General features: G+C 41.6%; 1 protein-coding gene, 2 long non-coding RNA genes and 1 other non-coding gene across 7 annotated transcripts; 3 read left to right on the top strand and 1 right to left on the bottom strand.

Annotated features, from left to right (window-relative positions):
• Nucleotides 1–2075: 2075 nt before the first annotated feature.
• On the top strand, nt 2076–85358 carry LOC120100000 (uncharacterized). 2 transcript variants are annotated; one of them, XR_015653069.1, is made up of 3 exons: nt 2076–2274; nt 57591–60024; nt 83389–85358. It is a non-coding gene; the product is annotated as an uncharacterized LOC120100000 (long non-coding RNA). The 2 variants fall into 2 exon arrangements; XR_015653071.1 differs by lacking the exon at nt 83389–85358 and adding an exon at nt 71324–71887.
• Nucleotides 10363–21321, top strand: LOC147997072 (uncharacterized). Of its 2 annotated transcripts, none has more exons than XR_015653068.1 (2): nt 10363–10747; nt 20862–21321. It is a non-coding gene; the product is annotated as an uncharacterized LOC147997072 (long non-coding RNA). The 2 variants fall into 2 exon arrangements; XR_015653067.1 differs by lacking the exon at nt 10363–10747 and adding an exon at nt 18763–19293.
• Nucleotides 13720–93087, bottom strand: Gda (guanine deaminase). Of its 2 annotated transcripts, none has more exons than XM_087594299.1 (14): nt 92863–93087; nt 55303–55387; nt 49531–49702; nt 46479–46566; nt 43942–44047; nt 39122–39149; nt 36747–36854; nt 34368–34475; nt 30735–30832; nt 29592–29659; nt 23426–23572; nt 19843–19973; nt 18395–18422; nt 13720–17656 (listed from the first exon to the last, which is right to left on the bottom strand). In XM_087594299.1, coding segments are annotated over exons 1-14 (1239 nt in total). In that variant the 5' UTR covers nt 92864–93087; the 3' UTR covers nt 13720–17585.
• On the top strand, nt 21010–21138 carry Snora44 (small nucleolar RNA, H/ACA box 44). The gene has a single exon (XR_015655791.1). It is a non-coding gene; the product is annotated as a small nucleolar RNA SNORA44 (small nucleolar RNA).
• Nucleotides 93088–144179: the final 51092 nt, after the last annotated feature.

Here is a 144179-nt window from a genome sequence, read left to right on the forward strand (position 1 = left end):
CCACATTCTTCACCAAAATACCACAAAACAGACTCTATGCCACACACTGAAATTCTCTTCTGAAACCTCTTGGGCCGGGTCTGCACAATTCAAACTACTCACAGCAACAAAGTCTTCCATATTCCTACTATTGTAGCTCATTAAGCCCATTACAGCATTCCACTGCTTTCCAAATCCAAAGTCCCCAAATCCACATTCTTCCCAGCAAAAGCATGGTCAGGTCTATCACAGCAATACCCCAGTCCTTGGTACCAACTTCTGTCTCAGGGTTTTACTGCTGTGAAGAGACACCATGACCAAGGCAACTCTTATAAAGGACAACATTTAATTGGGGCTGGCTTACAGGTTCACAGGTTCAGTCCATCATCATCAAGATGGGAGCATGGCAGCATCCAGGCAGGCCTGGTGCAGGAGGAGCTGAGAGTTCTACATCTTCATCTGAAGGCTGCTGGTGGAGGACTCACTTCCAGGCAACTAGGGTGAGGGTCTCAAGCCCACACCCACAGTGACACGCCTACTCCAACAGGGCCACACTTCCTAATAGTGCCACTCTCTGGGCCAAGCATGTACAAACCGTCACATTCATTGTGTGGTTTCTATTCATTTATTTGAAAAAGAAATGGTCCTTCAAAAGACAATGTGTGCCCTCTAAAGTATTCAGACATAGTAGGGGGAGCTCGAGGAAATTGAGGTGTTTAGTCTTGGCTCTTGAGTTTGTGATTGTCAGAAACATTACAAAACTAGCTCATGCTAATGTCAGATATCGAAGTAGCTCAGAACATGTTGAAGCAATGAGAGTCTTTGTGGCCCAGCAAGTATGATGAGAATTAACAGTCATCACCCCTGGATTCTGAAATCTCAGCTCCCAGGGGAAGGAGGGAGCCCTGTTTATAGATAGGGGCTTTCTCCTTTATGACCAGGGTATTCTTGTCATCTGCTGATGGGAATGTCTGCAAAGTTTGCTAATAAGCTTTCTGTCTAGTGACAAGCAGAATGATCTTTTCTGCATGCAAAACATGCCATTTGGGGCTGGGGATTTAGCTCAGTGGTAGAGCGCTTACCTAGGAAGCGCAAGGCCCTGGGTTCGGTCCCCAGCTCCGAAAAAAAGAACCAAAAAAAAAAAAAAAACCATGCCATTTCTGGACTCAGAGCGCCCTGTACTCTTCATGAGTAAGTCACATGTGATTCTTTCCACTTTCAAAATGTCTGTTCCCACCACACCTATTCTGTGACTTGACTGAGCTATTTTTTTTTGATAATACTTTTGTCCCTGTCCAGACCTATAGTATCAAATTCTTTCATGACAAGGGCCTGGGACTCTTCATCTTGGAATGAATGTATCTGTTGTCTCTTAGGAGGACTGACATTTATCCCATCCTAAGGCTACTTCCCTCACAGGTCAGGTTTAAAATGACTGGCCAGGGCTCAGGCTGAACACTCTGTTTGGATTTATGCCTCTGAGAGTCCTCACATAAAATAAATAAATTCCAGGGTGGGGATGTGGCTTAGTCAGCAGAGTGTTGCCCCGGCAAACCAAAAGACTGGATGCCAAAACCCAGAGCCTACTTAGAGAAGCCAGTTGCAGTGGCGCATGCCTTTAACCCCAGTAGTGTGTGCCTATAACCCCAGTGGTGATGCCAGTAACCCCAACGGTACATGCCTGTAATCCCAGTGGTGCTTGCCTGTTACCCCAGTGGTGCTTGCCTATAACCATAGGCTGCAGAGGCTGCAATGGGGCGCGCTTATAAACCAGTTGTGCATACTTATAACCCAGTAATGCATGCTTGCCAGTAGTCCCAGGGGCTGCAGTGGTGTATGGCTGTAACCCCGGTGGTGCATGCCTGTAATCCCAGGGCCAGAGGAGCAGAGGCAGGTTTATCCTTAGGGCTCGCTGGAAAGGCAGCCTCATCTCACGGCGAACTCCAGGTCAGTGAGAAGGTCTGTGTGGAAAACTGATGAGCAGCATTAGAGAGTGTCCTCTGGCCTCCACATGTATACACACGTATGTGGGCCCACACAAACATGCACCCACACATTTGAAAACGTGTGAATAAAACACTTTTTACTCTTTTATCAGTTTCAGAGCACACTTCCTCCGTGAAACATTTACCATCATCCTTTGCTCTCTGCAATCCCTCCAACTACGCACTCAGCCACACACTCCTTCTCCCTTTCAACATCTTGAGCTGCCTCTCTGCCAGGAACTTCACTTCATGGACTTTCCCACACTTGCCCCTTTGTCCTGCCACTCCAATATGTGGGCTCCTCTAAAAGGTAAGTGTCCTTTTAGGCTTTAGGCTAACCTGCCCCTGGTACCTAAAGGATACTTGATGGGGTGGTTCCTAGGTAAATATTGTTTAAAATCCACCAGCCTTATGATTAGTAAACTCGATATGACTTGAATACAACATAATTTGGTATTCTTTGCACATATAAATTGGTACATTGAAGTTTTTCATGTTGATATGTGTAGTGGTATTTGGTCTGCATGCTTATGTGTGCATCACCTGGGTTCCTGGAACTTACAGAGGCCAGAAGAGAGTGTTGGATCCCCTAAAACTGGAGTTACAGATGGTTGTGAGCTGGGAATCGAACCTTTTCCCCTCTGGAAAAGCAGCCCATTCTCTTAACTACTGAGTCATCTCTCCAGCCCCATAAATTTGTATCTTAAAAATATTTTTAAGTATGACATCCCTCAAGACATGAGAAGCAGAAGAGTTCATATATGCTTCAGGGTAAGCAATAGTTTCTTTTGAATTCAATCATGTCACATGACATGGCCTGTAGTTTCATGAATGACATTAATGAAAAACCTATGGGTGTTTATACTTTTTACTTAATGAGAACAGGATAGGGAACATGGATACTTACATGCCTTTCTATGGATTATTTTTACCATGTAAGCCAGTGGTTCTCAACCTTCCTGATGCTGTAACTCTAATACAATTCCTCGTGCTATGGTGACATCCCCCACCATAAAATTATCCCATTGCTACTCCGAGACTGTAACTTTGCTACTGTTATGAGTCATAATATAATATAATAATATTTGTGTGTTCCAATCGTCTTAGGTGTCCTCTGTGAAAGGGTTATTCTACCCTCTCTCCAAGGGGTCAAGACTTACAGGTTGAGAACCACTGCTATAGGAAAAAAAAATCATCTACAAGTGATTGGTGTATTTGTCTTGGAGGAGGACATAAGATGTCTGTCACTGTAAAGCATCCAGCCAAGCCCAGAGGTTATTTTATTTAGCGCTCTGACTCAGTGCCATGGGATTTTACTGGGTGCCTAACCTGACACTTCATTCTGCTCATGAAGCTGCTGGTGGGGTCGTGGTTATACAAATCAGTGCAAAACACTCAAGTTGCCAGGTGCAATTCACCGCACAGTGCTTGAGTTGGGATAAGTACTTGCCCTCATTTTCCCGAACCCCGTACTCTAGAACAGCAAACCCCTTCCCCCCGTCCCTCTAAACAGACTATGTACTTCCATAAAGGTTTTCAGAGCTTCCCATGAACAAGTTCCTCCCTAGCTCAAGTGTGGCTAGAAACAGCTCCTGCCGGATGTCCCAAACCAAACAAAAGAGCGACAGCAACAAAGACAAAAGCAAAAACAGCAAACACCTTATTTCAAAACTGAAATAAGGAATAAAACTTTTCCTTCGGTTGGTCATGAAAGGCTATGACTTAATTTGACAGAGGTCAATTTGGAGTCTGTTCAAGACTTTCGGGAAAGGGCTCTTTTTTGCAGAGAGCAGCAAGTGCTTGTGGCCATGAAGGTGTACAGAGCCTCTTCAGCTGTGAACAGCAGTCATCCCAGGACCCGGCTTTCTCCTGTGTCTGGTTTCAGACCCCACCACTTTGTTTCTCTTCCTATCCACAAGCCATGCTGTCTTTGTCTCAGGACAGCCTGACAGAATCTAGGCCAAAGGAGCTGTCCTGTGTATTCTGCCCAGTTCCATCTTTTGAAAACCCATTTTTTGCTCTGAGGGTAAAGCATTTCTTTTCTGAGTGACAATGGATGTATTTTCCCAGCAAAGCTGTCATCATAAAGAATGCTTTGAACTGCCTGTCCTTAGTCCCATTCTAACCAGACTCAGCTATTACAGAAGCACAAAACTATCAAAAGATGTACTAAATTAATATATGTTTACAACGACAGTGCATCCTAGGGATGTGGCTGGACAAAGAAGTGATGCCTGACCAAGGGAATGCATGACCAAGGAAATGTCTCTTTATTAATGCGAAAACAGAGAATGTTTCCCCTTTAGCCATTTTTCATGAAAAATTTTATACAATAGACTTTGATCATATCATTCCCCTCTCCCAATGTCCCTGATCCTCCCCACCTCCATTCCCCCTGACTTCTTGCTCTTTCTCTCAAAAGGAAAAAAAATGATTAAAAAAATGCCAAACCAAAACAAAAAGACAACAACAACCAAGTAGAGTTCATTCGTTGTCAGCCAACTTCTGCTGGCCTTGGGCCTGCCCTGGAGTATGTTTGACATAACTGACAGGACAAAGGATGACCTAAACCCCATTTGTCTCCATTTGAGGACCAGGCCTGATACAGAAAAGAGGGTCATAAGTACCAAATCCAGGAGCAGACCATAAAATCCAGGAAAAAGGTTTTAAAATCCCCTCCCGAAGAACAGCCTGGGAATAACCACCAAAATGGGGAAATGTCTTCTCTCAGGAAGGGCCATCTGCACCGGGCAGTTCTATCCCATCCTATGAGTAAACATCATTGGCGTAGGAACGCAGACCACTGACCGCTGTGACTCCCTAGCACCCATCAGTGAGGTTTTAGATTACCCAATCCTTCTAGAGAGTTCCCCAGCTCCCTCTATGGTCTGTGCGCCTTTGTCTGGGGTCCCCATTTCAAAAACTGGTTGAACCCCCCACATGCTGGTTGTTCTGCAAAACACTCTTTGCTTTGCATACTATCTGAGTCTTCTGTCAGTGGTTTTCAGACCTTTACAGTAACCAGTGACGAAGAAAACTGATTTTCCCTTTGCCAGAAAGTATCAATTACAAATAGCTTCTTGACCAGGTGGGACCTCCTGTCTGCTTCCCCTTCTCTGTGCTAAGATTTTTTTTTTCTAGTTTAAGCATGTGCAGGTCTTGTGCAAGCTGTCAACATCTCTATGAGTTCATGTGTGTCAGTCCCATTATGTCTGATAGACACTATTTCCCTGGCATCATCCACTACCACAGGCTTTTATTGTCTTTCTAATTCCTCTGTGGGGTGACCCACAAATATTGTATTTTCTGGCTGTGAAAAAGTGTGTCCTTGTGTTTTCGGTTGTTTTTTGGGAGTGGCCTTTTGGGATTTGTAAAGTCACCCCCTCACTGGCCTTTAAAAGAAAGGCAAGCTGTTCCGGGAAAGTAACCTTCCCAGCCAACTGGTTGAGTAATAATGTAGTTTTTTTTTTCCGTATAAAGAGCTAGCAGCTGGGGTTGGACAGGAAGTTTCAGCATAAAGTCCAGGCAGGCAGAGAGATGGAGAGAGACACAAGCAGATGGTGAGAGAGGCAGAAGCGAAACAAGAAGCTAGGAAACAGGCAGTGAGAACCACGCTGAGAGACGGAATGGCGAGGAAGTCTGGTTAGGTTAGACACCAGCTGAGAAACTGCCCAAGCAAAACCAACAGCTTTAAGCTATGTAGATTCCTCTGTGTCTTAATTAAACCTCAAGAGGTAACCCAAAAGTCTGGCATAGATCCCTGAGCATTGAGAGGAGGGAGAGGTTTCACTATGGCATCCCATTTAGGATTGAGCAATCCAAAGGTTTCCTTTTTTTGTACATTGTGTATTTGTGGGTTTCTGTTTTAATTATCATCTACCATGAAGAAGCTTCTCTGAAGAGGGTTGAGAAATACTCCGGTCTATGACTATTGCCATAGATCACTAGAACATGATTAGAATATTATTATGTTCCTGTCCCTGAATAGTGGTGGTGAGATTTCCTATCTAATCTCAGGTTCTTTGACACTTTCATAGTGTCTGGTATGGATCGCGTATCCTGGAGTGGACCTGAAATCCAATCAAAAAGTGGTTGGTTGTTCCCATTCTGTGTGCCACAATTACATCACTATATCTTGCAGGCAAGTTTCTGTTGTAGGCCCAGAGTTTGTAGCCCCTTGAAGAATAAACTGATAACTATCTTCCTCCTCCAGTAGCATGCAGAGTACTTTCTGGCATCGTGCATGCTAGTCAATAGGTGTGCAGCTTTTAGCTGGGAACCATCTTGATTTCTCCATGTTTCATGGCATATGCAAATGGTCCTTCAGTAATAGGACCGTCAGGGTATAGAGAGTAGCCAGTAGCTTTGGCAACAGCCTGTGATGTTTGAGTGGGGAGTGTCTATGGGGGCACTTTGGCCAAGGATTTAACAAGATGGAACCCATTCCTGGTACCGAGTGTTTTATTTTATGGTATAACGTGTCCAATTGTACAGTTGGAACATTCCCTTTCTCCCATCATATGGTGAATCCTATGCATGTATGTATATATGTATGTATGTATTTATGTATGCACATATGGTAACATACCTATAAAGAGAATTTGAATATATATACACTTTATGTAAATATATATACTTTAGTAAGTATATATGTATGTGTTTTAGGATTAAATTTATATTTTTAGAATTTATATATAATATATGTATGTATACGTAGCTAATATGCATGTGTATGAAAACATTTATGGAAGTAAGTTGTCAAAAGGTCTTTGGTGTTAGTTGTCCACATATTTCCTCCTTTACCCTCCCACCCCCCTCTATTTACCACTTCCATTCTTTGAAAGATTTAAACAAAAACCTCCTTTTGTTGGTAATGAAAATTTACTGCTCTGTTCCACTGAGTAATGACTTCATGGATCCCTGAAGTGCCTGTCACTCTCCTGGATTTCATGTCTAAATCTCACTTTATTGAATCATTAATTCAGCGCTGTAAAAAACTGTATCTGTTAATTGCCATAACAGAACGCAGTGCCCTCAAATTGGACATTATTATTATTGCTTATTATATTATTATCGATGATTCACATTCATGGAGTTTCTCTTCTGGATATGTTTACCTCAAGTACTCTGTAAAAGGAAAAAGTCAGCGTTGGGTGTGGTTGTTTATAGTGTAATCTCAGTATCTGGTATCGGTAAGAGGATCAGGTCCTTCTCACGTACCCAGTGAGGTTAAGGTCAGCCGAGGCCACGTGAAACAGTTTCAACCCTCCACACCCCTCCCAGAAGAAGAACAAAGTGTGTAAGGCCTCCCTCCATGCCGGGTAGGGTCTCTACCACTGTGATGAAACACCATGACAAAGCAGTCTGGAGAGCAAAGGTTTCTTTCACCTCACAGCTTGAAGAGCATCCCGGGGGAAGTCAGAGCAGGGACTTACCTACCTGCAGGAACTGAAGCAGGGGGCATGAGGAATGCGGCTTACTGACTTTGTTCCTCCTGGCTTGCTCAACCTGCTTTCTTATGTAACTCATAATCACATGCCCATGGGTGGCACCACCCATAGGAAGCTGGATCCTCCCATATTCATTGTCAATTAAAAAAAAAAAAACCTGAATGAACAAATGCCAGCACAGCTTGCCCACAAGCCAGGCTGGTAGGGGCACTTTCTTTCCATTGAGCTTCCCTCTTTCCAAACGACTCTACGTTGTGTCAAGCTGACATAAAACTAGCCAGCCCCAAAACCCAGTTCAGTGTGCATGAGACAGGCAAGACAAAACAGACAGCCGTACAATAAGTCAAATAAAGGAACTTTATTATGGTGGGCACTAGGAGACAATATGACCAGAGGTTTTGCAGAAATAGGGGTCCCCCAAAGTTCAAGAGAGCTGCCTAGGTAGGGTAGGCAAGAGTCTTACAGCATTTGACATGTGCTTCAGCTGAAGGTCCTGGGGCTTTCTACCCAAGGGATGGGATCCTTGGGCCACCTGCATCTCAGAAACCCAGACAGTTCCTCAGTTCTCAGATATGGCCCTCCCAACACAAACCCACATCTGTTCTGAGATATGGACTTGTTCTGAGAGCTGCTCAGGCACTGGGGATAGGGGTAAATTTATAGACCAAATCTACAACTGGCTTTAGGCTTCATGTTGTAAGTTAGAAACATGAACAGATAATACTATTAAGAAATCACATGTGGGATGTTTTATATCTAAAAGACCCTTAATATCTTGATGAATTTTGAGTGGTTAATTTGGATTAATATTTAAAAATAAACTGATACATATTTAAGTGGTCTAATTAATCTCCAGTGTGCATTCCATTTTTCCGGTCCTATCTCCTGAATTATGAGCCCCCAGGTGACTGGATGCTGTCTTACGGCTGCCTATGCAGCACATCACTTAATCCTCACGACCTGAGGATGGACACTGTTATCCCTAAACATAACAGGGACTTTTTCTTAAAACAAAAGCAAAAGACCAAACGCTGGGGACATGGAGACTGAGGACACTTCGCCTACCTCTGCCCCCTCCCCTGCTGTGGGAGGCCAAGCTAAGACTCAGACCCTAGCACAGTGCTGATGGTGACACAAGGGCCTTGGATCTGACACCTCATACAGGTACCCTAGAAACTACCAAGTTTCTAGAAACCACTTAGTAAAGCACAAATATAGAGTAAAATTTAAAGAACAAAATGGAATCTAATAGTAGTAAAAATAGACCAGGGCATCACAGATAAAGTGCTATTTTATAAAATTGGGCTTTAAGTTTTCGTGCCCATTTACAGTATGAACTTCTTCTTATCTTGTATAAGTAATAGTTTTATCTGACATTTCTTACATGCAGACAGTGTACTTTGGCCATCCTCACTTCTTCAAATTGCCCTGCCTTCCTTTCTCTCCCCTTGTCTATCCCTCCTTTACTCCAGAAGTCTCCCTTCTTCCTCCGTGCCATTTTGTCTTTTGTCTTAATTCCACAGATGAGGCATGGAACTGCTGTCTCTCTGAGTCTAGTTTTCCTTGCCATGATGATCTCAGGTTCTATTCATGCTCCCTTCAAGCCACACGGTTCTCATCTCTTCTGTCTTTCTTTAGTTTCTCCTGGTGTTTTAAGACAGGATCTCACTGTATGTCCCTGGCTGATCTAGAACTTGCTATGATCCACCTCCCTCTGCCTCCCAAGTGCTAGGATTAAAGGGACACACAGCCACGCTAGCATGACTTTCTTCTTGTGACTAAATTATACATATACACACAGGCGCTACATATTTTTACCTTGGCTATTGTAAATAGTGCTATAGTAAATCGGGTATGTGGGCGACTCTTTTATATGCTGACATGGAGCGCTTTGAGTACGCATCCTGGAGTGGAATGGCTGGACCACAGGGTAGTTACATTTTTAGTTTTTTAAATACCTCCACACTGGTTCCCATAAGTGGCTGTATTAGTTTAACATCAATCCAACCACCTATTACTGTACCTTTCCTTCTCTAGCATTGTTCTGGTTTTCCTGAGGACAGCATTCTGACCAGGGAGACAGGTGCCATCGATGCAATTTCGATTTGCATCTCCCCAGTGGCTGAAGAAGCTGCAAACTGTGAATCTTGTATGTACTGACAGTTTGTATTTCTTCCTTTGAAAAAGTGTGCACTCAGTTTGTTTGCCCACTTCTTGCTTGGATTACTTCTTTCTTCTGTCATTCATTTCTCTGGGCATCTGTATATCTTGATCACTACCCCTCTATCACAGGAATACTGGGTAAGACATTCTCCTATCTGCAGGCTGTTGCTTCCCTTGATGTGCATACGACGTGAAATTCTGTAAATCCCATTTGACAGTCCTTACTACTGTTTCCTGAGCTACAAAAGTCCTCCTCAGAAAGCCTATGCCTCTGTATTGACAGATTTGCCTTACTTTTTTCTCTAGTGGTCTCAGGCTTTGGGTTCTTAAAGTCTTTGAGCCACCGGATTGATTTTCATGGAGGGTAACCTGTAGGGATCTAGTTTTGTTCTTTCGGATACGAGTGTCCAGTTTTCTTGGCATTACCTCTTAGAGAGTCTGCATTCTTACTTCATTTTGAAGATTTATTTATTGTGTGTGTGAGTACACATATTAGGTAGACGTCTTCAGGAGCCAAAAGACTGTCAGATCCCCTGGAGGATGTGGTTACAGGGCTGAGAACTGAGTTTCAGTCCTGTTAGCAAAAGCAGGAAGCGCTCTTAACCACTGAGCCATGTATCCAGCCCAGTGACTATTTTGTTTCTAATGATATTTTTGCCACCTGTCAAAATTTACATAGATGAGTATAGCTGCATGGGTTTATTTCTGAGCCTTCTCTTCTATCTCATTGGTCTACATATCTGTGGTGATTTGGTTAAGAGTGGCCTCTCCAAGCTTATATACTTGGATGCTTGGTTATCAGGGACTTGCACTATTGGAGAAGGATTAGATGCGTGACCTTGTTGGAGGAAGTGTGTCACTGGGGGCAGGTTCTGAGGTCACAAAAGCTCAAGCCAGGCCCAGTGGCTCACTCTACTGACTGCAGATTTTGATGTAGAACTCTCAGCTACTTCTTCAGCACTGTGTGTCTGCCTGCGTGCCACCATGCTACCTGCCATGGCGATAATGAACCAAACTCCTGAAACTGGAAGCCAGTCCCAATTAAATGTTTTCATAAGGGTTGCCATGCTCACAGTATCTCGTCACAGAAATAGAACGCCGACTAAGACTGTTTGTACCAATACCTTGCTGTTCCTCTAAGTGTGATTCTGCAGCACAGTTTTAAAGCAGGTATTGTGACATCTGTCATGTTGCTTTCTTTCCTCAAAAGTGGGGTATTTTATGTTCTGTATGAATTTAAGTTCAGGAAAGCGTGTTATTGAAATTTTGATGGGACGTGTATTGAATCTGTGGGCGTATTTTGGTGATGTAGTCATTTTTAGAATCTTTAAATTAGGGGTTGGGGATTTGGCTCAGTGGTAGAGCGCTTGCCTAGCATGCGCAAGGCCCTGGGTTCGGTCCCCAGCTCTGGAAAAAAAAAAGAATCTTTAAATTAAAGATTTATTTTTACTTATGTGCATGACTATTTTGGCCACGTGTGTGGATGTACAGTGTGCATGTGTCTGGGCTGCGGAGGCCAAGAAGACACTAGGGTCCCTGGAGCTGGAGTTCTGGATGGCTGTAAGCCACTGTGTGGTAAACGCAAGTGCTTCCATCCCTCCAGCCCCTCAGCTTTAGAATTTTAAGAATGTTGGTGATGCGTGAACATAGGAAGTAAGTCTTTGCGTCTTTAAGGTCTTATTTACTTTCTTTGTGCATTCAAGTTCTCATCATAAAGGTTTCTTAATCTCCTTGATTAGGTTAGGTTTATTGCTAGTGGGATTTATTTTGTTTGGTGTGGGTATGTATGTGTACTCCTGATTTTTTTTAATTAATGAGTTGGTATATTAATTTTGTATCCTGCTACTTTTCTGGAAGCATTGATCAGATCTAAGAGTCTTCTGGTAGAGTCTTCAAGGTATTTTAAGTATAAGGGCATAACAGTTACAAACGGGAAAATTGATTGATTTCCCTTTTTCCCTTTTGTATCTCTTATTTCTCTTGCCTTATTACTCTGGCTAAGACATCCAGTTATATATTTAATAAGAGGGGTAAAATTAGATATCCTAACCTGTTCCTGATCTTAGAGGCAGTGCATTCCAGTCTCCCCCTCAGTAAAGTATTGGTTACAGACTTAATAGCGGTGGTCTTTATTGTGTTGGTGTGTGATGTTTTCTATTCCTAAGTTCTTCAGAGTTACTAACATGAAGCAGTATTGAAACTCATCTAAGGCTTTTCTGTATCTATTGTGATGATCTCATGACTTTTGTTCTTGATTATATCTCTGCGCTCTAACATGGTTATTAATTAGTGGCTGCTAAACCATTCTAGCTTCCCTGGAATGAGACCAACTTAGTCGTGATCTTAATGTGTTGAACTCAATTCGCAGTACTTTATTATAATTTTTGTATCTTTGTACATCAAATAAATTGATATTTCCTTTTCTGTTGTTATCTGGCCTTTGAATCAGTGTGTCTTCCTTCATAAAATGAAGAGTTTTGATTCTTTCATTCCTATTTTATAAAATAGCATGAAGTGCACTATTGATAGATCTTTCTGTGTCTGATAAAATTCATCTGTGAATGTGTCTGCTCCTGGGCTTTCCTCTGAGGAGAGACTTCTTGTTCAATCTCTTTTCACCAACTGTTTGTTTAGATTGAGTATATATTCTTTATTCAAGGAGTAAACATATGTGTTTAGAAATTTCCCTATTCTTTCCAGTTTGTGAGAATGTAAGTTTTCAAGATAATCTCTAATGATTCTCTTGTTTTCAATGGTGTCTGCTGTAATATCTCAATTTCAACTCTAATTTTATTAATTTAGGTCTTTTTCCTTTAGTTGACTTAGCTAAGGGTTTCTTTCTTTTCTTTCATCATTTAAAAAAATCAACTCTTTAATTGTTCCTCTTTGTTGATTTTTTGGGGGTACTAACTCATTAACTTCAACTCTAAGTTTTATTTTCTTTCTATGGTTTTTAGATGTCTTTTATTTTTGATTTTCTAAGGCTTTGAGCTATATCATTAGGTTATTTGAGAGCTTTCTGGTTTTTAAAATGCAGGTTCTTGTAGTTATCAACTTCTCCTTAGATCTGCCTTTCCTACATCCCAATGAACTTATTTTTGGTATGACCTATATTTCGTATTCTGGCTTATAGCATTTAAAACATGAAAAGTGGCCTGGAGATAGGGCTCAGGAGCTAAGAACACTTGCTGCTCTTGCAGATGACCTGCGTTCAGTTCCTAACACACACATCAGGAAGCTCACAACCGCCTAAATCTCTGGTTCCAGAAGATACGACATTTCCTCTTGCCTTCACAGGCACATGCACATATATGATGCACATAGTAGGCACTTGCATACATACATAAATTAAATACAAATATGCTTTAAATAAAAAAAAGTCAGCGATGCCAAAACCAAAAGCATAGTGATCTGACTCCACAGGGATGAGAATGGTAGCTACGTTAGCAGATATAAACAGTTTAATAGGTCGGGGATTTAGCTCAGTGGTAGAGTGTTTGCCTAGCAAGCGCAAGGCCCTGGGTTCAGTCCTTAGCTCTGGAAAAAAAAACCAAAAACAAACAAAAAAACATACATAAACAGTTTTTAGAGGAATGGCGTACTTTGCTCACAATACCAGAGGTATCAGTCCATCATAGCAAGGAGGGCATGATAGAAAGATTTGTTTCATGGCAGACAGGAAGCTGAATGGAAAAGTAACAGAAAGAGGCCAAGGCAAGAAATGACCCCTAGTAACATGTTTCTAGTAAGCTACATTCTCCCAAGAGGCCTTTCCTGCTCTTGTTCTACCGCCTCCAAATACCATAATCTAAGTTTGAATTCATTAGTGGATTAAATTGTCACGCCTTGATGATCTAATGATATAGACATTATTTGCACTTCATGGACACAACGAGAACCTGTTTTTACTAATCCCCTGATCAACCCAAACAAGCTGACAGTCTAGAAGAGCTGTTGCAGTGGTTTCGTTTAAGAATCCATGTGTAGTAAGTATCCTAGGACAGAAGATGTCAGTCGGCCCACAGCCAAATATCATAGTCAGTTTTCAGTCCATTACATAAAAAAGAAAAATGATTCATCCTTCATCCATTAAACTGATCTGACTTTCAACCAAAGCAAAGAACAAATACAACATACACCGATGGAAACACAAAGTCTCATTTATTGTTTTTTTCTGATGCACAAAGGAGTTCACTCAATACATTAACAATAAGCAAATCATACAGATACTGAGGGGAAGGATGTCCCCTTGACTACATACACATATATGTATCTATTCTTAAGAACAGCAATCAAGAGGTTAACAATAATGGAAGGAAGAAGTAGACAGGTAAGTCACTGCCAAATAACACAAGTTCATAATGATCGGTTACTCAAGTAACCTGGCAAATGCCTGCTCAGAATTTACATTTACTTTCCTCATTGACTTTCTTGCCTTTGTGTTTCAGTGAATTTGGACTAGGTCCAAAAACTAACCCTTCAAAACTCCATCTCTCACATTCAGTGCTGAAGATGGGCAGGAAGGTGGAGTAGACTTGAGAACATGCATGGTAACGAATGTCAAAGAGTTTTCTCTCAGTGACCTTTCCCCTGTCTGCTTCTTCCCACACCTTTAGAAATATTTTCATGCTTCCTCTGGAGACATTATAAAATGTATTGTGCGAAGTCATATCTGCAGCAGCTAGTAGATTAGAAATTGCAAACATCTTTTTCGGTCTTTAAAAAAAATTTTTTTAAATCATAGAGACCCTGTAATTTAAGATTTATTTCAAATCATTGCTCATGATACATGTCTCATTCTACCTGCTAAGATAACTCTTTTCAGATATTTGAATAGTGCAGCAACAGCAACATTAAAGATGTCCACCAGGCTGTGGAAGCATCCGGTTCTGGGTGTCTTCCACATATATGAACTGATGGAACTGATACAATGTGCTTTCCAGGGTGCCTTGAAGGCTTTCCATATGTCTGCTTCCAAAGTGAAACAGCTTAAAAATAGAAATAATCTGGTAGAGAGTGAAGATTTAGAACACATTGCCAGATCTGGGAGTCATGTTGCCTCTGTGTGATTTCAGGGAAATTCGAGGGAACACCTCAAATTCAGCTAAGCAACAAAGAGGGGGGTTTTCTATCATTTCCTTTCCTTTATCTTGAAATGTTTTCACTAAAGAAGAAAAGAGACTCAGTGTTCACAGAACTTAGAAAGGCCCTCTCCTGGCATACCCTCTAGGATTCTGAAGTCTTTGACAGTGCAAGTAAAGAACCAGTTAAGATAATATAAGATAGGAATGCAACCTCTTTGGCCCTGTAGATTAGGATGACCTCTTGGGACCTCTTATTTTTAATGCCCCTAACCACCCCATTTTGAAAATCAAATTCAACTTGAATAGTCTACTTTTATGTTTTGGCGATAAGAATATTTTATAAATAAAACACACAAGATAACTTTTAATGCCTTCTAATCTTTTTACAATGAAGTCCATCAAAAACTCTACAGGAATTATTCAAATGGTGGTATGGAGTAGGCAGGATAATGTTTTAATCTTCCTGCCTCTCTCTCTTTCTTTTCTTCCTTCCCTCCCTCCCTTCCTGCCTTCTCTGTTTCTCTTTTCCTTTCATCTAAAGAGAGCAATCCACTTAAATATAAAGTGACAATAGTGCCTACCCATCATCAGGGAAGTCAACCTACAGTAGGTGAACACAGCATTTCAAAGTGCAGGACATCTGGTCCCATGTGCAGTACACGCCAACAAGCATCAGCAACACTCATGAACACTTACATCACTTGGGGAACTAAAACACACATGTTATGAGTGATGCAGGGAGATCAAAGTACTCAAAGTACATGTAAACACTTCAACACCTTATTCTTATTGGAAGTTATCCATCTGGCAACACGTTATCAGGATGAATTGAATGCTTGACAGGATGGTGCTATATGACCCCTGTTTTTCCTGCGTCCATGATTATACTTACTTACATTACTGTGTATGAGTCTTAAGTTTAAAAAGAAGCTGATGCTCAACATCACAATGCACACCCTTAAGGAGGACGAGTGTGGGATCTACAAGGACTGGAAGCAACTGGTGGCCAGCAGACCCAACACACACAACCACCTAAGCTCCTCAGCTGCCTCACTCTGGTTAGATACCCTGCAACTCAGTCCCTTTGGCAAGAATCAAAAGACACAGCCAAAAGCACTTGCCAGCCTCAGAGAGAAATGGGGAAGGAGGCTTGGCAGATCATTTTGGTGTTTCTGACCTGCTAGAAACACTGGACATCCAGACTGAAACCAGAAGTTGGATGTACTCACTTATATCCCACACAACAAATTCTTTTAAAAAAAAATAGAATGAAGTAAGGCCTAAGATGTGTACCATCTTGAGATGTAATGTATATATAACCAAATCTAAACGTGCTTCTACCAGGAAAATAGATCTGGACAAGTTACTGCTGAGTTAGCACAGACAGTAGAGGAACTGTGTGTTCTTAGCCATGGAAACTAACTATTGACTGACATTTTTTCTGTTAGAAGATAAAATGAAAATTTACCTAAACCCTAGGAACGAAATGATATGTTAATAAAACCTGTTCCTGGTCCTGCTTACTTATAGGAGGTGGGATAAATTAAGTAAATAAAAATGTAGTATTTAAGTAGAATTCACATCACTACTTCCTAAGGCTCTGCCACATGGTTTTGACCTGTTCTTAATTCTGCTATGAGAAGGGACATTATATTAGTTAGAAATACGAAAAGGCCCTTTTTTGTTTAATATTCCATGATTGTCTACTACAGGTAAGTCCTAGAAACATAGACATTAAGTGGGATTATTTTTTATATCCTTTTCACTATTCTAAAATTTTAATGTGAGAAAAATCTTAAAGAATTACAGTGACAATTTGATAAATGAGAAAAACATAGTGCTTTTCATATCCAGGCCTTACAGAGCCTTATCCATAATTCTTCAAGGGACTTGCACTTGGCTTTTAAGTTCTAGCATATTGACAGGAGAGTGAACTTTACAGCAAGGATGACACACTGTGTTGTAGGTTTAGCATTGCAAAGAACCCTGTCCTGTCAGTGTTAACAGCTCCGGGGAATACAGTTCTTCCCCGATTATGAAGACTCCAGTCTGCAGAGCGGCAATGCACACAGGGCTTGTTTCTCATCCAATAAGACAGAAGCAGCCACAACACCTCACAGCCAGGAGTCAAGGTGACTTTGAAAGACACAAAAACACAACTATTTATGCCACGCGGCTATGTGAATATTATCCCTAAGAGACTTTAAATCTTTAATACTCAACTTCTGTCAAACACTTTGAAGCATACAACAATATATGAAAAGCGGGCGGCATTCAGCCTCTGACATTCATCCCAAGAAGGGAAAGCATTAACAATCACACACCCCGAAAGGCAAACTTTACAAAGTGCAAATTTCCATAGACAAGGTCATTCTAGAAGCATGTTTTAAATCCAGGAAGTTCTCTTTTTACAAGAGTGTTCTCAATATCTAATTTCCAAGCGCAACCAATGATTTTCAATGATGTCTTTTCAATGTCTAGCTTGTGCCCTCTCATTAAAATCGGCTCATTGGTCCATACTGGGGCTTCCTAATTTTCCCAGTTATTAGCACAGAGTGTCTAACCACATAAGGAGATCTCCTCGCCTTGTATATCCCTATATGGAAAGGTTTTACTTCACTATTAGAAGCACATTGCCAGCTGTTAACACTGCCTTTTATGTGAGCTTAACGCAAATCTAAACAGCCCAACGGGAGGCACTGTCATGAAATTACAAATGCTCCTAGACCAGCGTGGAGAAGCAGCACACTCCCTTCAAACAATTTACCAAGCGAGCACTGGAAGTAGACACAGGAACAGAAGTCATCCAAAGAACACACTACTTTTTTTTTTTTTTTTGAATATACTTTCTGATCGGTCCCTGGGTACAAGGAAGATAGCAGACTCATGTCCTCCCAGGAGAGCGTCATGGATGTCCAAGGGCCTTACACGGAGCTGGAGAATGGAACAACCTGCTTTCCACCCACATAAACCTCCTCAATGTTTCGGTCATCTCCTGAGATTCAAACGGAAGAATCATTCGTACTGTACTTTGAGATTTCAAGTAAAACACTTTTAGAAAAAGAAACACAACCCCCCCCCCAAAGTAGAAACTTTATTTCTCCCAGATAATATATAGTCTCCTTGAGATGACTTGATCAAGACAAGACATTCTAGCCTGTTGAGAATTGGTGCCTCCATTCTGTATCTAAGGTTAAAATCATAGGAAGCTTAATAATCTCCCACCTCTGCCATTCTGCTGGAGGGGCTGGCTGGTGTTTCCAGTCCCAGGTGAAAGGACTGTTATAGACTCTCTTTACCTCTAGAACCATGCTCACACATTGAGAGAAGCAGTCTGCAGATGTGCCCTCGCAACGATGCCCATTGGCAGCACTGAGCTCATTCTATAGGAAGAGGGGCAGAGTAGACTCTCTTGATCCAATTATGTCTCAGGGAATGAAACTCTGACTGGGACTTCAGTTGTGTACCAGGATAAGGAGGTTGTGGGGCACAAGAGGTCTTGACACCAAGCTCTCTTTCCCTCTCCATCCCAGCTCAAGACTTAAATGTTCTTGGAATTGTTAGGCATTGAATACCATAGCATGCAAGCCCAGTGCTGAGAACTGTTTGTTTGTTTGTTTGTTTGTTTTTTAAAAAACGAGTTAACACAAATCAACATTCATAGAGTTTAATGTGCACCACAGTCTCGAACAAGATAAGATTGTATTTAGCCCAGAAACATAAATCTACCTACCTAGATAGAGGAACTTCTGGATAACAGCCTAAAAATAAAAAATAAAGGTGGTAAGGAATAGTACATTGTACCTTTAGAAATGAAATTTATGGGTCAATGCCATTGGCAAAGTCCAGAAATTGAAATTTATTGCTCAATGACAAAATTTACATTTTAATAAATAGTCTTATCAAAACCAAATGAACAAATGATAACCTAAGTCCAGAGCAGGCAAACACAAACCACATTATTAGCTATTAAGAAGTACTTACCTCACTTGGAGTTTGTCTATTGATTTTTGAAAACAGGGGCTTTCTACGTAATGCTGAAACTTGCTAAGTAGACCAGGCTGGCCTCCAACTTAGACCTGCCTGTCTTTGCCTCCTTAGTGTTGGGATTGAAGGAGTGGGCTACCATACTCTGCTTATTCCTGGAATATTCTTGACAGAAAACCGTAAATTGTCAGAGGCAAAGTACTACACAAATCAAAGAAATCATTACGAAAAAAAAAAGATGTGAATGTGTCAAAAGGGTATTACAGAAGAAAAGTAATGAACTTAAGGAAACAAGCCGTATTTCTCAGAAGTTTTCTCTAATAATAAGAATGAAAGCCAGTTTACAAGGATGCTTGAGTACACTCTCCTCCAATCAAAAGCAGGAAGGACACTTGGCGTTTTCCTTCTCTCCTGAAGCAGGTCCTAACACCTCGAGGAAATTTCTGGACTTTTCCTGAATCAAAGCCTATGGTGCTCCTGTGGACTTGTGAGAGCGGGCAGACGAAATGTGCTATCCCTACCCCAGGCCATCCTTGTCTTTGCCTTACAACTTGAGCAAACAGGTCTAAGGCTCCCAACTTAAAATCCTTACACCAGATCCATTTCTCCTCAATTCTCCATCACACTCGGCAGAGGAACACTCAGGTTAGTTGGGATCTCACTTCTTTTATGATTTCTTGTATTATAGAGAACATGTAGCTGTGTGCTTTGCTCTGGTTAATAGGGATTACTAGTTTGAACCTGAGCCGACAGAGGGACAGACAGTTTGTTTCCCCTGAAACAATAAATGGAACTAACTTCAAATAATCTGGTCACATAGTCAGACCTTGTCGAAAAACAAAAACAATCCCAAAATCCTAAACCATAAAAATTTAAAAACAGGGCTGGTAGGATGGCTCAGTGGTTAAGAGCACTGGCTGCTCTTCCAGAGGACCTGGGTTCAATTCCCAGCAACCACAAGGTGGCTCACAACCAGGATCTGATGCCCTCCTTAGTGTGTCTGAAGGGAGTGACAGTGTAATCACATAAAATAAATTTTTAAATAAAGATTTAAAAATAACAAAACAAACAACAACAAAATCCAAGGATTAATTTCTCACGAAAATTAATGAATACATCTTACTAAAGATGGTTAGTTCAAAAATAACCCCCCTCAACCCCTAAATGCATTTTGTTTAACTTTCTTTTACTTACCTCAGAAATATCACCAACGAAATCCCCACAAAACAGATCAATGGGAGAGTCCGATGCTCTGGGGTTGATCAAGAGGGCATCAAAATCCTTGCCGACCTCAAAGTTTCCAATTTCACGATCAAGCCCCAGGGCTACAAAGGGACACAAGTGACCAACAGTCAGAATTACCACAGAGTTATTCCCATGTCCTTGTTTACATGAACGGACTCTGCCAACATATAATTAGACCCTCCAAAATCAGCACCTTATTCGTGAAGCAGAAAAGTACTCCTGTACCAACAGGTCACAAGCCTATGCATAGACAATGGGGAACAGAATAGCTCTGTTCATTGCCCTGTCATAGTCCTGATGAGGTCTCCACTTCAGCCCTGTCAGTGCGCTCCACTGAGCCTTCAAAGCAGCAAGCCTGACACAAAACCTACCTACGCCATCCCTCCCCCTTCTCTCCAACACTTCTTAGCTTTACCTTTCGCTCCATAAGATACTTGGTTATGTGTATTTTCACTGTAGTAAATTAAACCTCCTATTAAAAAAAATAACTGCAAAATTTTCAATACAAGTATACCCATCAGGAATCCTTTAATATAAATATTTTGAACAGGAAAAAAAATCCATCTCAAGTTTAGAGACTCTAACTCAAGAGTCCCAGGGTCTTTGTAACTTCCAAGGTATTCTGGTTGCACAAGAAGAGTGGTTTCCTAAAATAGGGTACACGCCAATAAAGTCTACTGGCTTCCCCCAGCTTACAGCTGTACAATTCATGTCCATGGTTTCTGGAGGCCAAGAAAGAACATGTGTCATTTTTATAATTTATTAAAGAACTGCAGGTGCCCAGTCCTGCTGGCCATGGTGCTGTTTGATTAGCAGCTGCTTAAAGGCTGCATTCTGAGCAAGAAGTGCACTGAGATCACAGTCACGTGTGCTATTGTCTATTCCAAGATTTATGTCTGTTGCATCCTGTCACTTCCAGTGTATTTTATGATAGGGAAGCATTGGCTAGATTTTTCTTTTCTTTCCAGGTATGACACAGAGTCTGACATGGAATATTTCTGTGCACAGGCATCCCAAGAACATGACAACTTCCAGAACAGCAAATTAGAAATCATACTTGTTCTTCAGACATTACCTAGAGATTCTTTTTCACTGTCTGTTAAGAAAGGACTTTTTAAGCATGTTTCCAAGGGCTGTGGCTGCTCATAGCCATGGGATCTCCAACTGCATGCCAGAGTAACGGAGAGACTTTGACAGCCCAGGTTATCACAGTGCCTGCTGTTGCCACTCAGCTCTCCTATATGTTTTTCCACTGGAGTTATGAGCTGCCTGTCCTTCTGTCCTGTGGTATTCAAAACAAACTTTCCTTCTGCAGTGTGCACTTGGGCGGTTCTTGGAAGAGTGAGGAGACAGCCTGTCAGCCTCTGCTCATTAACCTAAGGACCATGTGACCAGTGAGGTGGCCATCTTGTGATTTGGTCTGCATTATTTGTTGGAAAAATGCCACAAGAAGATCACACTGGGATTTAGAAGTTTCTGGCTAATACTTAGCCAGGTAGCCTTTTGTGGCCAGATTGGTCTACAAAGAGAAACAGCATTTTGGAAAAGTGAAATACCTTTGTAACCTAACATGCAATTGGTTCAATAAAGACTTCAAATTTCAAAAAAAAAAAAGAATAATAACTGTTAAAAGCATCAAGATGACTTCTGGAAGAGCCTGGTGTGAACCAAAACACGGACCCTTTACATTTATTGGTTGCACGCTTTATGCCCTTGACAAAGGAGCAGCACCCCACTTTGAGGGGTTTTATTTATTCGCTTGTTTGGTTGTTTGTTTGTTTGTTGAGACAGGATTTCTCTGTGTAATCCTTGCTGTCCTAGAACTCTATCTGTAGGCCAAGTTGGCCTTGAACTCAGAGATCTGCCTGCCTCTGCCTCCCAGAGTGCTGGAATTAAAGGTGTGAGCCACCCCCATCTGGCTTACACTATGAGTTTTCAGTGACTGCATTCAACCTGAAATTGCATGTACTTAGTAGGTCACAGGAGCTGACAGAGTTGTGAGGTCCGAGGGTCTGGGGATATCTAAACTAAATGGGCTTATTCCTAAGAAAACAGCGAGTTCAACGATGAGCTATGTGAGAAACAAATGGCAGCTTTTAGTGAACTTGCAAATGGATGTAAATCTAGATCTTTCCATAGACCCAGCCAGGCTGGTCAGAAACTCAGTTGGCTTCAGGAAATGCCGTCAAGTAGCCCCTGCTTCTTAAAGAATGTTGGCTGTGTGGAGGTGGCTAACAGAAAATGTGTGTAAACCTTGTGGCAGAGCTGGGAAATGTCACACTTTAAACAGGAATGACTTTCTCCACTTCACTCAGGTTATACTCTATAGACAAAACCAAGAAAAGTCCCGAAAAGTAACCAGCCATTGCCAAACAGCAGTGATTTAAAAGTTACACTCCCGGGGGAACGATTTGGCAACTTCTCACAGCTGCTTGATCAGAAACAGCCACCTAGCAGAGCGGAACACAGAGCCTATGGTGGGAAACACCACTTCAGTTCAGCTCAACCTCTTTTCATCAGTGGGTGGGTAGCAGACCACTGAGCTAAAGTATATAGCATATATTATGGTGCTGTGGGAGCAGGGCCACACTTAAGAATTTCAGAATTAAATAGATGGCCAAGGAAAATACACAGGATGTAACTATGATTTCTCTCCCTTGAAATGCTCTTTTGGTGTTCATGATATTCTAGAACATGCAAAGATGATATTCCTGGCCTTCCACTTTTGATTTAGGGTATGTCTCATAAATGTACATAGATCTGTATATGCATATTTAATTGCTCTAGAGCGCCAGTGGTTCAAAGTTACTTTCACTATATCATATTTCTAGAACAAATCAAAGCGATTATTTCAACTATAGTCACATATGAGAACTAAGGAAAGATGATGAACGATAACTGTCCATCAACTACACTGTTATTCTTTCTTCATTTAAAGGCTTTGAGTAATCAGTGCATGGATTAGGTAGGAATTTACATGGGGAAGACAGCATAACGAGGTCCAATTCTACACTCCGGGTCAGTGCTTTCTGAGTGCAAAACATGGCACACTACACCTTGGCAGCTGTGTGTTACTCGGGTTCCTATTCTGTAAATGAAATTAATGACAGTGGCTGTGAGGAATGAATTGCCGCACACGTCCAGGGCATTCACCATTCTGGCCCATGGAAAGAATACAATTATCTTGTCAATCACTTTTATTGATAGCACTATTATTCAAGAAAAGATAGTACTTGACTCAATGGAAGAATAGATTATCTTAACTCATATGCTTATGGCTAATGTCAGTATTCACTAAAAGAATCAACATGGCAACAGTGCATTAAACCCTTAAACAGTTATCCATCAAAGACTGAATTCACTGAAAGAATGGTTGCTCAACCACATGACTATGATTTGGGTACGTTACATGACATACATCAGTAGTGAATATAGGATTTGTCATATTTCACCATGGGTACCTTCACACTATAGCCAAAGACAGATGTACACAGCTGTATGTGGTGTGCGAGAGGATGAAATTAGTCGTTACCTTGGCTTCCTCCAAGAGTGGCTAGTCTGAAGACTTCTTTGAGGGTGAGGCTTTTCTCATTCACCTTATTAATTAAGAGGACGTTGGAAACCATCACTGCTCTTCGGATGGCGTCAAGCATGGAATAGGAGTAACCACCAGCCACATCTGTGGTAGGAAAGACAGAATGGTGACTTTATTAAGGTGGGTGAGATAACAGGTATACATGTCCCCCCACCACGCTGGTTTTAATGGCAAACATTTTATCTTTCCATTTTGAAAAAGTTCCCACCTGTAAACATATTAACTGTAAACCAACATTTAAATGAATTCAAAATTTGTCATTTGCATAAAAGCAGAAAGGGGCGCCATTTACGAGACGGAAAGGGATAAACAAGAAGGGGGCATGAGACAGGGGGACAAAAGAGAACAAAGTAATGGCCGTACACATCTCAAAATGACACACATCTCAAAATGGTACACACATCAATATGCTTATTGCTTTGCATGATGCTTAAAACAAAACACCTGACATTAAAATCAAATGTATTCCAAAATTAGCCTCCAGGACCGCTCAAACCATCGCAAGCCTGTGGCTTAACACAACAGAAATCCATTCTCTCCCAGTCACTTTTGGGGGACAGAAGTCTAAAATCCAAGTATTGGTGGGGATGGCCGGGGAGTTGTTTGCTGTGTGCTAAGAGTGTGCTGAGACTGCCAAGGGCAGGCTTTTAGACCCCAGCACCACCACAAGTGTCAGCAAGGACCTCAGCCTTCCGAAGGTCCGGGAAGTATCCTGCTTTGTTCCTTCCATCTTCTCAGGACTCATGGAAATCTAGTCTCCGTCCACATTCACACAACCTTCTTCCCTCGGGTCTCTGTGACTTTCATTTTTTGTCCCTTCTCAGCATTAATCATTGTGGTTAGGAGCTCCCCAGTTCAGAATAAGTTCATCTTGCCAGCTTTTCCTCAATTCTACCTACAAAAACCCTTAGACCTAATATTGTCATAGTTATAGGTTTAGTAGACATCTTTTTTTAAATGTGTAGACCAAGTTAGTCTCAAACTCAGATCCACCTGCCTCTGCCTCTTCAGCATATCCTACCGGCCTGCACCACCAGAACTGGCAAGTAGACATCTTATGAAGGCTATAACTCAACCCACTACAGTAGCCTCATGGTTAGTAAAGGGAAATGTATCTATTTCCTGAACACTCACAGAGATTGTTCAAATAAGGGGGAATGTGAAACATTTACAATGTGATTTAACATAAACTTACAGTTGGACACATTAAGAAAACATCTTAGTTTTAATTCTAATCCAGATGAAAACTTTAGAAAATTAAAATGCCATTTTTTTAAACAATAATTCTCCAGGAAGCTTTAAAAACGGACACATGGTTTGGAGACTTAGTATGATCAGTAATCAAAGCTGATGCAGAATGCTTTCCATGCTGGTTGGCTTCACGGAATGAGAAATGAGAGTTTGGGTGACTTTGATTAAGTCCCTAAGGATAATTAATTGAAACATTGCCTTTGGCAGGAACAAATGCATGTCATCAAATAAGTTGTTATGATCTCAAGTAAAATAGTATGTTCTATTAGAGAATAAATTTTATAGCTAATCAAATAACCATTGGAGTTTAAGTGTTCCTGTCATTTCTGGTAGATGTACAGATCATTAGTGCCTATAAATATTACAAAGATCAAACAGAATTGGCTATTTAGTACCAATTCTGGATTATAGCTCAACTTTATGTTCAACTGTCTTGTGTGTCTTAAGTAAACTTATATGAACACTTTTTTTGGCTTGGTTTTGATTTGTTTTTTTGTTTGTTTGTTTGGTTTTTTTTTGTAAATACTTTTCTTTATCCAGATCAGTCTTGTGAGGGGATCATCTGATACCCAGAAAAGTTTTATTATAGCTACTTAACTTATTAGTGTCTAGTAATATGAAATACCCAAGCCATTAAAGTACTTGCCAATGCAAGCATGAGAGCCTGAATTTGATCCCCCAGTCCTATGTAAAAGGCTAGGTGTGTTGGCACACTGGGAAGGGACACACAGATACCCAGGGCTTTCTAGACACTCATGTAGTTTAATTGGTAAGCACCAGGTCCCATTCAAATATCCTGTAACAGCACCTAAGGAATGATGCCTGAAGTTAACCTCTGGTCTATACAGACATGTGAACACATGCATGTACACTAACTCACATGCATCCACACGCACATGCACATACACACACACACACACACACAACATAAGTACAAACACTTGGACACACATAAATAAATAACAAGAACCCAGTAGGTCTTTTTGTGTGTTAATTATTTCATATTACTTAAAAAGAAGTGAATTAATTATAAAATAAAAAGGTAACTCAATATCCCCTGTCACAAGCCAGTGTTGTATCACACCAAAAATCACTGCAATAACAACATTGACTTAAACAATCCTCCACACAAACACGTAAGGTTTCTGCTATTAACTCCGTTTTAGAGTAAAAAATATCAAGGTCCAAGGACAAGGTAACATGCTATTCAACTACGGTATCATGACGCACCAGCTAGTGGTAATGTGGCAATTCACATAACCTCTAACAACGAAGGCTCTCAAACACAAGCTTTTGGTCAAGTTTATCTTGGAGATGTTTTGTTAGACAAATGTTCCAGGTTCCCTTTGTAAAGCTGCTGTGTTAGAATCAGTGAGGAGTAAGTACCAGCATCTGTCTTTTAGGGTTATTTTTCAAGTTGATGGCTAAAAATCGTACACATGGGGCTAGAGAGATAACTCAGTGGTTGATAGCACTGGCTGCAATTCCAGAGGACCTGGGTTCAAATCCCAGCACCCACAGGATGGCTCGCATCTGTAATTCCAAATCCAGGAGATCCAATACCATCTTCTAGCCTACACGGACACCAGGCCCACACATGATGTACAGACTTATGTGCAGATAAAATACCCACACACATTTTTTAAAGTATGCATTTATGGTATACAACACATTGAATTTTTGTTTTGTTTTTCGGTGATATGGTTGGACTTCGGGGCCTCGGGTGTTCTAGGCCAATGTTCTGTCATCTTGGCCTTCCTACACCATTCTGATGTCTGGATGCATCATGGCGTGGCTCACTCAGGCTATTTAACTTAACTTCCCAGCAATGAGACCACTGGAAATGTCCTCTTAGCATGTTCTGAATACCTTGCATATTTTAGTTATAGTTTCCACAATATACAAAAGAACTCTCAGACTTTCTTCTGTTGTCTAACTGAAAGTTTGCAGTCTTTAACCAATCGATCACACTGTATTAAAAGAGCACAAAATAATTCTAACATGATCTGCTCTGTAAAGCACGCTCTGTAAAGGCTACTTGTAAAGCTGAAAGCTCCATTTAGTCAAATAGTTCCTCTTAAAGGTGGTTGAGCTGCCTACCCATAATAGACATTAGATTGTTTGAGATGCTGATTATCTATCTATCTATCTATCTATCTATCTATCTATCTATCTATCTATCTATCTATCTATCTATCTACTCATTTAGTTTTAATTCTTCCTATTCCTGCATGCAAGTCTACTTTACATGGCATGATCAGTGCCCCAGATAACACAGACTAGACTTTGAACACATTAAGTGTTCCACTATTTTGTCTCCTACTTCCTTTATTTTGGCATTACTAGACCGAAATCCTCAAGAAGACCAAAGGTTGTTGCTAGGGAGAATGTTTTAGTTAGGTTTCTATTTACTGTGATAAAGAGCATGACCAATGCACTTTGGCGAGGAGAGATTATTTGCCTCATAGGTCACAGTCAAGGGAAGCCAAAGAGGGATCTCAGGGCAGGGACTAACAGGAACTAACAGAATCATGGTAGAATGTTGCTTACTGGCTTGCTTCCCCATGGCTTGTTCAGTTTTCTTTCTTATACAACCTTGGACCAGCTACCATGGTGATCTGGGCCCTCCTACGTCAATCATTAATCCAGAAAATGCCCCACTGACTTCTCTGCAGGCCAATCTCATGGATGTGGTTTCTCAGTTAAGTTCCCTTGTCCCAGGCTACTCTAACTTGTGCCAATTTGAGAAAATCTAAACACCACAGAGGGTGGTGGAAAGGTCAGCTCAGGGTGGGGACAGCCCTGGGAAGTGGAACAGTAGCTGCAGGTGCATTCTTTGTTTTGATGAGTTTGTACATCATGCTACATGTATTTGTTCTACACACTTAAACCTTCCCTTCAGGTTACGGCTTGGTGGATATTTACTGTTTATTTTGCCCTTTTCTTCATATTTTAGAGGGGAGGAATACTATTTTCAGAATTCTCCAAGTAGTTTTCTTTATACAGGGTAAGCGTTTGAGATCCAAAATTCTGAAATCTTAAATGTAGGTTATAGCACACTAGAAAATTCTGCATCTGATATCATGTGACATAGGTGTGCTAAAAGACATAATAAAATTCCCCCAGTCTATGTATATGAGCTATCTATGAAACATAAATGAATTTCAAATGAAGCCCTGTGTCCATTCCTCCAAATGTTTCTTCCTTACCCAGCATATATCACTTAATTCTTTTATGATAACATGTTAAAGACACACAAAGAAGTAAGGCATAGAAAACCAAAACTCGAGCATCTGATGCTCAGTTTCAAAACTAATGATCATGTGTTTCCACCAAAGGAAACTCTTCTTGACTTTATCATCACTGGCTTTTTAGAAATAGATATGCATTTAATACTGTCAACATATTCTCTTTACAATTTCGAAAATAATGTATGGTTTCTATAAGTGCTCTTAAACAAATCCGCTTCTCTGGATTCTGCAATTCCACTGTTCTTAGTCTGAACCTCAGCAGAGGAGTCACCAGCTCTGGTCACCCTCCTTCTGTTATTATTATTAACACGTATTAAGTGTCCAAATGAGAAGGTTTTGGCATAGCAATTCCATAAATGCACATATCTTGTCAATCTTTGATCATGTCTACTCTCCCTTCTTCTACCATCATCCCACCCTCCCCCTCTCAGACTCACACAGTCCATTTTCTGCTCAGGCCATCTGCTTCGTTTTTTGTTAGTGCTTTGTTGGTTTCCAAATGTGGGGAGCATGTGAACACGCCTTCCTATAACTTGTCGCTTGGCTGGTGACAGCTCCCCAAGACTTCCTCCTAGCATCCCTAAGAAATGACCCTTCATTTTGACTCACCCCTAATGATAGAGGCCTTCGAGTCATTATTTTCAAAGGGGTCATAAGGAGAATATTTTCCAAGCCTTTATATAGCTGAGGAGTTTGTTGCTTTTATACATGAAAGAGAGATGTCCACATATAGAAATATTATTTTTGATTAATACATCTTTTGCTTTCAAACTCTTTCTTGTCTTCAGTATCTTTTGTCCCACCAACAAAAAACAATCAACTGCAAGAAAAGTGGCTTATTGCTGGTGGTGGTGGTGCTGGTAACTTTTTACTTCTCTGGCTCAACACTGTGGGAGCATTTTTGTTTTTCTAGAAAGCTAAATATTTTTTTTCTTTTTTTTATTAACTTGAGTATTTCTTATATACATTTCGAGTGTTATTCCCTTTCCCGGAAAGCTAAATATTTTGACACATGTTCAGTTACAGTTTAACACCCAGGAGGGTAAGTTCTCTCAACATTTTTATTTTTCAAGCTCTGATTATGACCTCCGCTTCTATCCCAGTTCCTTATCAGTCAGGAACACCTGCCTCTGTACCAAACCTCCAGCCCCACACCCATGCTTGGCTTCTACCCATCACATTACCCTGTAATGCTCATGTGCTCTTACTCTGTTCTATTCTCCATACACTGACTACATTTTCAGTAAGGTAACTTAATTCCTTTTTTAAAGAGCTTATTTTACTTTTCAAATTATGTGCCTGTGTGTGAGTTTATGAATGTGAGTGCCAGTGCTTGTGTTGACCAGAAGAAGGTGTTACATCCCCTGCAGCTGGGACAGTTGTGAACTGTCAGACACGGGTGCCCAGTTTCTAAACAATGAACAGGGACAACAGCTTTTGTGGGAGTTGGGGGTAACAACTTCAAAACTTCTCCGTATTTGGTTGATGTTTATTAAGACACTGATCCCTAATAAAGCTAATAACGCTCATAGCCTAATACCTGCAAGTCAGTTATATTAGCATGGTATTCATCAATCCAGCTCCAGATGGAGGCTGCTTACCTGTCCCAAGCCCTATCTTCACTTTATGCTTCAGGACATCGAGCACGTTCAGTAAGCCACTGCTCAGCCTGGAAAGAAAGAGGATGTGAGAACAAGCAGATCTCGGTGAGCTGACGGCAGAGGGACCCTGTCAATAAAGATGATGATGTCCTTAAAAACTGATTCTCATCCTTATTATTCCAAAGGTCAACAGTCGGTCAGACCAGGGTAGGAAAACAGTTAAGTAGAAAGGACGACAAAAAAATGCTTTCTGGCCCAGGTCACTCCAGGGAGTGTTGAGTTCCCTAGAAGAATTGGACTCAGGATCCCACAGAGGTTACTGGTTGACACTCTTGACTTCTTCCCTGTGTGTCAAACTCCCCAGTAGTCCTCTTCAAGATCAATACACCCCCCAATACACTATCTGTACAACTATAAGTTTCTAACCGAGCACCAATGGCTAGAATCATGTTGTCCACAAGTCCCCTAAACATAGACACAATATTTCTATGTCTATAGGCTGTTTGTTCGTTTCTTTTGCTGGAGAAACAAGCCACAACTTTCAGCTGACTCATGAATTTATGACCTTTAAGAAGGTTAAGAACATATTACAAATGAAACTTTCATATCCTGAGGAACGAAATAAGGTGAAGTCCTTCCTGGGCTCTCCTATATGAGTTTCATCTCACCACGTTCAGTAGCATAACAAAGCTATAAGTCCTTTCTAAACTCTGGAGTAGACCATTTCCTGGGGACATGCATCCTTTCATTGTGCTGTAAAACCTGAATGCAATTTGTTTTAAACTCTGTAGATTCTACTCCCTATAGCTGCACAAATGTACGTGTGTGTGTGTGTGTGTGTGTGTGTGTGTGTGTGTGTGTGTGTGTGTGTGTGTGTGGGTGTGTGTGTGTGTGTGCGCGCGCATATACATGTAGAGATTTCCAGAGGTGTGGCACTCTTTAAATGTATACTCTGCAACAATGCCCTCTTCCACATACCTTCTTTCTTCACCTTAGAACAGGTGAACACCCATCTGCTTGGTTCCTTCCTCACTCACACCAAGAATAGAAACAGATCCAAAGAAAGAATAACTAAGAAAAACAAAAGAAATGCCAACCTACGCTGCCCACTAATAATCTACCAAGCAATTGTTGTCTACTTACGACAGATTAGAGTTGGGACAATGTGCAATGGATGCTCCTCGTTCACTGAAGACGTTCAGCTCTTCTTCAGAAAGGTAGCAGCCATGAGCCATCACTGTCTAGAGAGAAGAATATGCAGCATGGAGTTTACTGCCAGAAACGCTTGCACTAATACTCAGGACTAGACACTGCAAGAAGACACAGAAGCAGTCGCCTTCACAAGGACAGGTGCTATTATTTGAAAGGACAAATTCTCTGCATCCAAAGATTCATTACAAAGGCCTCAACAAATTTGTATGTTTTAACTATTGATCAATCAATGGATTGATTGATTGATTGGTTGGTTGGTTGTAGTGCTGGTGGTGATCAAACCCCAGAACTCTATCATTGAGCTCCATCTGAGCCCTATCTCTTGCTTTTGATTCTTTTTGCTCATTTACAACACAGGAAAGGGTCAGTCAGCTCATTCATGGCCTAGAAAATTCTGCCAGGTTGAACACATTATGATTTTTTTCATCTGTACTGTAGAAAAATTTCTGGCTGCTTTTCCTTTCTAAATCAATATGATGTGCTTCCAGTAGGCTGATGCTTGCTTATATTTATCAGAATTTTCTAAAAGTACATGGAATCTGTACATATGATTTTGTAAAGAACTGTGGGTTAACTATTGTAGATCGTTTGTTTTGGAGACAGGGTCTCGATAGAGCCCAAGCTAGCCTCATACTCATAATCTTCCTGCCTCAGCCTCTGGGTTGCTGGCATTTTTGGCACGAGTCACCAAATCTGAGAGAATTGTTCTTTATTTCTCTTACTAGTTTCAATATATATCAATGATTCTTAACCTAGACCATTAGTACATATATTTTTTTTTTTGTTTGTTTGTTTTTTGGCTATGTCATATCATAACAGATTTTAGTTAAGGAGGTAAAACTTTTTTTTTAGGTTGACCTTTTTTTTTAATTTATTTAATACTTAATAATAATTCTTTGGTTTCCGGGCAAACATCCCCCTCCCCCCTCCCCTTCCTTATGGGTGTTCCCCTCCCAATCCTCCCCCCATTGCCGCCCTACCCCCAACAGTCTAGTTCACTGGGGGTTCAGTCTTAGCAGGACCCAGGGCTTCCCCTTCCACTGGTGCTCTTACTAGAATATTCATTGCTACCTATGAGGTCAGAGTCCAGGGTCAATCCATGTATAGTCTTTAGGTAGTGGCTTAGTCCCTGGAAGCTCTGGTTGCTTGGCATTGTTGTACCTATGGGGTCTCGAGCCCCTTCAAGCTCTTCCAGTTCTTTCTCTGATTCCTTCAACGGCGGTCCTATTCTCAGTTCAGTGGTTTGCTGCTGGCACTCGCCTATGTATTTGCTGTATTCTGGCTGTGTCTCTCAGGAGCAATCTACATCCGGCTCCTGTCGGTCTGCACTTCTTTGCTTCATCCATCTTGTCTAATTGGGTGGCTGTATATGTATGGGCCACATGTGGGGCAGGCTCTGAATGGGTGTTCCTTCAGTCTCTGTTTTAATCTTTGCCTCTCTATTCCCTGCCAAGGGTATTCTTGTTCCCCTTTTAGAGAAGGAGTGAAGCATTCACATTTTGATTATCCGTCTTGAGTTTCATTTGTTCTAGGCATCTAGGGTAATTCAAGCATTTGGGCTAATAGCCACTTATCAGTGAGTGCATACCATGTATGTCTTTCTGTGATTGGGTTAGCTCACTCAGGATGATATTTTCCAGTTCCAACCATTTGCCTACGAATTTCATAAAGCCGTTGTTTTTGATAGCTAGTAATATTCCATTGTGTAGATGTACCACATTTTCTGTATCCATTCCTCTGTTGAAGGGCATCTGGGTTCTTTCCAGCTTCTGGCTATTATAAATAAGGCTGCAATGAACATAGTGGAGCACGTGTCTTTTTTATATGTTGGGGCATCTTTTGGGTATATGCCCAAGAGAGGTATAGCTGGATCCTCAGGCAGTTCAATGTCCAATTTTCTGAGGAACCTCCAGACTGATTTCCAGAATGGTTGTACCAGTCTGCAATCCCACCAACAATGGAGGAGTGTTCCTCTTTCTCTGCATCCTCGCCAGCATCTGCTGTCACCTGAGTTTTTGATCTTAGCCATTCTCACTGGTGTGAGGTGAAATCTCAGGGTTGTTTTGATTTGCATTTCCCTTATGACTAAAGATGTTGAACATTTCTTTAGGTGTTTCTCAGCCATTCGGCATTCCTCAGCTGTGAATTCTTTGTTTAGCTCTGAACCCCATTTTTTAATAGGGTTATTTGTCTCCCTTCGGTCTAACTTCTTGAGTTCTTTGTATATTTTGGATATAAGGCCTCTATCTGTTGTAGGATTAGTAAAGATCTTTTCCCAATCTGTTGGTTGCCGATTTGTCCTAACCACAGTGAAGGAGGTAAAACTTAAGAAAGCAGGTGCCACACATTTGAGACCTCCCTAAACTTTCATCTTGCTAAGATTTATGGGTTTCAAGTATCAGTTAATTCTCTAAAAGTTCTTGTTTTACATGAATATAAAACTTATACCCAATTGTTTTCTCCTTTAGGAGGCATAGTTCTATGTGCAAAATTATTAATATAAACTTTCTCAACCTCTGTGCAAATAAAATTAACATGAAGATATAAGGTTAATTTATTAATCATATGGTAATATATGTAAAGAAGGATGAAACTTTCCATGTAAAATTTACATTATTTATGCAAATTGTTAACCTTTCAAATCACTTACACTCATATCTCTTTTTGTGTAGTTACTAAGAAATTACTTGCTGCAATAAACTCTCTAAGCAGTGTGTTCATGGAAGAGCAGGGCCAAAGGGTATATTGCTCTAATGAGGCCTCTTGCTACTCATACTGATTTTAATTAATTATAGAAGTAATACATTCTCCTTTTTCTAAACCTCAGAGTTTAAAGAATTAGTTCTGACATTCACTATGTATCGCTGGACAGTTGTCACCTGTGACAACATGCCAACACATATGCACATGTGCTTCCGACCAGATTGAGCCTTCTTCTGCAGAAGCATGCAAGCTTTGCTTTTTGTGAATGCTGGATGGAATTCTAATCATGTACATTTTATGATTGAGCCAATTTCTTCAGATTATTCATTTTCAAACTTCCCTGCATTATCAACATGCCTATTTCTTTTATACTCTTTGAAGAATTAACCCTTAAAATGGATATTCTGACTTGAAGGAGAGCACACTGATGCACCGATGAGCTAACTGTGAAAGCATCATTGGGGCAAAAGGTCATTCTTATCATCCCATGAAAAGCTTAGATTTAATGGTAGGGCTGAAACTTCAGACCCAGATTAACTGCATACACACACGTGCATAGAAAGACCAACACATACCATGCACACACATATATAGATAAGCATATGCATACATATAGGTTGGCAGGTAGGTATATAGAGAACTATGGATAGGGAAAGGGAAAGGGGTAGGGAGAAGATCGATGGTACACACCATGTACATATATCTATAGATGTACACATACAGAGAGATACACACACACTGGATTTACTCTAGTTCAGAAAATGCAGAACGCAGGCTGCAGAACAGTGGTCACTCCTGAGAGTTTAAAACTTAAAGGGCACAGCCTACTTTCCACAGATTATATCACAGTCCTGAACTTACTTTGTTTGTCAGAAGATTGTTTTTATCATAGACATCTGTGTAGTTTTTGTAGCCAGGGTATAAGCTTTTCACAGCTTCAATTTCTTCACGATTTTCACTTATATGGCTCTGCAAACAAAGAAATAATGTTTCCATTTCTTTCTGCAAAATAATTAATGCTGTAGCTCCCATCTCAACATGCTGTTGGTGGCTTCTGCTTGCTGCTTTTGTTGATGTGAGGGATAATGGATGAGAACATTAAAGTCTGTAGGTGGATTTTATTTTAAATGATTATATGCATTTTCTATGACAATTTATATGACAAAGGAACTGAATGTCCTGAACATGGCTCAGTTTGTGTGTGTGTGTGTGTGTGTGTGATATCTCTCAAGACAAATAGTTTTATTCAAGTCTTGAAACAAGTCTATAGCAAGAGCAAATATAGGTTCTAGTTCTCTTTAAGGGTATCCAGTGCCTTACCTGTAGCAGAATAGTTCAGTGACTATCAGAGGACAAATCTATAGTTTGTTCAAAAGAAGAATAAAATTGGAACAAAGAGCTGAATTCTGAGCCTAGTTATATGTCTTTGGGCAAGTCAATTCTTCTCTTAAGCTTCCACTTTTCACCACTCAATAAAAGTGTTGGGCCAGTTAAGTGATTTCCCATCTCTTAGCTGAAGATGTGAAATCATATTTCATGTGTGAAATTTTACAGAACCCAGTGCATTGGAGGCAGAAGGCAGACTTGGCTCGGGGCCTGTCCTCAGTCTGCCTCTTTTCTTCACCTTCTGAATGATGCTCTTATAGGAAACAAAAAGTTAAAATGGCAGATCTGGATAATCCTGCCTTCATCAGGAAGGAGCTCATGGGAATTCACACACAAACCAAGTGAGTCTGAGGAAACCACACCAAACTTTCATGAGGGCACCTGGAATCTGAGGGGACACAAAGTGTCTTCCACTGGAGCAGCTACCCAGTCTCTACAAAGAGCATTTCAGACTAATGGGTAGTGACAGTATGTCGATAAAACAATTCATGAGCCAATGATCATTTCCAAGACAACTTTACCATGCCTCTTTTTCTGTACCAAGAGGAGACATAGCAAGATTAGTAAGAGAAAAGATGAGCAAGGTTCTAACAGGTGATTTACATACATCGAACTCTATCTACAGTCAAAAGTAAATCCCAGTCTATCAGTGAAATGCATGGACCTAGCATGAGAGGAAGAACAACCAGGTGACGTGATTGAATAATACAAGTAAACGCACATCATCCTTTCCTCTAATTTGTAGCCAAAGATAATCTTGCATTTCTTTTCCTCCGTCTTCTGTGTGCTGTGCCATCATGCCCAGTTTATGCAATGGTAGGGCTCAACCTCAGGGTTTTGTGCATGCTAGGTGAGCGCTCTATTAACTGCACTACTTCTCCAGCCTAAAAATAGACATTTTTACATGTTCTTTTCATTTCCTTTTCCTGTAGCTTTAAGTATTGTTTGCACACACCCCCTAGCAAAAGAAAAAAAGAAAAGAAAGAAAAACATTCGGTTTCCAATGTGGAAATACTATCCAAATCCAGAACTTTATCACCAGAGAATAATTGTTGGAGACCGAATCCAAAATTCAAATACCACAAACAAGAAACAATAATCATGGGGAAGACACACTAATGGATCCTATGAATGTACAGTTTAAAAATAAGAAAATAAAAGGTAAGAAATCAATATGTTGCCTTCACCCCAACTTTGCCTTCCTTCCCTCTAATCCTGTCAGCTCAGAAAGAGGGGAGATTTTACTGCAGTGTGTAATTAAGTTTGAGTGGGGGAAGGGAACTCCTAATTTTAACCCAGCTGTGAGATTTTTAAAAAGCATTTTATTGCTAAATTGTAACAACTTAATGATAAAGGAAGATATACTTTTTGTTCCTGGTTTTAAATTAAGAAACTCAGAACAAAGGGATTTTAACTCACTTCTGTAAGGTAGAAATTAAGTTCTTTTTACTTTTCAAATAATAATTGGTTCTGCCACACATGAAGGTTCTAGAACATCAGGAGAGCATCAAATACAAGCAGGAAGGAAATGTATTAAATGCATTTTACCAAGAATGGGTAGTCTGATTGATCTTGCTATTCTTTATAAAGCTGTCTTGGCCTGACTAAGACTGATCAGCGAATATTGAGGATGAAAACAACTTTAGGCTTCTGACCTACAAAACTGACCAAATGTGTCAGTTGACATTAGTAAAGGTACCTCCTGGTGACATCAGTCAGTCAGGTCACCTCCTGCCCTGAAGTTCTTTGACTCTAGGAGATCTCAGTAGAACTACAGGTTACTAGAGATGACCTGAGGGTACCAAGGGATCTCGCAGGTATAGCCCGAGGCATAAACCAAAGACAAATGCCTACCTGGATGTACAGATCATGAGTCTTGGCGATGTTGCCAAGTTCACTCATCAGAGTCTCCGTGCAAGAAAGAGAAAATCGCGGGGTCACTATGGGTTTCACCCTTGAATACTGGAAATAGTAAAAAAGATAGGGGTGAGAAAAATGTGAAGATTATTGAACACAGCACCTTCCACAAACAATGTGATTTTATAAGTTTTGTATGAGTGAAAATCCCCAATTTCTAGTTCACAGAGGTTCTGGGTTCCAAAAACGGCTCGTCACTGAAAAGAGAGGTCTTCAGCATCAAGTTTGCAGAAGAAAGTTCTATGTCTAATTACAGGCAATTCCCTCACCATTACCTCAAATGATATAACTTGTAGAAGGTGGTAGCTCATTTCCTTGCTTATACCTTGAGGAGATGTGCTGGCTGCCTCCTCAGAACTCCTTGGTAATACCTCAGTGTATGGCTGAGGATACTACTAGAAGGGTAGTAACAGATAGGGTCTACAAGCATCACCCTAACTCTCCCAGGATTAAACTGGAAGAAATTCTGAACACTTCTATGGTTTCCAATGTGACAGTGGAGAGGCATAAATAAGGGAAAGAAGGGCTAGGTTTAGTAACCTATGAATCTATTTGCTGAGCCATAAACCAGTTTCCACACTAGGCTTGGAAGCAAGAAATAGCACTGTCTTCCCAGGCCCTAGAATGCCAGGGCAAAGCAGATGCCTGGCTGACTATGCATGGACTATGATGTACCACAGGACCATGTCTGAACATAGCCTGTTTTTCTATCCACACTGGAGACTAGCAGCAGACAGAACCAATGGAGAGGGGGCTATCAAACAGGTCCTCAGTGCCCACATGCCACCTATCTTCATGGATCAGGCAGTCCTCCCTCCTCAGAGACCAATGTTACAAAATTAGACCAGGAAGGAGAAACGCAGTGGAGATGGGAGGGCTGAGTTGAGAAGGTGACTCTTGAGGACACTGACTGGACCACCATACCTTAAATGATGGTTTGTATCTTAAATGTCTCACAAACTCATGTTGGGGGAAGGATCTTGGCTGAGAGTGCTATTGGGAGATGACAAAACCTTTGTGACATAGAGCCATTGAGGAGAGAATAAGCTGTGACCTCTGGGAAGCCATGAAGTGAGCAGCTTCCTTCTGCCTACCTCCTCTCCCATCATGCTCTGCCTCACCATAGGCCTACAAGCCACCAGACCAAGTGATCATAGACTAGAGCTGTCTGAAACCAGGAGTCAAAACAAACCTTCCTTTCTTATAACTTGCTTACCTCAGGTATTCTGTCACTGTGACAGACAGTTGACCAATGCACTTAGGCTAAGAGCTTCGTGAACTTGGGATGGAGCTCATATATCTGACTAAACTTGGGTTCTCTGCCACAAATAGACAAAGGGCATGGGAACCAAAAGTAGGTGCACGCAATATCCCTGAAGCTGTAAACAAGTGCGGCAAACATAAAGTTTGTAGCACATTTTAATACTGAATAACCAAGTCCACTAAAATCAGGTAATTATTCCTGACTACAAAACTGTACTTCAAAAAAAAAAACTCTAAATATAGTATCATATGAGTCTTCACCAGAAAGCAAAAACCAGAAGCGTCTATGAATTTGACAGTTCAAATTTGTATGTGTAAATGAGACCATGCAGTATTTCTCTTCTGAATTGGGTGTATTTCATTTAAATAATACAGTCCAGATTCATCAATGCTATCTCAAATAACAATATCATTTTTACAAATGAATAATATCCCATTATTGTGCACATATGTGTATAATATATATGAAACATTTAAATTGTATACTATCCCACATATATATAGATGTTTGTGTAAACATATATGTATATAAAATTAGTTTTTTTTATCTATCCATCCATAGGCTTCTAGATTGCTTCCATATTTGGGTTATGGCAAAGAAAAATGCAGTAAACATAAGTGCACATATCTCTCCAAGATCCTGATTTTGTTTTCTTTATAGACACCCAAGAATGGGGTTTCTGGATCATATGAGATGTTGACCAAAGGGCATGAGTTCTCATTCATAAAACGAACACATTCGCCAGACTTTTGAGCAGTCCTGTCCTTACACGTGTAACTAGATCTCGCTGTGACCACCTTCCAACACTGCATGTATGTGATAGGCCATCACCCTGTACATCCCAAAACTCATGGTCTTTGCCAAATATTTTCACTGGTAAAAATCTGACCTGTCTGAGATGAGCCACCAGGTATGCTGTGTTACCAATCAATGGTTCTAGGAAAACACCTCTTATGAAGAGGCAAAGCCATAGGCACACAGATTAACTTAACAAATCCTACAGTTAACAGAGCTGCATGCCAGATGAAAATGGAACAAATTCACTTACATTCTTTTGAAGCATTTCTGACACAAATCTGAAATGAAGCAACAAATGCAAAGTTAGAAAAGTTAATTATTTGCAAATAAATGTTTCTAACAGCGTGGGGGCTCACCACCACTACCTAAAGGTTAACAAGGAATAATTATTCAGCTTTTTCTTTGATAGCAAAAGAGGGAGAGGAAAGTCACAGTGAATATTGTCCCGTGACATCTTGTGGGTCATTCTGAACATCCACGCAGGTCCCAGGCTGTGCTATTGACCTCAATTCTGTGTGATACAGTTGCAGCAAGTCATGATCCATGATAGGCACAGACTCTTAGGCACACCCAGGTACTTGGAAGCCTTGGACTCTGTACTTCTAATCCCCTCTTATGTGGAAGTTACTTATGCACACAGTATCACTATCAGTCTCCAAGGCCAGCGTCTGACAAGGGGTAGATATTAGAGGAAGGCGAAGGACTATGACAGAGGTATTTATCTGCAAAGTGTATGGAGAAAGGGACAAGTGGTGAATCTGAGGACTTCTGCCTGCTCGAACAGTAACAATTTTCCTACAAAATAGTTAATTCTGTCCTGGCCAGAAAAGATTGTCATTAGTTGCTTCCTTCTGGGATGCTTTCGGACTAAAATGTGAATTGAGAGCCTGGGGATGTAGCTTTGGGATAGACACTTCCCAGGTGAGAACAGAGCCCTTGGCTCCATGTTTACTCTCAGGGAAGACAAATTATGGGTTAAGGTACAGTGACCACGGCAGGGGACTGTGCAGAAGCCGAGCATAAGGCCAGTGTTGACAACAGAGAGGCTGCCATCTTCCAGGGATTATATTCGTCTCTCAACCTAACACTCCAGAGGAAACATGCTCAAAGTGAGAGAAGCCCATACAATAGAAGCAAGACGGGGATTTAAACTTAGGCCTGGAAAGTGTGAACCTAAAGAAATTGCTCCTGTGTATCTCCTGATTATCACAATGCAATACAGTGGCATTCCTGTTTCAAGATGACGTGAAAAAGCTCTCAAAGATCACGTGAGAAAAGGCAATAACGTCCCCAGTGTTATATGAAACTGAACATAATGGAAACTCAGGAACTAACATAACCCACCACCAAAAGTCATTTAGGAGGCTGTGGATATGATCCAAGTAGTTCATATACGCCTATAGAAATGTCACAGCATGGGACATTTGCAAGTATTATTGAACATAATTTAATGAGCAGGGCACCATACTTAACAAATCTGGTCTTCTGGAAGAACCCTGGCCTAATACGGGATACTTTTTATTTTTTTTAAAAAAAAGCATAATTTTTTAAAAGAAAGAATTCTTCATTTATGGAGCTGAAGAGATGGTGTAGTACGTAGGAGCACTTGCAATGCCAAGCATGATGACCTGATTTTTGAACCCCCAGCACCAATGTAAAAAAAAAAAAAAAAAGATCCGGGCAAGCCTCCAATGCCAGTGCTGGGGCTCAGAGATCAGTGCATGCTCAGGACTAAAAACATGCAGTTCCGTGAGACCCTGTCTCAAGGGAGTAAGACAGAGTGGCAGGGCAGGACACCCAGCATCCTCCTCTGACCTCCACGGATGCATATACTAGCACACACAATTTCACACAACACGTGCACAAATATAAACAAATGTACACTTTTCAAAAGAAGCTCCAATTTTATAAAATGGTCTAAATCTGCTTAGTGATCTTGGCATACTAGAAGGGGGACATAATTTGTTTTTCAACTTTAACGCTACATCTGAAGAAGACTCTAGAATATCCCGCTACATCTCTTGGACTTTAAAAGAAATTGCTTCTTCACATGATCCTCTCCCTCTTTCTTGAAACTTCTGTTGTGGGGGTGGGAGTGGGGGGCAAAAGCAGGAGGTTGGGTATGACAGGAGATGAGAGAAACACTGTAGTAATGAGAGGGTCACAGTGTGGGAATCTGGGAAATGCTCCACTCTGTTCTTACAATGTCCTTATCAAGAACCACTTTCTTATGATTTCAAAAGCAACCCTTCCAAACTATGCACTCAAAACTCTAACCTTTCCCACTTGACTCTTAAAGAGATTGTGCACTGGAACATATTTCTATTTTTTAAAATCATTTTTAGTGAAGTATAATTTACATATTATAAAGTTCATCCATTTTGATGTGTTCTATTCAATAATTTTAGCAAATTTACTGGGTTGTAGAGTTATCATAATAATATAGTCTTTGAATTCGTCTCCAGAGAGATATCCCCTGGGTATGTAGGCAGGCTATAGACAGCTGTTTCCTGGCAACAGCAAACCTCTCCCACTTTATGTCTCATGCATGGACCTGCATTTTCTCTAAACTCAATATACACGAACGTTTATAAAGTGTGCCCTTTTATGTTACCCTTTTCTTAGAATAATAATTTTAAAGTTCATCATGTTGTAACCACTTTTCTTTTCTCATAGCTGATCAATTTTATTGTACATCATATTCCCTGCATCTACACACCATATGTGTAGACATGTCAGATGTGTGTCTGATAGCCTTGGTCACATGATCCTCTCCCTCTTTCTTGCAACTCCCAGGATTAACTGAAGAATGGCTGCAAATCTGACATCTGGAAATTGGAGGAACCAGACCCTTCAGCCTAGGTTCCTCTGAGAACAGGATACCTTGTGTTTTTTCCTTTTGTTTTGTTAATATTATTTCATATGTGCATTTGTCTGCATATGTGAGTATACATCTGCATGTAGTGCCTTTGGAGAGCAGAGGAGCATATCAGATACCCTAGAACTGGAATTACAGATGTGTATATAACCATGCGTGCTGGGAACCAAGGCCAAGTTAGGTACTGCTGAGCCCTCTCTCTAGCCCCATCCTGCAGTTTTTTAAACTCAGTGAGCCAAGTGTCCACCTGGACTAAAACCCCAGCTAGAGTGTGTTTGAGGGTTCCCCACTTTAGTGCAATTCTGGCTATATATAGATGAGTCTCCATTCATCCTCGGCAGCTCTGCTGAGCATTTTGAACTAGCCTGCTTGGGGTCCTAGGCTTCTACTCTCCCCTGTTGTCTATCTGTGACAGAGAGCCATGTCATGCTGAACTTGTAATATAGCATGGATTATCTCTACCCTCTTGCAACACATTGCTTAGATTCCTGTCCTGGAACTGACACTGGTAAATCTGGGGCACCTCCTTGAATGTTGCATCTATGAGAGGTGACTTGACAACCAGCCACATTAGTCTCTTCATGTGCACCTGCTATGTTGTCTCTGTCCACACCATGGGTTGACATTTCTATCTGCATATGGTGCTCTATCCTCTATCCTTTGAGATACCCCAAACAAGCTATTCACATCCTCTGATGAACTCACTCTATGCCCAGAAGCCCTAGAACAGGCACTTTGGTCTCTACCACTCAGTGTCTCTTGTGACTGTATGTCATAGTTGAATGTGTCTAGATCTTTTACTATGTGTCCACAGGTATGGGGTAAGGGTACATCAGGAATACAGCTGTGTCTGTTCTATCTCCTCATGTAACAGTTGTGAAGAGGAGAGATTCTAGTTCAGTACTTGTATATGCTGTGGTCATTCCAGGATTCATACAGATATTTTTCTTTCTAGGACAGGATATAATGATGGTGGTGCTAGGTGGTTATAACACATGGACAACCCACGGAAAGGACACAGGGTAAAATCTCACACTGGTGTTTTTGGGTGACTTAACTAGAGAAAATGTCTCTGCTTTGTACCTCTTCCTGATTCTTTGTGCCAGAGAAGCACATCTTCTTTGGTTGTTTAAAACAATACCTTTGCTTTGGTTTTGATAAAGGGTCTCACTGCATGGCTAAGGCTGCCTTACAACTCATGATCCTCCCCTCTCAGTGTCTCACATACTTGGATTGTAGGCATGTACCATTGTGCCTAAGACATTTTTACGGAAATGTCTGTCACTTATTTACCAATGTAACATTTTCCATAACCTCCCATGTTTTCTGTAAGTGATCCCTCACACCATTGTTCTTGAGCATGGGTGTGCATAGAAAATGCTTTTATGTATGCCTCTGACTCTTCTTTCTACATTAAATATGACATGAGACCCATGTCATCCTAAAAGGAACTCTACATTTAAAGTCATAGAGATTCATTGTACTAAATTCTAGCTCTGCACTTTAATCTACACTATGAACGTGGTTTGGATGAGTGTCCAACAAAGGTTCATGTGCCAAAGGTTGGACTCCAGGTTGGTGCTATTAGGAAATAGGGTATCTTAGAAATTGGGGCCTGTTGGGACATCTATAGGTCATTGGGAATGTATCCCTAGGAGGCTACATTTTAGGGTTCTGGTCCATACTCTCTGTACGGCTGTCTTTTCTCACTCGTGAGATAAGCAGTATATCTTTCCATTGACTCCTATCTCATCAAAAGCATGTAAGCACTAAACCATACACTGAAACCTCTAGAACAATAACCTCGAAGAAATGTTTTCTCTTTATAAAACAATTATCTCAGACATTACATCGGACTAATATAAATAGACTACACAAAGGATACGGACAAGTTACCCAGGCTATGTCGGATCCATTTTCTTGTCATTAAAATAAAACAAAAACCAGACACTTCATGGGGCTTTCTATGAGGGTCAAGAATGGTATGTGAGTGACCCACTGAACAATATCACGTGTTTGAGCATTGTGGATTAACGAGATACTGCAACAATCTGAAAATTGTCACTGTGCTCAGATCTCAAGTGGGTCATAATGGTATCTACTTTCCTATCTCCATTTCACACTCCATCAGAATAGCAGATAAATCATCCAAAATATAGATCAACTCCACCCCACCCCCCAAAGCATACTACCTCTCTGTCTCCTTGACTGACTCCTCGGTGGTCTCCTTGTATTCTGGAACAGTGTTATTTAAATCCATGCATACTTTGCCCACAAATGCTCGCTGCCCAAATTTATCTGTGAAGCAAACAGAGAAAGAATCTAAAAATGTGCTTCTTTTTTTTTTAAAAAAAAAGAAAAACCACTTAAAAAAAAAGAAAAACCACTTAAATTAAAAGTCACTCTAAAAAGTAAGAGTGTTAAGAATTGTCTATCTCCACACTGTGACAATAAGAAAGCCACTAAATTCAACAAATAATAACTAGTCTTCCATCCAGCCCCCATCCCATTCCCAGCCTGTCAGGAAATAACCAGGTATTTTACACTTCTTATTTGCCGTTTCCTTTTGGTTAAACAGTTTGTCCATGTTTCTAACAATATTATAACTATCGTGACACTCATCTTCCCTTATGGTACCAAAGAGGATAAGATTTTCAGATCCTAGAAAATGCATTAATATTCCTCATCATAGCAAGTTTTCTCCTTTCCCCCATTTGGTTGTCTACCTGCTACCCTCCTGCCATCACTAGATGCATCCAGTGCCCCTATCCTAGTTAAACACAGCATATGAAATGTTAGGAACACTGATCCTGAGTAACTGACTTGGATTTGACTCCTTGCCCCTGTGATTACTCCAAGATGGTAGCGACACTTGTGATTCTGTTATAGGTACCAGACATTGTACAAAATACTCAGCCCTAAAGGGCCGTCTGTTGTCTACTGATGACCTCATAGCACAGACAGCTTAACTAAGGCACAAAGATGTTCGCATGTTCACATAGCTGGGAAGCAGAACTGAGCCTAGATTTCCACATATATCCAAGTCCTGCTTGTCTGAGTTCTAGACTCCAGTGTCCCAGAGTCCACTGCGCTGTGCAGGATGGTAAGAAATACAGAAGGAAAGAACCATGAGGCGCATGGTTCTTAGATGCTCCGGCCTAGCTTCCCCTAACCACAGCAGCGCAGATACTGTTATCATTGACTGAATGCCTAACGGTGCTGGCAGTGAAGGACCTTCGTCAGATGTCCTGGGGGAACTTGTATTTCAGTTGAACTACATAGGTGGCCTTGTTTTACAACGTTCCTTTGTTAGCATTTTGTCTAAGCCAGGTAAGCCTGACTCACTATAAAAGGAGCTGCTAGTCCCACCCCTCTTGCTCTTGTCTTCCTGCCCCCACCCTTTCCCCACCCTGCATTCCCTCCCCCCCTCCACATACTCATGATGGGCCTCTCTTCCTTTCTCTGCTTCTATTACCCTCTCAACTCCCCTCCCCATGCCCTGAATAAACTCTATTCTATAACTTACTATCATGTGGCTGGTTTCTCAGGGAAAAGAATGCCTCAGCATGGGAGGTACCCTCTTCCCCTATACCTCACCACACATTCATAAAACATATCCCCTCTCTTTTTATCTTTTTATAAACACATCATCCTTGCTGTCACGAGCCTTTGAAAAGGCTTTCTGCCACTCTCTCCCTGGGGGGTTATTTTAATATTAGTCATCATCAGATTAATCCCTTAACATCTTTCTTATTATATCACTCCTTTTGAGTCTCTGGTGTATATTCAAGGCCCTCTGTGGTCTGAACATCCTCACCCTCCTCATTATGCAATGAATTTCCCCCTTCCATTGAACCATCCTATTTGCTGTCTCCATTATCAATATCCCTGCCCCAGCTCTTCTGTCCACCTCATTTCCTCCTTTCAGTCTCTCCTGGTTTTGTCTTCCATGGAGAAGACACATATGGGGCCTGCCTTTGCCTCTTCTGAGAACTTTCATGATCATTTTTAGTGTCAACAACCAGCCATTGGTATCAACTATGTTGGATCCCAACAGCATGGCAAATACAAAATCAGCCAACAGTGCTTGCCAAGTACTTGCTATATGTCAGACACTGCCTTGGGTACGTGTGGAATCATCAACCTAAATCTAGGCTCAGTTCTGCTTCCCAACTATGTGGACATATAAATATCTGGCTTTAATCTGTCTGTGCTAAGAGGGTATCAGTAGATGTCAGACGGCCGTTTAGGGCTGAGTATTTTGTACAATGTCTGATACCTATAACAGGTGTTACTAAAATTATTAATTAATATGTTTAGGTATCCTTTCTGATTCTTTTAGGACAATGATTATCTTCTATATCACTGTACTCTAGCATCGAGCACCAAGGCCCTGAATCTAGCTAACTGCTAAGACCTATCCATGGATTGCAACGTAACAAACTGTTGTCACAGCTCCACTGATAACGGTGCTCTAAAGAGTCTCGAATCAAAACGCAAAATTCCCATCTATAAATATTATCTTGGAATCAGAACCCATATAGAAACAATTAAATCATTTAAACAGTAAAAATCCATTTAAGACTCTGGGATATTCATTGTCACTTACAAAGTAAAAATGCTCAAATTCTAGATCCAAAGGCACAGTTTCCCACCATATAAGCTATTGCTAGGCACGCTCTGGTTGTCTTTGCTTGATAAGCCCCTAAATCTTGTTTTAGCTGCTCACCTGTAATTTCCGCAAGGATCAGGGATGAGTCAGTGTGAATTGTTCCAAAGTAGCATGCCGTGGTGGTGCCGTTCTTTAGTGTTCTCCTCTAAAAATAAACCACAAGAAATCCTGAATCGCATGTGCTCAGAAAAGTCACATGGCACACATGGATGAAAATAGAAGTCTGGTTTTTAATTTTAAGATGTGTTTATTTAAAGGTATGCCATCTTGATGTGGAAGAGACTAAGTAAATGGCAAGAGTATTTATAATCTAAAAGTGTGAGCTTAAGAAGTTGGCGCTTCTGATTTCCTAGATTTACATGCTTGGGTGTTCCAGAGGTCATAAAATGAGATGCCAATTAACTCCTTTTTCCTTGGGACTGTTTGAGGCTATTTGGATTTTTAATCTGCGAGTCTACAAATGGGATTTTTTTCTGTGTATGACTAAGTAAAATTATTCAGCTAGACTTTTGCTTCAACCTGGCAGAACAAGTAACATTATGTCTTTTTTTCCTTAGCAAATTTTCCTTAGCACTTGCACTGCAATAAGTGAGGGCAGCATAGATTAATTCCCAAGAAAAACACAAGATGAAACAACAGCAGAGGAAACCACGGAGAAGATGCTGGAAACCTTGGGAAGAGAGTAGCCACTTGCGGAGCTAGCAGGACACTAGCTGGAGTCTATGCAGTCACTCCCTTCCTGTAGTAGCTCCCCAACCATTCCTAACCCACTCTGTGTACGGAGTCATTCTCCTTAGAAACTGCTAAGTGTGGAACGGGCACAAATCCTCAATAACAAGATGAAGAAAGGATTTAAGTCGAGATCTAGCTGGTGGCCAGGGTCCCCAGAACACCGAGTATGTCACTAACACCACTCCCGAAGAGGCTGAAGAATTCCTTCCTGGAGAAAATGTTCTCCAGTGACACTGAGGCCAGTGTTTGCTCCCTCCAAAGTTGATCCTGTAATGAGGTTTCTCAGTCAGTGTTCACATGGGTATCAGGAAAGACCTCCAGCCTTGGTTTTCCTGAAGAAAAGCTTCAACTGGATGAGAAGCTGCAGTTTCACATTGGGCTAGAATGAGCTAAAGACTCTAGAAAACTCAGAAATCTATGCAAAGTACAGTCAAGGGACAAGAGAGGGAGAACACAGGAGGGAAGTAGTTGGAGGAGCGGAAGGGAAGGAGGGGTGCCAACTCTCTTAAGCAGAAGTCAACTCCACCCTAATCTTTGTCAGCATGTGTAGGCCTACCCTAAACCAGAACCATAGGACAGGTCTGGCAAATAAATACTTGTCCGGGGTAGACCAGTTTGGAACTCACTGAATTTAAATACCTACATAAAGAAATATGTATGGATATTGTCTGAAGGACATATAGTCCTTGGTGCTCCATCTCAAGTGTAAAAGATCTGATATAATGGAATTTCTGCTTTATTTCTCCTCCTCCTCCTCCTGCCTCCTCCTCTTCCTCCTCCTGCCTCCTCCTCTTCCTCCTCTTCCTCTTCCTCCTCTTCCTCCTCCTTGTCTTCCTCCTCTTCTTCCTCCTCCTACCCACAATCATCTTTACAACTGTATTTTAACACCATAATATCCACCCACATTAAGCAATGTTAGAATTTTTTTAATTTCAGTATAAAGAATGCATTTGCCTTCCCCCCCCCAAAAATGCAGTTCTCAAAATTACACACACAGTGGATTTCATTTCTGATTTCCCTGTCTACATCATGTGCTAGAAACATAGAGCTAAATCTGTAACAGACACTACCAAGACTTTGACTTTGGGGTTTTATTTCTCCATTCCCCTCTTTTTCCTCTGCTGTGATTTGATGAGTCATTTTCTTTTGTTTCATACTATGCAATTTTAAGCAATTTCAACCCCTTTTTAGAACAATGAGAGGTATAAATACATTTTGAGGATAAAGATTTAGTGTGGTTAACACAATTCATTTGCACCATGTGCTAGTCAATTCATAACCAGCTTTTAGCCTGAAAAGTTTTTCTAGTGTCACATGGGTGCAGGCTAAAATATAAGTCCCACAATTATAATTAAGGAAGACAAAGGAATGAATGTAAGCACTCGCTTCTATTCTTGAAGGTTGGAATGATACTGGCACAATGGCTAAGCCAGTCCCTGCAGAACGTGTGTGGCCAGTACCATAGAACTACCAGTAAGTCCAATAAGAACCCAAGAACATAGTCCACAGTGTTCACTGCAAGAGGCAGAGGCCAGATGAAAGCATTTGTATTCTGTCTTCTGTACTGCACATGGTTTTCCAGTGTCTGAGAGCACTCTCATTCTGGAGCTAGTTTTTTTTGAAAGAGGAAAAGGTGAGGACTTTTCCCAAGCTATCAGCATGCAGTGGGCACACACTGCAGCTACTGCCCAGGGACTGAATTGACTTCACTGTTCCCATTAATGCTGTCAGTGCTCACATCCCATTGCCGCCTATTCTGCAATGTGGGACCACACTGTCTTCCCTCCTCGAAAACCTACTGAAACAATGTGCTATCTTCCTAAATGTAATTTGAACTTTATTTTTCTTGAATATTAAACAAATATAGAGAGAAGTAGATAGATAGATAGATAGATAGATAGATAGATAGATAGATAGATAGATAGATAGATAGATGTAGATCTTACCATGTTCTAGGCGATATTTTAAGTAGCCCACAAATATTAACCTGGTGTATTATCATAATAATCCCATGAAATAGGTACTATCATTATCTGAGTTTTACAGATGGGCACAGTGAGTCACAGAGTCTTTTAAAAGTCACACAGATATTCCATTTGGTCCTCAGAACAGGATTATGGCTGCAATGAGAGAAAGCACCCAGAGGATAAGACTAAGAGAATGGTGTAGAATCCACCAGGCTGAGACGAGGGTCCTAAGACTCAAATTCTCTTGTCACTGTGATGGTAGCATGGTCAGTGGATTTTGAAAAGAGCTAAAACTGTTGCAGTCCTTGCCAACCTTAACGTCCTCTGTCTTATACCTGAAGTCTGGTCCTAGAAATGAATGTTTGCACAGATGAACAGGCATCACACAGGACCTTACACACAATACTCACAACGACTCTAGTGTAGACTTCTTCAGCCACATCGGTGCTCTGGAACCTTTTTTCTGTAGGAAATGTATACTTGTTCAGCCAATCCAAAAGTGGCAGGTCGACGTTGCTTCCAGCAAAGGCATACTGAGGGGCATGGATGTGTGTATCAACAAGGCCTGGCATGAAGAACTCACTGAGAAACAAAGAGAAAAGGAAACCATTGAATAGCATCTTTAGATGAGGGTATCATTTACCCCATAAATTTACAACTTGAAGTTTCTTATTTTTAAGTAAAATGTTGTGCTAAAAGAGAGAGGGTGCACTTAAGTTGCAATGTGTACAGTTCTAATCCGAGACCATGGAAGAAAGGAAACATCAAAGTGCACATACGTCAAGCCGCTGTAGCAGAAGAAAAGAGAGGGGGCACAGGCACATCCTATGACTCTGTTTTCACAACTGGACAGAGAGCAAAGGTGGGGGTGGGGTCTTTAAGCCTCAAGATCTGGGCTGAGGGACAGACACACATGTCACAGAGAGGGACTAAAGTTAAGAAACAGTGATCTAAGGCTCAGTGGCTCTCTTCATCTTAGAAGACTGCGAGAAATCCTTGTCCTCAGTGTGTTTAAAGGCTGAGCTCTCAACAGAAGCATCAGGAACATGCCTGGGCTGGTCTGAGATCCTAGATCTCTGCCAGGAAAGTGTAGACATGAGCTGTTGGTCTGAAGGTGAGGTACTGAGAAGGGAGATGCTGTGACCACCATCCAAGCTTCTGTGTTTCTTCTTTCCTTTTTGAGACATGATTTTGCTGTATAGCCCCCGCTGGCATTGGACTCATATTTCTCCTCCGTCTTCCTTCTCGGTGCTCAGATGACAGGCATGCACTACTGTGCACATCTTCATACTGCTGATCAGCTGAGCCCCACCCACTACCCAGCCACATTTCTGTTTATTCTATATTTTAGATGGATATTTTTACGTTGTCAGAAGCACTATCCACAAAAGGGAGGCAGGCCAATGCTAGTAGACATGGATGAGCTAACTCAGTGCCCTTGGGCAGTCATTGCATCAACTCGTCCAATCACATATCTATTAACAGATGATCTATATACCCTATTACTGTCACCGCAGCACCTGAAAAGTCACCCAACGAACCTGAACTCAACACTTGACACCACAAGAAAAAAAAACCGTGGCCAGCAAATAAAATGCATCCATACATCCAGATGTAAGATGCAGTCACGAGCAGCTTTAAAATGCTCTATTTTAAGAAGAGAACTAGAAGTGGTGGCACGGCTGCAGTTATTACAGCTAACACTGAATGTGTGCATGCACCGGAGCTGGGCACAGCATCCTCTGAGGGTCATGCCACTTGTGGTAGGCAGCTTGCTATGGCAGTTACATATATACAGTCTAGATCAGACTGTCTGAGTGAGGACTCACCATTAACCAGCAGTGGGATACGTGTCATGTGACCCAGTCTCTCTGAATCTCACCTTATACCTCATGTAAAACAAGGAAAGTGTTATGACCACAAAATTGTGGGGAGGACCGAGTTACTGGATGTAAGAGTGGTGCCTAGGCAAGGCAGAAAGCATCAGTAAATGCTGCTGGTGGTGAAAACTTAATGCTCAAGAGTAGGCAAGTCACATCCTCATTTGTATTACAATAAACGTAAACTCAGGAAGTGTCCTTAGCTTGAAAAGGCTAATTTTTAGCTTAGGAGCTTTGTCTTCTTGTTCAGTACACTCTATGTGACAAAGAACAGTGACAACTCATGAATAAGAAAAGAACACACATGGTATGCACTCACTGAGAAGTGGATATTAGCACAAAAGCTTGGAATACCCAAGAAGCAATTCACAGATCATATGAAGCCCAAGAAGAAGGAAGACCAAAGTGTGGATGCTTCATTCCTTCTTAGAAGGGAGACCAAAATACTCCTGGGAGGAAATACAGGGACAAAGAGTGGAGCAGGGACTGAAGGAAAGGCCATCTAGAGACTGCCCCACCCGGGGATCCATCCCACATGCTGCCACCAAACCCAGTCATTATTGCTGAGGCCAAGAAGTACTTGCCGGAGGAGCCTGATATAGATGTCTCCTGAGAGGCTCTGCAGGGCCCTACTGATGTAGATGAGGATGGTTGCAGATAACCATTAGACTGAACAGGGAACCCCAATGGAGGAGTTAGAGCAAAGACTGAAGGAGCTGAAGGGGTTTGCAACCCCATAGGAAGAACATCGATATCAACCAACCAGACTCCACCAGAACTCCCAGGGACTAAACCACCAACTAAAGAGTACACATGGAAGGACCCATGACTCCAGCTGCATATGTGGCAGAGGATGGCATTGTCTAGCATCAGTGGGAGGAAAAGCCCTTGGCCCTGTGAAGGCTTGTTTCCCCAGTGCAGGATAATGCCAGAGTGTTGAGGTTGGAGTGGGAGCATCCTCACAGAAGCAGAGGGGTATGAGAGGGGGAAAAGGGAATAATATTTGAAATGTAAATACATAAAATATCCAAGAAAAATATTTTTATAAACGAGAAGGGATACTACAGTGTGAAATGTGTCAGTCACTGTCCTCTCTGAGAACCTCTGTCTTTGGGGCTCTTACTCTCTTTACCACCACAAAGTGAAACAGCTTTGAGTTCACATGCAGTTGAGTACTCTTCAGTTACGTTTAGGAAGCTCGGCTAAGGTTTGTGGGGAGTCTACAGGGAAATGAGGCATTTTCTTGTCTTCAGAGACTTCATAATAGTTCAAGATATTAGGGGAGTATGTGGGCATGTGTGTTAGAGAGAGAGAGGAAGAGAGAGGGAGAGGGAGACAGGGAGAGGGAGAGATCTTGTTACACGGGATCTTAGTGAAAATTTTCACTCTTCAGTGTCTACTCAGGAGAAATGAAGAGTAAGTTTATAAAACAGATTGTGCAGGAATGTTTGCAGCAGTTCTGTTCATATCATACATAGCTTCAAGTTAGAAACAATATAAATAACTGTCATGGGAAAATATGGATAAACAAACTCTGGCCCAGTGGAATACTATTCAGGGAAATAAAAAGCAAGTGCTCTTACAATATGAATCACTTCCAAAACATAACGTTGAAGGGCCTGAGAGATGGTTCAGTGGATAAAATGCTTCCCGGGCAAGCCTAAGAACCAGAGTTCAAATTTCTCATACTCAGGTAAATACCAGGAGGGCATGGTGGCTCACCTTTCACAGGGGAAGCAAGCTAGCTGAGTAGATTAGCTGAATTGATAAGCTCTGAATTACAACAAATAAGGTGGCAAATGGTTGAAGAAGATATTCGGTATCAAACTCAGTTTTTCCACGTGTACATGCATGTGCACACACATATCCTTATACAAATATACACATGATAAAAATACATGAGCTAGGAGAGTCCTGAAGCCTTCTACATGCAAAGTTTCTAATAAAGGTCACAGTAATGGGAATGGAAAAGCAAATGATCAATACGAGAGGAAGAATATAGCATTTTTTCAGACCCTAGAAGCAAAGGAGAGGAGTCAGAGAGATAAAGTTTTGAGCATATGAGGGTGAACACACAAAGTACAGAGAACCCGAGTACAGAGTCTGGTGTGCAGAGTCACATGATGTCAGCCTAAGCCAAGTGTCAAAGTATGAGGCAGTTCACTGTTTCGTATTTCTGCAACAAACTACCTAAGGGTAGATACTTTACTTTTAAAAGAGGTTTATTTAGCTCACACTTCTAAAAGTGTATATGCACAATCTAGGCAAGGGCACACCTTGCTGCATAACACCACACAGAGAACTATAAAAATAACCAGCTGCATACAGAATAAGCCAACTGTATGGAATATAGTCACTTTAATTCAACCCACTCTCACAAGAACCCCCTCACTTTGTGCGATCATCACGAATCATCTCTAAACAGGTCCCACCATTCTAAAGTCCTACCACTTCTCATTAGCGGTACTGTACACTGGATCCAACTTCTAGCATATGAACCTTTGAAGGACACACTCAAACCACATCTAGTCTCTAGTTTGTGACTTCTACATGTCCAAGAAGTTACTGATGGTGTGGGATAAGCTGTCACACAAGAGTTAAAGACAGGATTCAGGGTTGAGAAGCTTCTCTTTAAGCTTCAAATGGCAGAAATTTCTGTAGAAATAAACAAAGCTAACTCTTGAGCAGCAGTGTCCATTTAAGGACAGAGAAAGAAAAGAAGACGCTGACTGACATTGCCAGAACTGTCACCAAGAGAAAAGAGGGGAACCAGGAGATAACAGAGAGGGGGGGTGGCCATTGTGACAAGAATCTGAAGGCAAGGGATATGAAGCCTTAGAGAGACTATAGAACTCAGGATGCAGTGACCCCACAGTCATTGAACTATGAAGGGATTTACTCCCTGAGGCTCAGATTACTTTAACTCTGTCCAAGGTGCTGAGGAGTAAGGGGCTCCCCATGTGGGTGATAGAGAAAGAATTGGGCATATTTCATAGCAACAGTCATGATGGGAAGAGTAAATGGGACTTCATGACTTTACTTTATATTGCAGGGGGAGCCTGTGTGTGCTTATCAGGACTCAAGAGCAAAGGAGGTGCTTGAGGGTGCAGTATTTGAGAGCAGAAGATGGGCTAGGAAGGACTTACTGTGGCCTGAGTGTGGCTTTTACCACACATAAGGAGTGCTGGGATGGGTCCCCACCAAAACCCACACACTCGAGGGTAAGCATGTGGTTTGCCGAGATAGAGATGTAAGAGTGTGGGATGTGAGAGATGTGTGGAACAAAGTTCTTAAGTGCACTACCTCATTTTACAGAGACAAGATGCAGTTCAGAGATGGTTACAGACTTGTAACCTGTCAGGGTAGAAGTCAGTTCTCCATATGACTTGGACCTGGATGCGAGCTACCAAGAGCCAACTCGAGGCAGAGCAGAGAGGTGGTTCACTGGCTTCCCCTGAAGGAGGTGAAATAGCTCTCCTCTCTTTGCTTTTTGGTTTTCTCCTCCCCACAATATTTAGTCAGCATAACTCCCTTAGAACATCAACTTCACAATTTAAACCTGAGCTGGGATTACAGGCATGTGATGGCATTCCCCGTCCATCACTCATGTTCTATACAAGTGACAAGCACTGATACAAGCTGTACAATAAGAACAGTTGACTGAGGGCCTAGGCCAGTGTCACACAGTCTGTTTGAACACTGTCATTAGTTCAGTGAACTTCCAACTCCATTACCCTAAAGTCACTTTCCAAGTTTTAAACGGATTTTCAGACTAAAAAAATGATGGTGCCACACTGCCTTCTGAAATTCGATCAAATATGTCAGCATGAGACAAGTGTTCTCATTTGTATATAACAAATCAGTCAGGCCATGGAGACAGTGAGCCCTCCATTAGAAGTGCATTTTACGTAGGTAGTAAAGACCATAAAATTGCAACTCAAGTGCACTCTGAACACAGGTCCTCCCTAATCACACCATCAGAATAGCTTCTCAAACTCTGTTCCTTAATACTTTCCCTGTTTTTGTCCCTCCCCTCCCCCATCTTATATGGGGCTAAAGACTTGTTAAGATTCTAACACTGCACACGAAACACTCAATAGATGTTTGCTAAAGAAATAAAGGAACAATGGCAGCCTCTGGTCCTTAAAGTTTCTATCCTTCAGATGGGCTTCGCCTCACCCATCTTCCTCACTAATGGCTAACTGGTTAGCTAGAAAGCCTCCCCTCTCTCAATGAACACTTCTCATTGCTTGAACCTGATATTGGCTTCCAGCAGTAGGGATGATGTTGGCAGAGACTTACTGGTGGCTCAGCTCTCTGATCTCACACGGTTTGAAGCACCATTCTTTGGCCAGCTTTTCTTGCTGAGATGATTCTTCTAGAAACACTATCTTTAAGAGGAAGAAAGGAAAAAAAAGGTCAGATGTTAATAAATCATAGCCATTTGTTGACACAAAACACACTAATGGTTTCGAAGCAGAGTGATGCTGAGTTAATTTTAAAAGATATTTGGTGCCAAATGAGATTAATTTCGGAGGGAAAAATATGTCAATAGTTTGTGTTTGGTCATCCTTAGAACTAAAGTGCATCCAACTTCTCTTCTGCAAAAATGTAGACCTGAGATTTCAAATGTGTTCTTCCAAAGACTCACACTGACAAGGACAAGGGGCATCATTTATCCTTCATTAAAGTGATTACGGGAACTACTGTGTGGAAAAACACCCAACTTGAACCTAATAAGAGTCTGCTGTAGGCTGTTAGGGGAAACACTGCCTCATGTTTGTGTGGAGACTAAATATGATATAATTCTGGTGATGAAATTAGCCTGTGCCCAATACATGGGAAATGGTCAAGTCTGTTTATGTCTATTTTGCACACTGTGACTCATTTCTCTATCAAGTAGATTGTTCATCAAGAAAAGATAGGAAGTCATGAGGTTAAAATGCAGAAAATATCCTGTTTGGTGTCTTTGTTTGCTTTGTTTTGCTGTGTTGGGCAAGATCTACCACCGAGCCAGATCCTAAAGCCCTTCCTGTTTCAGTTTTAGATGCAAAATTATGAGAAAAAAGGTGTTTCATTAAAAATTAAAACTTGAAAAACCTCTAGAAAATTAAAATTGTCTATCTAGTAGAGTGAGAATTAAGGCAATATACCTCAGGACAAAATAATTTGTATAACTGAAAAGAAAAAAGTATTTCTTTGTTCATTGAGACATGCCTTTTAAAAAATTGTGATATTGATTAGAAATAATTCCTAAATTAAAATAATTAGATAATTATAAAGATACACTTGAAACGATAAAGATTTAAAAAGGAAGATTGAACACTCATCAAAGTCTATCACATAATTATTTTAAAAGTCATAAAATTAAAATTAATCAATATTTTTCAAAAATGATCTAATATAAAGTTCATAAATAGGTAGTATGATAAAACTAACAGATGTGAAATATATTAGGAATAAATAGTTTTGAGCAAAATAAAGATGAAAACAATTGGAAACTGGCAGTTTTGCTACCCCTGTGAGAAGTTCAGAGTTAACAGTGGTTTTCTACAATAAATAGAATCTCACAGAATCAAACCCTTATGTGGTGATATCTTATATAATACATAACCTCCTGTGCCTGGCACTCTGTGAGACTTCTCTAGGCCTTTGTTGTCAACAGAACCAGCTGACTGGCAGATGAACTAATTGTTTATCACCCAATAGAGGATTAAAATTAACTTTAACTATTAATATACTATTTTAACCAAATAATTTAAACGTTCAAGGAATGAGTCAATAATGCTACAATAATTTTTTCTATCTCCATTCTTTTGATTTATATAACAATGTTATCATTATTGATATCTATAAAAATGGAAATTAAGAAAAATTTTGCTGCCTTTGTTTCCAACCAGAAATAATCAATGACCCATTATGCAATTGTAGGGAGTATCTTTTTACTTGTATGTAACAAATTGCTTTTCAATATAGACAACAGACATTTTAAAACTTCATCATGTTCCTGGGAAATTTCAATTTATGCCCATGAATGTTATAGTAAGAGCTATTCAATAAGACTTCCAAGAAGAAAATATCATGCATTAGATTAAAACTGTGTACGGGATTAGACCAGAATTTAAAACTCAGTAGGAAAAGGGGAACTGTATAGCATTTCAAACCATAAAAAGAAGAAAATAAGATATGGGGAGAGACAGGAAAGAGGGGCAGAGAATCAGGAGAATGAATAGAAATCTGCAGCTTCTGGGGATTGGGGGGTGAGGGAATCTCTAGGAAGTCCCAGAGACCTGGGATGAAGGAGGCTCTCAGGAGTCAATATGGGAGACCTTAGGTGAGGTACATAACAATGGGAATGTGGAACCTAAAGGGCTTACCACCTATAGCCAGGCAGAATCCCCATGGAAGGATAAGAACACCAACCTACCCCCAAAACTTTTGACCCAAATTTGTCCTGTCTAAAAGAAATTCAGAGACAAAGATGGGGTAGAGACTGAAAGAATGGACAACCAATAACCTGTCCAACTTGAGACCAAGGGCAAGAACCAATCTCTGACCAATCTCTGACCAATCCTCTGTTATGCTTACAGACAGGAGCCTCGCACAACTTGTCCCCTGAGAGGCTCTATCCAGCAACTGACTGAAACAGATATAGACACCCACAGCCAAACACTGTATGGAAGTCAAAGACTCTTATGAAAGAGTTGGAGGGCGGAAAACTCTGAAGGAGATAGGCACTCCACAGGAAGACCAACAGTCAGCTAACATGGACCTCTGGGAGCTTCGAGAGACTGAGCCACCAAGCAAAGAGCATACACGAGCTGGACCAAGGCCCCGAGGACAGGCAGGCAGCTCAATCTCCATGTGTGTTCCCCAAATAACTGGAGCTGGGGCTCTCCCTAGAGCTGTTGCCTGACTGGAATCTGTTTCCCAACAGGGTTGCTTCATTTGGCCTCAGTGGGAGAAGACACTAACTCCCCAGAGACTTGATGTTGCACCAGAGTGAAGGACTACCTAGGGGGAGGGGCCCACTCTCTCAGAGGAGAGGAGGAGGAGGAAAGGGGGAGGAACTCTTGGTGGGGGACTGAGAGGAAGGAGCAGTGTTTGGGATGTAAACAAACAAATAAGAGGGAGAAAAGAGAAAGTCTACATGTTGGTCTCACTTACATCACCCTGGCAGGGTTGCTATGTTGATCAGGCTGGCTTTGAACTCTTAGATCTGCCTGCCTCCACCTTCCAAGTGCTAAGATTAAAGGCACATGTTACTACATCACCCCTGCTCCCATCCAGGAAATTTTAAAGATTGTGGTTTAATTTGAAGGAGTGACTACTTCTAAAATGCTAGAAATAATGTACTCTACATATCTACATCCAACAAGTCATACATACCTCCAATGTTTAAAAGTTTAAAGTCTTATACTGCTTATAAAAATTCTTTTTAGGAAGATACGAGGTTTTCTTTTAAGAGCGAGGAGTATTTCTCCCGGGAACTCACAGTGTAGACATTCACAATGCTGGTTTTATAGTTACCCTCTTTACAAAACTCTCACTCCATCTATCCTCAAAGTCCATACCACACATAATCAAAGACTATTATCTCAAAGTCAGAAAGGACTAGCTAGATACAACAAAACAGAAGAATGATTAAAATAATGGAGACATATCTGCTGAGTGGAAAATTATCCTTTATATAATGTTGAGGTTTGGTCTGTTGCTTTGTATTGTGATGCTAACTGCAGGCCCTAAGGCCTAGTTCCCCCAGAGATGAGACAGTCCACGTGTAGACCCAAATGATATGTGACCTTGTCCCCAAGTTATTTTAGATGCTGACAGCCTGGGCAGAATTGAGATAGGCGGGGCTTGGTGTTTCTGGCTTTGGGGTTGCAGGAGACTATGAGGAGGAGAGAAGAAGGAGAAGGAAGAGAGGAGAAGCCAGCAAGGAATAAGAATCTTAAAATAATGGCCATGTGCTTGGTGAATTGGTGTAAGAGCAGCCCAGATAAAACATAGCAAATTATATAATGGGATTTTTAGCTGGGAAATAAACATCATAGCATAGAGCATAGATATCTGCCCAGTTCTAAGGCTGATTACAGTGCTGATTAAGGCTTATTATACATATAAAAGTTGTGTGTTTTTTTACCTGGGAATTAAATGGCCAAAGACAGGATAGAAACACAGGATTGAGATTAAATATTTTCAATAACAATATAATGTTAAGGCATCTTTTTAAAATCTAGATTACTAGATTATAATGATGCTTTTGATGATAATATGGTATGGGTGTAGATATGGGCACACATGTGAACATGTAGGTTGAAGTCTGGTGTCTACACACAGAGCCTATGCCTGGGGAGGAAAAATGCACCCAGATAGGTAAAGAGTAAGATATACGTGGAGGGGAGGGCGCATGGTGGAGCCCTCCTCCACTGCATCAGAGGGAGGGACAGTGGTGCAGGCAGGAAAGGTCTCAGGGAAAGGTCAGAATTGGGCAGTAAGAGGAAGGAACTGATACTTGATGAATATCAAGTGGAGGAAAAGGGTTGGAAGGGGCAGCCACAGGAACAGAGGCAAGAAAGCGACAAACAATAAGAGGCACAGTAGCCAAAGGCATGCTGCCCACGCTATCAGAGCAGTGGGTGGGGAGAGCATCGATTCCCCATCCACCCCACCTTCTTCTTGCTCTTGTTCGCCTTTTTGTCCATCCAATACCGTCCGTGGACCTCTGCTTGAACAGCATTATCGAAGGAGTTGGGAGCAATCAATTCATGGTGGGTAAGACGCATATGGTGTTACTATGACACATCGTAATGGAAAGTGAAAAATGGATGGACCGAAGGACGAATGCAATGGTCTCCGGGAGAGATACTGTTTAAGCATGGATTTTCATGATGGGGTGAGCAACCTGAATCCTCTGAGGAAAGGTCAACATGGGGTGTGTCCAGAATGCTCAGAAACACCAAACATACTAGTGGAGACCCAGCTCAGCACTAGGAAAACACGTGGAAGGAATCCAGACCAAAGGTAAGCACACACTGTAAGTCATGGTCAGCCTTCAGGGTTATTTTTAGGAAATCTCTAAAAATCTGCAGGAAAATATGATTGATGCATTCTTCCTGGTTCAGTGGCTTCCTTACCTCTGGACTCTCAGGGCTCAGGATGCCCTTGCTTGCTTGTTCATTCAAGTGCCTGGCATGGTCTCAGTCTAGGCAAGGTGTCAACCACATACACGGATCATTAAAAACAAGGTTTCCGGGAACCATAGCAAGTTCCAACCAGCAGGGGCTTTCTCAGCCAAACTCTTAGTTATCCAGATGAGGAAATCAAGTCCCTTCTGTTAAGCAAACAAGTCCAAGTGCCTCTCGTGTGAAATGAGGGCTATTTAGGAGTAACGATAATTTCAGAAAGACTTAAGCCAAAAGTAGATGAATAATGACTATCAGCTTATGATACAGGTCCCTGTAAGGCTTCAAACACCAGATGGAAATTTTTTGGGCAAAAGGCTTGTTGCCATGATGTAGAGTAAACTTCTAGACAATTATGAAATAGTCGATCTATGCAACAAAAGAAGGTAGCATGTGTCTATACTCCTCACAAAAATCTACTCAAGTCCCTTTGAGTCACTTGTGGGAGATAAGAACAGATGAAAGATATTTTACTTCAAAAACTGCTGAAGTCCTTGTCAAAGACAAACATTGGTATATTTGTGTAATTCCTATCTAACTGATTAATGGAAAGTTGAGATTGGTTTGAAAAACAAAAGTCAGTCTATTAAGGCAACATGAAGTGAAAATTACCACAAAGGCACCAAAGAATATCATGAAGGGCTTAGGTTTTCTGATCTAATATTCTCTTTGTAAATATGAGAGCACACCGGGCTGGGTGTCATTCTGGGTTCAGAGCAAACAGGGCTGTTTGCTAAATCATCTGCCTAGAGGTTATTCCAGACAGCTGACGGTGTGTCTGGTCATATAAACTAGAGGTGATTTAAGAAACAAACTTCTCCAGAAGTTTGTATACTACATTTTTAAGTACAGGGGGACACAATCATACATTCTTTAGTAGACCAATAAATAAGCTGCAATACTAAAACATGAAGGAAATTCATTGAAAAGATAAGGATTTGAAATCCATTATGAAACCAAATGCTAAACCCTGGATCTGAAATTTGGTTACACAACAGGATATTAAATTATAAAAGTACCCTCCCATAACATTTATTTTATAAAGAAAATAGTAGCTTCCCAGTGAAGAAACACGGCTAAGACCACGGACATTGCTAACACCATCATTACCAATAAGAGCACACACCTCCATGTTCTGGCAAGACTCTCTAGGAACGTCACATTGATTCTGACATTCCTTCTCACATGTATCAGCTGAAGTTCATCATGAGGAAACATGCGCACCAAACTGAGGGTCAGTGTAAGAGTTCTGAATTCTTGAAAAGTGTCTGGCACACAAAATATGAAGAAAGACAAAGACTTGCCCCCAGGTGAAAGGCAAGTAAAGAAGTGTGACCCACAAATGGGACTTGGGATTTTCAGAGCCGATTCTGCCCCAGAGGGAGGAAGGGACATTTAAAGGCATTACTGAGACCATAAAGAAGGCCGGAAGGAGTTCTCATTGTCTAGTAGAATTACACATCAATTTCCTAATCTGCATGGTTATGATTATTACATAAGGCTTCATCCCCAATGTTTAGAAAGGGTGCAATGAAGGATTTAAATGGGAATGGTATCTTAGTTTCTTGTTTGCTGTGATAAAAATACTCTGACAAAACCAACCTGAGAGAAGTCACTTGACTTAGAGCATAAACCAAACTTACAGTTTGTCTTATTTTGTTGTGACAAGACAGTGACCAAAACCAACTTGGGGAAGAAAGGGTTTATTTGCCTTACATCTGATCATGGTCTGTCACTGATGAAAGCCAAGGCAGGAGCATAAGCAGAACATTGCTGATGTGAGTAATGATACACGGAGATGAGAGCCTAACATAACTGACAGGCTCTGCCCAGCAGCAGACTGAAACAGAGGCAGATACCCACAGCCAATATGAAATGGAGGTCAGAAGCATTTATGGGAAAGATGGGGGAAGGATTGAAGGCCCTGAAGTAGATGGGAACCCCACAGGAGGACCAAAAGAGTCAATAATCCTCCACCCCTGGGAGCTCTGAGTCTATGCCACCAACTAATGGACATGGCAGTCTTCATGGCTGCCTTGTCTGGCCTCAGTGGGAAAAGATGTGCTTAATCAGGCTGAGACTTAAGATGCCAGAACTAGGAGAAACAGAGGTGGCCACGCCCCACCTTCTCAGAGGAGAAGGGGAGGGGGAATAAGGGAAAGGAACTCTGTGAGGGAGAGTCTGGGAGGGGGAACAGTGGGATGTTAACTAATAAAACAACAACAACAACAACAATAACAACTGCAGCTGAGATTATAGCAGAATGCTGCTTGTTGGCTTGCTGGCTTTGCTCAGCCTGCTTTCCTGTAAGACGCAGGACTACCTGCTCAGGGGCAGGACTTCCTACATAGAGCTGGACCCTCCCATATCAGTCATCAATCAAGAAAAAAATCCCCACAGACTAGCCTATGGGCTAATCTGCTGAAAACACTTTCTCAGTTGAGGTTTCCCTTTTCACAGATGATTCTATGTTGTGTCAAGCTGATAAAAAAAAATTACTGGCACATAGACAGTCTGCCACAGTGGGAAGTCATAGTGGTAGGAGCCTGAGGGAGCTGGTTACATTTTATCTATGATCAGAAACAGAGAACAAAGAATATAAACAGGCTTCTTTGTACTCAATCACTTTCTGCAGGATACCACTGTTCAGCATCCCCTGACTAGGGAATGGGACCACCCACACTGAGTGGGTCTTCCCATCTCAATTAATGTAATCAAAACAGTTCCCCACAGATGGACACACAGGCCAACTTAGTCTAGACAAGTTGAGATTTTCTCATTGAGATTTTCGTTCCAAGAGACTCTAGATGGTATCAATTAGATACTTTAAACATCACAACTCTACCCCCTGTCAACTTTGCACACAACTTCACACTTTAAGCCATAACCTTCTACCCACTGTTCCAGAAGTCTTGTGCTTGTCTCATAGTGTATAACACAGTACACTTTTAGTCCCCATGGTCTTAAAACTTCCAATTTTAAAAACCTGAAGTCTGTTAACTCTGAGCTCCTATGGAAACCAAACCATGTTTTAGACTTCCAACATATAATGGCACAGAATAAACCTTTCCATCTCTAAAAAGAAAGAGTTGGAACATAACAAAGGGCGATCAAATCAATACAACATCCACAGCTCTGTACCTGACATCTAAGGTTTGTAATGGAGTCAACTGGCCTCCACAAACTCGGGCAGCCTTACTCCTTAAGCCCCACCATCTGAGGAATAAGAAGTTCCTCAGGCTAGCTCTACTCAGCCTGCCATTCTTCTTGGCATATATCCCATAGTCCTGGCATCCCCAGTATCCTGGGGTCGTCACTGCAACTGAGACTTCTTCTTCACAGCTTTACTCAACAGCCTTTTGGGATCTCTCCATGGGACTCCAAATCCTGTCACACATAGCCTGGCCTCAGCTGCTCTCTAGGTCCCCTCAATCCTGTATCTTTTATCTTTAAAAGCAGAACTACATGACTGATATTTACTGCCAAGTTCTGTTACCAGCTCAAGGTATATCCAGGCCCCCAAGGACCACAGCTATATCAATTTCTGTATGATAACTCCTGGGAAACAGTGCTAGACAGCTGCTTTTAAGACATAACATACCACTTTAACTTGAGGGGTTTTTATATTTTATTTTATTTTGAGTGTGTGTGTGTGTGTGTGTGTGTGTGTGTGTGTGTGGTTTTGCCTTTGTGTACATCTGCACACCATGTGCATGCCTGATACCATAGAGACTAGAAAAGAACATCAGATCCCCTAGAACTGGAATTAGAAAAAAATGTGAGCCATGTAGGTGCTAAGTATCAAACCCAGGTCCTCTGGAAGAGCAATCAGTGCTCTTAACTGCTAGTTATCTCTCCAGCCCAAGCTTCCTTCCTTAAAATAAAAGTGTCTCTTCACAAGAGGGAACCTCCTTCAAAGGACAGGGTTTTGCCCTCAGGATGCTTTTCCATTCTACCAGTGTTGTGAGAGTGGTTTCTCTACAATTTGTCTCTCTGTCAGTTACAGCCACCAGTCTAAATACCTTTCCATCTTAAAATTTCCCCTGTCAACAAAATCAGTCCATTATCTTTAAACTAAGCACTCAGGTGTTCAAGACCTGGACAAACTGAAGCCAGGTTTTTAGCCAAAACAGGATACAAATAGCTCCTCTCCCAGTTCCTGATACAGTCCTTGACCCCTCTGAAACTTCATGGTCTTGGCCTCTTTATTGCCCAAAATTTTCTCAGCATCTCGTAGAAGGACCCATTATGCTCTGTTTCCAGTAGTCGATTGCTTTTCTAGTTCTGAACTCTTCCACATTTTCCCCACAGAACTGTCCCAAAAGTCTGAAAGCCAAATCAATTTATATACAACAATGGTCCCACTTCTTAGTGCCCATTTTTAGTTCAATGCCCTTTCCTATAGCTGTGATAAAATATCCCAAAAAATCTTAAAAAAAATATGGGATATTTGGGGCTCACAATTCCAGGGTCTATTATTGTGGGAAGTTAAGAAGACAGTAACTTGAAGCGGCTCTACATTACATATGTGGTTAAGAACAAAGACCACGGAATTAATGAAAGCATGCTAGTACTAGCTTGCTCTCTCTACTCTTACACAGTTCAAGATCTCCTGCCCAGGGAAGGGAGCCACTAACAGTGAGCAGGTCTTCCCACCTCAATTAATACAACCAAAACAATCCAGATATTTCCACAGGACCATCTGAGCTAGACAATTCCTCACTGCGACAGTTTTCTCTGGTGAGTCTAGATTTTTGTCAAGTAGACAGTTGAAAGAAATAATCACAAATGGGATGTCTACTTACTCTTAGCTCAGAAAGTCATAACTTGTGTATATGCAGGGGTTCTCGATCTGTGGGTCATAACCCCCACAGGGGTTACATATCAGACATTTGGCATATCAGACACTATATTACACTTCACAACAGTAGCAGAATTATAGTTATGAAGTAGCAGAGGAATAATGTTATGGCTGTAGAGCACCCCAACATGAGGAACTTTGTTAAAGACTCATAGCATTAGGAAGGCTGAGAAGCATGGGTCTAGAGATGCTGGGGGAAAATAGAAAATAGTTGGCAAAATGTTAACCCTAGGGAAACGTATGACAGTTATTTGTATTCTTCTTACAACTTTTTACAAATCCAAAGTAGTTTAAGAACTTTTTTATTTACAACTAAACGGTATGTTATGTAGAAACATAAATCTATAAAGTAGGTGAATAAAGATAATTAAGAACATTACAGAAAAAAAATGTAGGATCTGAGCGGTGAGGATAAAAAGAGACGGGGATATGTTGGGAGAATCTCGGATGATGAAGGGATGCTTCTATTGGTCATTGCACCTAACACAGCCAGAAAGTGTCCTTCCTTCTGTTAAATGAGTTAATAAAAGCAAAGACTCAATTAAAATCAAACAAATTTACCAATATTATATGAGCACAAGCAAATTTTCTAGTATTTAACAAAACACTATATTCTCTTTTGAGAACTCAGGATTTGTTTCTTATGATGCACACACATATGGACTGGCCATATGACTAGAAAGAAAGACCACAGGAGGGGTATACACAATGGGATGCAGAATGACAGCTATGGGAACATTTACAGCATCCTAGCGCCAGCCATCTGAAGTCAGGTCATGTTCTGCCCCTCAGCTTGCCAAGCAGGTGGGACCGTGCTGAACACTTGGATGCACTTCACATACTGCAAATTGCTTTGACATACAAAATGTTATACCCTAATTTTTGCTTCCTGCATTTGGAATCCCTTGATGCCTCCACCAACTATGGAAGAAGGAAACTGCTCAGATGGTATCGAATTAGCACTAAGCATTGAGTGAAATTCACCACAAATGTCAGACACAAAGTTAAGTGATGCATTTGAATCCTGAAATCATTAAACAAGTGAATAAATCCAGCAGCTGCCTCAAAAAAAAAAAGTCTTTCAGAGACTATATTCAGCAAGCCGAGACTGGGAACGATTCAGGAAAAACCCTGACTCGGCCTTTCAAAAAACCAAATGGTGACATGAACTGACCACAGCAATAGACCACAGAAGACACAATGATCTTGGTAGTGATGGGGCTTGGATAAAAGAGCTCCTTTCTTGTTTACTTCTCTTACAGTCATTTGTTCAGGCATAAAAGTTACCTTACAGCTCCATTGTTTGAATTGGATGCCACCTTTCCAGATATTATGTGAAAGCCCTAACTCTCCCAGCAAGGGATGAGACCTTGTTTAACAATTAAGGCCTTTACAATAATAATCAAGTGAGGGGGTCATTGAAGTGATCCTTAGTCTAACATGATTGGTGTCCTTTTGGGTTCAGAGACACATAGAAACAAGACAGTACAAAAGACACAGGGAAAAGTAAGTCTTCTTCAGGCAACAAGAAAGACCACAGCACATCTTTTTCTGTATGACTCCAGAATGACCCTGGTACTGATGCCTGCATCTTAGACTTCCTACCTTAGAGGACAATGGCTTTCTCTTAGTTAAGCGACTCTGCTTGTGGTACTTTGTCACAGCTGCCTTGAAACTAATACAGACCCTACAGAAAAGTAAATCTCAATACTGGTCTAGTCTAATAACTCAGTAATGGGTAAATACTGCAGAAATTCCTTTTCACTCCCATGTAGTGACCTCCTTTGTGAGGTCCAGGAGGTAAAATTAGACTGAATCTACATTTGAATCAAGGTTCTGTTGTTTACTGACTCTGTTAACACAAGCAATCTCCCAAACCCTCTGATTTACTGTTCAATTAAATGTGAGAGTGCTCTGTCATCTCCAACTACAAACACCATCACTTCCTACTCAAAGGACTGGACTTGGGTCTCGGGAGACAGCTTTGGTAAAGTACATGCAAGACCTGAATTTAATCCCCCAAAGCCAGGCTGCATGGACTTGTAACCAACACTAGGAAGACAGAGCCAGGCAGATCTGTGGGGTTCCCTGGCCAGACATACACACATAGACACAGCATACCACACAAACACACACACACACACACACACACACACCCCTACCACATTAAAGGAACTCCTAGAGAACTATTTTAGAGATATTTTATAGCTATCTTAGAAATAGCTCAAGAAATATTGACACTCACAGGATTTGATGCTGGAAGAGCATCCTGACTTCTAAAGCAGGATGACAAGTTGCTAAGGAGATGCAAAGAAGCTCACTCTGTACGTTACACAGCAAGAAGGTGGTAGTGAGCACTGTTCAAACTATTCTTGGAACTCATGGTTTATTTCTACAAAGAGAATTTAATTTTCTAGGCTTCAAATGTTTTAAGTTAGTGTACTAAATGAATACTATGTTAACACTTTTGAACTTCAGCTTCAAATTAACTCTGTGTGTGTGTGTGTGTGTGTGTGTGTGTGTGTGTGTGTGTGTGTCTGTCTGTCTGTCTGTCTGTCTGTCTGTTTCTCTATCTGGTCTCTTCAGGGCCTCACTATATAGCCATCTGGAACTTACCATCTAAGACCAAGCTGGCCACGAACTCACAGATATCCACTGTCTTTGCCTTCTGGGTGCTGGGATTAAAAGTATGCATGACCACTCCCAGCCCAGTTTTAATCTTGTAACAGAAAATAGTAAAGGTCACAGAATCACTATTATCTTTGATACCAATTAGTAAGATTTGCATATTTTCCATGTTCACAGCCACACTTTGGGGCCTGTAATCTATAAGCAATGAAGACTGCCTCATGGAGGCAAAGCTCATAGTATGTCTTCAGGTTTGGAGGAACAAAACAAATGGGAAGAATTTTAGGAGGAAGTGACCAGAACAAGAAAATCATGTAAATAAATTATGAAAGTCCTTCATGAACTAGATAATATTTTCTCTGAAGAAAAATCGAGATTATCACAGTCACACTTTCTAGAAAATAATATATCCCATAAAGCCGAGCCAGCTCTAATAATAAAAGAGTCAGTAACCATGTTCAAGTTCATGAATGGAAGCTTCTAACAAGTAAAATGGGATTGAAGTGACATCCACTGACTCACACACTTCACTCATAGCTGCAGTGCCACGCTGAGGTTGAGTGGCCATCTGCTGGGATGCTAGAAGCAAATTTCAGCCTCTCTGAGGGAAGAGGGAAGTTCCAAACCATGCCCACAGAATGTCTGACAGCCTTCTGTCAAGGACAGGAGCCTAGTGCCCTTCTTGACCCTGAGAAATGCCAAATGCATGTGTTGACATGCTCCAAATGAGGTGTTCAGCACATGGTGGGACTTCCCAGGATTCCTGAAACAGTTGGTCAACATACACCGTGTGAATGAACTTACCTGGGAGGAGGACCCTTCTGTCCCAGTCAAATTTCCAAATACCTACCAAGTGCCCCCTGAGCCCTTGATCTGAAGTTCTCTAGAACCCATGGCCCATAAAAGTTATAAGGATGATGGTTTTTATTGTTTTAAGACACCGATTTGGAACATTATTTGTTATTCAGCCAATAAATATTTCAAACAAGAGTCACATATGAAAAAGGATGGTTGTAAGGTAGGCTAAGTGGGAAGTTTAGGGACAGCCCTTTGTCAATCATTTGAGTGGTCAGATGTAGTGAAGAGCAAAGAGAGAAGAAAGAGGTGTCAAAATCTTTGAAAACATGAAAGGTCAGACCTAAGGAAGACAAAGCCAGGCTGCATGTGGTATGCTGTGTGTGTGTATGTGTGTGTGTGTGTGTGTGTGTGTGTGTGTGTGTGTGTGTGTGTGGCCAGGGAACCCCACAGATCTGCCTGACTCTGTCTTCCTAGTGTTGGTTACAAGTTCATGTAGCCTGCTTTGGGGGATTAAAGTGTGGGCTATGGGACTATCAGAGTGATGGAGTATGCAACAGAGCTAGGCAGCAGCATGTGGGAACACAGCCTGCAGCTCTCAGGACAGCCAGGCTCGGAGACGGGCGTCCTCTCTGCACAGGTGAATGTGAGCTCTGAACACGATGATGCACATGTGAGAGAGTGACATAACGCTTCAGACTCAGGGCTACTTTACAGTTTAAAGGAGTGAGGGAAGGCAGGAGGGAACAAAAAGTTTTAGTCAGAACAGAGTTACCAACTCAAACTATACCTATCCAAAGTCCCAAAGGAAAAAAGGAGAATGTGTGAGGAAGGCAATATCAGGAGAGAAAGGGGCTGAGCTTGTCAGAACTAATGTAAAATGCCTGCCCAGGAGCACGGCGAGCAGAGCATCCTCTGAGCGGAATGCACAGTGGAAACAAAGGCAAGGAACAGACATGGAGTCTCAGAAGCAACAGTGGGAGTCTGAGAACAATTGACAATGATTTTCAAAACGCTCAGAGTCGAATAATTGTCCTCTTAGACGTCGGTCTCCAGCAGAACTGTTTCAAGGACAAGGGCACAATGAAGACGTTTTAAACTTTAAAAGCTAAGGGAGACTGATCTGGAGGCTGGGGAGAAGGGCAAGTGCCTGCCACTTCAGCGCTCAAGAGACACAGGCAGGAGGATCAGGAATTCAAGGCCGTTTGGGGATACATAGTGAGTTCCTGGCCAGCCTGAGCTATATTATCAAGGCCTTGCCAGAGCAAAACTAAGTAAGTAAATAAATTCTAAAGGAAGTTTTGAGACCAGCAAACCTATACACTAAAGGAATTCTAGAAGATGGATTTCAGACTATGTCCACAAGATTAGTTATCAGGGAAGGAGCAGTAGAAGACACGGCAGAGAATGTATAGAGAACCAAAACCGGTAAGCTAGAAGCGTGAGGCATGAGCGTTAGAAATGTAACCCCCTAAAGTGTTCATGAATTAGAAAACATTGGCCTGAAAGTGTCTTGAACAAAGAACACACAGGATAAACAAGACTAGGTCACCAGCTTTCTCAAGCCCTGGCTATCTTATCTTTCTCCATTCTGTTGTCTGATCATGTTTCCTCCCAAGTGGTCACGCACTGCCTCAGCTCTTCAATGGTGCTCTTTGTGCTTTAGAATGCCATTTCCTACTACTAAACTCAGGCTGCAAGATGCTACTTTACCCATGCAGTTCTATCAAAGTAGCACTGATGGGACTAGCTCCCTCTACTCTCTATTCCCTGACAACTGCTTTGTTCTTGGTGGGCTGCCTCTGTTAGAGACAGTAAGCAGGTAAGCTATGCTAATCGGGGGTCCTTTATACTTCCAGTAACCTGCAAACATTTAAATTGCTTTTAGGATCAAACTTTAAAATGAAGAAGACCCAAGATGATTACACTCATCGTTATAATTTATCAGCACAAGTCTTAAAATTAAAGTATGACTAATATAAATTATATATTTGTATATAAACAATATATATTCCAATTACAACTACATATTTTAACAAAGGCATCATGAAGGTCGTAATTATTCCATAATTATTTATAAATTGGTCAAAAATGTGATCCCCAGTTCCCTAATCAAAAAAATTCTTAAATGATTTTTAATTAAAATGTCTGAGGTGGGCAAAACATTTTTCTATATGTTGCCTTACTTTACCATTGAAGTACCTATCACAGATGACCTATGTCATGGCCATGGGCGATTCACAGGAACTTACAAGAGGTCAGACAGTGTGTCTTTGTCTTATAGTGTCACCTATAATAGTCTTGCACACGGTAAGAACTCGATACATACTGGCTGATCCGAAATTCTTGATGATTTTCTCATGAAAACGATTTATAAAACTCAAAGGGATTAGCAGAGGCCTGACTGAAATGGTCGCTCTGGTGCCTGTTTCATCCATGTGTTAAGATGCTGCCAAGCCACACTCATAATCCTCGGAGAAACAGAATCCCTGGTAGAGCCTAGCTATCCCAATTGGTAAGCCGAGATCCATTATTATTTTACTTAGAAATTTTCCTTTATGTACAGCTTGACAAAAACCTCGTTACTGGGTGCTGAGAAAACCTGTTTGGGTACAAGGGCAGCAGCTAAGCTTCGGTTTTCACCTGGTCTTTTTTTACATGCATTGCTCACTTCTCTAGGGAACACCTGCATCTTGTTGAGGATTGCATCCACAACCCAGAATACGACCGCTAGAATCACTATGTTTAAATGTCGTGCTCCAAGATCTCCAAGTTAGTTAGGGGCTCAGCACTTCATTGATGCTCCTGAACAACTGCACTTGCTAGTCAAACAGATTACTTTTTTCTTTTGCAGATACCAGAAAATAATTTGTGATGTCTACTCCTCAAGTTTAAAATGACAATACATCCTATTGTCCCATATGCTTGTCTTTTTTTTTTTCCAGCCTGCTTGGTCACCGGGACACAACTGTATAGCCTAACAGAGAACACTTCCCCCCAGAGCCATGGCACAAGGGTCCTTCTTCCTATCTGAGGACTTGCTGTGGCCACGAGCCCCACCACTTTTATGGCCAGTGACCTGGCTACTTTTATATTACCTTGACACAGGCTAAAAGATCAGAGAAGAGGGAGCCTCCATTGCAAACATGCCTCCATAAGACTCAGTTATAGGCAAGCATGTAGAGCATCTTCTGGATTACTGATGGATGGGGGTGAGCAGCACATTGTGGGTGGTGCCTCCCCAAGGCTGGTGGTCCTAAGTTCTACAGGCTGAGCAAGTCAATAAGCAGCACCCTTCCATGACATCTGCATCAGCTCCTGCCTCTGAGTTCCCGCCCATCAGGATTTCCTGCCCTGACTTCCTTTGATGATGGGCTGTGATGTAGAAGCATAAGTTAAAATAAACCCTTTCTTCCCCAAATTTGTTTTGGTCATGGTGCTTCCCCTCAACAATGGGAACCCTTATCTGTTATACTAATCTCAAAGCCATTCCCAGTTCCTCTGGAAAACCAAATATTTTATACTGGTTTATTTTTACCAGGCCACTGTGTCTGAGGAGTCAGGAGGTAGCAGCTAAGTGTGGTCCTGTTGGTTTGTACTTAGCAAAATGCTTTGTGCCTTCAGAGACAGTCTTCAACTCAATCACATGAGGAAACCTATGCCAATTTTGTATATGAATCCTGCTTATAAAGTCAACAAGAGCATAGAAAACAACGATGCTGGCCACGAGGGAGCATGGCTTCAGAAGAGCCAAATTTACTAAGGTCTATTCTTTATAGACTTTTAAAAGTGTGTGTGTGTGTGTTTGGGGGGTGCTTTGCATGCCTGTATATCTGTGTACCATAAACACGTAGTATTTTCCTGAGGCTAGAAAAGGGCACCGAGTCCCTGGAACTGACTTTATAGATGGTTGTAAGCTGCCATATGGGTGCTAGGAATTGAACCTAGGACTTTTAGAAGAACGTCCAGTACTCTTAACCACTGAGCCATCCCCAAGAATATGTTTTGTTTTCTTCTGAATATTTTTAAAACAAAATAATGGAGACAATTTCCTCCTGGAAATTCAGCTACAGGGATCTCTTACCTGAATTGGTAAGAATTACCTGAATTGAAAGGGTTCTACCTCAGGGGTGGAAGATAAACTTTATAAAAACAAACAAACAAACAAAAAACATTTTTTCTGACCAATTCTTATTCCAATAAGAACTATTTCCTGTGACTTGATACTGTCTCCTTGCATATATTCTTTGTGGTAGCTCTGGAATAGACATGGGGTTGGGTTTCACAGGATCAACACACTGTTGGCTTTGTTGAATTAGCTTAGCTCAACAGCAACTGCAGCTAAGAAACGAAACTCAGGAGGAGCCCAGCTCCTGGCCTTGCAAATTCTTCTCCTGTGTAAAAGTCCTGGCCACACAACTTTTAGTTGACTTTCCTCCACTTCCAAAACTCACCTCAACTAATGTTAATGCCTTAACAGGGAGCTCAGTGTGTGGCTAGAGTCATTACCTAGCACGTATGAAGTCCTGCCAGCTGTCAGCTGACTGTCCACTCTGTAAAGACAAAGTAGATAGATATGATGGTAGATGGCTCTAATGTTCGTGTAACAACATGGACAGTGTCACTGGGAATAATTAGAAATTTGATTTTTTTTAAATTAATGACCTTGGAAGGGTCACATAATTGCTTCAGAAAGTTCACTGACATATTGCAAGAATGCCTCGAGGTTTTCCTGGCAAGACAATAAGGCAGAAGATAATGAAAACACACAAGGGCTGATGGGCTGTAGCATAAGATGATCATGCACCTCCAAACATTTAAACACAGGTATAATCTTCAGGTGTTTGCATAGCAGAACAGCTATAAATAGCCCATAGAATCAGGCTGTTAGACTGAAAGTGCCTTCAAGAAAGAACTCAAACTATTGGTGACTGTTTCTTCATCAAAAAAAAAAAAAACAAAACAAAAACAAAAACAAAAAAAAAACCGCATATAAACAGTAAGTAGCTTACAGAGACCCTTCGATAAATTACATGAGATAATAAATTGAATTTTGAATCAGTGCCTGGCATATGGCAACTGTGGCTTTTCCATCACTGTGACAAAAACACCTGAAATGATCAGTTTATAAAGAGGAAAAATTATTTTGGCTCAGTGGGTCAGTGCATAGATACCTAGGCCTATAGAGGTGTAGTACATTGTAGATATTAGTGTGTGGTAGAGTGGCCCTGCTGATCTCTTTGCCAACATGCAAAGAGATGGAGAAGAAAGAACTGGGGACCCAACATCTGATCTCACACACACACACACACACACACACACACACACACACACACACATGAGATACTACTTTCTAAAGTTTCCACTGCCTTCCGGTACCAGCATCAGTACAGACTGAGTCTTTGGGGGACACAGGGTCATACAGTGATTTACCATTACTAGCAATAATCATTTTCCAACCTATCCCACGAATGTTTGCAGAGCACATTCTAAGTCCCTAATTACATGCTCCAGCTGCAGAATATGGTGCAATCAATGCATACTCACAGAATTGGTAGACCATAGCAATTGGTATTGGTGGCAATACCAATTTGAAAAAAAAATAAATAAAATTTTTATAAGGGCATATCTTTGCATCTTTCTTATTCACAGATTGTCTCAAAAATATTATGCTAAGCTTTGCTTGTTTTTCAACTGCTTTTTCTAAAGTCTCTCTCTCTCTCTCTCTCTCTCTCTCTCTGTGTGTGTGTGTGTGTGTGTGTGTGTGTGTGTGTGTGTGTGTATGCATGCATGCGCCCTCAGAAGCCCGAGAGTGCATCTAAACCCTTGAAGCTGGATTTACAGGTAGTAGCGCGTGACTGGTGCAGGCACTGTGAGGTGACCTTGAATCCTCTGGAAAACAACACAAGTGTTCTTATTCAGTGAGCCATTATCTCTCCACCCCTTCCAGAATCTTCTTGGTACACACACATGCCACGATAAGATTACACAGAGGCCCTTAAGCTACACAGATAATGAAGAGATAATGAACAGTGTGGTCAAACTATAGATTACCTTCTGGGTTGATCAGCAAAAAGTCACAGCTGTGTGTGACAGGGCCTCTGACAATCAAATCCTCACACCTAGAGCCTGGGAGCAGAAATACCAAGACTGGACAGAAGTATGATTAATATGTTCTTGAATACATTTTTGCTGTGTCCAAAAAGGCAGCACATCCAAGAATCTGGTATTATTTAAGTCATGTCATACGCCCATGAAGCTGCTAAACGTTCAAGCAATTGTGCAAGAACTCATCTTGGGGGTTGACTTTCTGGTTGACATAATGAAATTCTTATGAATATTTGAAATGGAGACTAATGCATAGAAGTGCATTTTTAAGCATCAGATCGGCATCGTGGACTGAGTCGTGGATGCTCTCAGAAGCCACAGTGAGGGGTTTCTGGGAGTGGAGGAGTGACTATAAAGCAGGGCCATTGGTGGTTGTCAGAACATGGTCAAAGGAATGGCGCATGGTGGACAGCGCCTTTGGGGAAACTGTGAGCGAGGCTCCAGGAAAAAAGGTGGAGGGCTTTTACCTCATCTGCATTTTGTTTCCTGGATGGTTCTTGGATGTGATTTCTTGCCTCCTGCAACGATTATTTGCATTTAGTTTATAGGACATTTTTTTTTCTTGCTGGATGTCAGAGCACAGTTATAGAACCCAGTCTGGTTCTGGTGGTTCTGAGAGTGCTGGGCTCAGCATATGCTGCAACTGGATATGGCCTTCAGCCCTGCTTTCATGCTTCCCTGGATATAATTTATAGGACTTGCCAGGCACTGAGAAGGTTCTGGAAAGGGCTGCTCTGTTAACATGTGTTTATTTACATGCTTTTTAAAATTTTTTTTTCTGATCATGTTTTTCTAAACTCAACCTGAGATCACTGCTTTCTTTGTTACATTTGTGTATAAAAGTACACTGAAACGGAAGTAAGACTGCCTACAAGATTACTTACTGCAGCCTGCCTTATTCTTTAAGGTCTTCAAATCTCAGGGCTCACAGACAGATCTGTACAGATCGGGAAAGTCAACAGAGGGTGTGGACCAAAAGATGGAAAATTCAACGATCTGAAAAGTTGGTCCAAAAGTTTGCCTTGCCTGGCTTGCTCCATTATTCTCTCTACCTTTTGACCTATCCCTCACTCTCTCTAACCACATGCTACTTCTGAAGCTCCTAAATCCTGCCTGAATTACAAGACAGTTTTCTTTGTTCTCATTTCAATTGCCATAAATGTAGCAAAAAAAAAAAAATCCTGTGTTCCTTCTTCCCACTTGAGTGTTTGGACAGATGGGGATGAGAACGATTGTAGAGGCTTCCATTCATGCAGCCAAAGGTTGTGATTTCCTTCTTAACGTGAGTCACTGGTAAGTTGTTTTGCTCAACTGGATTAAATCATTTTCCGTGTAGTCATCACTGGGAGGGAGGTGCAGAGAGAATAGGGAGTCTGTTCTCAGTTCTTCAAGAGAAAGGATACATTTTCAAATGCTTCCCTGGAGCCCAGGGTTTTTCTGTGTTTTGATGTCTTTGTTCTCAGTGCTAAGGACTGTACACAGGGTTCAGCACACTCTAGACAAGTCCTCTATCACTTATCCATGTCCCTAGCTCTGCAATTCTGAATAATGGAGACATCTAACTCTACCGTCTTACTTGGTTGTATTTGTTTATTTCATTGTAAAACAATTTTATTTTTATAGGAAAAAGCATGCCTGTTTGACCTTTAGAAGTGAACCTTCTCTTTGAAACAAAGATACTAATTGTATCTAGCATCTGAGAGACACAAGATACTAAATTCTACTCCTAAGAAAAGGAATAACACACACACACACACACAACACACACACACACACACACACACACACACACACACACACACACACGCTGTAGCTGTCTTCAGACACACCAGAAAAGGGCATCAGATCTTATTACAGGTGTTTTCGTGCCACCATGTAGTTGCTGGGATTTGAACTCAGGACCCCTGGAAGACCAGTCAGTGCTCTTCACCACTGAGCCATCTCTCCAGCCTGGAATAACATATTTTTAAATTTTGTGTTTATAAATACTTTGCTAGCATGTATGTGCCTATGCATGCAGCACGGTGGAGGACAAAGATGGTGTCAGATCCACAGGAACTGACATTATAGGTGATTGTTGTCAGCCTCTCCATGGGTGCTGGGAACCAAACCTGGGTCCTCTGCAAAAGTAGCAGTGTTCATAACTGCTGAGCCATCCCTCCAGCCCTCTTATTTCATTTGTACCAGGGCTACAATTACTTCTGAACTCTAACATTTATGTGTGTCAATGCTGTGGCATCCACTTAAACCAAATCCTTACAAAAGGGAAAAAGAAGCATTTTAAAACACAAACACAAACACACACACACACACACACACACACACACACACACACACTCACAAGTTTTGATCATATCCATGCCCACTCTGCCTTCCAACTCCTCCAAGACCCCCCTTCCAACTTCATGATGTATTGTTGTTTAACATGGAGTCAACTTAATACCAAAAGCAGCATCTTAACTTCTGTAGTACCCTTGGAGAGAAATTTCCCTACAGCTCATGGGAAAGCTAGAAAACACTGTGTGAACTAGGGCTGTGTCAAGGGAACTCATAATCAGTGATATGCATGTATGTGTGTCACTTGAAGTGAAAAGAGCCATAAAATATTAGCACGGTGTTTAAGTCTCCAGGGCAGGGAGGTAGGTACTCATGCCACAGTGGCAAACGCACAAACATTTGCGCAAAAGTCCTCTGATAGCCACGGGGACAATCGTTCAGTGTGGCTTGCCTTATCTCTCCAGCTCCATCGCAGCCTTTCTGCTTCTAAAAGTTTCTAGTTCCTCTCCCCTCTGAGTCTTTCTGCCCACGTGCCTCTCCGATCTCTCTCTCTTTCTAATTAATATCTCCATAACCTTCAAGCAAAGCTCAAATGTGCTTTCGTCAGAGATGCCTCTTTGAAGCACCTCCTCAAAATAGGCCAAGTCCTCTGGACTTAAATCTCTACACAGCCTTCAGTACTTCCCCCCTTGGTAGATATTATAGACCAACTCACATGCATTTGACTTCTGTGAGTCCCTGTTCTAATGCTATGAGGAGACACCATGACCACTACGACTCCTATAATAGAAAGCATTTAACTGGGGGCTGGCTTACAGTTTCAGGGGGTTAGCCCATCGTCACCATGGCAGGGAGCATGGAGGCATACAGGCAGCCACTGAGCAGTAGCTAAGAGCTACATTCTGATCTGTGGGCAGAGAGAATGAGTCCGGGGCTGCCGAGGGCTTCTGAAAGTTCAAACTCACCCCCAGTGACATACCTCCTCCAACAAGGCCACGCCTCCTAATCCTTCTAATCCTTCTCAAAATGCCAATCATGGTTGACTAAGCATTCAAAAATATATGAGTCTATGGAGACCATTTACATTCAAACATTCTAGATTCTCCTCAGTTATTGTCAGCCTTCAGGAACTCAGAGCATAATGGCTCCACAGGCTTTGCCGGAACATAAAGTCTGAATAGATCTACTGAGCTGGGTATTCAAAATAACTTCCACGTTTTTTTAAAAGGGGAGGGGGCTCAGGCTTTCAAGCATACACAGCCCCATGTACCTGTTCCCCTCCACACAGAAAAGCAAAACCCAACAACAGTTACTGGGCTGAGTAGTACAGGACAAAGCTATTTGCCTTGCTGTGTAGAGGCACTAATGATGCTACTTCCTAGGGCTAAGCACACTGATCAAAACAGCCGGGACTAGTAACTGTGCCTTGTCTACTCTATGCTCTGAATTGCAGTCCGTTCTGTTCATTCTTTCACTCCGAAGCACTCATTGGATGCCAGTTTTCGGTGTTTTGAGTTTTTTGCAAAAGTACTGTCAAATGCTGTGAAGAACAGGACACGGCTAATAAGAGCTCTTATTTGCAGAGGGTGTACCATGTTCCAGGACTATAAATTGTCAAGTGGTGATTTTCAATCAGCGCTCCAAGTTAAATTGCCCTTTCATAAAAACCAAAGCCTCCGCCACACTGTGGAATTAGAGGACTAAGTGGCCTTTGTGATCTACATTATGCCTTTTACTTAAGTCAACGGCATAGAGAGCTGTGTGCGAGGTTTCAGGTCTAATTAAAAGTCTACTTTTTCAAGGGTCTTAATTATATACCGGGACATGAGACCAGCAAGAGCTCCCCTTGCCAAATGCGGTGTTACTCAGTATCTACTCTGCAAAATCCCAGAATTCTCATTCAAATCCTTTGGAAGACAGGGTTTTCCATTTTGCCAAAATCCATTTGACTGGTATGTAAAGTCAACTTTTCCAATCATGTTAAACCATGGTAAAAACAAAAGAACAACAAAAAAGCCTAACATTGTTTACCCAGCATATCCTCATCAGAGTGCCTACCAGATTCAAGTATGGTCTACACAAAAGTATGAAAGCCAAGGACTCATCTCAAGGTTAGACTATGGGGAAGATTCCTGAACTCAAAGAAAGGCCATAAAAGATTCTAAGCAAAAAAGTAGAGCATTCAAAAAATGTCAGGGGTCTGCCTTGCCTGTGCTGAAAGTTAGGAGTGCCGTCAGCAAGGACCTCATTAAGGAAGTGAGGGTTAAATTATCAGATTTTTTTTTTTTTGGTTTGAGATAGAGTTTCAGGTAGACCAGGCTAGTCTCTAACTCATGATGTAGTTGAGACTGAGGCTGGCTTTGAACTTCTTCTCGCCCTCCTGCCCCCATCTCCTGCTTGCTGGGATTATAGGTGTATCTAGCCAGGCTCAGTTCAAGTCCTCGAAGGAACATTCTTACAGAAGATGGGAGGTGAAAGGGGTATGAACAAAGACACGAAGCATACAATATGGAAGCCTAGGTGATCAATAAGGCCAGATGTAACCCACAGTGAGGCAACTGGGAACCATGAAACTGTGTTTTCGAAAATAAATTGGTTTTCAGAATTTGTGGATAAAATGTTCATAGAAAAACTGTTGACAGTAGCCAAAGGGCATAAATATCCCAAATGTGCCTCCGCTGAAGAACAGATTTTTTTTTAAATATGGCATAATCAAACAACAAAAGAGTATTGAGCTGTAAAAAGGAATGGGTTTGGGCATACACCATGACACAATAAGCTTCGAAACAGTACAGGTAAATAAAGCCCTACATAAATGGTAGTCCATTATCTGTGTCCCTTTCTTAACAAAATCCAGCACATACAAGTCTATGTATACAGGAGGCAAGTTGGTGGATCTAGTGGAATGAGGGGAGTAAGTTTGGTGCAGATGCTCAATGGGTCATGAGTTTCCTGTGGGGGAGTGAACAACTCCAGGGCTAAACACAGCTGACGATAGTGCTAAATGTCCAATGCTCTGAATACAAGGGACAAACCGAATCATATTCTTGAAACTGTGCGGTGTATGCTGTACAATTTAAAAAAAAGAAAATACAAAGTTTAAAGTAAAATCATGGAGGTTAATAAAAACCAATCTAACAACACAAAGGGTTAAAACTACTCCTCAAATAATCAACTTTCCAGTCCTCTACTATAAAATAAAGTGTTTACTTTAGTTTTAATATTTAGTTCAGAAGTTCAATATATGTATTTGTATATGTATATACTTGTTCAAAAGTGAAGAAAGGCTTCTAAAATAAGAGTAGCACCCTATGCATGGGGATTTAGTCACTACCTGGTAATGAAATAGTGAATATTTGGATTATAATATTCCCCAGAAATCCTTGTCACACGAAAGAAAACAGAACAAGGTTCTAAAACAACTGACATTAATTGTTCTAATACCTGAAATTGAGTAGGACCTCAATTTTCTTTTAAGATTTATTTATTTTATTTATAGAAGTACACTGTAGCTATCTTCAAACACACCAGAAGAGGGCATCAGATCCCATTACAGATGGTTGTGAGCCACCATGTGGCTGCTAGGAATTGAACTCAGGACCTCTGGAAAACCGATCAGTGCTCTTAACTGCTGAGCCATCTCTCCAGCCCCCTCAAATTTATTTTGTTAAACATTGGGAAATGTTCAAAAAGTAGACGTAGTAGTACGCGTCTAGTGTGTTGTTCCGGTTTGCTTTTTGTTGCTGTGATAAACATGACAAAGAGCAAGTGGGAGAAGGAGGGGCTTTGCTGCACCAGCTCCAGTGGAGCCTGTCTGACACGAAACAACCGTGGACAGCAGGCCAGAGATATGTGTTCCTCAGAACCTGGTCTCCTGGAGACACTTGGCCACTCCTCCTTGACTTTCTGCCTAGCTGATTGAGTTACATATTTGCTCTTTTGTTTCTTTTTCTACTAACAGGAACATAGTTACATGGAAGAAAACATTATTTTATTAGAGGAAGGTGGTGGGCCCCTCCTTTAGGTAAAAACAGCATTTTTTTTTTTTACCTAAAAAACTACTGCAGAGCCATTGCCCTACACAGGGACATATGATGAAGAAGGTGATAGATGGGTTAATATTGATGGAAAGAGAGTACTATATTATTCTTTAAATTTTATAGAACGTTTGGCCAGATCAGGTTCCCGTGCTTGCCTAATATCAAAAGGAACTATCCTATCTTTAAAAAGACAATTACATAAATTTTGGCTAAGAGAGAGTAAAAGACTAAGGATTCCTTACAGCTGGCTGTCCTGTTGTTATCCGAGAGATGATGTTTAGAGATCAAGATAAATGAGGTTTATGATCACTGTCTGGCACCAGTCTGATTCTCAGGAAAGTTTATTTCCTGTTTTACTTTCTATTCTGAACTTCATGTAAACTGTTAAACTTTTTTCTTGGTTATTGTTTGAGTGTGCCCTGGCGGGGGGGCGAAAAATTAGCTCCTGTTCAAGCATTGTATATAGCCACAAAGCAGATTTCGGTAAAATCGCAGCAGATTCAAACCACCCTAGTGTGTTGTGTCTGTCTGTCATCGCACCAAACCTGTGCCTTCCTGAGTACCAGAGCCCTGCTTCTCAGGCGGTGTCCTCCGTCTGAGTGGTCCATGGCAATAGTCCATCAAGAGAAGCCAGCATAGGAACTCAAGGCAAGGACATGAAGGCAGAACCTGATGCAGGAACCATGGAGGAACCCTGTGTATACCTGCTTGCTTTCCTCGTCTTAACTACTTTTTTTAGACAGTCCAGGCCTACTTGCCCAGGAATGATACTGCACATAGAGGGCTGGGTCCACCCACATCAACCAGCAATCAAAAAAAAAAAAAAAAAGCCACTTAGACTGAACCACCAACCAAAGAGCGTACAAGGGCTGGACCTAGGACCCCTACACATTTGTAGCAAATGTGCAGCTTGGTCTTCATGTGGCTCCCCTAACAACCGGATCTGGGGCTGTCTCTGATTCTGTTGCCTGCCATGGGATCCTTTCCCCCAAACTGGACTGCCTGGCTGGGCCTCAGTGGGAGAGGATGCACTTAATCCTGCCACAACAGGATGTGTCAGGGCAGGATTGCACCCAAGAGGAGTAAGGTGATGGGGGTAGGAGTATGTGAGGGTAGGACTAGGAGGAAAGGAGAGGTAGGAGGGGGTGCAATTGGGACGTAAAGTGAGTAAATTAATTAAGGTTGCAGTTGTGAGAAGGGTGAGGATATTTTGATACATCCAGATGTTACTTAGATTTGATGGGCTATGGGAACTGATAGATAGGAATATCCTTACCGACAAGAAATGGAAACACTGCTGAAGGAAGAGTCCAAGAACGAGGTATCACAGTTCCAAGGGGAAGGAACAAAGAAGGGATGACAGGTCAGAGATCTTAGACACCACTGCGGAATAAATGATGGGTCTCCCTGTCTGGAAATCATAGGTATAGGATCAAGGAGGCAGAATGGAAAGGAAAAGTTAATGTTTCAGTTGCTGAAATATACGTAGGGTCGTGTGTGTGTGTGTGTGTGTGTGTGTGTGTGTGTGTGTGTGTGTGTGTGTGCTCTGTCTGTATGAATATTCATGTTTATGAGTGAGTATATACACACACGCCATGATGCAGGGAGGGTTGTAGAGGTCAGAAGATGACCTGAGGTATTCCTGCCTTTGGCCTTGAGATGGGGTCTCTTGTTTTTCTGCTGCTTACAGTAGATTAGCAACCCCAATGTCCATTCTCCTGGGAGGGACTTGCTGGTCTTACTGGTTGTGAGGCTCATGTTTTAACAGGTGATCTCTATCCCGGTCCTGAAGGAGGGCAGGTGTCATTTAATCAGACTCAGAAAGTTGTGGATGCTGAAGAGAAAACAGATTTGGATTCAAACCCCAACATTGCTCTGTATCTCACTGAGAAAGCCACACCACTTCTCTGGGCTTTCTGTTACTTGCCATTGTAGTCACAAATGGTGTTATTTTGAAGTCTAATTTTCATTGAAGAAAATTAATTCATTAAAAATTTTATTTAAAAATTGTCTTGAGTTTTCATAGAAAAATCTATATTGTTTTGAAGCTGGAACATATTGCTCCTGAGGAATTGGTTAAGAACCTAGTTCTTTGGTATACCAAGCATGTATAAACAGCAGGCACTCAATTTCTGTAGAATAAACCAGTAAAAGTATGATATATTAGAGGGAGCAAAATCAGAAAAGCAAACCTTAATTCTTGCATTTTATCATAAAACAAAATCTTCTTTAAAATAACATCATTTACAAAGCAGAATGAATTTAATCATCATCACGGCTTCTGAACATTTATATTTTGTTCAATAAAAATCACTCCTGAGACCATATTGAATTATATCCAATAGTGTTCTTACTAAGGCATGTAAGAAAGACAAATTGTATAACAGTTGCTACAGTTTTTCAGAAGACTGGAGAAATATCTACTGAATACCTATACTATTTGAAAGAGCCTGTGTTGGCTAGGAAGTTTCACATATTTTCTCCTTCTTTACAGATGCAGCATGAACATAAACTTACGATTTGAATGAGAATGGACACAAATCAGATAGAGCTAATGCATATGAGTTTTCTATAATAAAAAAAGACAATAAAGTACATCGAATGGAGGAAGAAAAAAACAATAAAAAGTTTTGTGGTGGTGATGAATTGAACCTTGACCTTTGAGCACACAAGAAAGGGAGACAAACATCTCAGAACTGACACACCTTCAATCTTAGTCCACATCTCCTGCTGGTTTTACAGCACTGTGAATGTGGTTATTCAAAGAGAGTTGGCAGAGTCCTGAGGTAGTGCAGAGCACCATAGAGTGAGACTGGGTGTGTGTGTGTGTGTGTGTGTGTGTGTGTGTGTGTGTGTGTGTGTGTATTCTTGTCTTTCACTTATAAAAACACCAATTTTACAATGGGAAGTAAACTCTAAGGATCTTACCCAATCTGATTCACATATCAAGGACCACACCTTCTAAACCTTATCCTCGAATCAAGTGTCTGCCCTCTTAGTACCTCACAATGAGCATTAAACTTCAAAACATAACCCTCAGTTGTGGAGGCCAAGATACATAAGGAAATTTGTTCCAGATAAGTGAAAGAGCTGAGAGTTAAATTCACAATCTGGCTTCAGAAGTCATCTCGTAATTACTAAGAAAATACTTATTTGAAGCACATGCAAAACTGGGCTGACAAGGAAACTGTTATCCAGTTGCGAAATGGTGACCAGAGGAACTTTGGAGAAACTAAAACCAAGGTTTAAAATAGTAATATTCTATCTCATGCCAGTCAGAATGGCTAAGATCAAAAAACTCAGGTGACAGAAGATGCTGGTGAGGATGTGGAGAAACAGGAAGACTCCTCTATTGTTGGTGGGATTGCAAGCTGGTACAACCTCTCTAGAAATCAGTCTGGAAGTTCCTCAGAAAATTGGACATGAGAACCCAGCTATACCACTCCTGGGCATATACCCAAAAGATGCTCCAACATATAACAAAGACACATGCTCCACTATATTCATAGCAGCCTTATTCATAATAGCCAGAATCTGGAAAGAACCCAGATGCCCTCCAACAAAGGAATGGATACAGAAAATGTGGTACATCTACACAATGGAGTACCACTCAGCTATCAAAAACAATGACATCATGAAATTCATAGGCAAATGGATGGAACTAGAAAATATCACCCTGAGTGAGGTAACCCAATCACAGAAAAGCACACATGGTATGTACTCACTGATAAATGGATATTAGCCCAGAAGCTTGGAATACCCAAGATACAATTCACAGACCACATGAAGCTCAAGAAGGAGGACAACCAAAGAGCAGATGCTTCAGTTCACCTTAAAAGGGGGAACAAAAATACACATCGGAGGGGATATTGAGACAAAGTTTGGAGCAGAGGCTGAAGGAATGGCCATTCAGAACCTGCCCCATCTGGGGATGTGTGTGTGTGTGTGTGTGTGTGTGTGTGTGTGTGTGTGTGTGTGTGTACACGTCCACCAAAACTAGACAATATTGATGAAGGCAAGATGTGAATGCTGACAGGAGCCTGATATAGCTGTCTCCTCAGAGGCTCTGCCAAAGTATGACAAATACAGAGGCAAATGCTAGCAGCAAACCATTGAACTGAGAATGGAGTCCCCGTTGGAGGAGTTAGAGAAAGGATTGAAGGAGCTGAAGTGGCTTGTAACCCCATAAGAACAACAATACCAACCAACCAGAGCTCCCAGGGACTAAACCACCATCCAAAGAGTACACATGGACAGACCCACGGCTCCAGCTGCGTATATAGCAGAGGATGGCCTTGTTGGGCACCAATGGGAGGAGAAGTCCTTGGTCCTGCCAAGGCTGGACCCCTCCCCAATGTAGGGGAACATCAGGGTAGGGAGGGAGGAAGGTCGGTTGTTGGGGAGAGGGACCATCCTTATAGAAAAAGGGGAGAGGGATGGGATAGGGGGCTTATGGACAGGAAACCAGGAAAGGGAATAACATTTGAAATGTAAATAAAAATATCTAAAAAAAACAAAGAAAAAAATCAAAAGATTTCAATGTGACACAGGTGCAATGGAAACTGGGATGCAAGAAAAAGAGGGCTATTCTAGACAGAGACACAAATCATGGGAGCATAGAAGGGCCTAGTGTCATGGGATTGTTCCTCGGCTTATGCCTGCTTCATGGTGTGAACGAGTCATAGTCAATCTATTCCATTTGACAGAGAAATGGCATTGGAAAAACACATTAGAAAGACTGTCATGTCTAAAATTCCTTCTAAGAGACATTCGGACTTTACAGTCAATAGTGCGCCACCAATGGCTGCAGAAGAACTACCCATGATCCAAGAAAATGGCGGTCAGTCCTGTGGAGGAAACACTAGGGAGAGAGACAAGAGGCTTCAATAATATCTCAGTCAAGAGACAAGGGACATTTTGGAGAACAACAGTGGAAATGAATATGAATGAACATTCCTAGGCAGTGTGGCTGGGCATGGCTGGGTGGGAGTGCCTGAAAAGACATTGATAGTTGGGAAGAATTAGAGCCAGTCAGAAGACAGTGGGGAAAACAGCTATCAATCCTTGGGAAGGAATGAAATTGCATCCTTAGCAGAATTAATTTCACCTTCCTTTACTAACCCATAACAGCCCCCAAGGCTAAATACTAGAGATGTGAACATTCTAGAAATGGGGTCACCTTAGTTTCCATCTTCGATTTAACATCGCTTCTCTTTTGCCTGTCATCCTAAACCTTCAGGGAGACTATACTTAGATAGTTAAGATATTAATTATTGAATGACCTCTCCCTAACCCTAAGAACATCCAATGAGCCCTGAAATGCCTCTCTGGGTAGAGACCTGACGTTGTAAACTGGCCCCAAATATTATAAACTATTTGGATCAACTGGATTAGATGATGGCTTGGGCACAGTAGAACATTATACTTGACCATCCCCTCCTTTAAGAGATTAACCCAACTGAATCTGGCAATTACCTAGATGGGACACCACCTGTTAGGAAAGCTGATGTACCTTGAAGACCGACAAAAGGAATGGGAGGAATAATTGATAAGATAATATACATTTCAAGAGCCCCTCTCTCATGCTATTGCTTATAGATCACTGTTAGGTCTGCCTAATTTCTGGGTTCTAACTCAAAAGGCATAACTTTTCCCTTCATCTTTCTATCTCTTTTGATACAAGCCAAGATCCTAAGCACACTTGCCCCAGCACACAAGATGTTCTCACTCTTTGGAGACACTCATCCCACCCTACTTCAGTATGGCTGCTTGCTGATCTCCATCGCTGAGTCTTAGACCCTAACCTGAAAGGTACCATGGTCTCTTTTTCTCTAGCTCCCAGCAGCTGCTGAGATTTATAGGTTTACTACTCTGTTTCTCTCAAACTCTAAGATAGTTTTTTTTAAAAATGATCCTTGAGCTCCCTTCAGAATCCAATGCTTTTAATTTCCTTTATCATTGAGACTAAGAAGTCACAAAATGAAACCATGACTCCAGGGCTACAAACTTTCTATGACTGGCTACTATCATAGTGTATCCTCAAGCCCAGTACATTAGAGGCTAATCAAAATCAGTGTGTGTGAATAAAAAGGTAGTCATGGCTCTTGAGTGAATAACCAAATTTTTGCCACACTTTGTGTGTGTGAATATGCTTCGTGTGTGTGTGTGTGTGTGTGTGTGTGTGTGTGTGTGTACACCTGTGTATGTGTGCTGTAAGTATTGAATTTGCATTATGTGGGAACATGCTCCTATGTGTGCACAAAAGGGTGTAGAAGAGGTTGTGTCTTTCTTGATCACCTCCCATTGCACTGCTTGGGACAGGGTCTCTTACTGAACTGGAAATCTACTCTTAGGGTTAATCTAGTTGGTCAGCATGCTTCCAGGATTTGCCTGCCTTCACCCTTGACCTTATTGCTGGGGTTACAAGTATATGCAGCCAGGCCACATTTTTATGCTGGGGATTTGAACTTGGGCAAATACTCTTACCCACTGAACCATCTCTCCAATCCCTGCTAAGAATATTTTAGGTGGAGAAATTGGTTCTCAAGACCTCAGAAAGTCACAGGATACTCCTGTGATAACTTGAGCACAAATGTATCGTTTTATAAAACCCATGTTCCTACCCCAGCAGCCTCCTCCCTAGGATGGTTACATCCAATTTCTCTCTACAGGACTAGGACAATATTCTGAGTTTGTGAGTTTGGCAGGAAAGTAGCTCTTCACCCTCCCAAGCAGGAGGAAGGGATGACTCAAAGCCAGAGATTTATCATTCAGACTGAGAACTTCAGCAAAGCAAGATTATAAAGCAATGGCAGATGAAATAGGACTCTTTCATCCTGTCAATTTGGGGAACTAAAGAACCCTTTGCCAGATCTACCGAGTCTTTCTCTGCATGTTCAAATTCTATCTTTTCTTTGAGGTCCAGATCAACGACTGCTTCCTTTACAAAGACTTTTCTATCACTGGGCAGATGCTGCCTCCTGCACACATCTGCATATTCTTACACAGCATTGGTATGTACTGTCTACATGTGTTTATAGACATGGCTTCAGGCTCCAAAAGCTAGAAATAACACTATGTGCACAAGCCATCACTCAATCCAGTTGACTTGCTCTAAATAGCTGCCTATTCTGTCCACAACTAATCTTTTCCACGGACAACCAAAGCTGCTGCTATATATTGGCCCTGGACAACCTGTATGGAATTATCCTACATAATGTACACTTATAAAATAATTCAATATGTCCTACTACCTTATGAGATAATAATAAGAATAAGGATAATAAAATCCTAGAAATCGGAGCATTGAGTTGACCAGATTCATATGGGTGTAGGTGACAAAGACAGCCTTAGGAGTTCATGAACACTCTGATTCAGGTAACCCACTGTAGTGATCTCCAAGCTCCCCTTCTTAGCCTATCCACATCCCCACGCATTCTTTATCCTGAAGAATTGTCGTCCACTTCTGCATAGCTCCCACCCACCTGCAGTGTATTATACTGTGGTATCCTCCTCAACTTGTGGCTTCTAAATTACCTTTGCCTTCCATCCCTTCTAACCCCAGGATATTTTCACAGGCCATTTCCTCCATCTAGAAGATTCTTATAGGTTCCGAATCTAACCTGCCGATGGATCTCTATTTACCCTGAACATCGTTATTTAAATGTCACGATGTGTTGTTCAGCTGGAGAAAACCTTCCCTCTACACTCAGACCAGTCCAATTCTAACAGGTCACAGTGGATCTGGTTAATATCTCACTAGATTATAGATCTCTCTAGGGCCATTTGCATACTCTACTCATTTGCTTATCTTCAGGGAGGAACCCAGTTTTTGATCTTTCTTTTATTACCACAAGCTTGGTTTATTGACTAAAATGGTAGTGTGTGTGTGTGTGTGTGTGTGTGTGTGTGTGTGTGTGTGTGAGAGAGAGAGAGAGGGGGGGGGTGTGCATATACAAAATGGGTGGAGGAGATCGGGTCCTCTAGAATTAGAGATACAGATAGTTGTGACCAGCTGTGTAGATGTTTAGACCTCTAGAAGAGCATCCGGGCTCTTAACCCCTAAACTATTTGTTTTTAATCCAGTGGCTATTCCCTAGGGAAGCACACTGGTATGGGAAATAGAACATGGGTGTTGGTCCAAATTTCAAAAGCTGACTATCCCACCAGATCTGTAGATGTATGATTCCTCCAACCTGCTTCTTCACTGTAGTGGAAGCCATACTATGAGGATTCAGAAATCCTGACAATAATGGTCCAGTGACCTAGCAACTAAGGACCATAAGATCTTCCCAGATACAGCTTTGTGTCATGATGCACTAATGGCTGACATGACCACAAAAAATGCACAGCTGAGGCCCGGCAACAGTGCTTCTTGCCCAGGTTTGTTCCAGACCTCAGCTTCCTTCTCTATCAATCACTTAGTTGCACATGCAGAAAGATACAAACATGCCAGGATGGGCAAGAGGCTTCGGGTTTACCAGAAACAGAGGAAAAGAGTAGAGGAAGAATGATCATAGTGTGAGCAAAGTCTCAACTAAGTGCAGACGTGTTCACACCTCAGCTCGTTCTGTACCTGATTTAAATCTGACTCTATAAAGGAAGAGGCTGAAGCTTGGTATAAAAGTAACATTAATTTCCAGATATAAATATCATCTTAGAGGGTTAAGGCTGAATAAGTTCACCCTTTCTAGCTCTTTCTGAACTCTGGCTGGCTGCTTCAACTCAGCTGCTCTGGCTCAAACTCTTCTCTAAGCTGACTGACTCGATCTGGCTTCTCTCAGCTTCCCACTGAATTGCTCTGCTTGGACTCAAACGAACTCTGGCAATTTGTTCTACTCTTCTGGTTTCTTCTGATTCTCTGGCTTCAACTGTCGCTGGTAACCTGCACTGAACCACATGAATTCATGAAGGAACTCGGCTCCACCTCACTGCACTGACTTCCAACTGACTGACCTCCCCCTACACTGCTCTTAAATAGCTTGTCTCCTGTGCTGTTCTCCTGTGAACTGGGCGTATCCTATCTCTGACTCTTCCTGTCAAATCTTACTCTGATTCATCACTTAGATTGCCCTTCAATTAGATGTCACTTTCGACCATGGCTGTTTCCTTCTACAAACTAATTTTACCTTAAAGGTATGTAGTAAGTATGTGTCTTTATTCTAGCCAGAGGGATTAAAGGTGGTAGCATGTCTGCATTCCAGCCAAAGCACATAGACCTAGGTCTTTGGATGTGATCCATTGCCAACCATGTTGCTTGATTAAAACTTCTCTACAGCCTGGGAGAGGTTCATTTCTCATTCTTAGTCTCAAAGCAGGTAACAAGTGAACGTTGTTACCCAGGGCTTCGTTTCTACACAGAATTTGCTTCTACCACCCAAGACACTACCTCCAGGCAGTTCTCTTTCCTCACTCTGGGTTCTCTGTAAGTGCACACTGAAAGTTCTAATTTTTGATTCTTTAGAGTCAACTTGACCCTGATGTATGTGGGAAGAGCTAGGTAACAGTAATATTTGAGCACACTGTGTTTCAAGATAAATGAAATATTTGAAAATGAATTTCAAATTCATCTTGGAGTCATTTTTTTTAAAAAAAAGCTACATACTTCTTGAGTGTAAAAATTAACTCTGAATTCTAAGTAATACCAAAATGTTGCCTGCAGAGGGTTTTTTTTAATATTGTTTTGCTTTTTTAAATGTATCAAGTAATTTTTAATGTGCTGTACTTGAATGAATTAAACATAATCATTATCATTCTTTAATCTTAAATCCTGAAATGAGGGGTTAGATCTAGAGAAAAGACAAGAAATGCTGCCCCTTTCCTTCCCTGAGATTTTGCCCCAGACCTAGGTCTGAAGTGAAGTGAGATTTAGACATTTCATACAAGGGATTTGCCAGGACCTCTCAGAAGGTGGGTCACATGCTCGCTGCCTTGCCTGAGCCTCCAGAGATGCCTTTAAGACTCCACCCAAGGCCTGTGGGTTCTCTGAGGATACTGTCCAGGAGCCAGGAGTTTCACAAGCACTTCCAGATATTCCCAAATCCATCCCAAGCTATGTCCTGACACTAGCTCAGTAAAATTCAGAGGCAACTAATGAGAATTAGCTTACTTCAAGGATATTCTAGTTTTCATGCACCTTTAGGTGTTCAAATGATAAATATGTAAATAAGCGGTTTATCTTAGCAAATCCCAATTGTAAAACACTCTCTATTTTAACACAAGGGAGATCAAATACTGAAATACATGCAACATCCTCTCCCTTTAAGCCCAGGGAAGGGGTAATTTCCTGTCTTACACTCAGAAGAAGAACATTAGCTAACAATCCCGTGACAAGGGGGAGTTTCAGCTTTGTATCTTGACTAGCCCACCTCTGTGGTGGCCAATTTCTGGTTAATTTTGTCTCCTGTGGTAATGGCACACTCTGCAAACTAAGAGTCTCAGTATGCTCCCAGAGGAACGGGCTCTCTGACTCAACCACTAATTGCATGTTCAGGACACTCTTATTCTTCCGTATAAACTCAAGGAACGACTCATTTTCTGAAAACGTGCTTCCTTCCCTTACTTATTTCCATCATGCCCCCGAACATACTGTTGCATCAGTTACTCTATCAGAATTGAGGGGGTGGGAGATTAATTCCAAACAGAAAGCTACGAGCTTGAGAAGCTTCTATGGCCAAACTAGCATCCCCTCTCTGTCTCCAGCCTCTCAGTGTCTGTATTTGGTTTCTCGGGGACTTTACACAGGACCATACCCCAGGCGTGGAGTGGATATGCATGCAGGTCTCCAGGTTTACTGAAGTCTCTCCATTAGGTGAGCTCTGAGAATTTTATCACCTTGGAAACGCAACATCATGCTTCCCAATGTACCAACAACAACAAAAAAAATCAAGTACCACAAGATTGGAAGCCTGTGTGGTGGCTCAGCATGTAAAAGTGCTTGCCACCAAGCCTGAGGACCTGGGTTCGGTCCCTGGAATCCATGTGGACTAAGGAGAGAACCAACAGAGAGAGCACATTGTTTTCTGACCACACATGTTACTTTCAATATTTGTATACACACACACACACACACACACACACACACACACACACACACACACACACAGATGTTTAAAAAAATCTTTAAGAATATTAGGTTTGGTTACTCCCAAATCTAAGTCATAATTCAATACTGTCAATGTCAGTGTCTTCAACTTGGCAGACCACAAACTGGTATAATTTGAGAAACAATTAAAAATCCTCAAAATGACATGACTTCACTTATCAAACTGGCCAGGACGTTGCTAATATATATAGTCACCATCTGTGTGACAAAGAAGTATCAGACAGACATCATAGGACACTTGTGGAAATCGAATTTGGGGGGAGGGCATAAAAATCTATAAACTCAGAAGGCAGTTTGAACCTTAAAAATGAAACAGCTTGTTTTTATTCAAATGGCTGTGTGTGTGTGTGTGTGTGTGTGTGTGTGTGTGTGTGTGTGTGTGTAAGAGAGAGAGACAGAGAGAGAGAGAGAGAGAGAGAGAGAGAGGTTTTCTCCAGTTTCTCCCTTCCAGCATTAAACTTGTGTAGCACGTAGTGTTAATGCATTGTTTGATGACTTAGCCCGTGAATGAAACCAGGTGCTTTTGCTTATTCTATCTGATGAATACAGCAAACAACACTAATCAAATGATCCCCCACCCCACCCTGGTCAGCTCTGTCGCAAGGCAAAAAATTCAACCATGTTTTCTAGGGATGCCTACAGTGCGGTGTGAGTACTCTGCTGTTCCAGGCTTCTGGGGTGTCATTCCGCCCTAGCCAGGCTACAAACCCGGTGACCAGATAGTCTGACTTCCCTAGAAGTCAAACGCCAAAGTTCAACTCTGGAGCCACCGTGCTCGCTCTACAGGAGCGAACCCTGAACGCGCGGTGCCTCGCCAGGGTCCCTCCACCTGTCCGCGGTGCGCGGGACCCGATGCCCACTCACTTTGCCGCTGTCGCTCACGCCAAGAAGGTGATCGCGAAGCACCTCCATGGGGCAGGTCCAGGTGGAGTGGACGAAAGTCCCTCGGAAGATGAGCGCCAGCTGCGGCGTCCGAGCCGCACACATGGCAGCAGCGGGGCAGCGCAAGTTCACTGACCAAAGAGGGTGCACCGGGCGGGCGCAGAGCGGTCGGTCCCTGTGGCTGCAGAGCGGGAGCTGCTGGCTCTTGGGGCTCGTCCTGCCCCCGCTTCCCCAAGCGATCGCCTGCCCCCTGCAGGCCGCGCCCAGGGGCTGGCTCCCTGCCTTCTGGATGCCAATAGGATTTTCTCCAGCGAGTTGGCTCCAGCTCCTTTGGGGTGTGGTTTCCCTCCCCACCCCTGCGTTGGTTTTGGATGTGTTAACTCCTTGAGTTATCGACATCAAGCCACTCTACCTTGCCTTCATTGTACACCTAGACTGTCTTCTCTGAGTCTTCTATACTCCTAGGGCTCAACTTGAGCACCAGATTCCGAACGTGCACCAAACATGGGGAAAAGTGAAATGTCAGTTGGAACAGTACACCTTGTAGCCAGCTTCCCTTCCTGAGTGTGAGGGATGCTGACTATGGGCTCATTCTTTGTGGGGTTCTGGAAGCTTGACTTTTATGGAACTTTACAGGGATCTCCACCCATCAATGTTTAATCTAGATCTCAAAGTCCCTCTCTTCCACTGAGGTCAATATTTTAGTCCTTTTGCCCACCCATATACAAGATAACATTCCCAGCAGCTGTGAGCCGAAGTACAAGGGTAGGAATCTAGAGACCAATTGCAAGTTTCCAGTCTAAAGTCCTCAATTCCTCTTTCATGATATCAGAGCCTAGGTCAAGTCACTGCAAAACCTGTCCGGGTTCCCTCCCCAGACAACAGCCTCAGGCTCGTGTACTTAGGTCCTGCAGGCAGGACTTTCTGGTTACCTTCAAAGTGTGGATCTCAGGCTTCTTCTACTGCTCCCCACAACGCTGGGCTCCCTCTGAGTCTGAACCAGGAAGTCTCTCTTCATTGCTTTGCCTCAAGTGGTAACTCCATGCTGTGACTGTCCCTGCCCAAGAGTAGTTACATGTCCCCTACCCAGAAGTTGACATCCACGAATCCATCCTTCTCCTGCTACTTCACGGGTCATATCCATTTCTTTTTAATGTTAATATTTTATTTCTTTGATAATTTCTTACAATGTATTTTGATCATATTTACTCACTATCCCACACTTCCTCCTAACCCCCCCCCCCCCCACCAGAGGAGCAAGAATTTGCTTCAAGAATTTGTCATCTATATGCAGGAAAACTGCACCATGTGATCTCCACAGTATAGCAGACCTGAACACCAGCTAACATTTTAGCTGACAATCAAGCTTGGAAGTGGGAAATCCCACAAGGCCTCTCTAGATGAAGCACTACAGGCAATTAATGAGTGCTGAGAGGGCCAGTCAGCCTTCTTCGGGGATGAGCCCTGTAATTAGTTATCTGGTGCCAAATGGTCACCTCTATAAACACATCCATATGAGCAAAACTAAATGGGCTTAAATTTAGGTATGTGTACATGTAGCAGACTATGTTTCTGTCACCACCCCAGAGAAGAATTTAGAGATGTAGATGGTCAGCAATGACTACTCTCAGGAAATATTTGGAAAAGTTGTTAGTGAAGCTAGGCTGAGATGTTTTTACCACTGGCTCTGTTGAAAAAAAAAAAAGCCCTTAGGGAACAATCTGAAGTGCAGAAAGACACATTCTTTACTTCACTCCTTCTTTAAAAGGGGAACAAGAATACCCTGGGGAGGGAATAGGGAGGCAAAGTTTAGAACAGAGGCAGAAGGAACTCCCATTCAGAGCCTTCCCCACATGTGGCCCACACATATACAGCCACCAAACTAGATAAAATGGATGAAGCAAAGAAGTGCAGGCTGACAGGAACCGGATGTAGATCTCTCCTGAGAGACACAGCCAGAATACAGCAAATACAGAGGCGAATGCCAGCAGCAAATCACTGAGCTGAGAATGGGACCCCCGTTGAAGGAATCTTAGAAAGGACTGAAAGAGCTTGAAGGAGCTTGAGACCCCATATGAACAGCAATGCCAACCAACCAGAGCTTCCAGGGACTAAGCCACTACCTAAAGACTATACATGGACTGACCCTGGACTCTGACCTCATAGGTAGCAATGAATATCCTAGTAAGAGCACCAGTGGAAGGGGAAGCCCTTGGTCCTGCTAAGACTGAACCCCCAGTGAACGTGATTGTTGGGGGGAGGGCGGTAATGGGGGGAGGATGGGGAGGGGAACACCCATAAAGAAGGGGAGGAGGAGGGGTTAGGGGGATAGTGGCCTGGAAACTGGGAAGGGGAATAACAATCAAAATGTAAATAAGAAACACCCAAGTTAATAAAGGTGGGGGGGGGAAGAAAGACAGATTCTTATTAGTTAAGCTAGGGAAATTTTATGATCAGAGAACAAGAACAACAGCAGCACTGGCTGACGTGACTCTCACTGAGGCTGCACTGGAGATAAGTGATTTCTTACACCCATGTTTGCCTCATCTTACTGATATGATTTAATAAGGACTGCTAATGAGCAGATGTGCATTTTGAGGACTTAAGATAGATATAACTGGTTTTTTTAATAAAAGTTTCGATTTGTGATTCTTTTAAGACTCTTACAAGATTACTTTTAAAGAGAAATAATGAAACAATTACTTCTTTCTTTGTAACTGCAAACTGCCAGTGAGAGAAACTGACTGAGAAAAACTACCTTGCCTTTGCTTACACTTTGTTAATCTATAAAGAGTTGCTTGGTTATGAATGTATGTGGGTTTTTAAGGATAGTTTGTGTTCTTTACCTGTACCATTAATGTAATGTTATTTCTTGTATAAATATTGGAAAGCACACTGTTTTTCATAATCATTTATTAGAAGAAAATTAACACGTAATCCTATTATAATTAATTGTATACTGCTTGAAAGATTTTGCTGGGCTATATAAGCTATGGAAGAAAGAATAAAGTATGGTGTGACTGGAAATATGTCTCTCCCATTCACCAACTATGTGTGTATGTATAAAGTTTGTGTGAATGGGGCTTGGAACATTGTTCCTTCCATCCACCAATTGTGTGTATTTCTGCATGTATGTGTGGAACACTTGCAACCTGCTTGCTCAACTTTGCTCTAACCATTCATGGTGAATAGATACATGTCTGTTTATAGGTCTGTATGCATGTATATATGCATGTATATTTATGTGTATGAAGCTATTGGACTCTGACCTTTGTTTCATCCATTCAGTCTCTCTGTCTCTCTGTCTCTCTCTGTCTCTCTCTGTCTCTCTCTCTCTCTCTCTCTCTCTGTGTGTGTGTGTGTGTGTGTGTGTGTGTGAATTTTCTCTCTTTCCTTCTCTTTCTCACCCACCCTCCCAAAGTTAAAAGATTTCAGTTTTCCCACTGGCCACAGAGAATGCCAGCCCAGTAAATTAAGCTTTTTGCCCTCAGTAAAAAAAGTCTATAGAGCAGCTTCTCTAATCGCTGGCTGCCTTTGGCAGCAGCCCCTGTAGGTATCTGGATTCATCCTGTCAGCAGCTCTAAGCCCCAGCCCCAGACAGCTGCCTGCCTCGGTTTACCCACCACATGGATGCCTCAGCCAGCCATTGGCAAATACGAAGGTAAGTATTTAGAATGTAGCTTGAAATTTTACTGGCTTAGTAAAGTGGAAATGATAGGTTATGTGGCCTCCCCAGCAATGAGTACTCGGCCAGGTTGGATCAAGACTGCAGCCTGGAGAAGGCTGACATCCAGGCAGCTAGGAGGAGGCTCTCAACACCCACCCTCACAGTGACACACCACTGGAGATTTGATTTGTGCTTACATGGGAATTCGCACACCTGCTGCAGGACCCTGCCAACAGTTGGTTTTTTTTGACTGGTCAGTGAAGAGCCAGAGGCCAATGGCTGGGCAGTGGGGATAGAGGTGGGACTTTTAGGATTTCCCAGCAAGAAGTGCAGAGACAAGAAGAGGGATTCCACCATTAGGAGGGCAAAGGAGACAGACCATGTGCAGAAAAGAGAGCTGGTGGACTTGTAAGAATCAGAGAAAGTGGCCCCAGGGGTCACTTCCCCTATTGGGTTTGGGGTAACAGAGATGAAACACAGATTTAACGAGTATTAACTCAGAAATATTGGAGGGGGTGTGTTAGCAATGTGAGGTTCAAGAGTGGTTCAACTATTGAACTAGTCAAGACATATTAAGTATAAAGGGTGTGTGTGTGTGTGTGTGTGTGTGTGTGTGTGTCCTTCATTTGTGAATCCAGAGCTTTTGGGCAGGTGCAGAGCCAAATGCACACCCACCAGGAGCATACACACTGGTTTAAGTATTTACCACAACAAGACACTTCCTCCAACAAGGCCACGCCTCCTAATAATGCCGCTCCCTGGGCCAAGCATATTCAAACCACCACAGTAGGCAACACAATTGGATAGGACTGTTGACTGAGATTTCTTCCTTGGCAACTTGCACAGCACCTTCTGACATTCTGAGAGCCAGACCTTAAAGCTTTCAGGTCAATCCAGCTTGATTCTTCAAACTTCTGTGACTGAACTCTGTGGAGGCTTCAGCAACAGGGAATTAACTTCAGCTCTTGGTGGCAACCAGGAACAATGCAATAGCCTGTATTGTTTCTATTTTGTGGGGGAGGGATCTCTTGGACTCTCCTGAACAACAACTTGAAAAGAGATTTTTCACGACTCACAGTTTATTTCCATTTCTACTATCCATATGTAGGTGCACCGGTACACATAACAGAAATGCCAGAAGAATAAAGGGTCTCCCCAATGCTTGAACAATGGCTAGTGTTCCCTGCGTATTTATGAAACGATTGGGTGTACTTTTTTTTTTTTTGTAAACAAACTCTAATAAAAGGGCAAGGCTTATTGCATAATCGACTGGTTTCTTGGAACTGAAGTTTTTAATGACACAATCCTGGCTTATGTATAAATGATTCATTCTTTCCCTACTCAGTCCTTTCACTTCCTCTCCACCAAAGTCCACACTTACCGTTTCATCCCAACTGGCACTGAACTTGCCTAATTCCAACCTCTAACATCTCAAGATTGGAGAGAACATTCAGTCCCAGGCACATGAAGATGACCACACCCAGCCAGTGACTCCAGATTCAAAACCCTCCAGGCCACACTCTGTGTGCCTATTCCTTGGAGAATTCAGCTAAATCACCATTATTTTCTCTTGACTCTGTAAGCCGGCTGTCCTCCTTGGGTCCCATTATCTAGTACAGTGGAAACATTTCCTCACCCCAAAGCTTATGTAAACACAAAACCTCAGCAGGACAGACGCAGAGAATGTCTGAATTTACTTTGAAAGGGGGTTAAATGTTTCCAACAAAGGCACTTACACCCTAAAACAGATACAATTAGTCAGCTTTTCAATGAAAGCTTCCTCAGTCCCAACAACTGAGACCAGATGGGTGAATTATCACATCATATACACTGTAGCTAGACACAAGGACTCGAGTCTGCAATCCCAGCTACCAAGAAGCCAAGATAAGAGGACCCCTTGAACTCTCAGCTCAAGGCCAACCGAAGTACTGTGTAACCACACTTGAAACGTAATTCCGTGTTAAGTTTATAAAACGCTATCTATGCTATAATTGGAGTCATAAAAGGCTCTGGGCATGTAGAATTGCTATCAGAATAATGGATATTGCTTTGTTGAGGTAATGAGATCAATATAGAATTTTGTCGATGCTCGTTTATACTATTATTATGTGCCTATAGAATGGAAAAAACATTAGGTAGCTTTATGTACAGTAAATCTTAATCAGAGGAAGGACACGGGCCCCTGAGTTACAGGAGCTAGCATCCTACAAAAAGAGTTGAGTGTTAGTCGAGTTGAGCAAGGCATGGTTCCATTCTATTCCCAGGCAACTTGTTGGCACACAGGTTCAGGATTCTAAGCCCAAGAACCAGCTCAAAAGTCGTGATCTTCCCACTCACTTCTGACTCTCCACTCTCAGACTCGAGGGCTTCCTACAATTTTGGATCTCATCCTGGTGTCCTTGAAGAAAAAAAAAGGTCTTCAGGATACTGAGGATGGAGTAAAAGAACCCACTATGCCTTCAGAACAGAGTATCTCCATGGCCTGAGCCCTGTGCTGCCTGGTTCTAGGTTAATTGGACACAGAACAGAGTCATTTGGGAATCAGGACCCTCCACTGAGGCAAATGGCATTCCCAAATTGGCCTGTGGGAAGGTCTGTTTGACTTTTTTTTTTTAAATCAGTGATTGATCTGAGAGGGCCCAGCCCACTATGGGTGATACCCTGGGCACTTGGGATGTATAGAAAAAGCAAACTGAGCAAGCCACAGAGAGCAAGCCAGTAAGCCATCACCCCCATGGCTTCGGTTCCTGCTTGTCAGGTTCCAGCCCTGACTTGCTTTGATAAGGGACTGATGTCAAACCATAAACTGAAATAAACCCTTCACTCCCCAAATTGCTTTTATTACAGCCATAGACACCTAGCACAGACAGCACAGCATCCCACTTTCTTTCAGAAAGAAAGACCCCTGCATTGGCAGGGAACATTCCTGGGGTGGCCACTGGTCCCTTCTTCAGATTCATCTTCCTTCCTTCTGCCACAGGCCATGGATCTGCCCTGCTCATTTCCCCTGCTTTTTGCATCCTTTTTTACAAGCAGGTATCACACCTGAGTTTCTCATGACTCCGTACCCCTAGAGCTGCCATTGACCTATCCTCCCCACTCTTCCCTTGTCTGCTCTCTCGGATGTTAGGTCTCACTCTGAGATGCTGTTTCTTTGCTTGCTAACATGAGAAGATTGTGTTTTACCCTATCTCTTCCCTTCCTTCCTTTCCACTGATCTCCTTTAAATGGTGCCTGTTTATGAAGCGCTCAGAAGGTTAAGTGTATGGATATTGGATTTATAAAGATAACTCTAGTGCCCACAGTGTAATGACTAAATGCTAACAGGCAAAGTAGTGAGTTCAGGCTAACAGTGAGCAACTCATTGGGACCTCCACTTAAGACACACCACGATCTCACTTATTCCTTTATTTTTCCATAACTAAAAAGATCTCGAACACATAAAAAACTCAAATGCTTTATTTCTCAAGATCAAAATTCTTCTTAATTTATTTGGAACCAGAAGTATCCCCACCCAAAAAAAAATCTCAGATGCTGGTTGGTTTAAGTGTGTTGTGACCCTTCAAACTGTCAAGGCAAAGTATTGGATTGAAGCATGATCAATTGTGACAGCTGGCTGTCTGATTATCCCTGCAGCTTCCTCTTGCTAGCTAGAGAGAGCCTGAGGTTTGCAAAGGCTTGCCTTCTACTATTCCCCCTCGGTCTCACAACAGCCCTGTGAAATAATAAATATATGTTAAACATTTTACAGAGGAAACTGGAGTTCCTTAGCTAGTTAGCACAGAATGGACCTAGGTCTTGACTCTAATTCTCCTCCCGCACAGACCTGCTGCGGTCGACTGGGGGATTACACGTTAGGTTGAGCAGAAATTCCCTTGGTCACTGTCATGTGTTGTATCATCTCCAGGTTTCACACTGTACCACATTTCTAACAGTTACCGGTGACACTCAGCTAACCAGCTGGAAGGGAAAGCAACATGTGACTAGTGAATCTCGAGGAGAACAGCCGTCTAATCAGCACAGGTCACTAGCAGGGTCCGGTAGGAATAATTCATGTTTTCACGAAGCACAGATTGAGCAGGGCAAGGGGGTTAAATGCCATCTGCTTCTCCTCTCCCATCTAGGAGAGTTGTCACCGCACAGTCAAGTAAATGCCTGCCTATTTTATTTATTCTTTTCGTGTAGCTAAATCTATCAGTTTCCATGGCGCCCTGTGTTCACCATGGAAACTCTGACAAGCTCGGTATGCTTTAAGGGGGAAAGAAAAGATACACCGAAAAATTTGAGATGGGATAAATGGATTCCTTTTAAAACTGTATTCTTCTGAGTGGGAAGCTTTGATGAGGAGCAAATCATAAATGCTCACGATTTTCCAGTTTGAAGTGGGGAGCACAAGTTTACCTTTTTAAAAAAGACCCTGAGCCCTTCCCCCCATCACTTTATATGACGGCAGTTACGTCTGCATCTCTCTTGTCTGCAGACTGCTAGTAGGGATGTAGCCCAATCTGTGCCTTGATGATTTTGGTGAAACAACAAAGCAAATACCTAAACATATAGTTCAGGAAGCATTTATTGGGCCTCCCTACCCAGGGCACCATGCTGTATTTACAACCTGTTTGCCCCAGATATTTTCCTGTCTGTGTTGAATGTCCCTTAGCCTTGCTTCCTTGTGCCAGCTCCATAAGGAAAGCGAATGGTTTTCTGAGTGCCACCATAGCACAGTATAACCTGGTGAATGGTATAATTTTAGAAATGTCACATACCAAATTCTAAATGACATGAACGTCATCAACAGAGCAGGCACTTAAGACTAGTGCTGAAGGGACATATTGACAGGAATGCAGACATGGAGTATATATTTCTTAATATTTTAAAGAAGTCTGATGTTTTAAGGACCTACTACGTTACTTTTGTCAAATCAGAGCTTGTTCATTTTTTAAAGAGTCGAGCATGAAAGAAAACACCTACTGTTCCGTTTTCCATTTTCACCCCCGTTGCCCAGTTTTCTTGTGATGAGACAACACAGTCTAAGTTAGTGGGAGAAAAGTAAAAGACAAGAAAAGCCACCTCAAGTCTGGAGAACAATTAAATGTGTAGAAATGGCTACATTTTGCCTGAGTTTTAATAAAGGAAGGGGGGTTTCTCAATGAGAGGGTTGAGTTGGGATTGAAGTGTTATGCTTTTCGAGGCTGGAGGACTGTAAGGACTGAATAAGCAGAGGTCTCCTGACTGACACCTTGTTGGGGAGTCACAGCAGACGGTTCAGCAAAGTTCTGGTCATGCCTTTCCTGGTGTGACAGCAAGTTGGAGGTAGATGCCGTGGCCCTGGATTACTTAATGCATGCTTGCCCTCCAACAAGAAGACGATTCTAAAACCAAGGGGAAATGACAAATAGTACCATTACATCCCCATTCCGGCTCAGTCACTGGCCAGTGCTACTTGGAAAAGCCATTCGTGTGCTACGCAGATGGACTCTGTACCTTCAAGACTGGAGGTCACACACTGCCACTGCTTCCACATGCTTCTTCCCTTCCAGGGGACCCCCCATTCCCTTTTTGGGGTACAGACATTATGTATCAAGAGCATGCTGTCTATCAAACAAGGTAACATAACAGATAAAATAGACATTCAAAACATCGGTTACATAAGTGATTTTTCCCAGTCAGAGCTTCTGGCCAGCATAAACTGCCCAGTATCCCATTGAGTTATGCAATCAACTCAGACAAAAAGAACAGCCAATATTTTATTTGACTTTCGAAATCTATCACTGGTTGGAAGATTTTATCAAAACCATGTGAAATGTTAGAAACGCCCTAGGGGACATCTGAATCTATTGGATCTTCCTGTGCAACATTCTGGACACTAGTTCCATATACTTTGAAGTAGGTTAGGGAAGCCACTAGCATAGCTTCTTGCATTTAAGGGAGTGGGGGGTAGTTGTGGCTCATCCTGCCTTAAAATAGAAGAATGAATACACTTCCACTGTGTCACACTGACTACTAAACACTCCAGAATAATGCTAGCAGGAACTAAGTTTTGAGACAGCAGAGAGAGGTCTTTAGACTCAAGCAGTGACCAGCTCAGCCACACAGTCAAGTTCAAGGCAGCAGTCATTCCACAGGAGGAAGATCCTCAGCCAGCTGACAAGCTGGGATGGTTGACATGCCAAGTTGCATCTGAACCTCACATTCTTTTATTATTATTATTATTATTATTATTATTATTATTATTATTATTATTATTACTATTACTATTTCTCCTTAATCTTATTTTACAGTCCAGTCTTTATCCCCCTCCCAGTCCGCCCTCTGACCGTTCCCATTCCTCCTCCCCCACCCACACCCACACCATCAGACCTCCCCACTCCCTGGGGTCTCAAGTTTCTCCAGCATTAAGTGCATTTTTTCTCACTGAGACAGACCAGGCAGTCCTCTGCTGTATATGTGTCTAGGGCCTTGGCCCAGCTAGCGTGTGCTGCCTGGTTGGTGGCACAGTGTCTCAGAGATCTCAGGGTCCAGGTTAATTGAGACTGCTGGTCTTCCTATGGGGTCACCCTTCTCCTTAGCTTCTTTTAGTCTTTTCCTAATTCAACTACAGGAGTCCCCGACTTCTGTCCATTGGTTGAGTGTAAGTATCTGCATCTGGCTCCTTCCGCTGCTTGCTGGGCTTCTCTGAGGACAAGCCATGCTGTTCCTGTCTGTGAACACGCAGCATTGGTAATAGTGTCAGGCCTTGGAGCCTCCCCTTGAACTTGACATTCTTTGAGACCCCAGTGAATTAGACCCCCAGCCAAGCAGAAAGCCAAACACCCCTGTCACAGTAGCAACTGTTCATTCATTGTTCTCTCGAAGGTAGGAAATGAGTAAGGAGCATGAAGATGGACCAACAACATGATACTTTTGTTAAAAAAGAAAAGATCTGAGGAATTCTAGCAATATTTCCTAATAAAAGTAAACTTACCTGGGTGGCTATAAGTGAATGTCAAGGCTTCTGTTTGGGGCTATTTCCATAGGTTTGGGTTTTAGTGTCATTTTTAAATGATCTTCCACACGAAACATCAAAGTCACTAATCTAATCTTAATGGAAAGGAGAAAATACTTCTCAAAGAAAATTTTAGTTGTTGCTTTTTTAAGTTTGGTGTAGGTTTTCAGGAGTGTTGTAAAAGGACGTGTGATAGTGGAAAGGCTCAGGAAATTGTAGGCGAATTAATGTGATTTTAGCTACACTGAAACTCCAAATCAAGGGCTTCATTAGCTCTCTGGAACATTTAAAAAGCCATGGTGCACATGCTACTACAACATGCTGGTGAAGTAGGAATGTGTCACTAGGCTTGGGGATCCAATAATGCTGAATGTCTTAGAAAATGAGCCCAAGCTTTGCAGGCAGGTCACACAGGGGTGGGAATACACTGACTCCATAGCCACTGCACCCAGTCACTGCATGCTGCACTGACGCCACAGCCACTGCACCCAGTCACTGCATGGTGGCCACCCCATTCTGGTGCAGCTCCAGTCCATATCTGCAGTTCTCTGCATCTATCATTGACTCTGTGCCTGTCTCTGTCTCCCTGTCTCTCTGTGTGTCTTTGTCTCCCTCCCTGCCCCTCTTTCCCTGATCCCCTTTCCTGTCTATTCGACACTCCCTTCTCTCCCTTCACTTCTTCCGATCTCTTCTCCATGCCTTCACTTTCTGATCTCTTTTTCCCTCACAGATTCAAAATGGAAGCCTCAGTACCAGACTGTATATTCTGTCCAAGTCAACTAAAGGGAAAAAATTAAGCATTTGACTTACTACAGTCCCAAGGTTTGGTGTATGAGACAGTGTTTATGTTTATGTGTGTGTATATATGTTTGCATATGTGTGGGGGGTGCTTACATATGTGTATGTGTGCATATGTGCATGTGTCTATATACGTGTGTGTGTGTATGTTTCTGGATGTGGAGGTTTATTTTAGCCATCACACTACTTGGCTCAACTGGACTACAATTCAGCCCAAAACAATAAAATAAATCTTTGATCAGGCCAATGTGTATGGTGATAGTATGACCTGATTATATGTTCCAGTTCTCAGTTGTGGTTGGGTACAGGGGCTGAAATAAGTAAGTAAGAAATAAAATGAGCATAAGTGTTGACAAAGTTATACACAAAATAATTATAAGGTTTTCTTTTTATCTCTCAGTAAATCAAATGCCTTATCTACAAAGTATAATGCCACATGCTATGTTTTCCATAACAAATAAAATGACTGTGGGCAAGTCCTTGCAGAAGAGCCAAAAGTACTGAACTATATGACCCCTAAAGGTCATTTAGAGACTTCTCTCAGTGTATGTGTCAAACATAAACACGTGGATTTGGTTCAAAGACTTGTTCACAGTGGCTTAGATGTAGGCCCTGCTATTTCTGTGTCATAAGTACTTTTTGTGAACAGAAATTTTAGAGGGTTTTTTTTTTCTTTTTTTCGGAGCTGGGGACCGAACCCAGGGCCTTGCGCTTCCTAGGTAAGTGCTCTACCACTGAGCTAAATCCCCAACCCCTGTGAACAGAAATTTTAATGTGGTTATTTTCTTTTCACTCCTTTGATTTGTTGTTGTTTTTATATTTTTAGTCAATATCTGAAATGTGTGTGTGCGTGCGTGTGTGTGTGTGTGTGTGTGTGTGTGTGTGTGTGTGTGTGTAATAAGTCTTGGAAATATCTCTCTCCACAATGTACATAATAGATCTTGGTCATACCTCTTTTAGGTATGACCACGGCTGGTAACCACGGCTGCTGAGGGCTCATATGTGTCATGTTCAGAGGTGAGCATTCCAGGGCCTTCCTCCCATCCTCTGGTTTTACATTCCTGCTGCCCCATGATGTTCTTGAGCTTTGAGGGAACAGGTGATGCAGATGACCCATTTGAGGCGAGCATTCTATAACCCACGTCTTCTGGGAGCAGCATTGATCCCCCACTGTGATATGTCTATAGAGAACTACTTAATGCCCTAAAGCATATAGTATAAAACTGTCAACTTGTCAATTTACATATATCATTAATCTTTACAATCTTCATCCCTTCCTCTCACTGTATTCGAACTGCATATGAAATCCAGTTAAGTTTGCATTTAACTGAGTAGTTACACCAGAATAAGCCACATCAAAAACCCTCTATTTTCATCATTTCTCACCATTGAATTTTTCCCTGTCGATCATGTTTTATGAAGAATGATAGGCCATGAGTGACCCCTGAGAGTAAATATGCTTGCATGTGTTATCATGAAGGAGCATGAATATAGCAGCTATATTCAGTCAGATTCATAGATAAAACAAGATGCAGTGAAAAATCTCACTATATAGAGTCTACTTTTCCCCCAGTCAACCAAGCGTCTTCAGTTATGTCCTTGTTGTGGACTACTCTACCTCTTATCATCTCCCCATCATTTCCCTCCTCATGGATTTCATCAGCAAACACTTTTCTGGATTCTGGGGCAGTCTGCTAGACTTTGGGAATAAAAAAGATGTGGGTTTCACACTTAAAACGCTCACAAGACAATGCTGAAAATGGACAGGCACATGTGGCACTACCAGGGACTGTGTGGGAGATTTGCCCCTCCCTCTCTGCCCAGCCATCCCTCACCCCCGTCCTGGTATCCTCTGAACTTGTATGGCCTTTTCTCCATTGACAACAACTTAATGCAGTGCTTGGCATGCTGTAGATACTCAATAGATTTTTTTAAAAAGACTCACCAAGGACAGTGATGGCTTTATAATGCTTAAAATATAAATATTTAATAAATTCCTTATGGATCGTTTATCTTAGCAGAGTAGCTGCATAGACAGAGATAGATCTGAAGTAGTGACTTCAATTGAAAGTGGTTCTGCTCCCCAGAGGAATCCTGACAGTGTTTAGAAATATTTTTGATTGTCACAAGTGGGAGTTATGATTTGCTTCTGGCAGACAGAGGCCAGAGATGCTACTAGGCATGCTCTGAAGTGAAGGACAGCCCTGTCACAGGCAGTTGTTCATATGTTGGTAATGAGAAGGTTTTGTCAAGGAGCTATGTAACTGGATCGTCAGCTGTGGGCTATTAACGGCCTACTGATCTTTGAGCTGTAAGAAGGACCATGCCGTCCTAGAAAATGATGCAGTTGAAAATGTTCATACAAAGGATTTTCAAATCAATCCACCATTGTTATTCTTTCTGCCATAGTCTTGGAAAATGGCCTGCTATCACTTTTCCAGGGCCGAGGACTATGTTCTTCAGGTGATGGCCATTTGTCTGGTTAGTTTTAATTTTGCTTTGTGTCCTATGTTGGGGTAAAAGTTGCATTTCACAACTGCATTCCGATTTGTACCGGTTTCAGTGCGAGTGACTTGTGGGATATAAGGCTAGTGTGAGCAGTTCTGGCTGTCACGGTTTAGCTGTGAAGCATCCAACCTAAATACTCGATTGCTGAGGGTTTGGTCCTTAGCTGGTGAAGATAATGAGATGTGATTGGATCGTGAGGGTTTTCAGTGAGAGAAGCTAATCCACTGATGGGCTCACATGTGATCGAGAGTCACTGGGGGCATATGTTTAAAGAAAATCAGTATCTCTCTTTCCCTCTCTCCTTCCTTCTTTCTTCCCTCTCTTTCTCCCTCTCTTCACTCCCTCTCCTTTCCCTTCCCCATCCTCTCAATTTCCATGAGGTGAGCAGCTCTATCCACACAGTCTCTCCTTCATGATGATTTAGAGCAACATTTCTTGACCTGTGGGCTGCAAACCCTTCAAAAAGTCTCTGTCTCCAAAAATATTTACCTTACAATTAATAACGGTAACAATGAGTAGCAACAAAAATAATTTTATGGTTGGTGGTCAACACAACATTAGGAATTATATTAAAGGGTCTCAGCATTAGACAGGTAGAGAACCACTGTTCTAGAGAAGTGTGCATGCCTACACTAACATTGTAATAGTAATAGGAATACTTAAAGCTCAGTGAGTTTCCCAAGAGTCTTCAGAATTATAGTTTAAGGTCTCACATATAGTATAAAACTGTCAACCTGTGTGACCGGCTGCATGTCCTTCCCTGGACATGCATCCTAGGAGGTACCTGTCATGGATAAAGGAATTGGGGTCAATATTGTCATTTCCAAAGTCATAATGATAATTTTTTAAGAACTCTGGACTTTAGACCAGTAGTTTAAGGCCATTTTCCAATTAACTCTTGGCTCTTTCTGTGACCGGTGCTTCAGCACAAAAGACAGTCTGTAGGTACTGTCTGTAGGTACTGTCTGTAGGTACTGTCTGTAGGTACTGTCTGAGTGCCTTTCCCTGGTCCCTTCACTTGCCTCTCACTCAAGCTCTTCCGGCTCTTGTTATGCAGTGATTTCCGTCTTTTTCAACACTAGAGACTCTGACGGTTTTTATACACTAAATAAGAAAAGGGAAGAGTTCAATTTGTTACCCTAAACCAGACTACTAAACACTGAAATAGCATATTAGGACATCACTGTGAGGTTCCAAATCATCTCAGAGTAGGATCATAAACTGACCTTGATTCGCACAGCAGGCCCTAGCACACACACCCTGAACCTTGCTTAAATGTAACACCACACCCCCTTGTATGGATACTTTGGACCCATTTGCAGTGTGACAGCCATGTTTTATTGGTATGAAATCTCTAGCATTCTCTGTGATATTGATGGGAAGCCTGAACTTGCTGCTATATTATTTCCTGGTTCTCCTTCTATTATAACTAGAGTGAGTGAACATCCATTCTGCCCAGGAGAAATGAGGATGAAGGACTGACCGCCTTGGAGTTTAAAAGCAAATGGTTGGAGAATAATTGTTCCCTGGCTTGAGGTCACTCAGATAGTCTATATGCTAGCACAGTCCTAAGAGCAAGTTCACACAGATAAGCCCACATCATATCGAAATTGTTCTGCTGATCTTTGGAATGGCAATGTATGAAATGGCATAGTTGGTATGCTCCTGTAAATCAATATGTGACAGAGACTGAGCCAGGAGCAGGGGGCTCAATGGTTGCTTCGAAAGCAAAGTCTGCTTCTGGTTATCAGATCGGCATGAGGCACTCATTTGCCTCCTTTCTGGCCCTGCTCCACTTGGTTCTTGCAGAAGACTGGCCTGAATGTCTGGTCAGGTGCAGACAGCATTCTGCATTGCCAGGATTCAAAAGTGAAACAAAATACAGGACACCTCAGTTAGGTACAGGTTTATAATGGAGTTGGGGTAGTGAAAGATGAGGTAACTAAGAATCATTGCTACCAAGAACCAGAGCACCCTCGGTGGGCTGGGAATCTATCTATGGCTCTGGATTCTGTAGCAGTGTTCACTTGACTGGCTTGGAAGTCCTCAGAATGATAAAACAGCAAATGCAGGAGGTTACCACATTTGCCATTCACTGTCAAAATGGGAGAGGTCAAACAGAGTCTTCCTGTGTCTATTGCACATTGCTACCTGTCCACCATCCATTATTCCACCTCATTCAGTGTGGGTATGTATTTTTCCATGCTTGGAAGCATGCTTCTACAGCATGCTCAGACCTCTCTCAAGTTCCTGTTGGGGCATTATTATATCCCGTGTCCTGGGAGAATGCTCTCATTTTGGCACTCCCTCTTATCCAAATTTATCTTTCCCTCACCTTGATTGGTTCCCTTGGAATCCAGCCCCAGGCATATTCTCCATTACCTAGTCTTGAAATAGGACTAGGGGGATGTAATTCATTTTCCTTTAAAAAAAAAACAGCCCCGGTATATTTTTAGAAGAATTATTTTTATTACTTAACTGCCATTTCTTGACCTGATAGTTGGTTGGGAAAGTGATGTCTTATAAAGGAAAGAGCTCTGCACAATTTCCCCAGAGCAGCTGTGAAACAGAATGGCGAAAGCCTGCTCCTATGTCGTTTTGATTTCTATAGCTCCCCTTTCTCAAATATGTGACCGGTTGCATGTCCTTCCCTGGACATGCATCCTAGGACAACACTGGTGACAGCATTAACAAGGGCATAGCTGCCTGGGTGGCCCTAGAACAGCTATTAGTTCTGAGGTGTCATTCTGTGTGCTCTCACAGACTAATCTTGTAACCCTGAGAAGGAGCTTCACAGGCAGGGTGCTTGTCAGGGAGTGTACTGGGAATTTACTCTTGTTGTGGAGGCTATGGGTGAGGAAGAGACAGGAGAAAATCAGGGAAAGCCTGGGTTGCCATAACCACAGGGAGCCAAGATGCTAAAGATGGCTCTTCAGATGCTATCTGAGTCGAGAGAGATAGGGGGCCAAAGCTTCACACGCACCCCAAGGTACACAGTCATTAGTGGCATACCCCAGGAAGAATCATGAACTTTAGTGAAGCTCTCTTCCAACATGGCAGAAGGCTGGCAGATACTCATTATCTTTTGACAGCTGGGGAAATAAGAATACTTGGGGTAGCACTGCCAAACACAGTGGAGCTTGGTAGTAATTTTAAGACATGTTGCAAATGATTACAACGTGACGGCTGAGGAAAATGGAACACATAGGGTTAAATAACATTATCTCAGGGACACATAGCTTTGGAGGCCACAGAAACTACTCATCTTGGCTTTGAAGGCAACCGGAGATAATACTTAATTGAATGAGTATGGTGGTGTTCTAATAAGACTTGACCTTTATAAATGTGGTAGCCAGAATTGGCTTGCAGGCATACAGCTCTCTAACCCTTGTCTTAAAGCATCAGAAACTACAGCAAAAACATACTTGATCTACAGTCAGTAGGTTTTGCTGCAGGCTTAGAGAAAGACCATTTCCACAAGTGGGAAGACACCTATAAACTCAAAATGACTATCTAGGAGCAGTAAGGTTAGTGTTGTAACAAGAACAGTTTGGGATGTCAGGGCTATTGTGAAAGTCTAAGGGAATGGCTGTAGATAGGATAGGAGGTGTGGAGGTTTGAATAGGTTTGGCCCCCATAGACTCTTGTGTTTGAATGTTTGACCCATGGGAAGTGGCACTATTACAGGTGTGTCCTTGTTAGAATAGCTCTGGCCCTGTTGGAGGAAGTGTATAACTCTGGGGTGGGCTCTGGGACCCTCCTTCTAACTGACTGCAGAAGAAAGACTCCTCTTGTCTGCCTTCAGATCAGGGTGTAGAATTCTCAGCTCCTCTAGCACCATGACCTGCAAGCCACCACCCTTCCCACCATGATGATAATAGACTGAATCTCTGAAACTGTTAGCTAGCCTCCATTAAACATTTTCCTTTATAAGAGTTGCTTTGGTCATGGTGTATCTTCATAGCAATGGAAACCCTAAGTAAGAAAAGAGGTGAGAAAGACCGGCATAAGAGCCAGTCCCGTTCACCTACCTGGACTATTTCCCCTACATTACCTGTCTAGTTAAGACTCTACAACCTTGACAACTGAACACACACTACTATGCGCTTTCCAATAAAACCTTTCTTGCGTTCCTGGGTTCTGCCTTGCTATTCCCAAGGCAACATAGTGGCATCTGCTACATAACACCATCCCTGAGCATGCACTGTAGGAGTGGGTTTTATCTCTCTTACCAGCCTCCGCATTGCCTGGGCAAAATACCCTTATCATTCAGTGCCTGGCGTTCTCACCTTGTAGCTCTCCGGGTGATTCTGAACTGTCACTCAGCTTGGGAGCAGCTGCACTGGGCTGTGACTGCCCCTAGATAAGCCTATACTCGAACTCATCTTTCACTACTCAGAGTGGCACATAGTAGGTGCGCAATAAATGGTAATAAATCTCTGGATGAGTAAATGGAAGCTCGTGAATAGTGTGATGGGAATCAATGTGTGGAGATGACTTTAGAGAGATGCTTATCTAAATAAAGCTGTTTGCAGTAATAGCCTGTACGTCTTCTTTCGTTTTAAAAAACGCATGTGTGTGTGAGCATGTGTGCCTGCAGGTGCCTTGTGGGAGCCTCTGGAGCTGGAGTTACTGGCAGTTTTGAGCTGCACAATTTGGGTACTGCGAACTGAACTTAGGTCCTCTGCAAGAGTGGCACACACTCTTAACTGCCGAGCCATCTCTCCAGCCGCTTCTGTGATTTCTTTTTTTTAAAATTCATGCTTTCCTCTAGCTCATAGACCACTGTCTCTGTAAGCCCGTTCTTTTTGGTCCAGTGGGACTGTAATGTCCTCTCCACTTCATCACTCTGTTTTAAATGTGTTTAGATCATGGATTAGAGTATTAAGAATTGTAGTCGCATGATCAAAGCCTCCTCCATTGGACTATGGGTCCTTAAAAGCACAGACCGTGGTATATTCCTCTCTGTGTCCTCTGGGCGAGGCACGCTGCACATCTCATTTGCAGTTTGATAAATATGGAATGAAATCACTCGTTTCCCAAAGGTATGCGCTAATCAGAGTCTCCAGGCCCTCTTTTCCATCCTGTTTTTCTCTCATGTATTCAAGGGGGTTTGTAAGCCAACGTGATTGGGGTAGCAAACCCAAGCAAGCCGAGCAAGCCTCCGAGGGTTGCTACTCTAATGGAGATTTGAGATGTGGTCCCCTCCGTACCCTTGGGGATACGCAGAGGTTTGGTTTACTTGCCCCTACTGATGTCTCGGTTTCAAACAGATCTCCCTTTCCTCTCGCTCCTCTCTCTCGCAGCACTCTTATTATCTGGTAAATGTCAACAAGATGATAGAAGAGTCGCTCGCAGAGAGAGGGGAGAGTTAAGAAGAGCAAGCTCAGAGTTCGCCGCTGCTCTAGCAGTCGTGTGGGCTTCTTATATAACGTTCTAAATGATCAGGCTTGGTAAACCAAGCATTAGATCTCACTAAAAAATGTGACACACGTAAGTGCGCTGAGTTATGAGGTGGGCTTAGCTTCACTGGCTGTATCTATTCTGTAAGAAACAAACAAAGGAACCAAAAAAACCACTCAAAGATCCCACTGTGGTGGCAGGCACCTGTAGTCCCAGCACTTGGAGGCAGAGGCAGAGGGATTGCAAGCTCAAGGTTAGCCCAGATTACATAGCAGGAGCCTGTCTCAACAAAACCAATAAACAACCTCTAATCCATATAAAGTAGGCACAAAACAACACAGTAGCATGTCTGTTTAGAAGTCTTTTCCCCTTCCATACCTTTTTCTCTTTTTCTTTATAGCCTTAACATCACTTCTATTCCCTCACGATAAATAAAGGGAATTCACTTGGTATCATACTTCAGAAAGATGGTCAGTCGCTTCCTACTGTGAATGCTGTTGGACTAAAGGCATTTCATGACTCTGGGCTGTGTCTGCTGATCAGTGTCTGTTCAGTGTCTTGTAGTGGGGGGAGGCAGAAGCTAGGGACAGTACTGTCAGTGCTCATCCAACCTCGTCTGGCAAACACAAGCCACTGGAAACAGATCAGGAATTTTCCAGAGGAGAAATGTCCTAGCTTAAAAATTCACCTGATGGCTTCTTTTGAGCAAGATGAGAGGCCTGACCCCCGTCTCATCTAAGCTTTGCCTTAAACACTCAGTTCGTTCTGCCCCACCTCTCTTGCCCCCTTGCCTGGCTTTCTTACTTAATAGAAAACATTCCGATCAGCGCTTGTTTCATCATACAGGTTTTACTAGCAGAGAGGAAGTCTGGTTGGGGACATTTGCAATCCTTTTAGTCAACCAAATGCCCAGCAGTTTGAATCTTCTGTAGAATGAATTGTGAGCATTAATTAGTCATCTTAGATACTCTGGGGCCCTGATAGCTTCTGTATGAGACTAAGTCCATAATACATCATGTGGAAAACATACTGCCACAGGCAGCCTGAGCTGGGTAGGTCTCCTCCAATGATTTTTTTCCTCAATGACTCGCACGTATGATTCAACACTAACATGTCTTGGTCTGGAGCTAGCAGGATACCAATCATCCCAGAGGTCTGCGCGACCAAGGGTCTAGATGTAGAGTGGGGGGTCACACATGCCATTGGCCAGGAGGATCCAGGTAGTCACTGCGGGTCCCAACTCTACCCTCATGGCTTGCTGTTTTGCTCAAGACTTGTTCTGTTGAAAGCGAGAATAATTTTCTTAGGAAACAATTGGAGCAATTTCCCCTGTCTCTCATTGCCAGGTAACGGTCTATTTCAGACACACTAAAAAGGAACTACAGAGAGACCCACTCAATGTCTGAAGCATATTTAAATAGGGTGGATTGTATTGATTTCCACTGTTTTGTTTTTAACACCTTGTGTTGCAATCTGAAAATAAGCTTAGAGCGCAGGCCAAAATGTGAATCAGGCTCAAGTTCTGCCTATAGAAAGATGTAGGCCAGCCTGCCCCACCGGACTCCCAGGAGAGGTTAGAGCTGGCTCAAAAACTGATAAAGAATCTATTAAACTATGGTTCACTGCGATTGCATTGCTTTGTGATGTGGTAGGTATTCTTATATTTGTATGAGATCACTCTTATGGCTAGATATAGTGGTGTATGCCTTTGTTTCCAGCACTCAGGAGGCAGAGGTGGGTTAAAAGTCAACTTGATCTACACAGTGATTTCTGGGCCAACTAGAACTGTTGTGAGATCTTGATGTTTTAAAATAAATCTGAGAAAGATGGCATGGGATGGTGTGGCTGAGGAGGTGGGAAAGATCTGGAAGGAGTTGGAAAAGGAAACCATGAAGGGAATATATTATGTGAAAAAATTATTTTCAATAAAAAATAATAATTATAACCTCCTGCAAAAAAAATAAACCTTCAGGGAGTTGTCAGAATACTAATGAAAGTCATTAATCCACACTAATTATATTATTGTTATATATTTCCCATATTATATAACAATATAGGAAAGTGGATAATACTATCTGGCATCCTTACTGTTTTGAAGGTAACGGATACAAAAATATCGAAGTATGTGGGAGGTGCTCAGAAACAATGGTTGCTTTAAAACTAGTATCATTGTTGCTACTAAGTAGCAAAGTAATCCTCAATGAGTATTAAGATGTTTCAGAAAACAAATAGCAAGGGATTGGTTCAGAGTGCTCCAGCCACCGCCATTTCTCTCACTGCAGTGTTTGAGCTGCTCAGAAGTCCGGGAAGTGCAGAAGAGAAGGGAGAATGTAAATAACATTTGGCCCTTTCCATCCATTAAGAAATAGAGATAGCTTCATAAACATGTCAGAGGTAATGTGGTCATAATAGGCCCAGAAGCAGGCAGGAAATTGCATTTAATCTGTTTATTTCTTTACCATTTGCATTCATGCCATTCTGATGTAAAATAATTTCCCATTCATCAATGGTCTATTTTCTCTGGGGATGTGGGTCACGGATAGCCAAACCCATAAACAATGAAATCTGGAGCTCAAATGAAACCACCAGGCTCAGCCGTTGGCAAGATTGCAATAGGATTCAAAGTCCCCTAATAAATGGCTTAACGTCTCCCACAGATAAGAACTGGACCGCAGGGGCCAAACATAAGAGATAAGCAGGTTCATAAAAGTTAGATGTGAAACCCATCTTCGTCTCAGAACAAATCAGTGCTGGGTCATCAGTTGGTAGTGAGAGCCGGGCCTATAGAGCCTGCTCTTGGTGTCTCTTGCCCACATAGTGGAGAGCTGATCATGGCTGCACCAGCAATTCTGAGAATTCGCCTAAGTGACAGAAAAGCTGAAACCTTCAGCGTGTTGGCAACTCTCTGCAGGAAGACTTGCTTTCTCTACTCCTTTTGGAAGTGTTTTATTCCTTCTGAATTGTTCACTGCTGAAAAGAGCTGTCTTCTCATTAGCTAATATAAATTTAAAAACTGGTTACAATTCAACCTTGTTCAAATACTTATTTTAAAAAAGAAAAGAGTGCCTATTGTACTCCAAGTACTCAGTCCATGATTCCATGTAGCAAGTGCAGAATATAGACCGTACCCTTATTTATTAAGTATTGATCAGCCTAGATGAGCATGTTAATAAGTAGTAATTTATATAAATGTTTGTGATAATCAGGATTGCTTTCCTTTATTGTTTTCGGCCCATTTTCTGTACTTTCTCCCTTCCTATCCCCTCCCCCTCTTCTGCCCTCCCCTCATCTCATCTCTTCATCCTTCTTCTTCCCCCTCCTCTAGGTTTTTGACAATCTTACTATATACAAGCTGCCCTAGACGTCACTATGTAGCCCAAACTGGCCTTCAACACACCCACGCCACCCTCCTTCCTCTGACTTTTGAGTGCTGGGATCACAGATATGCATCCTCAGGCTCAGTTTCCTTCTTTTTTAGTTCTGGGTCCATAATAAATAAGATACCAGGACACTAAAATACAACAGTCAGTAACGCCATAGGCCCGTTTGACAGAAGAGCAGGTGCCCTCAATAGTATTGCCACAAACGCACTCACAGTAGTGTTCAGGGTAGGCAGGAATGGGCATATTATACAAGAGGCTCCCGCACTCCTTCCTTTGCCTACTGTACTATTAACGCAAAGAACCAAGAACTGAAAATCTCTCAGGAATCTTATTCTGAGAGAAGGAAAACACTGAGGCCTGGTGCGAGCCTTAGAGGGAACTTGTCTCCTCAAAGGAGACTTCACACGAAGTTCCTTCACATGAAGGAACATAGCACTGCTGAACACTTAGATCTGCACACCGCTTGCCTCCCACTTAAACCTAACCCCATGTTTGCAGTTGGAGATGGACATGGGGGTCCACAGGGACCCTTAATTCTTCTTTTTAATGTGATCACATTGAATGTATTGTTTTTACTGCTTTTCACTATTGATATGATGCTTTAATTGGTCTATTGAAGATGGGTTGCTAATGCAAGTTCTTTAGGGCTGGGAGGGCCCAGGCTCTGACCCTATTGCTGGTAACATTAGCGCCATCAATGGTATAAAAACAGGTGTTTCTTAAAAACAAAATACATATATGTGTGAGAATGAATGGGCCTACAAATATATACATTAGAATGACCACCTCGTGAAATCTTCTGACATCAGTGTGATATGCATTATTCCTGTCTTAGGGGCAGCAGTAGTTTTCAGCGTCGTGTTAGAAAGAACAAAGCAAGGAACACTATTGAGCCGCCATTTGGTGCCAGGCAATTTCGTGTGCTTATCTTTTAGGATGTTTCCAACACTCTCAGACATCACCATCCTCAATTTTAAAGAAAATTTCTTACTAGTGTTATGCTGCACATACACACTCAAGACACAGGCTTCGTGTGGAGGTCAGAAGACAACTTTACGTATTCAGTTCTACGCTTCCACCTTGGATACTGGCTGGAACTCTAGGCATCGGGAAGTACCTGGTCCACAGTGGCACCACCCAAGATTTTCCACTAAGACTCATCGACGCACTGTTGGAAGCTAAAGGCCTTCTTCCTACATGCTAAAAGCAATCTCTCCACAATCAAGACAAACACAGCAGACACCAAATTCCACACACATTCATATTTTACCATCACTGCCATTTTATGGTAACTTGTGACCTGTGGCATTTTATGGCTTCCATAAGGAGCAGCTTTTCTTTCTTTCATAGTAGCACTAAATAATGGTTCGTTTACAATTCACAGACTCTTGCATTTTATAAAATGTGATGTTACATAAACACGCACACACACACACACACACACACACACACTACTCTGCTATTTGACATTTATTCTTCCTTTAGAGTACTGTCAGTAGCTCTTAATTCTTCAAATAACTGACAAAAAAAATTTAAGGGCATTAGTGAATTCCCCCACCACAGCCTACAGAGACATCCTAATCCCCACCCCTGCGGCTGAATGTTGATATTTTGAGCATCTCATAGTAAATTTTGTCCTTGCTTCCTTCTCCTGTTGACAGTGGCAGGTTACACCACAAATGTTCTAACCTTAGCATGTCTTTAGATTTTAAGATCTATCCTCACTGGTTGTGGTGATTTGAATATGCTCAGCCCAAGGGAAATGGCACTATTAGAAGGGGTGGCCTTGTTGGAGGAAGTGTGTCACTGTAGGGTGGGCTTTGAGGTCCCATGCTTAAGTTCCACCCAGTACAGAAGAGAGCCTCTTCCTAGCTGCCTTTGGATCAAGGCATAGAACTCTTGGCTCCTCCAGCACTATGTCTGCCTGGAAGTTGCCATAATGACAATAAACTGAACCTCAGAATCTGGAAGTCAGCCCCATTAAATGTCCCTTATAAGAGATGCCCTGGTCATGGTGCCTGTTCACAGCAAGAAAACCCTAACTAAGGCAAGGCTTTGCACTGTCCCTGAGTTATTCTGTTAATCAGATTCATTGAGCACATGAAGTTGTCTGACACTCTCTCATTATACTTACTAAGAAAGTGTGCAATGTCTGCTTTACAATGACACACAGAAAAACAAAAGGAGAGAACACCCCTGGGATGTGTTCTTTAAAGTGGAGAAATAAGAAATATAACTGCCTTGGGGGGGAGGGAAATAATTACAGAACAGAAGGGAGCATCTAAAATAAATTTATATGCAGTGTTTTGATAACATCTGAGAAAATGTCTTAAAGTAAAAAACAGTGTCACAGATTCACAGACAATTGGGATCAGAAAATATATTCTAGACTTAAAAATGTATGGAAGGATTTTAACAGGTTATAGACACCTCCCCTTTTGGGAATCTGCATCCCTCTCCCCACAGTCTGAGTGGAAGAGAGCTAGACAGAGATCACCTTTCATGCAAGTTAATAAAGCTTGTGGGATGGTGGTCACTGTGAGAGGGGGAAATGGTGGAAACTGAATCACACTGAGCCCATGTTGCTGGAGGTGTAGGTCACTGACAAAGCGTGTGTTCACCACCCATCACACCTGGGTTCAACCTCCTCCAGCATCAGAGGGACCCTCAACACAACGATGACAGCATTGACATCAAGAGTGACATAAAAAAATAAAATTTAAAAGGGACTATATTTTTCTCTTATTTGCTTTCCATGGTTTCTGTTACTCACGGTCAGCTCTACTCTAAACACATTAAATGGAGTAATAGAATTTTAACTTTGTGTTTTCTTTTTCTCAGGAGTATGGAATTCATCCCATCCAACTCCATTCCACATGGCAGGGACCATGGCAGCATCTGGGTAGACATGGTGCTAGAGCAGTCAAGAGTTCTATGTCTTGATCCAAAGGCAGCTAGGAAGAGGCTCTGTACTGGGCAGAACTTAAACCTAGGACCTCAAAGCCCATCCCACAGTGACACACTTTCTCCAACAAGGCCACACCTCCTAATAGTGCCATTTCCTTTGGGCCCAGCATATTCGAAATCACTGCAATCTGTGAGGATAAATCTAAATCAGAGTTCTCTGTCTGTCTGTCTGTCTGTCTGTCTGTCTGTCTGTCTGTCTGTCTCTCTCTCTCTCTCTCTCTCTCTCTCACACACACACACACACACACACACACACACACACACACACCCCAAATCATGCTGCTTGGGTTCAAACACTCTTATATTATTTCATAATGTCCCCAAAGCACAACAGCAATCATTCTAGCAGTTCCCCTAAGCCAACAGGAGGCTAAAGAGAATTCTTTTGAAGTAAAAAAGACAATAGGATACGTTGAAACGGGTAATATCTATTTGTTAATCATTTAGTCTCACTAAATAATTATTTAGCAGATGATTTTTCTGTGTAAAATTAATTAATATGCTTAATAACAGATATATGTGTGTAGGACAGAATGGCTTGTTTAGAAATCAGCCCAAGCAATGAATTCAACAACCACTCTGGGGTTCGGGATGTGTTGTCTGTGGATCAGAGGAGCTATTGTACAAGCTCATTTTTGTCCTATCAGGTTGTGTGTGTGTGTGTGTGTGTGTGTGTGTGTGTGTGTGTGTGTGTCCCTGTGTATTTATGGATATATAGATATATTTGCTTTTTTACAATGGTGATAAAATGAGAGATTCATGAGTAAGCACAAGAGGAAAGAAAAGCACAGATCTGACCCACAAAACATGTTCCACTGACAGGTCTTAGTGTTCATAAGGTCCCTCACAATAGGTTAAGTGATTTCCATAGGAAGGGCACGGTCATAAATACTTTCCACATGTATTTTCATTTAATATTTAAGGTACCCCTATCAGATAATAATGAATATGCTCTCCATTTTATATTTGATGAAAATGAGGACCCAGAAAGAGGTATTCTCAGAGAAATAAGATTCTACATGCTTAAGAGCCATGTAAGATCAAAAGTCCTACAAGCAACAGACATTCAAGTCTAAAGGTCAGGAGAGAGTTAGGCTCCAGAGACAGATGTAGGCTTTACCAGCAGTGAAAATGAACCCCTGAGGATAAATGAGATCTTCAAGGTGGTGTTCACAGTAAAGAAATGACAAGCCTGACCTAACTCTGATTATCCATAAAGAATGGTTATAGTTTGGGCATGAAATGCCCCTTCAAACACTCATGTGTTTAACACTTGATCCCAGTATTGCAATGTTCATAGATAGGGGCTCTGACATCATTGTTGTATTAATTCACAGGTATATATATACTTGAATGGACTACTGGGAGGTAGCAGATACCCTCATCCCTTGCCACCTATGGAGGCAGGAAAACTGACCCTGAGGTCAGGAAAGCAGGAGAGCTGGCCCTGCCCCTCACCTGTGCAGCAAAGTAGAGCTGGCCCTGAATGTGGGGATTGCAGGTGAGTCACCACAAGGGTGTGAGTTTAGGAGAGTCAGCCCTGCCTTTTATCTGCTGTTCAGTAGTGTGGGCAAGGAAAAGAAGCCCTCCTCTCATCCCTCATTCCTCACCACCTACAGAAGGCAGGAGAACTAGCTCCAACGTCATGAGATTGAGAGAACTGGCCATGTCCATCACCACTGGACCATTCAGGAGAGGGGGGACTGAACCTCACTTGGGAAACAAGATAGAGTTGTCTCTGGTTGCGGGGTTGCTGGAAAATCAGACCCAGATCCAGGGCTTTGAGTTGTCCCCCCCCCCTACATCTACCCCATTGATGAACTGCATGAAGGGACCAGTCCTATTGTTCCAAAACTACAGAATCTTCATGACACAGGGCAACAACAGGGTATCTGAGAGGAGTCCCAGTGAGGTTTCAGTATCAATGGAACAGCAGAAGCCAGAGGTCTCATACCAGACTCATTGCAATGAATATTTGCAAGCAAAGTAGCATGCACAAAACGGTATATCGTGGGACACACTGTGACACTCTGCAGCTTCCACAATGAGATTTTTTCCTTCTCTGATGTGGGGTAGGTTGCAATTGTAAAAGGCAGGTATGAGGGGAGGGAGAGATGAGTGAGATTGGGGTACATGATGTGAAATTCACAAAGAAGCAGTAAAAAGTTAAAGAGGGGGAGGGGACTATGTGAAGGAAGTGGTTCCTTCTGTCTCTGTCTCTGTCTCTGTCTCTGTCTCTCTCTCTCTCTCTCTCTCTCTCTCTCTCTTTCTCTCTCTCTCTCTCTGTGTGATTCTCTTTGCTGTCACAAGTTTGTCACATGTTACCAACCTCAGTCTCAATTACTACAGAAAACAGACATATCAGATGTCCTGTCACAGTAATATGAAGCTGTTCTAGGAACAGAGGAGAGAGCAGGACTCAGGAAATGTAGCAACCTGTAATCCCATAGATTAGTAACAGAGAAACAAGTAGGGTGGGTATCTTCCGAAAGCCCTTAGAAAGACTGCTTCGAAGTCAGGATTCTCAACAGTGTCAAGGGTGATACAAGTCAAGGTAAGATGAAGGACCCAAGATCCTCTGGCCTTAGAAACAGGACGGGAGGACTGGAGAGATAGCCTAGTCATAAAAGGCTAGGCTCATAACAGAAAGGTCAAGAAACAGGAAGGTAATTGGTGATGTTGCCCAGAGCAGTTTCAGCGCTGTGAGGCCTACGCCAAAAAGCTATGGGTTGAGGTGTGCAGAGGAACGAGGAGATGACAAGTGTACACAAGTCTCCAGGAACTCTGTTCGTGATGAAGTAGATGGATGCTCTCCAAGTTCAAAGAGGATTTTTTCAGCGATTACCCCCAATTAAGATATAATCTCATAATCACAGTTTGTTTTGAATCTGCACTGTAGTGATTACTGTATGGTGCTTAACCCTTCTGAAATTTAGTTTCCTCCTATATAAAGAACAGAAAATATCTGGAAGTATGTGTGGGGGGTGGGGAGGTAGGAAAAATAATGAAACATATTTTAAAGTCACCAGTCCCGTGTTCAGTATAGATAAAATGCTTAGTAACTGGAGGCTGCCATTTTGCTGATGTTATTCAAGGAGATGTGAAAATTGTCACTGTTAAAGAAGCTGAGATAAAGGAGAGGAAAATAAGTGATGGAGGACAGTCCCTGAAGACACAGGTCAAGATGAAAGCCAGAGCACAGGAAAGAAATTAATCGTGGAGAGGAAAAAATGTTGACCTGTGTTAATGCAGGTCAGGAAGTAGCTTATATGAGCAATGTGGACTTGTTTTCTGCCTGGTTGCTTCTAGTTTCTAAATGATGCAATGTTGGGGTCAAGGGCTAAGAGTCAGGTGATGGGATTAAGGCCTGACAAGGTGAGTAAACTCTCCCACAGAGCTCCCCAGACATCTCTGATGGACATGATGAACCTTACAAAACATGCTGGAGACAATAGATCCCACGTGTCAAGTGGGTGGTGTTAAACATACCATGGTGAATCACTCACAGCATCAGGGATTGGCCAGAAAAGACCCCACTGCTTCTAATCAGCTTTGAATAGCGTCCAGTCACATGTTAAAATGTCATTTTGCTTAGAGTTTTTTTTTTTTAAAACCAGCTGCCATCTCTTTGATAAAAGGATAAAATGTCTTCTAATTAGTAATGTGACTCCTACATCCTATTGATACGTGTGCTTACAAAGACCTTTAAATAGCTCTAAAGGAAGGGGCAGGGGTGCGCTATCCTACAGCATTGCTATCCTTACTGACAGAATTCACAGGGGGAGTTCATCTTTAGAAGTAATGGAAGGCCCACGGAGACCAGATGGGAAAAACATGGTTCCATAATTTATACAGAGAGGTGATTCTTTCTGTGATCATTCTAATATTTTAAACCTTATATCTTCTCTGCAGATATCACAATGGAAACGCAGCCCACAATCTGTCACAGAACTATGACTAATTGGTTCTTTATGCTCAGTTTGGTTGACAAAAATCTTTATCATGTCATTTACCGAAATAAGAGACATTTGATGAGGCGCAATCAAATGGCATTGTGTTTTCTAAATAAATAAATGGGCATTCATTTCCATTTCTTATTATTTAAAAAAAAAGCCATTATGCTGAGTTGATGTAAGAGACCTGTAATCACAGGCCTCATTCGTTGGAGGCTGGAGGCCCAGAAGTTCAAAGTCTTCCTCAGTTCAAAGTGAATTCAAAGGTAACCTCAACTCACTGTGAGATTATGTCTCAAGAGAAATAAACAGTAATTGATGTTATGTGAATAATAGTATAAATGAGCTCTTTTGCCACTATACTGACTATGACTGTTCACATTTTACTACATACTCTTCCTGTTCTTTCCTACACTTATTTCTCCATTATTTTAAATAGAATCTAGTTCGATTTGACAGTATACATTATAAACAACTTTCAATGTTACTAACTTTTCACTTATCTTTTCCAAAGATTTAATAGTTTATGGATATGAATGCTTGACTACATTGATGTGCATTTATACCACAGGCATGCCTGGGGCCTGAGGAGGTCAGAAGGTGGCTTCGTATGTCCTAGAGCTGGAGTTATAGATGGTTTGGAACCACCATGTGGGTGCTGGGAACTGAACCCAGGTTCTCTGGGAAAGTAGTCAATGGCTCTCCAATGCTGAACCATCTTTCCAAGCCTGCAGTGATCTTTTTAATAGCTGTTTTCCTGAATATGCCAACATTTAGAGAGGTGATTCCTTAATGCCATTTATTTTATCTCCACAAACATTTTTTTGCATGTTGAGTCAGTAACCTTTCGGCAGGGTAAATATCTTTATTTAAAATTCTTGATATATAACTCCTATCTTTCATGTAGATCCCTGGAAACCTAATGAGATATTAAAGACTATGCTTGCTTCTTAAAATATTTATTTAAACAAATTCAATGACCCTTCAATAAGTATGCAAAAATTAAATATGCATCTGGTAAAAGATTAATGGTGTGGGCCCAAGCCAGACTCAACTGTATAAAATACAGCCTGTTCAGTGCAAGATCCTGAAGAGTGGGGAGGAGAAAGACAGCCAACAACCTTTGTCACACAGTGATAAAACTGACAACCAGAAAGGACACAGAAAGAACATTCCCATCAGCACATCAGAGCACCTGTTTCTATAAGCTCAGCTTATAAAAAATTAGTACCATGCTTATAAAAGAAATTAATCCCACTTTGATGAGTACAATGTTTCCACACTCATTTGTACTTTTGTGATTACTAATGGAACTCATGTACCATTATGTATACTGCTTTGACATACCTTGGGAGAGAAAAATGCTACTTAAAAGTCTGCATGTTGTTTGATTTTTCTTTGAATCTCCTGGAATTTCATTTCTGTTCCTTACGATATTTCTTCAGCCCTTTGGAGTTGATTCGGAATAATCATTATTGTGATGGAATCTCCATTTGCAGGGTAACTTCATGGTGTTTGGTTGTCTTGATAAGAGCACGAGGAAGAATGGGAGTGGGAGTCTTTACACAATCTCTACAGATGTTTTCATACATTCTCAAGTACTCAGCAATCCTAAAGAGAAGAATAAGATGCCTTCCTGCCCCTCAACCCTTGAGTCCACATGCATGTTTGTATTCATACCTGCTTGCTCAAGCAATAGTTTGTATAGTAAAAGTCTCCCAGCATTGGTATTAAAGTAGCTGACTTCAGTGATTGACATTAGTAAGAATTTCCCTTCATCTGTGTTTTTAAACAAGACCTTCCCATGTAGCCCAAGATGTTCTTAAACTTATAATCCTCCTACCTCAGCCTTCAAAGTGTGAGACTGCAGGTGTGGACCACATGCACCATAATGGTCCTCCTTCTGCTTCTTTTGTGTCCACATAAACAGCTATCTACCAATCAAGAAAAGTAATCCTTAACCCCACTCAGTGGTACACTCTAGCAGATGGCTTGTTTGTGCCACAATGGATAGATTGCCACATGGCATTCTTGTTTGGTTGGTTGGTTATCTGTTTTGCTTACTGGTCTCACATTGCAGCTCAGATTGACCTGTAGTTTACTATGTAGACCGGGATTCAAATTCAAAGCCTCTGCCTCCACTTCTCAAAAGGGAGAATTGCAGGTAACATCACCACATTAAAGGATGTGATACATTTTTAGCCAGTGAGTTGAGAGAGGTTCAGTGATCGACCTCCAGAACAGATTCCCTCACTTTTGCAAAGGACAAACACTACAAGAGCCCCTTTCTTCTCCTGTAATTCCCAGGATTTACTGCTTCATTGAAAACAGTGTCACCCTGTTGACAACTGGCAACTTTGGGTTTGAACCCTCCTTAAGGGCATCATCTCACTTTGTTGGATTCAGTTTCTTCTTCAAGTTCTTTAAGGACTGGAGTGACTGTGCTTCATTTCTTTTTTCACCACCCCCCTTCAGATTGTCATCACTTTTAAAAATAATTTTTGTGTGTTGAGATTATGATATAATTCTATTGTTTCCTCCTTCCTTTTCCTTCCTCCCACCCTCTTTCAAAGTCATGGCCTTTTATGATTAATTGTTTATATACACATATCTATATGTGTATGTCTGTCTGTGTGTGTGTGTGTGTGTGTGTGTGTGTGTGTGTGTGTGTGTGTGTGTGTAGATTTTTTCAAACAATATATTCTGACTATGGTTTTCCCTCTCTCGTGTCCTCTTAGATCCTCCCCACACATACCTCATCCAACTTTTCTTTCTCTCTCTCTCTTTAGAAAACAAATAAGCAAATACAAAGACAACCATACTGGAATAAAACAAAACAATAGACAGAGGAAAAATCAAATAAAAAACCACAATAAGCACATACACAATGCCTAAACAAAGCATCAGGAGACAAAATATCTCTAAAACCACACTTGAGTTCATTTTGTATTGTCCATGGCTTGGCATGGGCTCTGCCTATTAGTGTGATTTGTATACTCAGAGAGATTCCATTGGCGAAAACTGATTTTCTTTTCCTTCAGAAGTTGTCAATTGAAGATGGCTTTTAGGTTGGGGGGGATTTGTTTCTACCCCTGCCTGAGCAGGGACCCCATCTAACTTAGACCACCTGTGCAGGCCTCGTGCATGCTGCCACGGTCTCTTTGAGTTCATATGTGAGTCCGTCTGTCCTGTTACGTCTGGAAGGCACTGCTTCCTTAGTGTCTCCCAGACTCACTGCCTCTTAAAATCTTCCTGCCTTCTCTGCTGTGGAGCTCTCTGAGCCCTGAGGATAGGGTTTGACGAAGACATCCCATTTAGGACTGAACTTTTTAAGGTCTCCTACTCTCTGCACATTGTCGAGTTGTGGGTCCCTGTATTAATTCCCATCTATGGCAGGCGGAAGCTTCTCTGATGGCTGAGTGAGACTCTGACCTATGAGTACACCAGAATGTTCCTGGGACTCACGTCATTGCTACCCTTCCTCAGTAGGACAGTAGTATTTGATTTTTCGCCCAGGTCACCACTGGGGTTTGTAGGTGGGATGGTGTTTATCTTTCTCCTCTGGTAGCCTGCAGAGTACTTTCTAGTACCATAAACATCAGTCAGTTGGGGTGCTGGCTCTAGTTGAGTAAGATGTGTAGGCATTGTCTTCAGCAATATGGCCTTACCATCAGTTTGTGGACAGCAACCAATAACCTTGGCAATAGTCTGAGCAGCTTGGGGTTTCCTTGGGCCCCTTTGACTGACAACTCCATTAGACGTAACCCATTCCTGCTGGTTTCACTTGATGCTGAGAGAAGTCTAGTTTGAAGTTTGCCTCTCCCATTATTTAGTGATTCCATTTACATTTCTTTCATATATGTATATGCTTCTGCTGTATTAGGTTTCCATATGATCCCTCAAATAGCCCTTAGTGTTAGCTGTCCCTCCCTCTATTGCCTTCATCCACACCCACTGGCTTTTTTCTCTTTCTTTCAATAACTATGTATTCTCTCTCCCTACCTTAGATTCCTTCCCTCCCTAGTCCACCGTTCTCAACCTATGGGTTGCAACTCCTTCGGCAAAGCTTTATCTCCAAAAATATTTACATTACAATTCATAACACTAGTAAAATAGTATAGTTATGAAATTAGCAAGGAAAACAACTTTTTTGTTGGCAGTCACCATTTCATCTTTGAACAGATGAGTAATATTTCATTGTGTAAACGTATCACGTTTTCCTGATCTACTCATCTAGGCTAGACACCTAGGACATCTGGACATCTAGATGGACATCTAGGCTGTCTCCACTGTCTGGTTATTATGAATAGAACATCACTGACCATGATGGGCAACTGTCTCTGTAGCATAATGTAAGATCCTTCAGGTGTATGCCCGAGATTGATATATAGATATACCTATGTATGTATGTATGTATGTATGTATGTATGTATGTGTGTGTGTATGTATGTATATGTGTATGCATGTGTGTATGTATACATGTATGTGTGTATGCATGCATGTATGTATGTATGTATGTATGTATGTGTATATATGTATGTTTGTAATGTTACTTGTATGTATATTTTTAGGGCTGACCATTTAGTATTGGATAACAAACCAGTGTGCTTTTCCTTCCAGAAGCACATTTCACTGGCTCTCAACATTCTTTAGTTTCCTGTAGTTCTTTGTGTGGAGTTGAGTCCAAATGGTCTCTTCCTCTTTATCACATCTGTTGTTGTTGTCCTTTTTCAAATCATGCTTAGGTAGCTAACTTAGTGAGACTCTATGGCATTCTCAGGAGACACAATCTCACAGCAAATTCCCTGTTCCTCTGGTTCTTACACTCTTTCTGTCCCCTTTCCCACAATGCTCCCTGAGCCTTAGACACAGGAGTTGTGTTATAGATGTATCAGTTCTGACTGGGCTCGAAATGTGATGTTTTGATATAATGTGGTTTTTGTAACGGTCTCTGTCTATTGCAAGGAGGAGTTTCCTGGATGAAGGGTGAGGGGAACCACATTTATTTGTGGGTATAAGGCCAAATATTTAGAATGTAGTTAGGGATTTCGCTAGCTTAGTAAAGAAGTGCTTGTAGGTTCTGATCCAAGATCTGTTATTCATTATTTTAGCCCTGGGTAGTTGGCTAGGTTTTCAGTTCCAAGTAGGATTTTCTTCTTGTGAGCAGGTCTTAAGTCCAACTGTGTCTTCCAAGGTGTGTGTGTGATTACTTCACCCTCGGGGTTATTGTGCCATGCTGGTTGCTATGCTTCATAGGAGTCAGGACTGGGTAGGGCTATTGGTTGCTTCCCTCCTTTGGAATTGCGCATGGTACCTTAGCATCATGAAAGCTAAGTCCTCAGTAGGGACAAATATATATATATATATATATATATATATAATATATATAATATATATATAATATATATAATATATAATATATATATAATATATATATATTAGTTTTTATGTATATAGAAATTTTGGTTGACAATACATAGTTACTAAAAATAGACAGTAGTTACTAGCAATAGTTAAAGCTACTGCAATCAGAATGTAAAGTAAATAAATAATTTAAAAAAATAAACAATATGACACCTAATAATCAAGTCACTTTTTTATAAAAATCACCTAAATATTAAAAAACAGATAATAAAAATATTTTAAGGTTGAGTTAAACTTTTTTTTCCATCTTTATTAAATTGGGTATTTCTTATTTACATTTCAATTGTTATTACCTTTCCTGGTTTCTAGGCAAACATCCCCCAAATCCCTCCCCATCCCCTTCTCTATGGGTGTTCCCTTCCCCATCCTCCCCCCATTACCGCCCACCCCCCAACAATCATGTTCACTGGGGGTTCAGTCTTGACAGGACCAAGACTTCCCCTTCCACTGGTGCTCTTACTAGGCTATTCATTGCTACCTATGAGGTTGGAGCCCAGGGTCAGTCCATGTATAGTCTTTGGGTAGTGGCTTATTCCCTGGAAGCTCTGGTTGGTTGGCATTGCTGTTCATATGGGGTCTCAAGCCCCTTCAAGATCTTTCAGTCCTTTCTAAGATTCCTTCAACGAGGGTCCCGCTCTCAGTTCAGTGGTTTGCTGCTGGCATTTGCCTATGTATTTGCCATATTCTGGCTGTGTCTCTCAGGAGAGATCTACATCCGGTTCCTGTCAGCCTACACTTCTTTGCTTCATCCATCTTATCTAGTTAGGTGGTTGTATATGTATGGGCCACATGTGGGGAAGGCTCTGAATGGGCGTTCCTTCAGCCTCAGTTTGAAGAAACTGAGTTAAACTTTTATAAACATTTCTAACACATTTTCTATCTGCCTGCCTGCTTTCTTTTCTTTTCTTTTCTTTTTTTTTTTTTTTTTTTTTTTGGAGGGGAAAAATAGCATTTTTTTTTATTAACTTGAGTATTTCTTTTATACATTTCGAGTGTTATTCCCTTTTCCGGTTTCCGGGCAAACATCCCCATAATCCCTCCCCCTCCCCTTCTTTATGGGTGTCCCCCCCCCATCCTCCCCCCATTGCCGCCCTCCCCCCAACAATCTAGTTCACTGGGGGTTCAGTCTTAGCAGGACCCGGGGCTACCGCTTCCACTGGTGCTCTTACTAGGATATTCATTGCTACCTATGAGGTCAGAGTCCAGGGTCAGTCCATGTATAGTCTTTAGGTAGTGGCTTAGTCCCTGGAAGCTCGGCTTGCTTGGCATTGTTGTACATATGGGGTCTCGAGCCCCTTCAAGCTCTTCCAGTTTTTCTCTGATTACTTCAACGGGGGTCCTATTCTCAGTTCAGTGGTTTGCTGCTGGCATTCGCCTCTGTATTTGCTGTATTCTGGCTGTGTCTCTCCGGAGCAATCTACATCCTGCTCCTGTCGGCCTGCACTTCTTTCCTTCATCCATCTTGTCTACTTGGATGGCTGTATACGTATGGGCCACATATGGGGCAGGCTCTGAATGGGTGTTCCTTCTGTGTCTGTTTTAATCTTTGCCTCTCTATTCCCTGCCAAGGGTATTCTTGTTCCCCTTTAAAGAAGGAGTGAAGCATTCACATTTTGATCATCCGTCTTGAGTTTCATTTGTTCTAGGCATCTAGGGTAATTCAAACATTTGGGCTAATAGCCATTTATCAATGAGTGCATACCATGTGTGTTTTTCTGTGATTGGGTTAGCTCACTCAGGATGATATTTTCCAGTTCCAACCATTTGCCTACGAATTTCATAAAGTCGTTTTTGATAGCTGAGTAATATTCCATTGTGTAGATGTACCACATTTTCTGTATCCATTCCTCTGTTGAAGGGCATCTGGGTTCTTTCCAGCTTCTGGCTATTATAAATAAGGCTGCGATGAACATAGTGGAGCACGTGACTTTTTTATATGTTGGGGCATCTTTTGGGTATATGCCCAAGAGAGGTATAGCTGGATCCTCAGGCAGTTCAATGTCAAATTTTCTAAGGAACCTCCAGACTGATTTCCAGAATGGTTTTACCAGTCTGCAATCCCACCAACAATGGAGGAGTGTTCCTCTTTCTCCGCATCCTCGCCAGCATCTGCTGTCACCTGAGTTTTTGATCTTAGCCATTCTCACTGGTGTGAGGTGAAATCTCAGGGTTCTTTTGATTTGCATTTCCCTTATGACTAAAGATGTTGAACATTTCTTTAGGTGTTTCTCAGCCATTCGGCATTCCTCAGCTGTGAATTCTTTGTTTAGCTCTGAACCCCATTTTTTAATAGGGTTATTTGTCTCCCTGCGGTCTAACTTCTTGAGTTCTTTGTATATTTTGGATATAAGGCCTCTATCTCTTGTAGGATTGGTAAAGATCTTTTCCCAATCTGTTGCTTGCCGTTTTGTCCTAACCACAGTGTCCTTTGCCTTACAGAAGCTTTGCAGTTTTATGAGATCCCATTTGTCGATTCTTGATCTGAGTGCATAAGCCATTGGTGTTTTGTTCAGGAAATTTTTTCCAGTGCCCATGTGTTCCAGATGCTGCCGTAGTTTTTCTTCTATTAGTTTGACTGTATCTGGTTTGATGTGGAGGTCCTTGATCCACTTGGACTTAAGCTTTGTACAGGGTGATAAGCATGGATCGATCTGCATTCTTCTACATGTTGACCTCCAGTTGGACCAGCACCATTTGCTGAAAATGCTATCTTTTTTCCATTGGATGGTTTTGGCTCCTTTGTCAAAAATCAAGTGCCCATAGGTGTGTGGGTTCATTTCTGGGTCTTCAATTCTGTTCCATTGGTCTATCTGTCTGTCTCTGTATCAACACCATGCAGTTTTTATCACTATTGCTCTGTAATACTGCTTGAGTTCAGGGATAGTGATTCCCCCTGAAGTCCTTTTATTGTTGAGGATAGTTTTAGCTATCCTGGGATTTTTGTTATTCCAGATGAATTTGCAAATTGTTCTGTCTAACTCTTTGAAGAATTGGATTGGTATTTTGATGGGGATTGCATTGAATCTGTAGATCGCTTTTGGTAGAATGGCCATTTTTACTATATTAATCCTGCCAATCCATGAGCATGGGAGATCTTCCCATCTTCTGAGGTCTTCTTCAATTTCTTTCTTCAGAGTCTTGAAGTTCTTGTTGTACAAATCTTTACTTGCTTGGTTAAAGTCACACCGAGGTACTTTATATTATTTGGGTCTATTATGAAGGGTGTCGTTTCCCTAATTTCTTTCTCGGCTTGTTCCTTTTTTGTGTAGAGGAAGGCTACTGATTTATTTGAGTTAATATTATACCCACCCACTTTGCTGAAGTTGTTTATCAGCTTTGGTAGTTCTCTGGTGGAACTTTTGGGATCACTTAAATATACTATCATATCATCTGCAAATAGTGATATTTTGACTTCTTCTTTTCCGATCTGTATCCCCTTGATCTCCTATTGTTGTCTGATTGCCCTGGCTAGAACTTCAAGAACTATATTGAATAAGTAGGGAGAGAGTGGGCAGCCTTGTCTAGTCCCTGATTTTAGTGGGATTGCTTCAAGTTTCTCTCCATTTAGTTTAATGTTAGCAACTGGTTTGCTGTATATGGCTTTTACCATGTTCAGGTATGGGCCTTGAATTCCTATTCTTTCCAGGACTTTTATCATGAAGGGGTGTTGAATTTTGTCAAATGCTTTCTCAGCATCTAATGAAATGATCATGTGGTTTTGTTCTTTCAGTTTGTTTATATACTGGATCACGTTGATGGTTTTCCGTATATTAAACCATCCCTGCATGCCTGGGATGAAGCCTACTTGATCATGGTGGATGATTGTTTTGATGTGCTCTTGGATTCGGTTTGCCAGAATTTTGTTGAGTATTTTTGCGTCGATATTCATAAGGGAAATTGGTCTGAAGTTCTCTTTCTTTGTTGTGTCTTTGTGTGATTTAGGTATAAGAGTAATTGTGGCTTCGTAGAAGGTATTCGGTAGTGATCCATCTGTTTCAATTTTGTGGAATAGTTTGGATAATATTGGTATGAGGTCTTCTATGAAGGTTTGATAGAATTCTGCACTAAACCCGTCTGGACCTGGGCTCTTTTTGGTTGGGAGACCTTTAATGACTGCTTCTATTTCCTTAGGAGTTATGGGGTTGTTTAACTGGTTTATCTGTTCCTGATTTAACTTCGATACCTGGTATCTGTCTAGGAAATTGTCCATTTCCTGAAGATCTTCAAGTTTTGTTGAATATAGGTTTTTGTAGTAAGATCTGATGATTTTTTTAATTTCCTCTGAATCTGTTGTTATGTCTCCGTTTTCATTTCTGATTTTGTTAATTTGGACGCACTCTCTGTGTCCTCTCGTTAGTCTGGCTAAGGGTTTATCTATCTTGTTGATTTTCTCAAAGAACCAACTTTTGGTTCTGTTGATTCTTTCTATGGTCCTTTTTGTTTCTACTTGGTTGATTTCAGCTCTGAGTTTGATTATTTCCTGCCTTCTACTCCTCCTGGGTGTATTTGCTTCTTTTTGTTCTAGAGCTTTTAGGTGTGCTGTCAAGCTGCTGACATATGCTCTTTCCTGTTTCTTTCTGCAGGCACTCAGCGCTATGAGTTTTCCTCTTAGCACAGCTTTCATTGTGTCCCATAAGTTTGGGTATGTTGTATCTTCATTTTCATTAAATTCTAAAAAGTTTTTAATTTCTTTCTTTATTTCTTCCTTGACCAGGTTATCATTGAGTAGAGCATTGTTCAATTTCCAAGTATATGTGGACATTCTTCCTTGATTGTTATTGAAGACCAGTTTTAGGCCGTGGTGGTCCGATAGCACGCATGGGATTATTTCTATCTTTCTGTACCCGTTGAGGCTCGTTTTTTGACCAATTATATGGTCAATTTTGGAGAAAGTACCATGAGGAGCTGAGAAGAAGGTATATCCTTTTGCTTTATGATAGAATGTTCTATAAATATCCGTTAGGTCCATTTGGCTCATGACTTCTCTTAGTCTGTCTACATCTCTGTTTAATTTCTGTTTCCATGATCTGTCCATTGATGAGAGTGGGGTGTTGAAATCTCCCACTATTATTGTGTGAGGTCCAATGTGTGTTTTGAGCTTTAGTAAGGTTTCTTTTACATATGTAGGTGCCCTTGTATTTGGGGCATAGATATTTAGGATTGAGAGTTCATCTTGGTGGATTTTTCCTTTGATGAATATGTAGTGTCCTTCCTTATCTTTTTTGATGACTTTTAGTTGAAAATTGATTTTATTTGATATTAGAATGGCTACTCCAGCTTGCTTCTTCTGACCATTTGCTTGGAAAGTTGTTTTCCAGCCTTTCACTCTGAGGTAGTGTCTGTCTTTGTCTCTGAGGTGTGTTTCCTGTAGGCAGCAGAATGCAGGGTCCTCGTTGCGTATCCAGTTTGTTAATCTATTTCTTTTTATTGGGGAGTTGAGGCCATTGATGTTGAGAGATATTAAGGAATAGTGGTTATTGCTTCCCGTTATATTCATATTTGGATGTGAGGTTATGTTTGTGTGCTTTCATTCTCTTTGTTTTGTTGCCAAGACGATTAGTTTCTTGCTTCTCCTAGGGTATAGCTTGCCTCCTTATGTTGGGCTTTACCATATATTATCCTTTGTAGTGCTGGATTTGTAGAAAGATATTGTGTAAATTTGGTTTTGTCATGGAATATCTTGGTTTCTCCATCTATGTTAATTGAGAGTTTTGCAGGATACAGTAACCTGGGCTGGCATTTGTGTTCTGTTAGGGTCTGTATGACATCTGTCCAGGATCTTCTGGCTTTCATAGTTTCTGGCGAAAAGTCTGGTGTGATTCTGATAGGTCTGCCTTTATATGTTACTTTATATGACCTTTTTCCCTTAGTGCTTTTAATATTCTTTCTTTATTTTGTGCATTTGGTGTTTGACTATTATGTGACGGGAAGTGTTTCTTTTCTGGTCCAATCTATTTGGAGTTCTGTAGGCTTCTTGTATGCCTATGGGTATCTCTTTTTTAGGTTAGGGAAGTTCTCTTCTATGATTTTGTTGAAGATATTTACTGGTCCTTTGAGCTGGGAGTCTTCACTCTCTTCTATACCTATTATCCTTAGGTTTGATCTTCTCATTGAGTCCTGGATTTCCCGTATGTTTTGGACCATTAGCTTTTTCCACTTTACAATATCTTTGACAGTTGAGTCAATGATTTCTATGGAATCCTCTGCTCCTGGCATTCTCTCTTCCATCTCTTGTATTCTGTTGGTGAACCTTGTATCTACAGCTCCTTGTCTCTTCTTTTGGTTTTGTATATCCAGGGTTGTTTCCATGTGTTCTTTCTTGATTGCTTCTATTTCCATTTTTAATTCCTTCAACTGTTTGATTGTTTTTTCCTGGAATTCTTTCAGGGATTTTTGTGACTCCTCTCTATGGGCTTCTACTTGTTTATTTATGTTTTCCTGGAATTCTTTCAGGGATTTTTGTGATTCCTCTCTGTAGGCTTCTACTTGTTCTGTAAGGGAGTTCTTCACATCTTTCTTGAAGTCCTCCAGCATCATGATCAGATATGATTTTGAAACTAGACCTTGCTTTTCTGGTGTGTTTGGATTTTCCGTGTTTGCTTTGGTGGGAGAGTTGGGCTCCAATGATGCCATGTAGTCTTGGTTTCTGTTGCTTGGGTTCCTGCGCTTGCCTCTCGCCATCAGATTATCTCTAGTGTTCCTTTGTTCTGCTATTTCTGACAGTGGCTAGACTGTCCTATAAGCCTGTGTGTCAGGAGTGCTGTAGACCTGTTTTCCTGTTTTCTTTCAGCCAGTTATGGGGACAGAGTGTTCTGCTTTCGGGCGTGTAGTTTTTCCTATCTACAGGTCTTCAGCTGTTCCTGTGGGCCTGTGTCTGGAGTTCACCAGGCAGGTCACTTGCAGCAGAATAGTTGGTCTTACCTCTGGTTCCGAGGCTCAAGTTTGCTTGTGGGGTGTTGCTTATGAGCTCTCCTCAGAGGCAGCAACCAGGAAGATCTGTGCCGCCCTTTCCGGGAGCTTCCGTGCACCAGGGTTCCAGATGGCGTTTGGTGTTTTCCTCTGGAGTCAGAGATGTGTGCAGAGTGCAGTCTCATCTGGTTTTCCAGGCGTGTCTGCCTCTCTGAAGGTTTAGCTCTCCCTCCCACAGGATTTGGGTGCAGAGAACTGTTTATCCGGTCTGTTTCCTTCAGGTTCCGGCGGTGTCTCAGGCACAGGGGTCCTGCCACTCCTGGGCCCTCCTCTGCGGGAATCCAGAGGCCTTATACAGTTTCCTCTTGGGCCAGGGATGTGGGCAGGGGTGGGCAGTGTTGGTGGTCTCTTCTGCTCTGCAGCCTCAGGAGTGCCCACCTGACCAGGCAGTGAGGTCTCTCTCCCACGGGGTTTGGGAGCAGAGAGCTGCTCTGGGCCAGGATCCAAGGGTTTGGGACTCCCGGTAAACAGCGGAAGTGCCCGATCCTAGAGGAATTTTGCCTCTGTGTGTCCTGAGTTCACCAGGCAGGTCGCTTGCAGCAGAAAAGTTGGTCTTACCTGTGGTCCGGAGGCTCAAGTTTGCTAGTGGGGTGCTGCCTACGAGCTCTCAGTGGCCGCAGCAACCAGGAAGAATGCCTGCCTGCTTTCTTGTGTACAAAATTTCTCCAGATTCTGGTTTATAATCCACTTTATAAAACAAGCTACTTACTCATAAACTAATGATAATATGAACATATTTCTAGCTCATATCAACATATATAAGACAAAGATTATTGAAGGCAATGCCTTTGTCTACACGCTCAGTAACTCGTATCTGTTTTTGAAAAAGAAAGACACAGTCTAGGCAGGTGATCTGTGCAAACATCCAAGGCCATGTCACTGTGCTGTGGATATGTGGAGAAACATTTCAGCTGGAGTAGGGTAGAGATTCAGTTAGGAAAATGTTTTCCAAAACTAAGGCTCAGAGCTCTTTAACATATATTTTCTCACAATTCCTGCAGATTTCAAAGAAAATTTTAACATTTAATGGCATTATTTCTTCACACATACTCACACACACACACACACACACACACACACACGCAGCATTCGTGAAGCAAATATCTTAATGATGACTATCTAAACTGAGGCATAACACATTAACACATACAAGGGGATTTATGTCAGCATTTATGTCTATGATTTGGCTTATGCAAGAAATTCTGGTTACACATACATAATTTTATATATAAGAAATATATTTAAAGTATATTTACATAAAGAGGACTCTTGTATGTTTGTTTGTTTTCTTTTCCTTTTAGTACATAGCTAGACTACATGTACTAAGCTCCTATGATTTGGGTATGGCCAGATGATCAACTTCTACATGACAGAATGTAGATAGAATGTGTTCTTTTAGTCTGTTTTGGTTGCTATAACAGAATACCTGAGACTGAGTGGTTCATAAAGGATAGAAATTTATGACTTACAGTTCTGGGATATAGAGCCTTCATCTGGCAAGAACATTTTTGTTGTATCTTCTCATTAAAGAAGGAGGAGAGGGAAAGGGAAAGGGAGAGAGAGAGAGAGAGAGAGAGAGAGAGAGAGAGAGAGAGAGAGGGAGGGGAGGGAAGAGGAGAGGAGGGAAGTGGAGGGGAGAGGAGAGGAGAGGAGAGGAGAGGCTGGCTTGCATTATGCAGATGCATTATCTACACGGTCAGTAGACCTATTCCCTCCATAATAACATTATTCCAGTTATTAAAGCAGAGCCTCAGCACCCCTAGAACCTCAGGATTCATTTTCAGGGTCCTACTTCACAACATTATTTGCATTGGGGATTAAATTCCCAGCACACAAACTTTAGAAGACATATTGAAATCACACATTGTATAATTTCTAGTTCTGGCCCATAAAACATCCACTGTGAAACAGACAATCTTGGGGGAATTGTTTAAAAAACATAGGATTCTAGTTAAGTGAGCTATGTACCTAGCAACCTGTTAGCAACCCAGAACCACCTCCCATTTGTGCATAGAGATGCTCTGTACACTGGCTTTAAAAAATGGAAATAAGTTACTCCCCTTAGCAGCCCTCTGATTGCCTTGTTTCTATTCAAGGACATCCTGGAGCATACTCCACAATGGGCAATGGACCAGTCTTTCCCAGACTGACTTGGTGTGTGTAGCCAGTAAGGAAAACCATGTCCTCAAAGTAAACATCTCTAGGTAACATCTTGTATCAGTGCATAATTGGGTATTCATATGATTAAAATCAGAGACTTTGGGAAGGGACATGGGCCGTGAATGAAGACTTTTACATAATCAAATCTCATCAATCAAAATAGAAAGCCACCTAAGCCATGTTCCTATTAACCAAACTCCTCCTTCTTTTGAATTCTAAAACAATAATCCAGGCTCTTAGAATCCTTTTACTCACTTGGCCCGTTGCCCTCTTGACAAGTGTTTTCTGACTTGACTATTGTTATGCCTTGAGATAGTTTCCTAGGTACTTTGTTTTCTATGCAGATTTTTGTTTCATTCTCAACAAGAGGCCAAGATCTTGTAAACACCCAGCCCAGACTCCAACTAGTAGCAACTACATCCCAAACTCTACCTCGCCACACAGTCTTCAGTCAGCAAAGCTGACTGGGCCAGAAAGAGCAAAGGCAAATTGAGCCATAATGTGAAGGCAGGATAGACCCTTAAGAGGCAAACACAAAATGCTTTCAATCAGAATTTAGCAGAAGTCAGATGTGAGCTTCTCTGGGTTCCACTGCTGAAAATGCAGGGGATGGCTGTTTCATCAGCTAGCATTGTCTTTGAATAGTGAACAGGACTTTTCAAAGAGAAAAGTGGATGGAAACGAAAGCATCATAGAGCAGAGCAGTGCTCATGAGGACCTGATTTCAGACTACATCAGCAATTGTGTGTAAGATAAGACATATTTTGAATGGTGGTTAACATATAACCCATCTGGAAAGCTTTTAATATTACTCTTTGTTAGTAATATAACCAGCTAATAATTAATGCGGCATTCAGGGAGCAAAGGCAAAATGGTTACCTCATCTTCAAGAAAATAAGATAATTCAGTTATGATACTTCATTAAAATTGGCACCTGAACAATTTCATCGACTCAGAATCATTAATAAGGTCCTGAATATTATTACATTTACATATCGTCTCCGGTCTACATAATTTAAGTTTTATTGGTTTTACATCTCACTTAGTATTTTGTTTGTGATTTATTTTGTTTTTATGCTAATATGAGAAGTGCGTGACAAAGTGTTGTTCTAGCATGAATGAAGTTCTGGCTTGGATCCCCAGGCCCACATAGGCAAGGTGTGGTAGTTCACATTTTAGATGAAGTCCTGAGGGTAGCACCCCTACTATGGGATTAAAGCCATTACGGGCAAAGGCAGCAGAGTGCCCTTTGTTTCCTATGTAAGATAATGTGAGAAGCCACTGTCTATAAACTGGAAAGAGAAGCCATAGCAAACACTGAGTCTGCCGGCAACTTGACCTTATATGTCCCTTCCCCCAGATAAGATGGGAAAAAGTCCTGTCAAACCACTTGTACATGATTTTGCTGTGGCATCCAGAGCCCAAGATGTCTGAAATTCCGTTCTTCTCTGTCTTTTTTTTTTTTTTTTTTGCATTCTAACCAACATAAACATTATGCTTCCTAATCTTGGTCCTAAATGTCAGCTCCAAATTATACAGGTTAATAAAAGCTAGGAACAGGTTCTCCTGAGTCTCCTGAAATGATTTCAATTAAGTGAGATTGGCTTTTGAAAGGCATTAAAATGTACTGACATGAAAAGAAAATGATGTCTTTTCACTTAATTGTTGCAATCCCCTCATTTATGTCCTACCCACATAATTCTCAACTAATAATAGCCCATTTCACTCAGTGTGAGCAAAGAATGCCGAGTGCTGTAATCCACATGTGTGTTATTTTGTTGCACATGCCTGCAAACTGTAATTAATAGATATCCTCTTCAAACACCAAGTTAAACATTTTTGAGCATTTTCCGCTGCTTACAGAAAATTCAAGGGCAGGCAGCTTGAAAAAACATTTTTTAAAGAAAGGAAAAAAATGAACCTTGTTCTATCTTATAATCACGATTTGGTACTGCTCATCCTTTTAAAGCTATGAGGCTTGAAGCAAAAAAAAAAAAAAAAACAACCATATTGCTCATCAAAACAACAAAGAACACACATCAAGGAGGATGACAGCAGGGGACATCTACATTAGGTACGTCAGAAAAGGAACTCATTGGGGGCTGGGGATATGGCTCAGTGAGTAATAGCACTTGCTATACAAGTGTGCAGGCCTGAGCCCAATTTCCAACATCCACATAAAAAGTTGGTCATGGGTGCATGTCCATGGGAACAGACACAGCTAGGTTCTGGGGACTACCTAGTGAGCCAGCCTGGATGAAACGCTGGGCAGCCAGTTCAGGAAAAGAGCCAGCCTCAGAGCAGAGAACCACAAGGGAAGATATCCAACATCTGTTCATGGCATTTTCACGGGCATGGGAGTATGTAGCCACAGATTTGTGCATGCACTAAATACACAGACCACAAACATATACAAGCATATGCATACTACATATATACACATGCATACCCATGTGAATGCACACATACACATTTCGCAATCACATGCACACACAAATACACCACACACATACATCATTAGATGTGGAAACATGGAAATAATTGATGACAAGAGTCATTTTGTTTTCATAAATAAAGAAATACAGCTACAGTGGATAAAAGTCTCTCTGGCACCTCCATGCACTGGACTGTCCTGCAGAACTTAAAAAGACGATGGTGTCTGGGTAACTACAAGATTAGATCTGGGTCCAGAAGAAAAGCAAACAGTATGAACAACATGATTTCATATTTCTATATGTTGTATTATTCATGTATAAAAATGTATGAATCTATAGACAGCCTTCTTGTGTATCAGTAAGTGAATAAGTGTCTAAAGAATATCCAAGAGGTCTGGAGAGATGGCTCAGTGGTTAAGAGCACTGACTGCTTTTCCAGAGGTCATGAGTTCAATTCCCAGCAACCACATGGTGGCTCACAGCCATCTGTAATGGAATCCAATGCCCTTTTCTGGTGTGTCTGAAGGCAGCCACAGTGTCTGAATGTGTGTGTGTGTGTGTGTGTGTGTGTGTGTGTGTGTGTGTGTGTGTGTGTATCACCCAAGAAACGTTTTAGACCCCAAGTCTCATCCACACAACCCATCTCTGACTTCAAGCGGAGATGTGGCAGATGATTCCACACAAACTCTGGCTCACGCTGCTGACCAGAAAAGCTGCCCATGCTCTCTCCACACTCCACCTTGTGGTCTTCCAAGGGAGTCCACTTAGCCTTGTACACAAGAGCCAGGTACAGCAAGATCGGGCTGCTATTAGAAACAGTACCTATCTGGTGGACATAGGGACTAACAGAGAGATTTGCTAGCACATGTCAGCAGCCTTTGAATGGACAGGGTCAGGAGCTCTTGCTTCTATTAACCATCATAAAATATTCAGAAAATAAATGTACACTATAACTATTTTTGATGTAAAATTCAATAGCATTAAATACACTTATGATCTTATGTAATCATCACCAGTATCTATTTTCATCTCATCCCCAATATAAACTTGTTGGTACCATAAGCCAGGAGTCTGCATTTTCCCTACTCTCTGTCCATGATAACCTCTATTATACTTTATGCCTTTGTAATGATAATTATTCTATGTAATAAAGCCAGGTGTGGTAGTGTATCCGAGGACTCAGAGGTGGAGGTGGAGGTGGAGGTGGAGGTGAAGGTGGGAGGACAATGACTTCTAAGCTAGCCTGAGCTACATTGAAAGTCCCAATAGAGAAAAAAAAAAGTAAGAAAGGTGGAATCATTAACTCTGTCCTATCTACTCTAGCCTAAAGCATAGTGACATAATTTGTTAGTGGAATGCACCCCAGGTTTTTTGTGTTAACTTTTCACCCTTAGACTGGTGCAACTGGAAGTCAGTAGCATCCTGAGGCAGTATGGCCTAATGAGAGGAAGGTATGTCATTGAGAGCATGCTCTTGAAGGGAACTGTGAGACGGTCATCTGGTCATCTGTCTTCTGTGTTTCCTGGCTGTCATGTGCTAAGAATCTTTGTTTGTCATGAATTTCCACCATATTGTGCTGCCTTACTGCGAGCCCAAAGCAGTGAGTCAACTGATAGTGACCAAAGCTTCCAAAGCCTCTCTTTCAGTTGATCATCTCATTCATTTTTTTTAAACCACAGTAGAGAGCTACTGACACTCTTAATTTGCTAAGCATAACCTTTCTTTTGTAGTTGATATCAGTATTTCATTATTTTTCATTCTTAACCTTCCATTGCAGGCTAAACCACACTTCTTTTTTATACAATCATCAGTTGACGGACATTTATGTTGTTTCTGGCTTTCGAGTGTTGTCAATGGCCTGCCATGAGCACTGGTAGGCGAGCATCTGCTCACATTTGTGCTTTCTGTTGTTTTGGGTATACACTTAGCATTGAAAAATGCTGCCTCCTCTGGTAACCCCACTTAATGTTTCGAGGATTACCAAACTGTATCCTTCTTGTGGCTTTCGGAGGAAGGGAACCTTGGAATCTTGAATATATGGCCACATATGGGTACCTCACTTTTATCTGACTGCCTCTGTCTGCTCCTATGGTGTTCTTTACCTCCTGTCTGCCCATTAAATGGCCAAAGTCTTGCTTCAGGCTTTCCTTGTGAGGGAACCCAGGTAGGACAATGCCTAGCTGTAGTGGGGGTTACAGCAGGGAATTAGAATAGGACGGGAGAATTATTCACTTTTTACACTTTATAAGTAAGTCAGTGTGTTCAAACTGCTCCAAACCACAGAAGCACACTGGTGACTCCTGCCACTCTGCCTTTCAAACGAGTTGTGAAGCCTTCAAGATTGATTCTTTTCCCTCAAGGGTCTTAAATTCTTGATCGGAGATTATACTGTTGTCTTAGGTTTAGACCCTAAAGACCTTGAGATCTAACTCACATCAAGTTTCACTTTTAATTGGCCTCACAACAACCTATCTTTCAGGTAATTAGATAGTTATTAGACTCCCATTGTCAATGAAGAAGCTGAGGCACCAGGACCTTAAGTCTGCTCTTCCAGGTCCCTCAGGCAATGAGTGTCTTCACTGCTGTCTTGGGTGGCTTCTTGGGGTTGGCACTTCTCGGTTCTGCGAAGACCTGGGTTGTCTGTCTCTGACTGCCCTCCGGAGTTCTGCTTGCTCCTGTTTCTGTCTCTCATGAGAGATGAAAGCTTCATGCCATCTCTCCCAACCCCCAGACCCAGATAACCCTGATTGCCTGCATTCCTCATTCCACTCTTCATCTAGCTATTGAGATGCTCAGCGTCTTACAAGGCTCCTGTTAGCCTTCTAAATGTCCAGGCTAAATGGGCAAAGGAATGGACAGGAGGTCAATGCAAATGAAGAAGCCTAGGCTATCCTAAGCTTTTACAACTGGAACCACTGTCCTAGGCCAGGGATGCCAGTTTAGAGTTTGGGGTTATGGACTCTACAGCCATACTCAACTTTGCTGTTAGCACAAACTCAGATACAAGAAGTACATGAGTGTGGACGTAACATGACAAAACTACACAGATGTTGAAATTTGAATTTCAGATGACTTCTTTAAGCCATGAAATATTCTTTCAATGGCTTTCAAACATTTAAAAATAAAGGAGATATTCTTGTAGTTTGCTGGTTGGGTAAAAATAGGGGGCTGCCTAAGTTTTAGCCTGTAACCTGGTTTTCTGCCTTGCACCTTATACATCTCATCTGTAAATGTATGCATACTATTTTATTTTAATATGTAATTAATTAAGAAGTGAAATAAGCATAGACTGGGTTCACTTATTTCTCATGGGTCACTGCACTTACCTAAAATATGGTGTTTCTGGTGTTCATTTGCTTACTTTGCACAAACCATTCTATAGACTGCATTGGTTCCTGATTTTTCTGATTCCTCATCAGTAAAATAAAATGTTAGCAAGAACAGTGAGGGGTTTCCCAGCCGTGAGCATTAACTTCTAGGAGTATTCACCTGGGACCCAGCATGATGGATAATAAGGGATACAGTAGGTAGATGGCAAGGCATCTTTGTTTTAGTTTCCCCTTCTGTTGTGATAAAATACTCTAGCACAACTTAAGGGAGAAAGTGTTTATTCTGGCTCAGAGTTTAAGAGTACAGTTCATCATGGTGGGGAAAACAGGGAACTGGGAGCTAGAAGTAGCCATTCAAATTGCATACACAGTCAGGAGCCCATCTAGAGAATGGTACCACTCAGAGTGGGCAGCTCTAACCTGATCACCTCAATGAACACAATCAAGATAACCCAGGGGCATGCCTAAGAATCTGCCCCCAGGGGACTCTAGATTCCATCAACTTTACAGTTAACCCTGACCATGCCAGGTCTGTCTACTCATAGCAATAAGTGCTTTGCCCTCATCTCTTGTAGAGATTTGGCTTCTAGATTGGGTTTATTCAAAAAAAGAGAAATATTTTTCTTCTTATTTTATTTTGGAATTACTATCAGTGAAATTATGCATTAAATAAAATAAGAGTGATAAAAATAATGTCAACTCTGAACTATTATTATTTGAAGCGGATGTGATTACACATCTGGAAACTAAGGAAAACACACTGAAAAAAGTCATTTAAAAAGTAAGAAAAATGAACAAAAAGGATGAAAATTACTTTTCCTGTAAGGAGAAAAACTTAACTTCAACAATAAAGTGCATACCTAGTAATAAACTAGACAGAATTTATATGAAAAAAATATTTCTAGTACTATCTAAAATCAAAGATTTAATGTTGTAAAGGTGCTATTTCATTAATGGCACCAGAACTTTTTCACTAAATAAACAGATTCTAAACTGTTTTTGTTTTTTGTTTGTTTTGTTTTGGTTTTTTTTGTTTTGAAAGAAGAGCAAGCCAGAATAGATGATAAATTTTTTCCAAATTTTATAAATAAAAATTATAATTAATTAAATACAAATGCTATTAATAATAATAGGCTAAATTATTTATATGCAGTATATGGTTAAGTGTTCATATATGTATGAGGATACATATATGAGTAGTTCAGAATGAGGAGTCTAGAAATAGAGAAAGACACATATGGGACTCCAGAGTATGATAAAGGTGGCATTTTAATTCAGAGTGTAAAAGACAGGCTAGTCAATAACTGAGTAAAGTGACTAG

This window comes from Rattus norvegicus, chromosome 1, assembly GCF_021556685.1.
Source record: "Rattus norvegicus strain SHRSP/BbbUtx chromosome 1, alternate assembly SHRSP_T2T, whole genome shotgun sequence".
Classification (NCBI taxonomy): Eukaryota; Metazoa; Chordata; class Mammalia; order Rodentia; family Muridae; genus Rattus; species Rattus norvegicus.

Bases quoted from the DNA above. Each gene is read 5' to 3' on its own strand.
- Gda (XM_087594299.1), bottom strand. The intron at 39,150-43,941 runs GTAGTATGCTTT...GCTTCATTTCAG, and splicing joins TCAGTCAAGGAGACAGAGAG to ATTTGTGTCAGAAATGCTTC. The intron at 29,660-30,734 runs GTAAGTAGACAA...CTTTCTTTCCAG, and splicing joins TGTCCCAACTCTAATCTGTC to GCTGAGCAGTGGCTTACTGA.